This window comes from Phacochoerus africanus, chromosome 11 (genome assembly GCF_016906955.1).
Source record: "Phacochoerus africanus isolate WHEZ1 chromosome 11, ROS_Pafr_v1, whole genome shotgun sequence".
In the NCBI taxonomy this organism is placed as follows: domain Eukaryota; kingdom Metazoa; phylum Chordata; class Mammalia; order Artiodactyla; family Suidae; genus Phacochoerus; species Phacochoerus africanus.
Genome location: NC_062554.1, coordinates 2,398,998 through 2,523,985, shown reverse-complemented (window position 1 = coordinate 2,523,985; position 124,988 = coordinate 2,398,998). Strand labels below are relative to the sequence as shown.

Sequence of the window (124,988 nt, the reverse complement as noted above, 5' to 3'; positions counted from 1 at the left end):
AGCAACGCCAGATCTGAGCCACATCTGCTACCCACACCACAGCTCATGGCAATGCTGGATCCTTAACCCACTGAGGGAGTCCAGGGATCAAACCTGCATCCTCATGGACACTAGTCAGATTCGCTTCCAATCAGCCACGATGAGAACTCCTGATAGGGAATTTAAACCATAATTGCCTAACAACATTAATAATACTTAATATCATCTAACATTTCAAGTCTAATTTTTCTGATGTAAAAACATCTGTTACAATTGAATTGTCTCAATCAGAATCAAATATTTATTACAGTTGAATTATCTCAATCAGAATCCAAAAAAAAGTCCACAGCTTATATTTGGTTGTTGTATGTTTCTTAATTCTCTCTTGTTCTATAATAGTCTCCTGTCTTTTTTTCTTTTTTAAAATTTATGCCATTGATTTGCTAAAGAAACCTAGACATTTCTCCTGTAGAACACTGGGTCTCAAACTTCACAGAGCATCAGAACCATCTGGAGAACTTACTAAAACACAGCCTCCTGAGCACTGTCCCCAGAGATTCTGATTTATTAGGTCCTAGGTAGGACTCAAGATTCATTTATAATAAGCTCCCGTGTGATGCTAATGCTGCTGGATCAGGGGCCACCCTTTTACAGGGACCCCCCCCCCATCAGTGATTTGGCTGTTGCCTTGGGGTGTTTTAACTTGTTCTTTATTCCATTCCTATTACTTGGTCCTTTTGTTCCAGAAACCTGTGAAGACTAAAATCCATTTTTTTTTCCAACCAGAGCACCTGCTGTACTTGCTATTACAGTTCTTTAGGGTTGCTAATTACTACGCAGTGGGTTCAGGCCTTCCATTCTAATGTTTCCCATGAATATTTCAGAGTTTTAGCTGTAAAGGATGATCATTTCTTGGATCTGTTACTTCATCAAGGTTCACAAACTAGTTTTCTAATTCTGCAATTCTTTGTGCTTGTATAAACTCTAATTCTATAATGGGAAGAATGTCCCATCACTCATTTTCTGGTTACCCTGAAATATAGTTTCATCAAAAAGGTCAGGATAAGTGCTTCATTATCTCCCAAACTACCCCGTTTAACAAATTTGCAGAGTAATGACCTGGGCAAAGTAAACACCAGCTGTGACCAGCAGGAATTTGGATTGGTTTGCTCTTCAGCATTTTGATTTTTACATATATGGTGTGTCTCGATCAAACTGCAGTCGTTTTTCTTTTGCATGTTCAGCCCCCTTATCTTAGACCAGTGAGTTCTTTAAGGTTGGATCAAGTGTCTTATGACATGACCCTTGTAAGTGTTTGAGAAGATCATTACTTTCTAGGTTTAAAAATTCTAGGTTCAGTTTTGCTGCATTTCCTGTACCAGCCAAAGTTCACTGTTTCTCCAAAGAATCTGATAATTTCTGTGTTCTTGCCCATAAAATGAACCTCCCCAACAATACTATGTAAACTTGATATCTCTCTTGTCTTTCTATCCATAAAAGTAGTTGTCTCTCCCAACAATTAAATTTTTCATTGAGGTCTTTTTCAAGAAAGATGTTAAGATCATTCTCTATGTATTTGAAATTTTGATTCCTTCTTATAATGTTGTCAGGTTTGGATACAGACAATTTGAAACATATTCTTAGCTGCATATCAGTTCACGATTTAACACATTTCACCTTTTCTGTGGCATTACTTTGGGTAAGTCTCTTGTAAAGAGCACTGAGCAAGACCGTATTTTTCCTTCAATCTGAAGGACTCAAGTATTTTTATGGGTGTTATCTATGCTCGTTTATTGTGATTACTGATAAATTGGACTTGCTAAAATCTTACTGTTTTTAAAAATTCTTCCTCCATCTCTTCCTGCCTTTGATTTTTACTTTTTCACTCCCTCCTATTTTGTCTTCTATGATTTTGACATTATACGTATAATTTATATTCTCGAAGAGTTAACCTAAACATGCTTTAAACATGTACACTTACCTGTTTTTCTAACAAATCATTTAAGGAGAGAGACAAACCCAGGAAAAGCTAACATGAGATATAACAAGGAAAGGTGGGAAGGGTTTGCCTTGGGAAAGTCTGTTGTTAGCATAAAACAAACAAACAAACAAGTAAACAAAACCTAGGAACAAAAAAGGAAGGAAAAAGAGAGTATCTACACCTGCCCTCAACTACAATTCTTGACAATACAAACATTGGTGAAGGGGAGAGAGAGAAACGGGGCATGAAGTGTGCTAAGGTGCTTGTCTTTTTTGAAAAATGACTTAAACAAGAATACGTTTAAGAAAACTATGTTCAATATCCTGTGATAAACGATAATGGAAGAGAAGATTAAAAATAATGTGTGTGTATATTTAAAACTGAGTCACTTTGATGAACAGCAGAAATTCCCACGACATTGTAAATACTTCAACTTAAAAAAAAGTTTAGTAGGAGTTCCCACTGTGGCACAGCAGGTGAGGGATCCAGCTTTGTCACTGCAGTGTCTTGGGTTGCTCTGCTGTGGGTTTAGTCCTTGGCCCAAGAACTTCCACATGCCACAGGCACCCCCCCCCCAAAAAAAAAGTTGAAGACGTTAATAAGAGTAAGAAAAAGTCAACATGGGTTTTAAGGTAAAGAAACCATCATAAGAACCAAAGTAGAAATAATAATAATTGTAAAAAGCCAGAAGACAACTTGTTCCGAACAAAAACAGAAAGGGGAAGGAGAGGAGGAAGCCATATGACAGCAAAAGTAATGGTAATTATAATAAACTGTAAACGGCTTGGCCTACAGACTGAGAGATACAGAGTTATAGGTTGAAAAATAGATTCACATGGTTTAGAAGAAATACACTAAAACATGTGGGGGAGTTCCTGTTGCGGGGCAGCAGAAACAAATCCGACCAGTATCCACGAGGATGCGGGTTCGACCCCTGGCCTCACTCACGGGGTTGGGGATCCGGCGTTGCTGCGGCTGTGGTGTAGCTCCAATTTGACCCCTAGCCTGGGAACCTCCATGTGCTGTGGTGCCACCCTAAAAAGCAAAAAATAAAAAACAGTGAAAGAAAAAAGCGGGAATAAAAGGATGGAAAAACAAATTTCTCACAAATAGAAATCAAAAGAAAGCTGTAATAGAAAACCTGAGATAAATTTACATCAAAAAATGTTAACTATGGGTAGTGATAGATGTTAACCAGACTTACTGTGATGGTCATTTTACAACATACACAAATACAGAATCATGTGGTATACGAAAACCAATATAATGCTGTATGGCAATCACACCCCAATTAAAAGTGTATCATTAGGGACAAAACAGTATTTTTAATATACTAGTAAATAAGTAGTAAGACAAAATTATCCCAAATAATTGCACCCACAAATAAAATTTCACAATGTATCAAGTAATAACTATCATAATTTCAAGGCGAGGAGATATAATATATATGCCATTGATTATAATTATAGCTATTAATACACTCCTCTCAGAAAATGATCCAGCAAAAGCCAAAAGAACTCAACAGTATAAAGGCTAAGCAGTGCAATTAATAAATGAGGTCTTACATGTAATAAAATTCATTGAGTAATTAAAAAAAATTTTTTTAAATACATGAGGTCTTTTTTTTTTTTTTTTTGGCTGTGTTCATGGCATGTGGAAGTTCCTGGGCTAGGGATCATCCTGTGCCACAGCAGCAACCCAAGCTGCTGCAGTGACAACACTGTATCCTTTACCCCACCAGACCCCAAGGGAGCTCCCGCTACACCAGCTGTCTCACCTGTGTTGAACTCTATACTCCCAAAAGACAAAATACACATTATTTTCATGAACCCACAATACTTCATAAGATTGATGGTGTACTGGCCCATAGAAGAAATCTCAATGACTTCCAAAGGATCAACATAAAGCAGAATACTAGCTACAGTGTAAAATTAGGAACTATTAGTTAAAACACCCATAGTACAAGTAACATTAAATAGCCCTTGAATTTAAAAAGAAAATCAATATTAAATTAATACTATAAGTAACATAATAATTAAGAAAAAGTTGAACTGAATAATAGCTACACATCAAAATGTTCAAGACCCAAGTAAATAAGTCATTAAAGGAAATAAGAATGGTTAGATAATAACGACCTAAGCATTCAACTCAGAAAACAAACCCTTCCCCTCTAAAAAAAGGAGAAAACTTTAAAAAAGGACAAAACTGAAAGTAAAGATATAATAAATAGATGATGAAAAAATGCATATAGCCAAAAAGTGCTCTTAAAATTGCAATAAGTCAGATATGTGCAAGTCTGGTTTTTTTAGAAAAGATGATTATAAACAAAATACAGGGCAAAATGATGAAATAACTGCAAACATAAGATTTTAAAATAATACAAGGGTATTATGAACTATATGCAAATACATGTGAACATCTACATAAAAGGACAAATTCCTAGTGAAGTACAAATGCCAATATAAAAAATGCCAACACAGATCTTAAAAGTCACATAAAATTGGAGACCAGTAAGTATTCAGGAAAGCGAGACGGTGGCCAAGGTTCTTGCTCCTGTGATGATAACAATCGCAGCCAATGGTTAGGCCTGTTTGTCCAGCTCTGTGATGAGTTTTTCAAATGAATGAACTTCGCGAATCTTCTTAACAACCCGACATGGTAGGTTCTATTTCTCCTCTGGATCTGGTTACCTCGGGCTGCCTCACATAAGTAAAAAGTGGGAGAGACCGAAACAAGCGTAGGTAGTGGGTCCAGAGCTTGTGTTTTGAAATGCTGTACTAACAAAAGGGACGAAAATAATACATCCAACTTCTCACGGTTACTGTATGTAACTGTTACTCTTTTTGTCCAAAATAGAAATCACCACAGTGTTCATCTCTGGAATACTCCCAACATTTGAGCTCTCTTCCTTCCTTTTCCTTATCCTCGGTGAGTGAAAAAGAAAGCGTGAATTCCGCTTCCCTGCTAAGTAAATGCACTACATGTAGAAAAAGGCTCAAAAGGAAATACACTCTGATACGAAGCTGAGAATTGAGAAGCAGATCCGTGAAACAGGACAGCCCCCAAGTAACCTTTGTGTACGTGTGTGTGTGTGTGAAGAACTTAGTAATTTGGTATATGAAGTCAGCGGAGAAGGCAAATGCTACTAGAAAAATAAAATAACTAAGCAGGAAGCAGAGAGAGTAAGTTCTCCCATCATTTCTCACACTAAAATAAACAGCTGATGGATTGAAGAGTTAAACTTTTAAAACATTTGCAACTATAAAAAATTGAGGAGAATAAAAGTAATTATGTATTTGATTTGGGGATGTGGACGTGCTTTAAAAGTATAAAATTATACATATAAATAAAAAAATAAGATTTCACTTTATGCAAGTTTAAAAGTTCTATAAACAAAAGAGGTCCTTAAAAGGCAAGGCAGATAATAACCTAGAGAAATAATTACAGCATATAATTTTACATACAAAGAGCACCTTTTATCAAATGGGAACAAAAATTCAGCAGGAAAAAAGGTAGTGTAATGTTGAGTCAGCTTATCAAAGAAGGGATGCAAATAACCAATAACCATATGTTTAAAATGATCAATCCTAGTAAAGACTTAAAGGATGCAATTCAAGGCTAAATTTAAAAAATAATATTCGGAGTGCCACTGTGGTGCAGAGGAAATGAATCCAACTAGGAACCATGAGGTTGAGGGTTCGATCCCTGGCCTTGCTCAGTGGGTTAAGGTGTTGCTGTGAGCTGTGGTGTAGGTCGCAGATGTGGCTCGGATTCTGCATGGCTGTGGTGTAGGCCAGTGGCTACAGCTTCAATTAGACCCTTAGCCTGGGAACCTCCATATGCCACTGGTGCGGCCCTAAAGAGCAAAATAATCAAATAAATATAAAATCAAAGATCGTTGTAATTCTCACTTAAAATTAGAAAAAAATTAAAAATAATATTCAATGCTAGTAAAGGTTCAGCAACAGAGGGTCACTCATCAAGTGGTTGTAGTAATTAGTTCACGCAGTAGTTTTGAAAAAGTTTTTCAAAAGCCTAAAACACCTTTATATTCTGTCACTCTGGTATCCTATTTCCCAGAGCACATCTTGAGGAAATTGAGACACAATTACTAAATTATCTATAAAAATAGTTATTAGAAGCTGTTTACAATAGCAAAATATTGATAAATACTTAACTTTTTCCCAATAAAAGAATTTAAAGCATGGAGTGGAAGACTATATAGTCACTTAAAACTCATGCCACCAAAACATACTTGGAAAAATGTCCATTTTATGTGTTAAGTGCAAAATACACATATACGAGCCATTCATACATTCAGCAAATATTCACAAATGCTCACCATATGGCAGGCATAGTTCTACACACCAGGAACGTTGCTGCTCTCTGGAGCCTATTTGTCTGATTCAAAACGTGTTATATATACTAATCTTCTTCTATATATATACATATGTATATCTTAAGTAAATGTGCATATTTGTACATATGTGTACTGGTATGCATACATGGTAGTATTTGTATGGATTAGTGAGTACGTATGTACATTATTAGATAAAAGACGAAGTAAATCCATCCGGATGTCAGCAACGGCTGCCTCTGGTTGGTGTGAGTGGTACACAGAGTAAGAAACCAGAGCCTCCGCAACGCGGCCTTTCCTCACCCACTCACACTTAGTCTCTCCTGCAACTGGCCTAGTTTCCTCGTTTGTCCCTCAGGTTCTGCCTGAGAAAAAATAATGGGCTTCCTGTCGGGAATGACATCTGCCAGTTCGCAATGATTTTACTCAAATCTGAATGCCTGTTCCTGTCTTTTGCTTAAAAGTGACACTTAATTTTGGAACTGTTTAATGTGTGATAATTTTAGAAATTCTTATTAACCTCATGTGGTTGATTTCCCCGAGGCGAAGGAAAGGCATTCTTTCCTTTGGCCACGTCCATAGCATGTGGACGTTCCTGGGCCAAGGATGGAACTGGAGCTGCAGGTGCCACACCTGTGGCGATGTCAGATCTTTCACCTGCTGTGTCACACAGCAGCTCCCAGGAAAGACATTCTCATGCTTATTTATCTCTGGTCACCAAGAGCAGTATGGATTATATAGCAGACCTAAGTGGCTGAATAAGTGGGAAAAATGTTAGGAAAGGGCCCTGGGCAGGAGGCAGGGCCTGCTGAAGAGGAGGCTCGAAAGCTTCTCAGGCGCATGAGGAACAGTTTCTATTCAGTCTGCTCCCTCCGTCCCCAAAGCCACTTCAGCTACTCCCACAGTCCATGGAGAAGTCGGGAGGGAAATGAGACAAGACGTCTACTCACCCGAGTCAGACTGTGAGGAAAGGCGTGACCCCTGCTTGCTCCTTTTTTGGGGAAGGGTGGAGGGTCGAGAAGGCTGAGCTGAGGGGGAAGAATAGAAGACCGGGCAAGACGTGAAATTTCCAAACTCACTACAATCCTCACGTACTAACTGGGTGTGAACTGCAAATGCCCTAGAAGGAGGTAAGAAAGAGCCCAAGAATATTTCTGTTCCCTTTTGAGGACCAGAAAGGAGCTGTAAGAATTGGCACTCAGGGAGCTCCCGCTGTGGCACAACGGGATAGGACTTTGCGTCTTGGGAGGCCTGGGACAGTTTCCATCCCCGGCCTGGCACAGTGGTTTGAGAATCTAGCATTCCTCAGGTGGCACCTGTGGCTCGGATCTGATCCCTGGCCCGGGAACTCCATGTACCACAGGACAGTTAAAAAAAAAAAAAAAATGAATTGGCCCTCAGGGCCTTATTTCTGATCATCTAGAAAAGTGAAATTTTAGTCTGGGCATACAAACACAGAATTTGATCTCACAGTCCCGCCCCTTCAGGGTTACAGATGCTTTCTATGTAATTTAGCTTCTCCGAGCCTCAAAAATCCCCTAGTTCATTATTAACAAGACCAATAAAAAAAATTACCAGAATAATAGCACACTTAAAATAGCTTCTTTCTAAAACTTTTTTTTTTTTTTGTATTTTGTCTTTTTAGGGCCTCACTTGAGGCATATAGAGGTTCCCAGGCTTGGGGTCTAATCGAAGCTATAGCTGCCAGCCTACACCACAGCCGCAGCAACACCAGATCGGGAGCCGCATACCTACACTACAGCTCACTGCAAGCTGGATCCTTAACCCACTGAGCAAGGCCAGGGATCGAACCCACAACCTCTTGGTTCCTGGTCGGATTCATTTCTGCTGCTCCACGGGGGGAACGCCTAAAATTATTTTTATTTCGTTCAATCAGTTAAGTAGAAAGTCAATGCTATCACCCTCCTCTCCTTAAAGCAGAAATGTTGGATTTACTATTAGATCAGAGCACAGAGCTTTAGCCAAAATTTCAGATCCAGGGCTCCCAGGACTTGGTCGTATTCTCAGCCCTGTCACCAACCGCTTGTAGACCTTTGAAAAAGACCAAACTTCTAGACCTCCCTGGGCCTCACTATCCTCACCTGTAAAACGGAGGCATGAGCCTCTCTGGTCCTCCCTTGCTGATCGCGGACCCTGGGGGAAGAGGATAAACAGTTAAGGGCCCTCTTTCTCTAGAAAGAAAAATGATTCCTAGGGTCCCAGGAGCAGGACAGGTTTGGGCTCCCCCTGCGAACCAAGGGGCCGCCAGAGTTTGTACGTCTGAAGCCCCAGATTCACACGTACAAACAGTTCTCCGGGAGCAGGATCCGCACGGCCTCTGCTCCAGCAGCGAAGACGCGAAGACTCGCGCGGCCTCTGTTGCGCATCCAGACCTCCGGCCCCAAGCACCCGGGGCCCGGGGCCCAAGCTGCTTCCGCCTCCTTGCTCCTCTTCTTCAGTTTTAACGTGGGGCGGGCGGCTGTGAAGGACCCACTTACAAAAGTGTCCGAAATTTCGTAGCCAGAGCGGCTTCTCGGCCCCTGGTCCTCCTTTTCTGCCCCGGTTCCTGGCACAGCTGTCCGCGCCCTGCTCGGTGCTCCCGAGTCCGCCTCACGTACGGAGCCTCTGGACAGGGACGGAGACCGGCCCAAGGACTGTCCCAGCAAACAACGGGCTGGACCGAAACCGACGCCCCAGGACGCGGAGTAGACACTCAGATCGTTCCCATGGAGACGGGAGGCGGGGCGGGAAAGGAGCGCGCCGGAGGACGTGGCTCCTGATTGGCCGGAGCGGTGGGGGGCGGAGTTTAGCCAGGCCTTAAACCTCAGCGGCGGGAGGACAGTGCTACCGCGCTCTGAGCTGAGGATGGGCCTGAGTCGAGCGTGGTACTAAAGGTAATGGAACGGTTCTAGGTGTTTTTAGGAAGCACATGGGGTTCGAGGGGGCCAAGGGGTTGGGGCGTCCGCTGTCCCGAACGCTCGGCGCAATGGGCATGCCACTAGCTCTGGCCTTGTCGTCGTCCTTAAATTCGAGGTTGGAGTTACACGGCCCCAAAGGGCTTTTCAAATTTCATTTTATGGTTGCCTGGGAACCACTTGTCTCCCGCTCAAGCACTGGTCGAGTGGGGCTTTCCTCCCTCCTCTCTTCCTGCCAAGCCCCAGGCATCCGTGCTACCATCTTTTTCTCTCGCCTGGATTATTGTAATAGCCTCTTAACTGGTCCCCTTTTGCCATTGCTGCTCCAATCCCCTTCATGAGGATCCTGAACGGTTCTCTCAAAATCTAATTGTGATTATTTGCTTTGCTTAAAAATCTCCATTGGCTCTGTCACTCATTCAGAGTAAAAAGCAAAGTTGGTGCATCGCCTTACGTGATCTCTCTCTCCTTGCCTTTCTCATCTAATTCCCTACCTCTCTGACCCCATATTTCATTATTCTGCCCCCTCTCCCCGCAGTAGCCATTCTGGCCTAACTGTTGTTCTTTAACTTGTCCTGTTTGTTTCCACCTCATTCCTTTCTTGCCTTCATGAGGTGTAGATTGATTGACCCATTCACTGTAGTAGGTGCTGGGACTACAACAGTGGACTAAATGGATAAAAATCTTTATCCATCATAGAGCCATTCTACTTGGTGGTGTGGGGTGGGGTGAGGAGAGAGTATCAGTAGTCAATGAACAAAATTATTTGTTGGGTGAGAGAGTCAAGATGCAAAAAAAAAAAAACAAAAACCAGAAAAACACAATTCAAATTGTGTAACTCAGTGTGTGTGTGTGATTGTGATTTTAATTATACAAGCATGGAGAGAAAAAATGCAAAAGGACACGTTCCAAACAGGGGATGTACTTAATATGGCTCATTTATTAGAGCTGAGATCAATGTGAGTAAAGAGAAGAAATTTGAGGGCCTATAGGTCTCTCAGACTCTTAGTACAAAAGGAGTTTCACGACTTTTATTTTCCCTCTGGGTTTGTGGGCGATCAGGGAAATGACAAGTTTTCTTATTTGACAAATATCCAAGCATTTTACCTTTTAGTAACACAGAGAAGTCATTTATAATATTATTTTCAGATGAACAGGACTATAATCACTCCTCATTTATGTTGGATGTGAAAGGTTACTTTGCAATGCTTTCAAAGGTCCAGGTGTCTTATGAGAGTATTCTCTACAAATAACACTTTCACATGTAAATGCGGATATAAATGGAATACCGTGGTAGCATCGTGAATATTTATGCAAGTCTCCTTACTGGACAGCAAAAAAAATCAATATTTTATTACTGTTTTCCACTTTGCACCTTATTAGATTAGTTTTATGAAGAAGAAGTGTGCCACTCGTTCCAGCTGCAAGTGTTTGTGGAGACACCTATGAAATTTTTCAGAGATCCCTTTTCCCTAGTAGAAGACTTGTATGTCAATTTTATTATTTAGCCTTTTAAGGAAAAAAGGCACGGAAAATTAAATTTTACTACAAGTATTAGAGGAACAATAGAATTTTAAAAATAATAATGCAATACAGGGCAAACATATTCTTCATAGGGGTTCCTTTTGGGGGAGAGCTAAATCAAAAAGAAACAAGAAAGACGGCACTAAAACACATGCTGTTATAAAACAAGCATTTACATAAAACTACATATGGTCAGATATACGCAAATTAAATAAAAATGAAAATGTCTAATTCATTTTTACTAAGGTACAGTTCTGGGAGCTTCAGTTTCTAAAACTGCTTCTTGAACCATCTCCTCAGTTTCTTTTTTTATGAAATGAATTCTCTTTCATGGTTTTATGAATGTATTAGGAATGGTTTCAGAACCAAAACCTTAACATTCATTGCTTCTCTTAAGATGTATGGACCTGCAAATATAATATTTAGCATGTCACATGAACAGCCATTAGACAGCCAATCCATAGAGTGGGCAGGAGTCAAACCAAGAAAATTGACCTTGTTTTTCTACCCCTCACAGTGTTGCTTATCCTTTTGAGTTAGCTTCTATATGAATCTTTATAAGCTAGGGCTCTTCAGTTCCCGTTGTGGCTCAGCAGAAGGGAATCTGACTAGTATGCATGAGGATGCAGGTTCGATCCCTGGCCTCAGTGGGTTAAGGATGTGGCGTTGCTGTGAGCTGTCGCGTAGGTCAAGGATTCGGCTGGGATCTGGTGTTGCTAAGGCGTAGGGCAGTGGCTACAGCTCCTATTCAACCCCTAGCCTGGGAATCTCCATATGCTTCAGGTGCAGCCCTAAAAAGACCAAATATATATATTGGGCTCTGGTTTCTAAGTGTGATTAGATTGTTGCATTCATTTTGCCAAGTAGATACCTGAGCCCTTAGAATCAGTTGCCTAAAGCATTACATTTGCTTAATGACAATGAATGCTGGCTCCTAATTTACCAACAAGGTTTAAAGCTCTCCATGAAGATTCCAGCTGGAGAAATGGTACCTTCAATGAGGTTATGGACAGCTCTAGAATCGCCCAAATCTTGCTGCTATGTCAGTAGGAAAAGATCTTTAGAATAGGTAACCCTGGGAAAAAGGAAGCCACCCTAATGGGACGCACTTTGCCCATGTGATGTGAGGTCTCTCATCCCAGAGTTAGATGATTCTAATTCCTGAAGCTGCTGGATTTATTTGGGGTCTAAGCCAACTCTGAGATCCCTGTCTTCAGGGGCCAAGGCCATAAATTCACACAGGGCAGTTCCAATCGGGTGGGACTGGGATGAAATGGCACTACCCATATGTCTACACAGAGTCCTGCTGACCCCGATGCTCAATTTGACTCAGATGTTCCTCAAATCTATCAGGTAGGCTGGAGCCCGAGAGCCTCTGCGCTGGCTATTTCCTGCCCCTGAAAGGCTCCCTCTCCAAGATACCTGCATGGCTCCTGCCCCGACCTCCTGCAAAGGTCACCTTGGCCGATTGCCTTCCTTTTCCACCAAAGAGAAACAGGTCTGACCCGCTAGCTCCCACCTGCCAGCCATAGGTCCCTTACCCCACTGTTTTCCTCCTGGCAGTGGTCACATCTGCTAACGCTGCAGTGGGTTACCTGTGCTCCTCCAACAGATTGTAAGGTCCAAGGTGGGGCGGGGCGGGAGGCGCGGGCAAAACTGCGGGTGATTCTTTCCCTGCCAGAAAAGGCCCAGGAAACCGCCAGGCACTAAGGAGGTGCTCAGCAATCATAGGGATTGTCGGCAGGATGAAGGAAGTGACGCTGCTCATCAGGAGTCCGCCGGCCTGGGACAGGTCTTCCGAAGTTGGGGTCCAACTCCCAGACGCCCTCTGCCCCAGCGGTTCCTGGTTGTCAGGAGGGAAGGAGGCAGCGGCCCCAGGCGTGTTGCACACCGAGGCTCCCACATTGAACATTGTATCTTCTCCCAGGAGCGATGCGCGCGAGAGCGCGGGCGCGGCCCGCGGGGGCGTGGGAGCGGCCCCTTGCCCGCGAGCCAATGGGGAGGGAGGTTCTGCGAGGTGGGCGGGGCGTGGCCGCCGCCCACGCGCCCCCCGCACTCGTTTGCCGCTCTCGCGGCGCTGGAGGCAGCGCCGGCAGAAAGGGTCAGAGGGAGGGTGCCCCGCTCTCCTCCAGCGGTAGGTGCGCTGGAGCCCTTGCTGTGTTCCTTTCCCTCTTTGGGTCTCGGCTTTCAGCGCTGGATTTGAACCTTCGCCCCCGGGGCTCACCGTGTGACCCAAGGTATGGACGGACCCTGTTCGCCTCTGCGTGTTTTGCCCGCTCGACACACAAAGTTAGATCCCATGAGAGCCTTTCCAGCGCCCGCACTCGGTGTGGACGACAAGGAAGGGCTGGGCGGGGAACTCGGGCAGGACCCCGGGGGGTGGGGAACGCGGGCGGGAGAGGCCACTTCCCCAGGTTCGAGTCCGCGGTCCCCTGGGGAGGCCGGGCGTCCAGGACTGGGGTGCACACGTGGGGAAGGGGTCTAGTTTGGGTAAAGACCTAATGTGGCCCCTAGTTGGCTTCGCGTGCGATGTTTCCTCGCGCTCCGGATGTCAGGTGGATGATGAGCCCCGCACTAGGAATCCTGAGGAATTCAGGCCCCAGCAGGTGTTTGTCCTTCGATGCAGGACGCCTCCCTCCACCTGTGCCCCGCAGTTTTTTCTGCACCCTGTGTCGCCTCCGAGCCTCTCTCTCTCCCAAAAACAAAGCGGCCAGCCTACAGCCTTGCAGTCTCTGAGCTTCTCGCTGGGAATTTCTCTCCTCCTCTAACTAGCAAAGTTCTGAGAAGGTAGCGCATGGATCACCCTCCTGGCGAGACTTCATCGCGCCCGCTCCTCCCCCAGCAGAGGCTTAAAACTGCTCCCTTCACAGAGTTTACACGGAGCTCACACCCGCCAAAGTCCAGTACAGTTCTCAGGGATTGGTTTCTTTTTCAGATTTGACGCGTTGATACTGCCTCTCTCACCTGTTCACAGTTCCAGTTATTTAAGGAATGCATTCTGATTAAAGAAAATTTGCCTGAATTGTCTTAAACCCCAACCCCAACCGTGGTTAACATTTTGGTATATTTTGTTTTCTATGCAGAGGTTTTCATTCCTTAGTGTAATCCTTGTATTCCTACCTACCATGTGCTCTTAACCGCGCACGTGTTGCCTATCGCTGTATGAGGAGATTGTTTTAATGGCCGAAAAATCAAATCAAGTGTGCGCCTCTTCTTATGCATTGATTTCATTAATCATAACCGAAATGTAATTTCTGGACAGTTATTTACTCTTCTTTTATGCACAAGACTTTCTGTATTTGGAATTCTTTCTATTGTGCAATTTCCTTGAGAGAGGTTACTGATTGAAAAGTCAGGCATGATTTTTTTTTTTCTTTTTGCTTTTTAGGAGCATACCCAGGGCATATGGAGGTTCCCAGGCTAGGGGTCAAATCGGAGCTACACCTGCTGGCCTACACCACAGCCACAGTAAGGCCAGATCTGAGCTGCATCTGCGACCTACACCACAGCTTAAGGCAACGCCAGATCCTTAACCCACTTGAGCAAGGCCAGGGATCACACCCACAAACTCACGGTTCCTAATCAGATTCGTTTCTGCTGCGCCATGACAGGAACTCCGAGGCATGATTTTTAAGTCCTCCATCGTTGTGGAATTGCAGGCTTTCCAAAAGTATAGCATTTACCATTCAGCCTAATGATATCTACTCCATTCCATTCTCATCATCCTATGGTAGTTTTTTTAAAGCTTGTTTTTGCAATCTTAATAAGTGTGGAGTGATATCACCTGGGTTGTATTAGTTTTGTTTGGTATCTGCTTAAGTTTGACCGCTTTCTAAAATATCAATTAGCCATCTCCTTCTCTATGAAGAGGTTGTTTGCAGTCATTTGCATTTAGCGCTTTGCTCATATATTTGTATTATGTTTTTCCGGTGAGATGAGCCTCTTTGAAAACAGGCTTTAGGGTGGCCTCTAACTCATAGAAGAGGGCGTTAAACATAAATGTGGGTCTTAGTAAGTGATCACCCAGTGATAAACCATATAAACCCATCGCCAGGTCCAGAAGTGGAATATTACCATTACTATAGGATGCTATATGATACTATACCTTACCGTACCATACCGTACTGTACTATATGATACAATTCTTTACTATATGATACCATACCATACCATACCACGCCATACTGTACTGTATGATACTATACTCTAGGATACTAGTTACTATTATGCTAACTACAGAATGCCCAAAACCCCAGGGGAAACTTCCCGATTACAAATTCTTCCCTCCTCCCCCCGACAGAGGTGACCCCAAGCCAGCCTTTGTGGTAGTCGCTGCCTTACCCCGGCCCATTTTAAAAATACGACTTTGCCATTTACACAGTGCCCATGGGCAGCATACTAGTTTGGTTTTCAATTTTTTAGTTTCGGTCTTCTTATAAGTGGAATCACACGGCGAATGCAACGGTTTGGGCCTCGACCGCTTTCACCAATGATGTTTGCGGGACTCACCCCGGCGGCGAGTCGCTGCAGACCAGGTATCGTCACGGCCGTGGGAGTTCGCTCTCTGGATTGGTCACTGTGTTTTGGTTCTACTGAAGGTTGACTCGGGTATTTTCCAGTGTCTAGGAGTCACCAGCAATGCTGCTGTGGCTGTTTTTGTTTGTCTCTTGGTATATACCTGCACACACACTTCTCTGAAGTATATTCTCAAGACTGCAACTGCCAGGCCATAGGGTATGGCCATATCCAATTAAAAATGAGCCTTTTATTTTAGATCTACAGGAAAAGAGTTCTCATCCAGGTCTCTTTATTGGATGGCAAAACAAGATGGGTAGTTTATTAGTGTTTTCTAATTTGCACCTTATGAGATTCGTTTAATGAAGAATTGTGCCTCTCCTTCCAGCAGCAAGGGTTTGTGGAGTCATCTATTTTCAGAGATACCTTTTCCCTAGTAGTTGTTACTTAAGGAGACTTGCATTTCAACTTTATCATTTGGCCTTTTAGGGAAAGAAGGCATGGAAAATTAAATTTTCCCAAAAGTAATAGGGAAAAGAGAAAGCAATTTTTTAATATTGCAATAAGGTGGAAGCATGTTCTTCACAGGGGTTCCTTTTAGTGGGAGAGCTAAGTCAAATTAAAAACAAAAAGATTGCTTATTATAAAACAAGCATTTATGTAAAATTAAATATGGTCCAGTATATGTAAATTAAATAAACATGAAAATGTCGAATTCATTTTTACTGAGCTATGGTCCTCAGAGCTTCAGCTTCTAAAACCCATTACCCAATTTTCCCTGTTTTTACCACCTTGTCTTCCTGTAGTTTATTTGCAACAACTGCGGTAGTTAATTAAGCCTCTTAATTCACACGTGGTTCCGCTTTCACCCTGGTTTTCCTAGTATTCTTTCTACTCCAGATCCTCTCCAGGACACTATGTGTGTTCAGCTGTTTTGTGTCCCTGGTCCCCTCTGGCTGGGGACAGTTTCTCAGTCATCCCTTGTTTTGATGACCTCGACCGCTTTGAGGGGTGCGGGTCAGGTATTTCGTCACGTTTCACTTTGGGTTTGGCCCGTGCTGGGACTGTGGCTTTGGGGGACGACTATCACAGGGGTGGCATGCCAGTCTCATCAGTGGTGCCCTACTGTCAGCCACGCCTTTTGACTGATGCTCTTAGCCTTGCTGGCCGGGCTCAGGCAGTGTTGGTCAGGTTTCTCCACGTGGTGAACCAGGAAGCGCGGCTCCCGCTGCTGGAGAAGGGAACAGCTGCGTAAAGCATCTGGAATTCTCCGGCAGATGCCGCTTCTCCCCATGTGTTTATTCATTCCGTCCTTCGTCTGTATCAGTATGTGGACTTCGGGATGTTTGCTTTACCCTGGAGGTTATAATCCGGTTGGCTTCTGTGTCTCTTGACATACCTCATTCTTTGCCTTTCTGGTGCAAAAAGAAGCTCTGGGCTTGGCTTGTAGTCCAGCCCCAGCCCCCGAATGGGTCGTTTCTCCAAGGGGCCCCTTGGAGAACGGTGCTAGAAATCAAGGTCCAGGTCGGAGTACCCCCCAACTTCAGGGTTAATGCCAGGGGTTCCAAAGTGGTTTCACTAATGGACACTTGAGCCCTATTTCTTTCTCTTTTTTTTTTTTTGGTTCTTTGTTGTTTGTTTTGTTTTGTTTTGTTGGCCCACCCTCAGTGTGCGGAAGTTCCTGAGCCAGAGATGGAACCTGAGCCACAGCAGCGACCCAAGCCGCTGCATTGACGGCGCCAGGTCCTTAACCCACTGCGCCACAAGAGAACTCCTACACGTCAAGGCTTCGTTTGTCAAGTTCCCTAGAAACATCGGCTGTTTGGGTTTCTCTTTTGTGTTTGAATTCCTAAGGCAAAGAGGTTTTAATGTCCACATAGTTAACAGTATAATTCCTAACTCCATCCTGACTCTCCACCGTGTCCCTCACTGGGCCCAGGCTGCTAAGTTCCTCCTCTCCCGAGGCGTCACGAATACGCTCTGCTCTCCCCTCTCTGGTTTGAAGTAGTAACAACTTACTGATTTAGGAGTTCCCGTCATGGCTCAGCAGCATGAATCTGACTAGTATCCATGAGGACGCAGGTTCTACCCTGGCCTTGCTTAGTGGGTTAAGGCTCGGGCATTGCTGTGAGCTGTGGCGTAGGTCGCAGAAGTAGCCTGGATCCCAAGTTGCTCTGGCTGTGGTGTAGGCAAGCGGCTACAGCTCCAATTCGACCCCTTGCCTGGGAACCTCCATATGCTGCGGGTGTAGCCCTAAAAGACAAAAAAAAAAGAAAAAAGAAAAAAAGAAAGAAAGAAAATTACTGATTTATTGTATCTGAGATTTATTCTGTGAGGTGCTAATTTTTGTCTAAATGGCTTATAAGTTGTCCTCATAACCTACACTGAATGTTTGCCTCCCAATTATGATATTTTTTGCTTCCATACATTAAAAGCTCACGGGAATGCTTTTTTCTTAGATTTGTTTTGGTAATATCATGGAGACAGACAGCTGATGAGTTGTGTCAGCAGCGGTGGAGGATAAGGCTTTGGACTTGGGGTCACCCTTTGGGGACACTTGGCCACGTCTGAAGACCTTTGGTTTGTCACCCATGTGGGGATGGGGGTTCTAGTTGCATATGTGGCGGGCAGAGGCTAGGGATGCCCTCAACATCCGTCAGTCCACTTAACCCCAAATGGGGAAGCGTCTGGCAAGAGATGCTCGTAGGTGAGGTCGAGAAGCTGCTGTGGGAGATTCTAAGGGGCAGGAATGGGGGGGGTTGTCCCTTTTGCGAGATGAGATGTAATCCCTTCTCCACGACCTTTGCACCGCCACCTCCTGTGGACATGCAGCCCCCTTGCTTTGTGTTCTGGAACCGCTGGAGCTCGGAGGAGTGTCGTCCTGTCCTCAGAGGGCTGCCTCTAGCCCGGTGTTGAGCACGGGGCCAGCTCTCAGAGGGTGGCCACACGGGTGTCATTTACTCTGAATTCCCGGAGGCTGGGACAATAAAGGGACGTTGAAAGGCGGGTCATGCCTGTGGAAAGAGAAGGAGCTTCGTAGTCCGAGAAGCTGCTTGCCAATGCTGCATCCTGGGCAGGCTTCTTACTTCCTGAGCCCCTCTATCTATAAAACGTGGAGAAAAACCAAGCTGTTGGGACTGGACGCACGTTTCATAAAGAGCCCGTCACAGCAGATCCTCAGCAAAAATGCTACGTATTAACATGTACTGAAGGAATGATTTATTTTGAACAAATATCCTCTCGCTACTGTAGGTGGTGAAATTTTACACCCATAAATTTGCAAATGAAAATAAATCCTGGACTTCCATTTGCGTTCAGAACATTCTGGAATTTACGAATGCCCTCCTATACGAGGAGCACCACCAGACGTATCTTCCTCTTCCCAAAAATATAAACAAAAGACCACAAGTGAAAAAACCACGTTCCTTCAAGAACAACACAGAACCTCTGGGAAGGGGACCGAAGCAGATTGTACTGTCTGTGAGAATTGCAGGTCTCACGGAATAGAAGCCCCGTAGGATGCTGACCTTGGAGATCTGGGCACAAAGGGGCCCCTCGAAAGGCAGGAAGAAAATGAAGGCCACGTAGGCTATTACGGGAGCCCAGGGGAGGCGGAAATCAAGAATTGAGGCCTTGTGGAAACAGCAGGCGCCTGGGCAGCGCAGCCTGTCAGCAGGGTGCAGGCGTTGTCTTCTAGTCCTTGCACAGGTGGGTGCTGCTGTTTCTTCCTACCTGCGGATGTGCACGGCGAATCCCCCCAAATGCCTGCCTGTTGGGTTTTGTGACAGGGTGACCCGTGGCAGGCGTTATCCCCGTGGACGTGCGGGAGCCCGCGTTGGACGGCACCTGGGAAACGTGTGGCGGAGTGAGGACATTGGACTCCGAAGACGATGCGGGGGCTGCGAAGAAAAGGGACGTTCGCAAAAGGCAGACGTGGACGCGGGCGTGTTTCAGTGCTGCTGAGACCACCTAGAGGACAGGGAGACGTTGAGGCTGGAGAAGGGGCCGTGTGGGGTGGGGGGGGTTAGGGCCCCAGCAGTTCCTGATGCTGCTGAGATCCGGGTCACAGGGGAAGGAGGGGGCTGAGCGGAAGAGACGGGGCTAGAGCCCCCTTCCCTTGTTCCAGGGAAGGAGCGGGAAAGGAGGGCCTCCGCGCGGCGCGGACTGTGCGCTTCTGGGCGGGAGGCGGCGGGCTGCTCTTGCGCAGCACATTCGCCTCTCCTGCCGAGTTTTGGACGCTCTGGAGAGATGTCCGCGTTCCTTTGAAGTCTCCTCACGTCGCCTCCTTTTTGCTTCTTTTTTCCTTTACTCTTAGTTCTTTATTCTTTTTTTTTTTTTTTGTCTTTTTGTCTGTTGTTGTTGTTGTTGTTGCTATTTCTTGGGCCGCTCCCGCGGCATCTGGAGGTTCCCAGGCTAGGGGTCGAATCGGAGCTGTAGCCACCGGCCTACGCCTGAGCCACAGCAACGCGGGATCTGAGCCGCATCTGCAACCTACACCACAGCTCACGGCAACGCCGGATCCCCAACCCACTGAGCAAGGGCAGGGACCGAACCCGCAACCTCATGGTTCCTAGTCGGATTCGTTAACCACTGCGCCACGACGGGAACTCCTCTTTATTCTTTTAATGAATACATTTTTGCTGAAGTATAGTTGATTTACAATTTCGTGTTATTTCGGCCTGCAGCACAGCAACTCAGTTTTTTATATATAGTTGCATATACTTATGCATATATAAATATGCACACATATAGCTGAATACATAGATATTCTTTTCCAGAATCTTTATGGGCGGTTACAAAATAGAGTGTGTATCCCTGCGCTGCGCAGCAGGTGCCTGTTGGTCATCCTTCTTCTACGTGTTAAATTCAACCTCCTAATCCGTTCATTCCTCCCTTCGCCTGCCTTCTGCTGCTTTTTAAAACCGGCCGTGGCTTCTGTTTGGGTCAGAGCCTCATCTGTGGTGGAGACTATTTCTGCAGCGCAGTTAAAACAAACTGAGGACCCTAAACCAGCTGCTGGCTCACCAGTTCCCAGGAGAGGAGAACGAGTGGGGGAAAGTCCTGCGTTACTGTGCGCCTTGGAGATAGTTCACCTTCTGTTTAAGAAGTAAAACCGCCCTCGGCACACGTCCGCTTCTGCCGCCCACCTTCCCAGCCCCGCTGGCAAGAGCGGGGCGGCATGGCAAAGGCCGGAAGGGAGAGAGGCTTGGGGAAGGGTCCAGGCTGCGTTGCAGCTGTGCCACGCACTGGTTCCGTCTCTCGGGCCGAGCCCTCAAAGAGGAGATGAGGGACCTGAGGGTGCAGCTTGAATGAGGAGCCCGAGGGCCCGCGCGCGCGCGCGAGAGGACAGTGACGAAGGCCTTTAATGTGGCCGATAAGTAGGATGAAAACGTGGGGCTCCAAAGACGCGGATTTGCTGGTGTCTGCAGCACGGCCACCATGGGAGTGAGGGCATGAAAGCGCTCCGGTCACTGGAAGGTTTCAGTTTAAGGGTTTTGTTCATTTAAAGGACTCTGCCGTTTTAAGAGTCTGGGCAGTTGCCCGTCCAGGCTGAGTGAGAACATCCGCGTGAGATGCTGAGGCGGGATAAGGTCACGGGGTTGAGGTCAGGGGTCAGGGGTGGGAGCGGCTGCTCCGGGTCGGGTTTTAACGCTGACCTCACCCAGAATAACTGTGGTGTTGGGGAGTGAACTGAACGGGGCTTGGGAGCTAGGGGCGCAGCCCTTCAGGGACTGGTGTGAGCCTGTGACCAGAGAGGACAGGAGGACGTGGATGTGACACATGCCAGTAGCGTGACGGTGGGGGTGGAGTGAGGTGTCAGAGGCCACGATGTGGGGTGGGGGTGTGGGTGGGGGAGAGAGGGATGAAGCCGTACCTGGTGGGAGCCACTTCTGAGCCAGGTGACACGTGAGCTCCACCTCATGTCTTTTTTTCTTTCTTTGTGTGTATTTATCAGAGTGTGGTTGATTTACAGTGTTGGGTCAGTTTCTGCTCTTCAGCGCAGTGCCCCAGTCCTACGTGTACATAGCTCCTTTTTCTCACACCGTCGTCTGTCATGGTCTGTTCCAGGAGACTGGATCGAGTTCCCTGTGCTGTACAGCAGGGCCTCATTGCTTATCCACGGGAAATGGGGTAGTTTGCATCTGCCAACCCCAAATGCCCCGTCCAGCCCGCTCCCTCCCGCTCCCGCTCCCCCTCGGCAACCCCAGGCCTTGAACTCGTCCCCGTGAGGTCCACGCCGCAGCCCTCTGCGGTCACTTCTCCCGTCCTCATGTGGCTGAGGCGTGAGGACGGGTAGCTGCGTTGCTTCGTTTCCTACAGCTCCTAAGTGTCAGCGGAACGTTTGTGATGACAGAAAGCACAGTTCAGGGAACACGAGTCCCTACTGAGCCCACGGAGTGGGTTTGTGCAAGCGCGTCGAGTGACTCTGCGCTTTGATAGGGTCCCCTTTCCGACCTTTTCCGTGGGTCCCCTTCATCGCGTGTGCGTTTGATTATTTTTCCCGACTGAAGCTTGAATATTGATCCACAGACAAGATGACGGATTCGCAGTCTTCCTCCTCCTCTTCTGCTTTCGGGCTGCTGCTGCATTGGGAGGAGCTAAACAAAGAGTCACTCTCACAGAGTGAGATCCTGGCACCTGCGCCGTGCAGGATGCCGTGGTCGGAAGTGAAGAAGGCCAGGCGGGAGGATTTGTGATGAACAAGTACTACCCCGGAGAGCAGGCCTGGGCGGTGGCTCTCAAAGTCTCTGACAAGATGGCCCTGAAGGGTCTGTGCAGGAGAGCAAAAGCAGAGGCCAACTGTGAGTGATGCTGGACACACAGCTGGGGCGGGAAGCAGGGGCTTCCCGAAGCCCGTCGGGTCTGTGAAAGGGACTTGGGCATGCAGCCCTGGTTGGGACACAAGCCCCATGGGGGTCCAGTATAGTGACACAGTGGGCACTCGCTGGGTCATTTGAGGAACACTGAGCAGGCCAGAAGGTTTTGAGCTCTCTTGTCCAGCCTTGATTCTTTTTTTTTTTTTTTTTGTCTTTTTGCCATTTCTTGAGCCACTCCCATGGCATATGGAGGTTCCCAGGCTAGGGGTCGAATTGGAGCTGCAGCCGCCAGCCTACGCCAGAGCCACAGCCACGTGGGATCCGAGCCGTGTCTGCGACCTACACCACAGCTCACGGCAACGCCGGATCCCCAACCCACTGAGCAAGGCTGGGGATCGAACCCGCAACCTCATCGTTCCTAGTTGGATTTGTTAACCACTGCGCCACGACGGGAGCTCCGAGCCTCCATTCTTAATGGGGGGTAATTTGTCCATCTTGTACCGATGAGAATGATTCAAGGGATCGAGTTATAAGAATTGTCCCGTCTAGTGTTCCTTTGCCTAAACTACAAATAAAGTCATGGGTTAAGCTAAATTTTAAGGACTCTTGAATATAATTTTAAATCTTTGCTGAAATATGAGGAATGGGCAAAAAGTTATTAAAGGGCTCAAACCCGAATAGTATCTTTAGTCATTGCCAGGTGTGAAATCTATAGACATCTGAAAACCCTTACTCATACCCAAGGCTTTACAGCACTGAAGTTTAAATCCATTATTTCCTTTGAGCCTCGCCGCATTCCTGTGAGGTCAGTGTAGACAAGGAAACTGAGGCTTGGACCAGCCCACTTGTCTTAGAGTTATAGGGTGGGAGGCGTGGCCAGAGTGCCCTGCTTCAGTGCCCTGCACACCGCATCACGTCCCCCCCAGCTAAGCTGGCGGTGTCTGAGCCTCTGTTGGCCCTGGTTTTCTTAAACCCAGGTGATCCCAGAACTGGACCACTGAGGACAGTTCTGGCTCCTGATCTGGCCATCCCCAAACTCTCCTTGTTGGGGGTCAAATCTCATGATCTTGTTGGAACCTGTTGCAGGGACAGCCCAGACCACAAGACCAGAGGACACCGGGGCCAGAGAGGTACCAGGTGATCAGAAAGCAGTGCAAGGTAAGCAGATGGGCTTTTCTCCAGATTTGGGGGGTTGGAGCTTTTGAAGCATCTTGGGGGAGGGTCGTCTCCCAAGGGACCCTAGTTCCACCCTTGTGAACTTGTAATAGCCTCTTGCCTGTTCAGTGATGGTCATTCAAAAAGAGTCCACAGAGCTGGCTCTCTGGACAGAATCAGAAACAGGACCAAGTTAATTCAGAGCCTCCAAAGAGCAGCATTAAAAAATTCCCAGTCAGAAGCTGAGAGTCTGGCGAACAAAGGTATCTTGATACCTTATTTTATGGACAGCAAGCTCCCTGAGTAGGCAGTGAATATTTGGCTTATTGCACCTCTTCCCTCCTGTTAGAATGATGCTGGAATTGGGTTCTGGGCTGGTGGCCAACTAGTTAGTCTTCATAAAATGTAATTTCTGGGACCAGGTTTTCTCAGCTGTATTGAACTATTTCAACCCCCCCCTACCTTGTTCTGAGTTCTGTATAATAGAATCCAGTTTATATCAATGGAATTATAATACAAAGAAAACTGGACCAGGAGAGAAACCTTTATTCTTAGCTCTGCTGCTTTCTGATGGGCCAGTGTTTCCTTCAAGAAATAATTGAGAACCCACTTCATTCCAAGCACTGATAAATAAAAGTTTCTTATTCAGTGTTTTCGAAGATAACTTCGTACTTGGACCTTAATTTCTGATACAGTGTAAGGAAGTTTATTTGGATGGTGTAACTGGCAATAAATTTAGGAAACCAAGGTTCTCCTTCCATAGAAATGTACTTTGGGAAATTTGGAAGATAAATAGAAGTGTTATGAAGGAAGTAAAAATCAAACTTACAATCCAAGTTTTTTAAGTAGAACACCGTACTTACTAGGTCTTATACCATAACAAGAAGGAGCATCTTACTTCTTCTAACACCATGCTTTTCCCTGGGGGAGAACTAAGATGATTTAGTGGTTTATGAACAATTCTAGGTGTTTGTACTGAATACCTTAGTAGGACAAAGAAAAGAATTGTTTACTTTAAAAATTAAGTTCCAGCTTGTGAGTTGTGCTGTGAATAAAAAATATGCTGTATTCTGAGAATGTCCAGAAAAGGGAGCTGTTTAGCTTTGGGCTTCAGAGAAGGCCACCCTTGAGAGGGACATAACAAAGGAAATCTTGAGAAGGAATTAGACTTAACCAGGCAAAGGAGAAACTATATTTTCACTCTGCTTGGACACTTGGGAAATTTTCAGGCTTCTTTAAAATATGCTTCTGAAGCTCTCCCTGTGGCACAGTGGGTGAAAGGACTTGGCATTGCCCCCGCGGCTCGGATTCAGTCCCTGGCCCAGGAACTTCCATATGCTAAGGGTGTGGCCTTAAAAAAAAAATCTTCAGGCTGTGCTTTGATGTTCATTTCTTTCTTTTTTGTTTTCCTCTTACTCTCTTTTCCTCCCACCTGCCTCCCCTTTGACAGCCACCTGTTGGTTCTCTGCATCTGACTCTATTCCTGTTTGTTATGCTTATTCATTATTCTGGTTTTGTTTTTTCAGTTCCATGTATAAAAGAACTCGTACAATATTTCTCTTTCTCTGGCTTGTAAGATTTGTGGCAAAGTAAGATTTCATTCCTTTTTATGTCTGAGTAATATTCCAGAACCTACATATACTATAGTTTCTTTATCTACTGTTGATGGACACCTAGTTTGGTTCCGTATCTTGGCTATTGTAAATAATGCTGCAGTAAACATAAACACGTATATGTCTTTTTGAATGAGTATGTTTTCATTTTCTTTAGTGAAATACCCAAGACTGATCATTCTTTCATTCTTGAGCACCCTCCATATTTTTTCCATACCTGCGGTACCAGCTTCCATTCCCACCAGCAGTGCCCAAGGGCTCTGTTTTCTTCACATTCTCACCAACACCTGTTATTTGTTGTCTTTTTGATAATAGCCATTGTGACAGATGTGAGGCGATAATCTTATTGTTGTTTTACTTTGTATTTCCCTGACGATTAGTGATTTTGAGCTTCTTTTCATGTGCCTGTTGGCCATCTGTATGTCACTCTTGGAAAATACCTATTCAGGTCTTCTGCCCATTTTTCAGTTGGGTTTTTTTTTTTATGTTGAGTTGTACACATTCTTTGTACAATTTGGATATTAACCCATTAATGGATATATCATTTGCAAATATCTTCTACCATTTGGTAGGTGCCCTTTTTGTTTGGCTGAGCATTTCTTTCCCTGTGCAGAAGCTTTTATTTATTTATTTACTTTATCCTAGTTGATGTACAATATTACGTAAGTTACAGATGGGTCATACAGCAATTCTCAATTTTAAAAACTTATGCTCCATTTATGGTTATTGTAAAATGTTGGCTCTATTCCTTGTCTTGTACAATGTATCCTCGTAGATTATTTTATACATGATAGCTTGTATCTCTTAATCGTACCCCCATTTTGCCCCTCCCCCCCATCCTTCTCCCCACTGGTAACCACTAGTTTGTTCTCTGTATCTGTGAGTCTGCTTTTTTTCAATTAGATTCGTTAGTTGTATTTTGTTAGATTCCACATATAAGTGATATCATATCTTTCTCTGACTTCTTTCACTTAGCATAATACTCTCCAGGGCAAAAGCTTTCTAGTTTGCCGTAGTCCCGCTTGTTCATTTTTGCTTTTGTTTCCCTTGCTTGAGGAGACATATCCCAAATCATATTGCTAAAACTGATGTCAGAGACCATCCTTCCTGTGTTTTCCTCTAGAAGTTTCATGGCGTTAGGTCTCACGCTTGTCTGTTTTGAGTTCATTTTTGTATATGCTTTGAGAAAGTGGTCTTCTGCATGCTGCTGTCCAGTTTTCCCAACACCATTATTAAGTAGGCCGTCTTTTCCCAATTGTATGTCCATACCTCCTTTGTCATAGATCGACCATACAAGGATGGGTTCATTTCTGGTCTCTCTGTTCAGTTCCATTGTCCTATGTGTCTGTGTTTGTGCTAATACCATACCGTTTTGATTACTATAGCTTTGTAGTATAGTCTGGAGTCAGGGAATGTGATACCACTGACTTTGTTCTTCTTTCTCAAGATACTTTTGGCTATTTGGGGTCTTTTGTGTTTGCAGACAAATTTTATTTATTTATTTATCTATCTACTTATCTGACTATTTGTTTATTTTATTTTGGCTGCAACCTGCAGCATATGGAAGTTCCTGGGCCAGGGCTTGAATCTGAGCCACAGCTGCAGCAATGCCAGATCCTTAACCTCCTATGCCTGGCTGGGGATCAAACCTGTGCCTCAGTAGCAACCTGTGCTGCTGCAGAGACAATGCCGATCCTTAAGCCAGTGTGCTACAGCAGGAACTCCTTCAGATAAATGTTAAATTATTCTAATTTGCTGAAAAATGCCATTGATATTTTGATTGGGATTTCATTAAATCTGTGGGTTGCCTTTGGTGGTGTGATCATTTTAACAATGTAATTCTTCCATTCAGTGAACACGGTGTATCTTTCCATTTGTTTGTGTCATCTTCTAGAAGTGCTCAGGCTCCGGGGATGGGGGTGTGTGTGTGGCTTCTCTCGGGTTGCTTGTGGGTATAGCTGTGTCCCCATATGATTAGCTGCTTGGCCTGAGGGAGTCCAGGACTGGTGCCATTTGGCCTGTGGGCAGCGCCGGGTCCTGGTGCTGATGGGCTGGAGGAAAGAATCCAGAATGATGCTCGCCAGCACCAGTATCCTCATGGTAGGAGGAGGACCCCCAGAATGGCTGCCGTGTGTGTCCCTCGTGGGAGACTCTCCAAGATCAAAAACTATGTCTAACCAAGCTCCTTTCAAATTGCTGCTTCTACCCGGGGTCTTGGAGGGGTGAGAGTTTGTGTGCGCCCGTTGAGAGCAGGGTCTGTGGTCCCTGCAGCCCTCTGGCTCTCTGGAAGGCAAGCCCTGCTGGCGTCCTGGGGTCTCATCTTCCCAGTGCAGGACCCCCGGGCTGGGAAGCTCCGTGTGGGGCTCAGCCCTCTCACTCCTTGGGGAGAAGCTCTGCAGCTGTTCATTTCTTTGAACTCTGTATCTGCGCAGAGTGGTCAGTTTTGACGTGTGGGTTCAGATGTGCCTGCAGGTCCTCTTGGCCGTTCCTGATCGTCGTTGCCTGTGTTCTCTTTTTACCGGATGATGACTCTGTTTTCTACTCACAGCATCTTTTTTCTGCTAGAGTAGAAGTCCAAGAGAAAAAAAATCCAGGAAGAATCTAATTTTTTCTGCCATCATACATTTTTGCTGAAAGGATAACTTGATCCCCTTCCTGTACAGTGAGAACAAAATACATAAAAAATAAAATAAATTTCTGCATTATCATTTCTGTTTATTCACGGTTCCCAATGTAGGCTTTAAACCTACAGGCATATTTTTGTTTTATGTGCATTCTTTTCACATCTAGACCATTGCACTTTGATTTTAGCCTGCATTGCTTCTGGGTCCTACTCTACGTCCTTTCCTTCCTTCCTTCCTTCCTTTCTTTCTTTCTTTCTTTATTTTTTTGTCTTTTTGCCATTTCTTTGGGCCGCTCCCGCGGCATATGGAGGTTCCCAGGCTAGGGGTCGAATTGGAGCTGTAGCCGCCGGCCTACACCACAGCCACAGCAACACAGGATCCGAGCCGCGTCTGCGACCTACACCACAGCTCACGGCAGCGCCGGATCCTTAACCCGCTGAGCAGGGGCAGGGATCGAACCCGCAACCTCATGGTTCCTAGTCGGATTCGTTAACCACTGCGCCACGACGGGAACTGCACTATGTCCTGTTCTTTACATTACATATCATAGAGTTTATTTTGATCATGTGTTTTTTGGTTTTTGTTTTTTCCCCTGGCTGCCTTCTGACTAAGGTGGTAGAACAGAATACAGAAATCGGATAAAGGATAAATTTTGCGTCCTATTGGAGAAGAGCCATTGGCTTGGAGCCTCTGAAAATGTCTGTCATGAGATTGCCCGGGAAGGCCGGGAACTGTTGGAACACTTGTTCGATGAGGGTGTCAGGACTGGCGAGCAGCCGCAGGCGGTGGTCCTTCAGGGAGCTGCTGGGGTCGGGAAGACGACATTGGCGCGAATGCTGATGTTGGACTGGGCCCGGGGCCGTCTCTACCAGCAGAAATTCACCTGCGCCTTTTATCTCGATGCAAAAGAAGTCAACCAGCTGAGAGAGAGAAGCTTCACGCAGATGATCTCCAAGGCCTGGCCCAGCTCAGAAGGCCCCATTGAAAGGGTTTTGTCCCAGCCGAGTGGTCTCCTGTTTGTCATTGATGGTTTCGGCGAACTGAAATTTGCCTTTGAGGAGCCCGAGTGTGTGCTGTGCAAAGACTGGGCCCAGGTGCACCCCGTGTCCTTCCTCATGAGTAGTTTGCTGAGAAAAGTGATGCTCCCCCAGTCGTCCCTGTTGGTGACGACGAAACTCGCAGCTTGTGACAAACTAAAGCTTGTGTTGAAGCGTCAGCGTTCTGTCCGGCTACCGGTGTGTCCGAGGATGCAAGAGAGAGGCATATCCGTCGGTGTTTTGAAGACGAGCGGTGGGCCTTGCAGGCGTGCCGCTGCCTCCGAAACAACGAGACGCTTTTCCGCATGTGCAGAGCCCCCCTCGTGTGCCGGCTCCTCTGTGAGTGTCTGGAGCAGCAGGTGGAGAGGGCAGTGACGTCACTGTGCTCCGCGGGACGACCCCAGCTCCCTTTGCCTGCTGCGTCTCCAGCCTGTTGACAGGGGCAGGCGGAGGCTCGCCTGCTCTCCCCAGCGAAACCCAGCTGATGAGCCTGTGCCACCTGGCTGCCAGAGGAGTATGGACCATGACGTATGTGTTTTACAAGGAGCATCTCAGACAGCATGGCTTAGCGAGATCGGATGTCTCAATCCTCGTGGACAGGCAAGTTCTTCGAAAGGACACAGGGTATCAGAACTGCTACGTGTTTCTCCACCTGCACATCCAGGAGTTTTTCGCAGCCATGGTTTTTATGTTGCAAGACAGCTGGGGCGCCAGGGACAGCTGCCTTCAGTCTTTGGAAGACTTGGAGCTGCTCCGGGAAAGCAGCAGTTCTGAGGACCCCCACTTGCTGCAGACGAAATGCTTTCTGTTTGGCCTCTTGAATGAAGAGCGCGTGAGACAGCTAGAGGCAGCTTTTCGCTGTAAAATGTCCCTGGAGATGCAATGGAAGACGCTGCAGTGGCTGGAGAGACTGGCAAACAGCGAACCTTTGCCCTCGCATCTGGTGCTTCCGGAGTTATTTTACCACCTGCACGAGACGCAAGATGAAGCATTTGTAAGCCAGGCAATGGGGTGTTTCCAAAAGGTCGTCATTAATATTCGGAAGGAACTCGATCTGCTTGTGTCTTCATTCTGCCTCGAGCATTGCCGCCGTTTGCGGGCCTTTGAACTGTCCGTAGCTGTGGTCCTTGGGAAGAAGTTACCCTGGAGCTCCCGAGCTGAGACTGGGTGAGGATGTTAGTCGGTCCCCTGGAGGCCCTGCGACGGAGGGAAGGGGGTCGATTTTGTCAGAGGGAGGAGAGGGCTTGTTCACTGAAGTCCCAGAGCCAGGGGGGCCTTTCAGGGTCGTCCTGCCTTGAGGCAGGGAGCCCAGGCCCTGAAACCCCCTTGTGGACCAGTCCTGGCTCCTGGTGAGGAACACGCAGAAACTTGCCTGGAGTGGCTCTAAACTTGCCCGGAGTGGCTCTCTCGGCCTGAGGGCAGACCCAAGACAGGGACTTGGCGGAGAGCTGTCAGCACTCACAGCAGCGAGGCCCCCACCCGCTACAGTCTAAGATTTAACTCTTTAAAATAATGCCCTCCGGAGGAATAGGGACCAGGAGTTTCCTGCTCGACCTGGGGGGATCCAGGTTGTCTGTCTGGGCCCCTTTCTCTGTGTCCTACTGACCTGCTCACCTTCTGCGTCGCCTGGACGCAGGTGGGCCTCTGGGTGAAAGGTCTCAGCCCTTCTACACCTAAACGGAGAGGGTCTGAAGTGGGTGAGAAAGGGTAGGAGCTGAGTGGATGTTTTGAGAGAACAAGTGAACCTTCAGCATTTTATGCCTGTGATTTTCTTATTTATGCTTATTTTTAATTGCGCATATTTCTTCTCCTTCCTTGAGTGGCCTTTTCTGACTCCACCCATCGAAGTCTGGGGGGAGAATTGAACGGGGGTATTAGCTGAAGATTTCATCCCTTGAGGGCTAATGACATAGAGGCTTATTACAGTAATATAATCCATGGGATATTTAACATGTTATCCAATTGAATGCTGCTCAAAACTGTATCTTGATTTATCATCTTAAAAAAGAAAGACCGTAAGACTGAGATGCTGAAAAGTTTGCCTAGAAAGTAAGTGTACAATGATTGATTCAAACACACATCAAATAACGGCTCACATTTGCTTCACACATACCCAGCAGTCTTAAGTCCCAGCCCATTTAGGCTCTCGATAGTCCATTTTGTTTATTAGAAAAAGCTGTGATACCCAGACGGTGTGGAGCTTGACTGAGGTCACACATCTTATTACACGTCCTTGGTTTCCCAGCTTTACCTGGGCTGTCCCTTGGCCGCTACATACGATCCTGTTCCCCTTAGAAGAACATTTGTCTCATGTGTCTCTGGACCGTGGGTGCAGGGAGTGTAGGTGGGGATGCTCTGACCTTTGCTGTCCTTGAGGAGTTGTGAGTAATCACCTCCGTCAGTTTTCTTCATTCTGACCTCAGGGTTTTATTGATGGGCCAGAGGACATTATAATGTATTTTATGCCGTGATGTGTTAGGACAGCATCCTGGCCGCTGCATTGCCAGTCTTCGTGCCACCTTCCCCTGCCCTCTGTTGTAAGGGCATCTCATCCCTGTGAAGATAGGAGAGGCGAGAACCCAGGGTTTTCGAAGGGACGTTAAGGTGATGTCTTTTCTACAACGTAACTACTCGGTAAACTCCGCAAGAGCAGGACTCTGTCTCGCTCCTCATTTTACCCGTGGTATCGGGGTGTAGTAAGCCCTTGCGTGTTTGAACGGATGATGTATTGCCTAGTTTTCTCCAGGTTAAGCCCCGGTGATGTAGAGACCACCTCTCTGCAATGTCATGCCTTCCAGTTTAAGGGAGGCACGGGAAGCCGTATGTATTGAGTACGAAAGGCGTCAGTATCTGCCACCTCGAACTATGCAGCCTCTCCAGAAGAAGGCGTTTGAGTTCCTCAACTCGCTTATGTGTCTAAAAGCAGAGCCTCTCCCAAGAGCTCGGCTGGCCCAGTCCCATCCGCGGAGCAACTCTCGTCTGGTCTTGGAGATGGAAGTTGGCACCACACTCAGACGTTACCAGCATCGCACCTCACGTCTATTCTCCTAGGGGCCCGTCTGCCTTTCCAGAAAGTCACTTGTTTGGCTGTAAGTGCCCTTTCTCCCCTGCCTTTCCCTCAGGATTGGGTTTGTAGACCCCACCCCTTTGAGTTCTTCGAGACGGAGTTTCTCCCCTGTGTACCTGCAGTGCACATGCTGATAAAATGTGTGTGCTTTTCTCCGACGGGGTCTTTCGTCGGTTTGATTCACAGGCCTGTTCACAGAACCAGGAGGGAAAAGTCTCCTGCCCTGCGGTAGCTCGTCTGTGTAAGGCGGCGGCACATGCTAGGCGTGTTCATGTTGTAGCAGAAGGAATAGTAGCTCCCGGGTGTTGGCACTGACAAAGTGAAACATTTGCTGAGCGTTTTCTGTAGGCACGAACTGAATCTTCCAGTCATCCTAAGAAACAGGCCGTTATCTTCATTTTTTAAGATGAAGAAGCTGAGGCTCATGCAGGCTAGTCATGTGGCTAGAACCGCCCAGTTTAGTGAGGGGTGGAGTTGGGATTCAGGAATGTTCCATTCTAGAGCGTCTGCTTAGCTAGACTGCCTTCTGTTTTATTCCTCATGACCCTTTATCTGGTGGAGGGAGTCTCTTGCGACGTGCCTGATCACCCCATTATCTGGCGTTGTAGAATATGCACACGGTGCTTTTGTGCGCCCGCTGGAACTGACGGTCAGACCCTCACGACCCTGTGAAGGGAGATGCCGTTTGCATCTTGTAGACGAAGGGAACCCGGGGCTCGGAGGACGGAGGAGACTTGAAGCAGCACAGCGAGTCCGTGATGGAGCGCAAAGCCTGCGGTTCTCAGTCTACACCGCCGCCTGCTAGTGTCCACACCGCGCCCGGTCTTACTCGTTGTGGTCATGTATTGCTTTTCTTCCTGACGTCGTCTCTTGAGGTCCTCCAGGTCTTCGCTCTGGTCCTTCCCGCGTCTCTTCCTTTCAAGGGAGGTCTCGCTGGCTGTTGCCCCCTGTGTGTTGAGGGGACATTCAGATAACACCCTGGGGGTGCTGACCCGGGGACGAGGTCCCAGGCTCGGGCCTCGGGCGAGCGCCGTCTTCTGAGAGTCGCCTCGGCTCAAACACATTTGTTGGTCTTGTCCTTTTCCAAACATTTAGGCGAAGGGCTGGTGGCCGCAGTCCTCGTGGGTGGCAAGACCTCTGGTCTGTGCTTCGTACCCCTGAGCACCTGAGAGAGCTGGACCTGAGTCGCAGCAACCTGGACGAGCTGGCCGTGCAGGTTGTCAGTCAAGAGCTAAGGCGCCCAAGCTCTCACCTGCAAAAGCGGCTGTAAGTGTGGCGGGAGAAGCTGCAGTGGTGGCACCCGCTTCCTCTGTCCCACCTGCCACCCTCCCTTCCTACCACTAGACGGAACCCACAGCAAACAGTTCAAATCCGCTGTGTGGATCCGCTGCAGAACACCAGCTGCGGAAGCCTCTGGGGACAAGGAGCGTAACTAACGTGTCCTGTGAGGGCTGCGCAGAGCAGAGCAGTGGCTGACCTGGGTTTCGAGGCTCGCTTAGGAATTTTCTAGACAAAGGGACACAGAGCCAAGGCATTCTGGGCAGGTCCACAAAGCATTTTTATTTATCTATTTATATTTTTTTTTGTCTTTTTGTTTTTTGAGGGCCGCACCCATGGCATGTGGAGGTTCCCAGGTGAGGGGGCAAATCGGAGCTACAGCTGCGGGCCTACACCACAGCCACAGCAACATGAGATCCAAGCCACATCTGCGACCTACAGCACAGCTCACGGCAATGCCGGATCCTTAACCGAGCGAGGCCAGGGATCGAACGCGCAACCTCATGGTTCCTAGTCAATTTCGTTAACCGCTGAGCCACGAAGGGAACTCCCAACAAAGCATTTTTAAAGACAGGTTCTGGGACATGCTATTTTTTTTTTTTTCCCCATTCGATATGGTGCACAGAAATCAAGTGTTTAGTTCATTGAGTTTGGAGAGTCGCACACACCTAGGTAACCAATACCCAGCACCCGAGAGAAAAGAACTCCATCAGCTTGTGGAGCTCGCTTGTGCTGCTTTCGTATCCACTCCCTCACTCTGTTCAGTTCCAAAGACACCCGCTTTCTAATCTCTGTCACTGTAGAGTAGCTTTGTCTGTCCTTGAAAAACATTTAGATTGACTCATACGGTTTATATGTTTTGTGCCTATTTTCTTTGGCTCAAAATATTTTTAAAATGTATTCATTGTATTGCATGTTTCAATAGTTTTTTTTTTTTTTAATTTTTCTTCTCTGTAGGGCCCCACCTGCAGCATATGGAAGTTCCCAGGTTAGGGGTCCAGTCGGAGCTGCAGCTGCCAGTCTACACCACAGCCACAGCACCACCAGTCTGAGCCTCCATTGTGCCCTGCTCCACAGCTCATGGCAACGCCAGAAGCTTAACCCACTGAACGAGGCCAGGGATCGAATCTGAGGACCCACTGAGTCATGAGGGGACTCCTGCAGTAGTTTGTTTCTCCTAAGAGGCTGACTGCATTCCGTGGCCTGACCCACTGCAGCTTGCTCCCTCCTCCTCTGGCTAATCGACCCCTGGACCGTTTCCAGTTTTGGGCTCTTACGAATTAGGTTTCTCTGCATATTCTTAAACAAATCCTCTTTTGTGGGATGTATGTTTTCATCTCTTGGGCTCATACCTAGGAACGGTCTGCTCATAGATGAATGTTGGCCTTTGTGAGAAGCTGCCGACCGGTTCATCAAGTGCTTTTACCCTCTTCTAGTCCCACCTGCAGGATGTGACAGTTCCAGCGGCTCTTCATCCTCGCCCGCACATGTCGTTTCCTTTTGAAATTATTGAGTCTCAATCTGATTCCAGATGCCACCCCCGTTTGACACGCGTTTGATCACAGGTCTCTTTCTCGCGTCCAGTGGCTCTGCTCACGGCCGACACCCTCCTGTTTCCTCTCGCCTCTGTGCCCGCCCGTGTGGCCAAGGCCTGACGGTGCCCAGGAACACGGACGGAGTGCTGAGCAGCAACGAGATGCGGTTGCGTTAGCGCTGGAGACTCGTGTTCTTCTGGGGGGAACAGGCTTCCCCCGCAATATTTCCCTTCGAATCTCAGGGTTCTTAGTGAGGTCTGACCTGAGAGCTCAAGGAATGAGACTGGGTCTGGTCTTGGGTGTCAGCGTGGCAGGCGGCTGCCCATCTGCGATGGCGAGGGAGCTCAGAAGGCTTTCGTCCCCCCCATTCGTCTCCCCCATGGGCCCCCTTCACCGAAGGCCACCGACCCCAATCCTGACAATAGCCAGGGCCTTCCTTGGGGTTAAACGTCTTCCCGTTTTAGAATCAAGGGTCTCTTGGGGGAGTCACTCCGTGAAGGCAGCTCTCGGCCTTTCTCCGAGTGCGGCCTGACGTGCTCAAGCGCCTCCTTAGCAGGGACACTGTACTTTTAGCTTCGATGCAGTGAGTGCATTAGGCACTTTGACTGAGGTGATGGCTGGTGCCCCCAAACGGGCAAGGGCTTTGCTCTCTTGATCTGGCTTGGCTGGAATGGGAGGGGGGTGAGGGTGAAGGGCGAGTGATGGACTGACCTGAGGGAGGTGACATCACCCAGGGAGGCTTCCGAACAGTGAGTGAGCAGTGCGAGCATCTGGGCCCAGCAGAGGCACTAGGGGAGAATCAGGTGTGACTGACAGTGACTGAGTTTAGAGGTGGAAAATAGAAAAATTGGCATATTGAACTTCACATTTTGCTTTGGGCTGTCTGTATACCCAACAAAGTCCACGCGACGACAGGGCGTGCTTTTGCAATGACGTCTTCTGCTCATGATGCACACAATAGTTGATATTAACATGAATGCACATTGACTTATTCAAGGGTTAATATCGCGAATTTTTTGGAATTGCAGGATTTGGAATCGCCCCGATAATTTTTGGTCCTCGTTCCTGGGGCTAAGAGTTCAAAACCTCCTCTTCTGCTTTTCCCTGATGTTACAGCTTCTTTTCCTTCAGATGAAAAACAGTTGAGAATATCAGTTGTCAGAACATATGGACATCTAAGTTGTAATCCTTTTTTTCCCCTAAGCCACATCCTCACGGCCGACACCCTCCTGTTTCCTCTCGCCTCTGTGCCCGCCCTGTGGCCAAGGCGACGGTGCCCAGGAACACGGACGGAGTGCTGAGCAGCAACGAGATGCGGTTGCGTTAGCGCTGGAGACTCGTGTTCTTCTGGGGGGAACAGGCTTCCCCCGCAATATTTCCCTTCGAATCTCAGGGTTCTTAGTGAGGTCTGACCTGAGAGCTCAAGGAATGAGACTGGGTCTGGTCTTGGGTGTCAGCGTGGCAGGCGGCTGCCCATCTGCGATGGCGAGGGAGCTCAGAAGGCTTTCGTCCCCCCCATTCGTCTCCCCCATGGGCCCCCTTCACCGAAGGCCACCGACCCCAATCCTGACAATAGCCAGGGCCTTCCTTGGGGTTAAACGTCTTCCCTTTTAGAATCAAGGGTCTCTTGGGGGAGTCACTCCGTGAAGGCAGCTCTCGGCCTTTCTCCGAGTGCGGCCTGACGTGCTCAAGCGCCTCCTTAGCAGGGACACTGTACTTTTAGCTTCGATGCAGTGAGTGCATTAGGCACTTTGACTGAGGTGATGGCTGGTGCCCCAAACGGGCAAGGGCTTTGCTCTCTTGATCTGGCTTGGCTGGATGGGAGGGGGGTGAGGGTGAAGGGCGAGTGATGGACTGACCTGAGGGAGGTGACATCACCCAGGGAGGCTTCCGAACAGTGAGTGAGCAGTGCGAGCATCTGGGCCCAGCAGAGGCACTAGGGGAGAATCAGGTGTGACTGACAGTGACTGAGTTTAGAGGTGGAAAATAGAAAAATTGGCATATTGAACTTCACATTTTGCTTTGGGCTGTCTGTATACCCAACAAAGTCCACGCGACGACAGGGCGTGCTTTTGCAATGACGTCTTCTGCTCATGATGCACACAAATAGTTGATATTAACATGAATGCACATTGACTTATTTCAAGGGTTAATATCGCGAATTTATTTTGGAATTGCAGGATTTGGAATCGCCCCGATAATTTTTGGTCCTCGTTCCTGGGGCTAAGAGTTCAAAACCTCCTCTTCTGCTTTTCCCTGATGTTACAGCTTCTTTTCCTTCAGATGAAAAACAGTTGAGAATATCAGTTGTCAGAACATAATGGACATCTAAGTTGTAATCCTTTTTTTCCCCTAAGCCACATCCTGAGCTTGAATTTATGACCTTGACCTGGAATATGCAAAACCCAGTGTAAGATAAGAGCAACAGGACTATTTATTTACTTATTTATGTATTTATTTTTTGTCTTTTTGCCTTTTCTAGGGGCGCTTCTGCGGCATATGGAGGTTCCCAGGCTACGGGGCCTAATCGGAGCTGTAGCCACCGGCCTATGCCAGAGCCACAGCAGTGTGGGATCCGAGCCGCATCTGCGACCTACACCACAGCTCACGGCAACGCCGGATCCTTAACCCACTGAGCAAGGCCAGGGGTTGAACCCGCAACCTCATGGTTCCTAGTCGGATTCGTTAACCACTGAGCCATGATGGAAACTCCCGGCAGGGCTATTTAGATGGTGTCTAAGAGTTGGGAAAGGGAGGTTGTAACCAGGGACAGAAATGATTTGTAATCCCTCCTGTGTGTTTTTCTTCTGAAGGTTGAGATTTATCAGTTTCCCTGAGGCTTGTCGGGCCATCTCTCGTTCTCTGGCTCACAGTCAGAATCCGACCCATCTCGACCTGAAAGGGAGTGAAATAGGGGATAATGGAGTCAAGTCATTATGTGAAGCCTTGAGACACCCAGACTGTAAACTGCAGAACCTGAGGTGGGTCATGCATTTCTGTGTGTGTGTGTGTGTGTTTATAACTGAACCTTTTGTCTGTCCAAATAGACTCAGAGCCTGGGCTTGAGGGGCCGGCTTAAATCTGCTTTCCCGACGTGGGCGAGCAGGCATGAGAAGGTTCAGATGCATTTGCTCGTGATAGGATTCCAAGCCCCCGCCCCCCGCCACTGAAGACACCCCCGCCCCGTTGTCTAGTTCTCTGTGTCTCCATCTTCCGAATCTGGGGGAAAAATGGGGGCAGACCCAGAATTTATAGATGTTTAATATTTTTTCATATTTCAATGCAGGAATAGGTGTATTCGTTGTATCTCTGGATTCTGACAGAAAAGAATACACTAACGGCAGCTGGGGGCAGTGCTAAGGCAGGCTCGGTTTTACTTACTTTTTGTTAATGAATCCCCTCACCTTGTAATTGCAGCTCGGTGACCAGTGCACAGAGCTGAGGAAGGACCGTGTAGTAGCTGCCAAAGGGCTTGCTCGCCGTTACCCGCTCTCGAAGGGCCTGGTTCTCCTTCTCTGTGGAAGAGAGGAGATGAGCAGTCATGCTTGGGCTCCACGTTGCGTGACAGGTTTCAGGAAATATCTTATTTTCCAATGAAAGACATTTAAATCAGTTCCTCACAGAATAAACACAACCCCAAAAAGCAAAGCAAAGTTGTTGCATTGAGTTTTACCTTAGAAGTTCGGGGGTGGGGAGACTGCCCCCTGACACATGACGGGCCAAGGCGGGCCTGTATTTGTGGGACGTGTATTATATGTAGAAAACATCAAGAAAAATCTGAAACAAGATCTTTCTGACAGTAGGCATGTGCATTCTATTACTACTGGGAATTTTTTTCCCTTTTTTGTTGGTTAAAGTATAATTGATTTACAGTGTTGTGCCAATTTCTGCTGTGCAGCAAAGTGACTCAGTGATACATACATATATATATATATATATATATATATATATTCACTTTATCTTCCATCGTATTCTATCCCAAGAGAGTGGGCGTATCATTTAGATTCCACATATAGCTGATATCATGTAGTATTTGTCTTTCTCCTTCTGACTCACTTCACTTGAGTCAGAAAGAGACAGAGTATGAGAATCTCTAGTTACTTCCATGTTGCTGCAAATAGCATTATTTTGTTCTTTTTTATGGCTGAGTAGTATTCCACTGTGTATATATACCACATCTTCTTAACCCATTCATCTGTCCATGGACATTTAGGTGGTTTCCATTTCTTGGCTATTGTGAATAGTGCTGCAGTGAACATGCAGGTGCATGTGTCTTTTTGAATTATACTTTTGTCCAGATGTTTGCCCAGGAGTGGGATTGCTAGATCATATGGCAGTTCTATATTTAGTTTTCTGAGGAAGCTCCACACTGTTTTCCACAGTGATTGTCCCAATTTACGTTGCCACCCACAGTGTAGGAGGGTTCCCTCTTCTCCACACCCTCTTCAGCGTTTGTTATTTATAGACTTACTAATTAATGATGGCCATTCTGACCAGTGTGAGGTGGGGCCTCATTGTAGTTTTAATTTGTATTTATCTAGTAATTAGTGATGTGCCTGTTGGCCATCCATCTGTCTTCTCTGGAGAAAGGTCTGTTTAGATCTTCTGCCCATTTTTCGATTGTTTGTTGTTGTTGTTGAGTTGTTCGTATATTTTGGAGATTAAGTCCTTGTCAGTTGCATCACTGGCAACTATTTTCTCTCCTTCCGTAGGTTGTCTGCTTACTTTGTGGTTTCCTTTGCTGTGCCAAAGCTCGTAGATTTGATCAGGTCCCATTTATTTATTTTTGTTTTTATTTCTATTGCCTTGGGAAATGGACCTAAGAAAACATTTGTAAGGTTGATGTCAGAGAATGTTTTGCCTGTGTTCTCTTCTGGGAGTTTGATGGTGTCTTGTCTTAGGTTTAAGTCTTTAAGCCATTTTGAGGTTATTTTTGTGCGTGGTGTGAGGGCATGTCCTAGTTCCATTGATTTGTAGGCCTCCTTCCAGCTTTCCCAGAAACTCTTGCCTCCTTTGCTGCAGATTGATTGACCATAGGTGTGTGGGTGTATTTCTGGGCTCCCTATTCTGTTGCATTGACCCATATGCCTGTTTTGGTACCACGACTGGGAATTCTTAGTCTCATCAGTTTTTACAGGATGGAGCTCACAGCATGTCTGGAAAGCTGTTGGGTAATTCTTGACCATGTGTTGCGTTCCGTTGTCAGCAGGCCAGCTTGGGGTATTGGTTCTCCCAGCTATGAATTAGTTTTGGGATATTTTCAGGGATTTTTTTGGTAACCTGAAGCCTTGAAGCCACGTGAGAAGGAGGTCATTGGTTCCTCTGTCTAATCATAAACGTATTGTAGCAAAGAGCTGCTAAATGGAGGGAAAAGTGATTTCTGACAGCGGGAGCCAGTGGGCAGGACTCTTACACCAGTGGATAGAGTATTTTGGTGGCAGAGTCATCAGAGCTCTATAATAATCTAATGCTTTGTTAGGTAGAACTGGGGCTTCTCCCGGTGTCGGGGGCCGCTGGGGAGGAATCAGTCGTCTCATAAGCATAGTAACCTTTCACGTGGGAAAAGCTCCAGTTTTATGTTCCTTGAGACCACCTGTTAGGAGAGCAGCGGACGGCTCCCATGGCCACGTCCGTCTGGCTTGGGCGTGGGTCCTGGCGAGTGTCGCGTGCAGCCTGGCGTTTTGATGCTCTCTCCCTCCGGATAGACAGTGAGGATGGGTTAGTGGGTCTTTGCCAGTCTGCTCCACAAAAGAGAGTCCCCAGTTTCTGTAGGGACTTAGCAAATTTAGAAATAAAGTGTTTTTAGAAGTTTTAAATTGCTGAGTGACTCCTCTCAATCCTTGTACACAAGCCTATTGGAAAGGTACATGCAATCGCCGACTTTCCCTGAGATATTTCCTAAAGGTTTCCCTCAAAAAGAGAAGGAGGATCTAGGCTCCTTGTCTTGATAATGTTTTCCACACTGTGGGCCTGATAATAAGGGGGCTTTAAAATATGCTGAGCAAATAGCATGGGAAAAAAAAACAAAAAACAAACCTCGGGCATATGCTGTCAGTGTCTCATTGTGCCTGGAGCCCTTGCTCAGTTGGCCTGTGCTCTGCCACTGTGGGCTCCTGAGCAAGGTGGGGGGGCGGTCTTTGGCGCCACCAAACAGCCACCTGAAGGATACTGAAATGGTGTCCTTAGATCTTCAAAGGTCGTGAGTCAGAAGACTAACCTTCCAGAAAGGGAGCATCTAGAACAGCTGCCAGAAGAAACAGAGCCGTTGCTGAAGGTAAGAGGGAGGTGCTTGAAAATGGCAAAGGTCCCCAGCCGTGGCTCTTGTATCGACCAGAAGAAAATGCCTTCTAACAGGCAGAGAGCCTGTGGTTTAGCAGAAAGGTGTGCTCTTCCAGGAGTGAGGCGCTCTTGGGGTTTATTAGAATCGTTTGCAGTCATTACGTGTGCAAAGGCACAGTGGCCATGGTAAAGATGCCCAAACCTTGGAAAGGAAGAGGAGAGGCTTTGAAACCAGATGTTCTGCCACCTGTACAGGTGATCCATCAAGCGGAGGCTTGACTTGAAAACTGAACTACTAGGTCTGTCTGCTTTCTTACAAAAATCCCCCTGCACCAACTTTAATAAACCTTGATAGGTGTATATCACAGCTTCATAATTGTACCAGATAAGGTTTAAATGAAGTATCATTTAAAGGTTTAAGCCCTAACTTTTTAAACATAAATAATATGGAATATAAAATAATGCATTGATTTTGCTGTCTTAACTTGAATAATATGAGGAGGAAGTGGTAACATTATCCTAAGGATGTAACTCACTTCCTCTCTCTTTGCAGTTCCATTTCTTTAGATAAACACAAATTACGAATTTTTTAACTATGACATTACTCGAAGGCTTCCAAAATCAATGAATAGGTTTAAGAAATGTTATCCTTAAGTTAACATTAAGGATAGGATAATTGCCGTTGGTATCTAAGAACATAGCGAAACAGCATATACTCAAAACGTGACCCAGACAGCATCGTGTTTGCAGTGTTAGGTGAGTCCAAGATCTAAAGGTGTTGATCCTTTATTTTACTTGGTTAAATTATATACCCAGGTTTATACTTATATCCTTTAAAATGCTGATATAGGAAAGAATTGCTGGACCTGTAAAGGAACTGTAAGAGATGTAGGAAATTCTTTCATTTAGACTCATTGTTAAAGAAATGCAAAGCTTTCTGTGGTCCAAAAAAAAGTGCATCTCTTTTCTCACGATAGTAAAATCAGGAAGAAGTTCCGCAGCCATTTTAAGTCTCAACTAATAGACCACGTTGACTTCTCCAGTGATTTCCCTTGCTTTGGAGCAGGCCTGTGCAGGCACGTGTTCTCTCTCTTGCGACCACCGTTCTTCTGTCACTTGGAGTGCCTGTGACCCATTCATGGGAAGCAGACAACAACTGCAACCACACTGCTTTATGGGTTTAGTTTGTTTGTTTGTTTTAGGGAAACACCTGCGGCATTTGGAAGTCTCCCAGACTAGGGGTCAGTTTGGAGCTGCAGGTGCTGGCCTGCAGCACGGCCACAGCCGTGTGGGATCAGAGCTGCATCTGCAACCTACACCGCAGCTCATGGCCCTGCCGGATCCTTAACCCACTGAGCGAGGCCAGGGATCAAATCCGCGTCCGCATGGACACCAGTGGGATTCGTGACCCCTGAGCCACAACAAGAGCTCCCAACTACACTGCTTTAGCCACAGCTCCATTCTGCCAAACCTCAATTTCTAGTCCATATCAGAAAAATAATCTCACGTTCAAAAAAAAAAAAAAAAAATTTTTGGGCAACCTGAAAATTGAACAGTAGGCCTTTTTAGAAAAGAAAATATGTTCAGACAGCTGTTCTCAGCTCCCAGAGAGCTCATCCTCCGGGCAGCCCTTCATTCCTGAGGGACGGCAGCTTTCTTGGGTCATACCTGCTGGCGTGGCAGTTTTCTGATTCTAGCCGCAGAGAGCTTACTCCGCTGGGCCTCATCTCGTGAAGAAGGCCACGGCACCGTGAATCAGACAGAATTCACCCAGACACCTCTGGAGCCGAGATACTCGTTGGGGGAACGTGGATTCCTTCCTCTGAGTCAGCCGCACTGAGGACCACTTTCTGGACCAATGGAAAAGCAGTCGGTAAGTACAGCAGGGGGTTCCACGGGGGCTCAGTGGAAACGAACCCAACTAGGATCCGTGAGGATGAGGGTTCCATCCCTGGCCTCACTCCATGGGTTAAGGATCCAGCATTGCCGTGACCTGTGGTGTAGTTTGCAGATGCGGCTCAGATCTGGCATTGCTGCGGCTGTGGTGTAGGCCTGAGGCTATAGCTCCTAGTCCACTGTAGGCTGGGCATCTCCATTTGCTGCAGGTGTGCCCCTGCCCCCCCAAAAAAATAAGAACAGCAAAAAAGTAAAAATTATAATGTACCTTTTTTGAACAGGCTTTGGAAATTTTTCTTTCTTTAATCTTTTTTATTGTTAGTTCCCCAATATAATTTTTTTCTACTGTACAGCGTGGTGACCCAGTTACACATTCATGTATAGATTCTTTTTTTCTCACATTGACAGGCTCCATTGTACGTGACTAGACAGAGTTCCCAGTGCTACACAGCAGGATCTCACTGCTAATCCATTCCAAAAGCAGTAGTTTGCATCTATTAACCCTGAGCTCCCCATCCATCCCACTCCCTTCCCCTCCCCTTTGGCAACCACACGTCTATTCTCCAAGTCCAAAATTTTCTTTTCTGTGGAAAGGTTCATTTGTGCCATATATTAGATTCCAGATATACATAATATCATTGGTATTTGTCTCTTTCTGACTTACTTCACTCAGCATGAGAGTCTCTAGTTCCATCCATGTTGCTGCAAATGGCATCATTTTGTTCTTTTTTAGGGCTGAGCAATATTCCATTGTGTGTATACACCACATCTTCCTAATCCAGTCATCCTTCAGTGGACATTTGGGTAGATTCTATGTCTTGGCTATTGTGAATAGTGCTGCAATGAACATGTGGGTGCATGTGTCTTTTTCAAGGAGAGTTTTGTCCGGATAGATGCCCAAGAGTGGCATGGCAGGGTCATATGGTAGTTCTATGTATAGATTTATAAGGTACCTCCATACTGTTCTCCATAGTGGTTGTACCAGCTTACATTCCCACTAACAGTGTGGGAGGGTTCCCTTTTCTCCACACCCCCTCCAGCATTCGTTATTTGTGGACTTATTAATGATGGCCATTCTGACAAGTGTGAGGTGGTATCTCATGGTAGTTTTGATTTGCATTTCTCTAATAATCAGGGATGTTGAGCATTTTTTTCATGTGCTTGTTGGCCATCTGTATATCTTCCTTGGAGATATGTCTATTCAGGTCTTTTGCCCATTTTTGAATTGGGTTGTTGGCTTTTTTGCTGTTGAGTTGTATAAGCTGTTTCTATATTCTAGAGCTTAAGCCCTTGTCAGTTGCATTGTTTGAAATGATTTTCTCCCCTTCTGTAAGTTGTCTTTCTGTTTTCTTTTTGGTTTCCTTTCCTGTGCAAAAGCCTGTCAGTTTGATGAGGTCCCATTAGTTTATTTTTGCTCTTATTTCTGTTCCTTTGGGAGACTGACCCGAGAAAACATTTGAAGGTTGATGTCAGAGAATGTTTTGCCTATGTTCTCTTCCACGAGTTTGTTGGTGTCTTGTCTTCTATTTAAGTCTTTCAGCCATTTGGAGTTTATTTTGGTGCATGGTGTGAGGGTGTGTTCTGGTTTCATTGCTTTGCATGCAGCTGTCCAGGTTTCCCAGCAATCCTTGCTGAAAAGACTGTCCTTTTCCCATTTTCCGTTCTTGCCTCCCTTGTCAAAGATTAATTGACCATAGGTGTCAGGGTTTATTTCTGGGTTCTCTCTTCTGTTCCATAGGTCTATATGTCTGTTTTGGTACCAGTACCACACTCTCTTGATGACTGTGGCTTTGTACTATTGCCTGACGTCTGGGAGAGTTATGCCTCCTGCTTGGTTTTTGTCCCTCAGAATTGCTTTGGCAATTCTGGGTCTTTTGTGGTTCCATATAAATTTTTGGATTGTTCGTTGTAGTTCTGTGAAAAATGTCATGGGTAATTTGATAGGGATTGCATTGAATCTGTAGATTGCTTTGGATAATATGACCATTTTTACAATATTAATTTTTCCAACCCAGGAGGGTGGAATATCTTTCCATTTTTTTTACATCTTCTTTCATTTCCTCGATGAATGTTTTATAGTTCTCAGCATATAAGTCCTTAACCTCCTTGCCAGGTGTATTCCCAGGTATTTGATTTTTGGGGTGGCAATTTTAAAAGGTATTGTATTTTTGTATTCCTTTTCTGATATTTCATTGTTTTATACAGCAATGTGACTGATTTCTGAATGGCTTTGGAAATTTTCAGCCAAGGTCCTCATTTTAGCAGCACTTTTAAGAGATACAGTAGGGCTGGTTCCCCAGCAGGACCCAAAAGTGAGTTAATGCACCCGCTCTGTTTTGCTGGTTCATATTTAGGGGTCAGTTTGGAGCCACAGACCTTGGCTCTCAGCTTTCCTTTTGGTTGAATCACTGGCGATTGATATTACATATTAATATAAATGAGACAAGACCTGCAAACTCTAGAAAAGAGTTACACTTTTTATCACCTTGATGCATGTGAGAGGAGAGTGTTGGTATTTTTTCTGATTTAACAAAATTCTTTCAATATTTGTATCATTTGGGAACTCCAAAATAGCTATTAGAATATTACAAGAGTGACATATTATTAAAGAAGACAATCAAAATTATACACTTAACAGTATTAATTATAGGTCGTTTTCCTAAGATGCAGCCACAGTTGCTAAAGTTCCGGTCTCTTATAAGATTCCCTGTTATGATAAAACAATAAAGCACAGCAAAGATGTTCTTACAAAATACTTCTGGCTTATAGTGCCATCTGCCTTTCTTTGCAGCTGCGAGGGAAGGAGGGGATACTTGCTTTTTGTGGTGCCTGGATTTCATTCTCTGAGCATTAGGAGGTCCATTGGTGAAATTCTACTAATTGGCACTAAGAAAAGAAGAGAGTTTGAGAAACTCAGACATATAATAGGGAAGAGGTAAGGGCAAACCAGATTATGAACTAAGGGACTATGGGGCATGTACTATTTATACCTCCCGTTAGAGATATTTCTAATTTTTGTTGGTGCCATTTCTATTTCATGCTTCACAGATGAGCTGCATTTTGTTTATTTGTGTGAGTGTGTCCATCCAGGTATGTCCAGAAATTTGCAAGTTATACTGTCTGTTTTTAATTGATGATTACTAGTTATTACCCTTCAGGGTTTTATCCCCAGAAATATATACTTGATCAAACTCAAAAGGATTATGGTACCTAAACTACCCTTATTAAAAATAGGCAACACATTGGGTATACTTCCGTCATACAATTTCCAGAAAATTCATTCGATCTAGGATTGCAGGGGCTGGATATTTTACCCTTTGAACTCTTCCAGAACTTTTCCGACTTTTTGTCATGGCAGCGTACGTGAATACAGCAATTATTTAGACTTCATTCTACACACTTAATTTTGATTCAGAGTACTCCGCTCATTTTTTTTTTTTTTTCTCAAATTTACCTTTTCCACTTTCGAAAGTCTTAATTGGGATTCATTGCGTCATTGGCTAGTACAGCTTAACGTTTCCACGCAGTGTGTGTGAATGATACATTTTACAGCTTCCGACTTCCCTTCTGTGCGTGGACTGCCTTCTCAGAGGGCTGATGACCTCTCTGGGTCTTAAGCCTCCACTTCGTTATCACTTGGACCCTGTCAGGTTACCTTCCAGCATCCAGGTCCTCAAGGCACGTCCGAGAGTAACACCTGACACCTCAGCCCCTTCCTTCTGCAACCTTCCCAGTTTGTCGTGGTCATTTTCTCACTAGTGGTCTCAGGATTTTTTTTATTATTACTTTTACATTTTATTGCTTTTGATAGGCTGGTAACCTTTTTTTTTTTTTTTTTTTCCTTTGCTTGTTAGGGCTGCATCTGCCACATATGGAAGTTCTCAGGCTAGGGGTCAAATCAGAGCTGCAGCTACCAGCCTACACCACAGCCACAGCAATGTGGGATCCGAGCCACATCTGTGACCTCTGTTGCAGCACAGGGCAACACGGGATCCTTAACCCACCGATCGGGGTCGGGGATGGAACCTGCATCCTCTTGGATACTAGTCAGGTTCATTACCACAGAGCCACAAGGGGAACTGCAGAAATGATTTCTTTAAATTGGAGGGTTTTTTTTTTAATTAAGATTTTGATTTTTTCTATTAGAGTTGATTTACAGTGTTCTTTTTCTCACATCACCCTCTGTCGTGTTCCATCGCAGATGACTGGATAGAGTTCCCTGTGCTCTACAGCAGGACCTCATTGCTCGTCCACTCCAAGCTGGAGGTTTTTAAATTGCGTTAGGGCTCCATCTCTTGCAGGTCCTTTTGCTGCCTGCATTTTTCAAGAGGCTCTAATAGTCACTGATGGTAGCTCTTTTCCTTTGCAACTTTTTTTTTTCCTTTTACTCCCCCCCCCCCCCCCCGCTTTCTTCTTGGGGTGTTTCTCAGATTTGTTTCTATTGATTTTGCTCTTTATTGCTTCAAATGCAGGTTGCACTGTTCTATTGTTTTTAATTTTCTCACACTCTTTTACCTTAAACCTCGTCTCAATCTCCTCTGCACCCTGCTGTGCCCGTCTTGTTTCAGAGTCTGCGTGTTCCGACACATTTAAAACATAAAGAAGTCTAACTACGCTCTCCTGTTTCTGAGTTTTCATATGTGTGTTTATTTTCTGTCCCTTAGTATAATGCCTTCTCTCTGTTAAACTTTAATATTTTACCCCCGGGTCACATAATATTGGACTCTCTTTTCTGTCTAGAGGCGTTCCATCCAAGCATAATATATGAGATTTTCCTTGTTTCCCTAACTGCCTGCCTGGCTGCTACTATTTCGTATTAGTCTGCTCAGGCTGCCGTAACAAAACACCCCAGACTGGGTGCCTTAAACCACAGACGTTATTTCTCACGGTTCAGGAAGCGGGAGGGTCAAGGTCGGGTCACTGGCAGCGCTGGTTTCTGGCGGGGCCTCTCTCCTCGGCCTGGACACGGCCCCCTCCTCACTGTGTCTTCACGTGGCCTCTCTGCCTGTGCCCACTCCTGGTGTCTCTCCCTCTTTTGAGGACACCAGGCCTCCTGGGTTAGGGGTCCCCTCCTGGGACCTCGTTAACCTCGATTTCCTCCTGAGAAGCACTGTCTCCAAGTGCTGTCATGTTGGGTGGGGGTGGGGCTGCGACACAGAGATTGGTGGGACACGATTCAGTCCGAAACGGCTTTTTAGAGTGAGCTGAGGGACCCGCCTCAGGCCAGGTTCTGGGTCATCCTCTGAGGTCTACCTCTGCCTCAAGCGGCGAGCTGCTTCTGTCCCCACCTTTCGGCGCCCTGATTTTGAGGTAGACAACCGGGTCCCACGCACTCCGGTTGCTGAGTGAGTGGAACAAGCCCAAGTTCAGGGTGACCTTCTTACAAGCAGCTGCTGTCACCCTCAGCCACATCCAAAGCCTCTCCATGCACTTCTCCTTCTAAATTCTGCTTCGCTTTCTCTCTTACTTTATTTTTAGAAACCATTTTATTTCGGATTCACTTCCTGTTTTCACCGTTCCGGATGGGCTTGCACAAACACATGAGCTCTTGGCAGGCAGTGCTGTGCTTGTCACGGCTTTTGCCCCGCTTTCCTGCCCATCTCTGCTCTGTTTCGGAAGTCAGAGAGGGCAGGGATTAGAGCCACATTCTTCCATGTTGTAGTTAAAGGAAATTCCTCCCAGATTAAAAAAAAAAAGAAGATTCTCATTGAAAACTATGTTTTGAATGCTTTCTTACGTATCCTGTAGGGAATTGGGGCGGTGGGGATGGAAGAGACAGGCTCCCCCCACCAAGGCTCTATCAGAGCCCTGTGCTTTCGTGAAGTCGCTCTTACTCTACCTACGCGGGGAAGCTGGGTTTTCAGACCTGACCCCAAAGACTGGGAGCCACCCCCTCTGGCTGGGCGAGCAGGGGTCTCATTCTCCTCCAGGGGGCGGTCACTTGTATGTTTCTGTTGTTTTCCCAGCTTGGAATCCTGCGACCTCACCGCAGTTTGCTGTCTACATATCTCCAGGGCTCTCATCAGAAGCCGCAGCCTGGTCTCTCTCAGTCTGTCCCCCAACAACCTGTCGGATGACGGCGTGACGCTGTTGTGCGAGGCGTTAACACACCCGCTGTGTCGCCTGGAGAGGCTGCCGTGAGTCTCGCCGTGGGGGTCGCATCGTTTTGTTCAGGCCGGTGTCACGGACTCGTGATCCGAATGGGGTGCCCGCGTGGGTCTGGCCCTCTTGGCTCCCTCGTCCGTCCTGAGGGACTTCGCCCTCTGCCTCCGCTCCTCTTCTGCCTGACTTTTTGACGCTTCTTTTCGGTGGGATCGGCTTTTTATCTTCAGGCTCTTCCAGGCCTCTCTGCTCTCCTGCCACGTTTTCTTTGCTCGCGCCGCGTGCGTAGCTGCAGGGGCCTCCGTGCCACGCGGGTTGGAGGGGACGCTCCTGCGGAGGGATGCGGGGCTGCGAGTGCCGCTGACCTGCCCGCAGAGGCCGAGAGACGCACGCACCGTGGGCATCGACGGACCCCCGCCCCTGCGTTTCTCCTTCAGCCTGGAAAGCTGTGGGCCCAGCGCCGCCGGCTGTGAGGATCTGTCTCTGTCCTCGGCTCTCAGCAGCAATGACAGGCCGACCCGCCTCTGCCTGGCGGACGACGTCTTGGGAGACGGTGGAGTGAGTCTTCCGAGCGATGCCTTGAAACAGCCGCAGTGCACCTTACAGAGCCTTGTGTAAGTGCCGACTGCTTTTCCCCTCTCAGGGTGGTAGGTGTTTTGAGCTGTATTTAGACTGGGACGACACCAACGGGGTCTGCCCCCTGCTTTCTCCCTCTTAACCTCAGTGACGAGGAAGACCCCTTGCTCCGCGCCCGGCTCTGTGTAAAACTTGTTGAGCCTGCTCAGGACTCATCTGCGCTGTCAGGTGGGCCGCCTGAGTCCTAAGCACCTCACTGAACAGGTGAGGGGTGTGAGGCTTAGAAAGATGGTGCAGTTGCATAACGCTTCCAGGAAAACGAAGGATTTAGGATTAAAATCCCCCCCCCCCAACTCCACATTTTGGGCTCTGAACGGGTAAGTACACAGGAATACCGCCCAACAGAAACAGCTCCCTGCGGTGGCCGAGTCACCGTGTGACTCTACCGTCGATAGCTGTTAGATGATCCCTAGACGTGGAATTGATGAGCCAAAATTTGTATTTTGTCTGACATGGTTAAACTGCCTCCAGGTAGGTTGTGGACATGCCCTTGGCAGTTTAGGGGCCTGTGTTTTTAATATTTCCACTTTGTAGCTACAGTCTTTTTTATTAATATTAATTAGAAAGTTGAAAATGACTTTACAAGTGATTCGATGTGGAGCATCTTTTTGACGGCTTTGGGCCTCTAATAGTCCAGGAATTGCCTCTTTATAGACTCCGTTTTCTCCTGGATGTTTTTTGTGACATATTATATGGTTGTTAATATCACAGACACATTATTACTGCTTTTTTACAGATTGTAAATAACTTGCCTAGCATGTCACTTGTATTTCTAACCTTGATGGTCATTTCTTAGAATGCAGATGTTTCAAACTTATGTTAGGTCAAATTAGTTTCCCTCTCGTGACTTCTTTTTATAATTGGAAATACCTTAAAAAAAAAAACCGCTTGTCATCTTTTTTATACTCTTAGTGGCTTAAATTTTAACATATGAGTGTTAAATTATCCCAAATTTTGTTATAAGGCATAAACTTACTTTCCCCCACATATCAGGCCAGTTGTCCCCAAACCGTTTATGGCAGAGTATTATCATTTTCCCTATGATAGGAACTGGCACTTTTTTATGCACAGAAAGTCCTTATTTTATTATGATCACTCCCATCCTATCCCACTTGCCTGCTCCTCTGCTCCATGCAGCTACCTCTACAATAAGATACCGCGTTTTTGTGTACAGAAGTTAACGTGGTCGTTACAGTAAGAAAATTCCTGGCGTTCCTGCTGTGGCTCAGTGGAAACAGACCTGACTAGTATCCATGAAGACACAGGGTCAATCCCTGGCCTGGCTCAGTGGGTTAAGTAGCCAGCATTGCCGTGAGCTGTGATGTAGGCCACAGATGTGGCTCGGATCTGACATTGCTATGACCGTGGCCGGCAGCTGCAGCTCCAATTCGACCCCTAGCCTGGGAACTTCCATAGGCTGCAGGTGCAGCCCTAAAAAGCACGTGCGCTCACACATGTGCACACACACACAAAGAAAAAAAAAAGAAAAAGGAAATTTCTGAAGAACAAGAATCCAGCTTGTGGCCAAGTTAGGTGCAAACCTAAATACCCCAAGTGAGCCAGCCGAAGAGGTGATGCAGGAAGAGGCCTTTGATCTGAGATGGAATGTTGGCAAGTAGATAAGGGTCGTAACATGAAACTTTTTTTTTTCTTTTTTTTAGGGTCGCCCTTTTGGCATGTGGAAGTTCCTAGGCTCGGGGTCAAATCGGAACTGTAGCCGCTGGCCTACACCACAACCAGAGCAACGCCAGATCTGAGCCTCGTCTGTGACCTAGACTGCAGCTCACAGCAGTGCCGGATCCTTAACCCACTGAGCAAGGCCAGGGATTGAACCCGCAACCTCATGGTTCCCAGTCGGGTTCGTTAACCACTGCGCCACGAAGGGAACTTCCTGAAACTTTTCTAAAGACACAGATCTCCGGCCGTGCAGCTGCGACTCCACCATGCTTTGTCCCGTCCCTCCACAGGCTGCGGCACTGCCACTTCACCTCCCTTGGCAGCGAGTGTCTCTCGGCCTCTCTCCTCTGCAGCCAGAGCCTGACGCATCTGGATCTGGGGACAAACCGCCTGCAAGACGCCGGCGCGAAGCTGCTGTGCAATGTCCTGCGGCATCCCCGCTGCGAGCTTCGGGACCTGGAGTAGGTTTTCCGCGAGCTTGTCTCTGGGGATGCGGCCTCTGTGACGGGCGATCGGGAAGGGGGGTGGACGCCGAGTGTCTGTCCAAGGACGCACGGCCTGGCTTCCCCTGGCTTGTTCTGCCCAGACCTGCTGGGGAGGTGGGTTCCGTGGATTTGTCGCACCCCGTGATGCAGTCCCGGCGGTCCTCCTCCCTCGGGGAAGGAGGCCCCGACACAGGAGGCTGACCGACCGGGCACCGTTTCGCTTGCCCTGGCCTGTGCCTCAGGGAGGCGGCCGCGTCTCCCGCCACATCCATGAGCCAGAAACGAGGCTCCAACAGGGGTTGTCCCCGAACCCCAGCTTCTCACATTGGTCGACGTTTAAAAAGACTGGGAAGGGGATTTTGCAAACAGCATCCAACAAGCCAGTCATTCTGACACAGCAACTATTCGTATTCTGTTCTCTTTTACGGGGGCCGGGGGGGGGGGGGGCACGTATCTACACAGGCTGGGAGTATATGCACTTGTCGTGACTGTGTAGACAAGGCTCTGAGGTTTCCTTTTCACCTGACAGGATTCCAGAAACACATGGAAATGCTTGCATGCAGTCCTCTGGTTACATGGCATCCGTTATTTCAAAAGGCAAAGACTGTCTGGAGCGGAGCAGGATGGACGTGTTGCTTAGAAGTGTTCGTTCACCCTCCGCTAGGGCCTCCTGGGGGACAAGGAGCCTGGGTGAGTCACTCACCGTCAAACCACACCATTGTTTTTCTGGAACTGTAAACTGGAGCTTGTTGGTGTTTCCAGAGGTGTTGGGTCTGACGGGACTGACTCATGAAAACCAAGTTTCCCAAGGAGTTTACTAGTTGACTGTCACAGCTCTAAGCATGGAAGGGATTGAGCCCTTGGGTCCAATAAGCACCCATACTTCCTTCAGGAGAGTGTGTAGGACGCGGGCTACGACACGCTTCTCTGGTTTCCTTGAGTCAGCTGGAAGATGGAATTTTACTGAGTGGAGTTTATCATGAAATCCAGTGCCTTCGTTTCAGCTTCAGGGATAGAATTCTGAGTGAACTCTGCACACAAGGTGTTGGCTTGGTCTGCTGCCTCTCCTTGGCGTTGCGTGAACACGCAGACACGTGTGAGCCTTCTTAGCTACCCCGCAGGCCCTGCAGACAGGCTGCTCCTCTCAGCCAGCATCTACGACCGACGTGACCGAGATGCCGCGGGGTTTAAGGTTATGCCTGAGCCAGTGCTCCTGCCCTGAGACAGTTCACAGGGGCTGCTGTCAGGGAGGCAGGTGGAATGCCCGCTGGTGCATCCAGATGTTGTCATGAGGAAGGGCAGAACAGGAGCAAGCAAAGGACAGGAAACGGAGTTACGTCAGGTTCGAAAAATAAAGAGGATTTTGTTATGTGCAGATACCCTAGGCAAGAGGAAAGAAGAGAGAAAAGGAGGCGAATGCAGGGAGACATGGTATATTTGGGGGGGAAAATGGGTGTGTATGGTTGGAAAACAGGGTGGGCACAACGTTTGGAAAGACACCACTCAAGGCCCGATGCTGAATGCTCGGGAACGCCCTGCAAAGGACCGGAAAGAAAGGCCTTGTTGTGTGTCGCTTGCTGCTTTCTTCTCTGGAGGGGACACTTCGAGATTGATTCCTGGACAGCATTTGTGTTTCAGAAATATACTGGGAACTGAAAGCGTGGAGGCCTGCGGGCTCCTCGGAAACGCCGAAAGCCATTGTTTTGGGCATTGGGAGAAGGAAATGTTTATACCCTTGATTGGGAAGCTTGCTAGGAAACCATCTGTTCGTGGGGGGAAAAAAATCAAAACAGTTTTACCTGTTTTCTTCCCTGCTCACTAAGAAATCTCATCCGTTTTGACCGGTGATGTTATGAGACCATCCTGGGCGCCTCCTCGATCGCGGACAGAAAAGGCCCGTACAAAGGCTCAGATACTTGGGCATCCCTCCTGGAAATTAGCTAACGAAGCCTCGCAGCCGAAGGTCTCACTTCTCCCTTTTATCTCCGACAGACTGATGGGCTGCGTTCTCACTGGCGCATGTTGTCCGGACCTGGCTTCTGCTCCCTGGAACAACCCGAACCTGCAGAGCCTGGACCTCGGGACCAATGACCTGCGGGGTGGAGGAGTGCGGATTCTCTTGGAGGCGTTGAGACACCCAAACGCGCCTCGGGTGAGTTCTCGTTTCCACCAGGAAAATGATACCTATTTTGGTGGCTCGTGTACTTAGAAGAAACTTAGTGTGTGGACGGAGGATGGGAAATAAACGTGGGGCAAGCCCTTCTCCGAAGTGAGAATCCGAATTCCAGAAGCCTGGACGGAGGCATCCGGGTATTAGTGGGGACGCCGCTGGTCACATTCCCCTGCGTCCGCTTCGTGCTCGGCGCAGGGTGTGTATTAAGTAAATGGGACGTAATTACGTCTTCTGTGCTGTCATCCTTCAGATGTTCCGTCTGTCCTGGAGTGAACTCCTCTTACCAAATTCAAGATTTCACTCCCCGCCTTGTATCTGGAAACGTGCTCTCTGTGCTTGCAAGGCGCTTGCACTCTGTCTGCTAAGATCTTACCCTCTGTTCTGAGTACTTTTTATGGTCAGGGTTGTTTAGATTTTTATTGTCTTTTGAAATCTTGAGCTGATATGGGCTAGTACGTTTTTACCTACAGAGCATAAATGATTGACCTCTGGGTGGAGAACTTGGCACTGCATGTGGGAGGTCCAGACACTCTATGCTTCCTGGCTCTTGTAAGAAAGTGTTGTTTTTTCTGTTCCATTGACAATGTATCTCTCTTTTTTCACAGCAATTACGATCTTATAAATTTTGGGTCCGAGTTTTCATCGTATCCTGCCAATAACCTAAAAGTTAGCCTACTGCTGTTTGGTGGGTGCTGGCAGGAGACACAGGACCTTATCAGAGACAGAGGCCTTATTAACTCCTGGCACAGTGCAGATACCCTGGGCACGTTGGTATCAGCTTCCCTTGTGGCCCAAGCCGCACAGGGTCGAAGTGGGGGATGCAGATGTGAGCCTGCACATGTACTGGGTTTGGGGGAACCCCCCACACACACACCTTTCACAGCAAGCAGTGAGCAAGCCTGCCCTCTGACCCGGAGCAGACACTGCCCCGCCCCTCCAAGTGCTCACTGCACGCACATGCTGGGAACTCAGGTGTTGTCAGGGCCTCGCACCTGTCTGTGAAACATGCGGAGAGTGAAACATGCAGGGAGGAAGGTCTCCCAAGAACATCCAGCTCTCCCCGCACAGCCCAGCCCTGGCTTCTGGGGAACGTTCGCAGGGTCACGGGGACGTGCCACGCCTCGGCCACTCTGATGAGTCTGATGAACAGAGGCTGGACCCCATTTTTCACTTTGTCTCGTGTGCTGTTTCATGACGGCCACCTCACCAGGACCCCAAGCACGGGGCGAGGCCACTTGCGGTACTGATTTGAACCAGCCCCCAGGGTCCTGGACGCGGCCAACTGAGTGACAAGAGGCGGGACAATGGGGCTGGTTTTCCAGCTCATGAAAGGGAGTTTACGAGGACGTGCTGCTCTTGGTGTCATTGGCAGTAAATGCAGGAGGAAAAGATGGGCCAAACGTCCCTTCCCCCTTCGGGGGACGTGGAGCCGTCGACACCTGCCCCCACGCAGGCGTGCGGCCTGAGGAGCACAGGTTCTGTGTTCCTGCACATTTGCTGTAATACTGGAGCTGCCTGTGCCAAGTGGACGGTGTCACTCCGTGGTTACACCTGCCGGGAATTTGTACCAGTCAGACTGAAACAAAGCCACACCGGCTGTCCCGTCTGTGCACACATGAGAGGGACCCATACTGGGGTCTGCCAGTGATGGCCTCGGGCTCAGCAGGATAGCCTGCCGTGTCCACACAAGGTTTTCTGTCCTCATAGCCTGGGGACCGCGTGACAGCTGAGCAGTGGGCCGACGCAGGCCGACCACGTCATGATTTTGCCAGGCGGTGGTCGTAGATCCAGGGTGAAGCGAGAGCCGTGGTTGTTCTCCCTGCTTCCAGACCCTCCCAGACTCCGAGGGGTTCCGTCCCCAGGTGAGAGTGTCGCTGGTCTTTCCCCGGCCGTGAGGTCAGTGCGTCCCTTCTGGGTCGAGACCCTCACGTCTTCTCTGAGCATCCCCAGGCCTTCGGTCCTCGGGAATCGGGTGGGAGAGGAGGAAAAGCGATTCTGCAGCGATTTCTGCAGAAATCCCTTAGATCCCGTGCCTTGGTCAGAAGAGCACGTGTCCAGCACTGTCCTCAGCCGCTGACCATTAGCCCCGTGACCTGGGGCCTTGTCAATGCAAAAGGGAATCCGGGTGTCCGGTCGGAATTAAGTAAGTTTGGATCCCAAAGGCCCTTTTTGGCTGGCCCGCCTCTGGGAGGATGTACCCGTCAGGCTGGCCTGGAGATGCTGGCAGGCAAGGAAGAGCATCATGGCCAGGAAGGGTCCGGATGCAGTCCTGAAACTGTGAACATTTCTGGGGGGCATATAACCGTCTATCCCTTTCATCCTCATCGTTAGCCAGGAGGTGGCCGTAAAGAAAGGAGCCGTTTCAGGGGGTAGCCGCGGTTCGTGAGCACAGTGGCCACTAACTAAACTCAGGTTCACCGAGCAGGAGTGGGTGAAGGAGGTAGCCAGTAATCTTTTTAATTTAATTATGAGGGGCTCTTCGGGGATTCTTTTGCTTATCTAAAACCTTCTTGGTTACATATGAACGGTAATGACAGTGTGGTTGTGTTCATACTATTTCAGTCATCCTCGGAGAGCTTTACAGAGTCCGCTGCCCGCTGGCACTGAATCTCGTTGTAGAAAAGTCTAAAACCAGCTGATCCTTAGAATGTCTCCCTTGGCCCAAGAATTTGTCTTGTGTTGAATTTTCTTTTTTTCTCTTTCTTTCTTTCTTTTCTTTTTTTTTTTTTTTTTAGGGCCACACCTACAGCATATGGAAGTTCCCAGGCTGGGGGTGGAATTGGAGCAACAGCTGTCGGCCTGCACCACAGCTCATGGCAACGCTGGATCCTTAACCCACTGAGCAAGGCTGGATACAGGTTGGGTTCGTTACTGCAGAGACACGGCGGGAACTCCTGAATTTTCTTTATTAATATTTTTCTGGGGAAAGAGTTTGCCATTTAAGTCTGTAGAGTGTGCTTTTTTTTTTTTTTTTTGACAGATTTTCCTATCTTTAATATCTGCTTACCTATATGTCTAATTTTTTTTCAGTCAGTAATTAGGCTTATGTCAAATCTCTTTTGTCTGTATTCCCCAGCTATAGTTTTCTTAAATCTTTTAAAACTCATTCCTGGAGTTCCCGTCGTGGCGCAGTGGTTAACGAATCCGACTAGGAACCATGAGGTTGCGGGTTCGGTCCCTGGCCTTGCTCAGTGGGTGAAGGATCCGGCGTTGCCGTGAGCTGTGGTGTAGGTTGCAGACGCGGCTCGGATCCCGCGTTGCTGTGGCTCTGGCGTAGGCCGGTGGCTACAGCTCCGATTCGACCCCTAGCCTGGGAACCTCCATATGCCGCAAAAGCGGCCCAAAGAAATAGCAAAAAGACAAAAAAACAAAACAAACAAAAAAACTCATTCCTCTTTCTGCTAGATTTTTCTAATTCACCCCACATATTCCTAAGTGTATTTTTAGCCATTGTGACTTCCTTTTGCTTCTTTTCATGTGACTCTTACTCCACAGTTTTTTTTCTTGTTATTTATAAACTTCACGTCGTATTTTAAACATTTTCTTTTTAAAATATGAAATACAGAAAAATAGATAAAACCAATATTATTTTTAAAAGTCAAACATGTATGTAGTGACACTCAGGTCAGGACATTGAATTTTTCCAGTAAACTAAATTCCCCTGAGTCATCCCTCCCAGATCACAGCTGCTTCTCTCCTCTTCAAGAAGTAAACATTTATAGCAGTCATTTATGTATTTTCCTGTATAGTGAACCGCGATATATATATAAACACTGTCTTTGAATTTTGCTGGATTTTTGAGCTTTAGATACAGGGCATCATATTTTATGTATTCTACTGTGTTATGATTTTCTTGCATAATATAATAGTCATCCAGGAGTTCCCACTGTGGCTCAGCAGTAAAGAACCCGACTAGTATCCATGAGGACGTGGGTTCAATCCCTGACCTCACTCGGGCTTAAAGATCTTGGTGTTGCCATCAGCTGTGGTGTAGGTCGTAGATGCAGCTGGGATCCCGTGTTGCTGTGGCTCCGATTGGACCCCAAGCTGGGAACTTCCATGTGCAGCCGTAAAGAAAGAGTCCTCCAGTTAGGTCACATAGTCGTTTTCATTTTATTGCTGTAAAAGTTTTCAGTGAATGACTATACCACAAACTGTTGCTGACCTGAAACAGACGGCCAGCTATTCCTCTGGCAAAAACGGGTTTGTTCAGGATGGGCAGAGAACTCTAATTCATTCGCAGCCGTGCGCGGGTGTCTGTGCGGCACTGGGAGGCGAATGCCTTTCTGGAGGGAGTAGGAAGAGCAGGGCTGCAATGCGGGTCCCTGGCTTTTCATCAGCCGAGTCCTTGGCGGGGAAGAAGTCCTTCTTGCTGGGCTCTGCCGGCTCTGAAGGGTGGGAGAGCGCCCCCTTCTGGTCCTCCAACTTTGAGGTTTCTGTTTATTAGTATTCTATGGTGTGTATAACCACCCTCTTGTTGGTAGACTTTGGGGTTGCTTTCATTTATTCTGTTTAATTATTAGTGCTGCTATGAGTATTTTAATGCAGGATTGTGAGCCCTCGTGTACACATTTATCAAGTGTAAATGATGAGTGGGATTGTTTTATCCTGGGGGACATCCCCGGGGAGTGTGTCAGAGTTTCCTCCGGCTGGCCGTGGGTGAGAGTTCCTGTTGCTCTCTATGCTTATCAGTTTCGTCAGACTTGATTTTTAAAATTTTAGCCAATCAGGTGTGGTTTTAGCACATGACTGTGCACGAGTGGAACTATTTCTTCCTTGAACTTTGTAGAAATTTGTGGTGAAGCTCTACGACCTGCATTTCCCTTTTTGTGGAGTTTTTTGACTTCGGACCCAATTTTTAAATAACTGTTATTTATATAGGTTTTCTCTTACTGAGTAATTTTGGTAAATTATACTATTTCTGTGATTTTTATCCATTTACTCTAAATTTTAAAACTTCTTAGTAGTGTCTAATAATGTTACGTTATCTGCTTAATTCTAAATCACCTGTAATGATTTAGATATCTAGTCATGTTTAATTATTGTTTTATCATGTTATTTCTTCTACTTTTAGTTTATTTTACCATTCTTTTTTGAGTTGGATGCTGAGCTCATAGACATTTCCTTCTTTTCCAACAGACTTCAGGTTGATGATTTTCCTTCAAATCACTGCCTTCACTTACAAATTTCGATATTATATGTAGTGTTTTGGTTATCTTCAAATATTTGAAGCTAAAATATTTAACTTCCCTTATAATTTTTTTCCTTCAACCCATGGATTACCCGAAAGTGTAATCCTTAATTTTCAAAGATAATATGAGAGGTTTCTGGTTATCGTTTTATATTTCATCTCGGTCTCTGTAATCTAAGACAATGTGGTGCATTGTTTCAGTTCTTTGAGTTTGTTGACATTGTTTCATGGCCCATATATAGCCAGTTGTCAGTTTTTTAATTATCAGAATATAGTTGATTTATAGTGTTGTATTAGTTTCAGGTGTACAGTACATGTATCCGCTGTGCATAAACATATATCCATGTTTTTCCCATTGAGGTTATTACAGAACATTGGGTAGACCCTCCTGTGCTGTATAGTCGGTCCTTGTTAGCTATCAATTTCATATGTAGTAGTCCATATGTGTTAATCCCATCTTCCCAATTTACTACCCCCCCCCCCGCCCGCTGCCATGGTTTCCCTTTGGTAACCATAAGCTTGATTTCAAAATCTGAGTTCGTTTGTGTTTTATAAATGAGTTCTTTATATAAGTGATATATTTGTCCTCTGTCTGACTTCACTTAGTATGATAATCTCTAGGTCCCTCCATGTTGCTGCAAATGGCATTATTTCCTTCTTTTGTGGCTAAGTAATATTCCATTGTATAATGTACCACATCTTTATCCATTCCTCTATCAGTGGATATTTTGGTTGCTTCCATATCTTGGCTATTGTAATTAGTGCTGCAGTGAACATTGGGGTATTTGTATCTTTTTGAATTATGGTTTTCTCTGGATATATGCTGGTTCATGTGGTAGTTCTATATTTATTTTAAGGAATCTCCATAATGTTCTCCATGGTGGTTGCACCAATTTACATTCCTGCCAACACTGTAGGAGGGTTCCCTTTTCTCTACACCCTCTGCAGCATTTATTGTTTGTAGACTTTATGATGATGGCCATTCTGACTGATGCAAGGTGATAACTCATTGTAGTTTTGATTTGTATTTCTCTAATAATTAGTGATGGTAAGCATCTTTTCATGTGCTTTTTGGCCATCTGTCTTCTTTGGAGAAATGTCTATTTAGATCTTCTGGCCATTTTTTTTTATTGGGTTGTTTGGGTTTTTTTTGATATAAATGTGTGTGAGCTGTTCTTATAATTTGGAGATTAAGCTCTTGTTGGTTGCTTCACTTGTAAAGATTTTCTCCCTTTTCTCCCATTCTGTGAGTTGTCTTTTTTTAATGGTTTTCTTTGCTGTGCAGAAGGTTTTAAGTTTAATCAGGTCCTGTATGTTTGTTTTTGGTTTTATTTTCATTGCTCTAAGAGGTGGATCTGAAAAGACATTGCTGCAGATTATGTTAGAGAGTGTTTTCCTATAGAGGTTTTATAGTATCCAACCTTACGTTTAGGTTTTTAATCCATTTTGAGTTTATTTCTGTGTATAGTGTTAGAAAATGTTCTAATTTCACTCTTTTACATGTAGCTGTCCAGTTTTCCCAGCACCACTTATTGACGAGACTATCTTTTCTCCATTGTATAGTCTTGCCTCCTTTGTCATGGATTAATTATGATCATAAGTGGGTGGGTTTATTTCTGAGCTTTCTATCCTGTTCCACTGATCTATAGTCCTGTATTTGTGCCAGTAACATACTGTTTTGATGACTGTAGCTTTGTAGTATAGTCTGAAGTCAGTATAGTCTGATTCCTCCAGTTCCATTTTGCTTTTTCAAGATTACTTTGCCTCAGGGGTCTTTGTGTTTCCATACAAATTTTAAAAATTTCCTTTTGTTCTAGTTCTGTGAAAAATGCCATTGGTAATTTGATAGGGATTGCAATGAATCTGTAGATGCCTTGGGTAGTAAAGTCATTTTGACAATATTGATTCTTCCAATCCAAGAGCCTGGTAAATCTTTTCAGCTGTTTGCATCATCTTTGATTTCATTCATCAGCATCTTGTGGTTCTCAGAGTACAGGTCTTTTGCTTCTTTAGGTAGGTTTATTCCTAGTTATTTTATTCTTTTTTGATGTGATGGTTTCCATTTCTCTTTCTGATCTTTCATTGTTAGTGTATAGGAGTGCAAGAGATTTCTCTGTATTAATTGTGTATCCTGCAACTTTGCCAAATTCATTGATGAGCTCTAAGAGTTTTCTGGTAGCATCTTTAAGATTTTCTATGTATAGTGTCATGTCATTTGCAAACAGTGACAGTTTTACTTCTTTTCCAATTTGGATTCCTTTTATTTCTTTCTCTTCTTTGATTGCCATGGCTAGGATTGCAAAACTACGTTGAATAAAAATGGTGAGAGTGAACATCCTTGTCTTGTTCCTGATCTCAGTGGGACTGCTTTCAGCTTTTCACCATTGAGAATGGGTTTGTCATATATGGCCTTTATTATGTTGAGGTAGGTTCCCTCTATGCCCACTTTCTGAGGGGTTTTAATCAGAAATGGGTGTTGGATTTTGCCAAAAGCTTTTTCTGAGAGTTCATGCCATGGTGCAGTGGGTTAAGAATCTGACTGCAGTGTCTGGGGTCACTGCAGAGGTACGAGTTTGATCCCTGGCCTGGTGCAATGAGTTAAAGGATCCAGCATTGCTGCAGCTACAGTATGGGTCACAGCTGGGGCCCAGATTTAGTCCCTGGCCTGGAAAATTCCATATGCCATGATTGCAGACATAAGATTAAAAAAAAGAAGAAAAAGAAGAAAAGCTTTTTCTGCATCTATTGAGATGATCATATGGTTTTTATTCTTTGGCTTGTTAATGTGGTGTAACACCCTGATTGATTTGCAGATATCAAAAAATCCTTGCATCACTAGGATAAATCCCACTTGATCATGGGGTATGATCCTTTTAATATATTGTTGGATTCAGTTTGCTAATATTTTGTTGAGAATTTTTGTGTCCATGTTCATCAGTGATATTGGCCTGGAATTTTCTTTTTCTGTGGTATCATTGTCTGGTTTTGGTATCAAGGTGATGGTGGCCTCATAGAATGATCCTGGGAGTCTGCAAATTCCTCTGCAAGTTTTTGGAAGAATTTCAGTAGAATAGATGTTACCTCTTCTCTAAATGTTTGATAGAATTTGCCTGTGAAGCCATCTGGTCTGGACTTTCGTTTTTTGGAAGATTGATTGATTGATTGTCTTTTTGCCTTTTCTTGGGCCGCTCCCGCGGCATATGGAGGTTCCCAGGCTAGGGGTCCAATTGGAGCTGTGGCCGCCGGCCTCCACCAGAGCCACAGCAATGCCGGATCTGAGCGTCTGTGACTTACACCACAGCTCATGGCAATGCCAGATCCTTAACCCACTGAGTGAGGCCAGAGATTGAACCCACAACCTCATGGTTCCCAGTCGGATTTGTTAACCACTGAGCCATGACGGGAACTCCTTTTTGGAAGTTTTTAAATCACAGTTCAATTTCAGTACTTGTGATTGGTCTGTTCTTACTTTTTTTATTTCTTCTTGGCTTGGTCTTGGAAGGTTGAGTTATTTTAGCATTTTTTTCTAAATTCTTGAGTTTGATGCTTAGCTTATAGATACTCCTTTCTTTTCCAACAGACTTTAGGTTATGATTTTCCTTCAAATTACTGAATTAACATCACCTTGCAAGTTTTGATATTATATGCAGTGTTTTCATTATTTTTGTGTCTAAAATACTTAACTTCCCTTAGGATTTTTTCTCTTCAACCCATGTATTATTCTTAAGTGTACGCCTTAATTTTCAAACACAAGAGAGGTTTCTTTTTCTTTTTTTCTGGCCACACCTATGGCATAAGGATGTTCCTGAATCTGAACTGCAGCTGTGACCTACACCACAGCTGCAGCAATGACAGATCCTTAACCCACTGTGACACAGCAGGAAATCCAAGAGAGGTTTCTTATCAGCTTTTTATATTGAATCTCTGGCTCTGTAGTCTGAGATCATATTGTGCATGACTTCAATTCTTTAAAATTTTTCATGGCCCATTGTTTCATGGCCCATATAGTCAGTTTTCATATGTGTTCCACATATTGAAAAGAATATGAACTGTGGATTGTAGTATTTTGTAGGGGTTAAGATGGTTAATTCTGTTGTCCAGATCAGCTGGTATATTTGTGATTCTTTTCCAGATAATTCAACTACTATGCAAAATATGCTAAAATATCTGTTATGATTGCAGATTTGTTTATTTCATTTTATAGTTGCTCGTTTTTTATTTTCTGTCTTTTGAGACTCTTACCAGTGACTGCAAATTTAGAATGATTGTTTCCTGATGAATTCATGACAACTTTTTATGTTCCATGTGGGCAGTAACTGAAAAATATTTTTATATACTCAGCGCCTTTAGTGGCACTTACATGTTGAATGGCAGATAAACAGAAGGTGACAGTTAACCTTGGTAAGGGTGAATCATCAGTTCCAGAAGGTTGAGTATTAACATACTTCATCAGTTCATGATTTTTATCATATCATCTTTGGTTTATGCCTGGGCCCTCTATTGGAGGTTGGTTGGTTGGTTGGTTGGTTAGTTGGTTAATTTATCTCGTTAATCATGTCCTTCTCATCTATACCTAATGTGTTTGAAATATACCATAGAACTGTATGTACCTTATAAAAGGTGTTACCTTGTTTTTAGGTATATGCATTTTTATTGGCATAGGTAGCATAGTGTTAGGGACCTCATTATGTGCCTTGCCTTTTTTTTCTTTCTTAATTTCTTTTACGTGACATTTATTTTTATGAAATATTTAAACATTGTTTTCCACATTCTTTTCCATTATGGTTTGTAACAGGATCTGGAATATAGTTCCCTGTGGTATACAGTAGGACCTTGGTGTTTGTGCATTCTGTGTATAACGGTTTGCATTTGCTCGTCCCGAGCTCCCCATCCAACCCTCCCCAGCGCTCCCTGGCCCTTGGCAACCACAAGTCTCTTCTCTGTGAGTCTGTTTCTAGTTTGTAGATAAGTTCATTTGTGTCATATTTTAGATTCCAGATGTAAGTGACATCATGTAGTATTTGTCTTTCTCTTTCTGAATTATTTTACTTAGCATGATAATCTTTAGATTGTAGCTGCAAAAGGCATTATTTTATTCTTTTTATGAATGAGTAATATTCTGATATATATATATATATATACACACCACATCTTCTTTATCCACTCATCTCTCGATTGACATTTGGCTTGTTTCCAAGGCTGCTTTATACCTTGCCTTTTAAGTCTCAGTACCATATTTCTAAAATCACCTACATTGCTGTATTTTTAATCCTGTCCAAGGAATCAGTTGCTTCAGTTTTCCTGAGTGTGCGTCCACATTTTATTTATTCCCTGGATCATAATTATGAACTTGTAATTCACGATACAGGATGGGGTATATTCAACCCATGAATATCTAGAAGTGACAGGATATTCCTTGACTTTACCCTAATTGGGCTCGTTTTTTAAGTGTCTGGCGTTACCCGTACTCCCAGGTCATAGGTCTCCCGTGTCCTGTGTCTGTGCTTTCTGACATGGGGTGAAGTTCATTTTACCTTCAGTCTTTCTTCCCCGCAGGTTGGAGCACTGTGGTCTGACCTCTCTCTGTTGTCAGGATCTCGCCTCTGCTCTTAGCAGCAACCAGAAACTGATCAAAATAAGCCTAACCCTGAACACCTTAGGGTGTGAAGGAATTATGAAGTTATGTGGCGTCCTGAGTGCAAACTGCAGGTTCTAGGGTAAGGCTTCATTCGCTTCTCAGGGGACAGTTCCCGGAACGAGGGATTTAGGGAGCAACTTGCTACTGGCAAGCCTCAGCATCTACCTGACTGTGGATCCGTGGGTGTTTTCCAGGTCCTTGTTTGTTTTTCTCCCGTAGGATGCTAAATTTCTGGAGATATGATGCAGCATAACAGCGGGGAGCCAGAGAACCTGACTCGGAATTCCAGCTCTTCCGCGTATCAGACCCTAGAACTTGCGCGAGTCCCCAGTCCCGTTGTTTCGGTTTCCTTATCTGTAAACGGATGAGATGACAGTAGCTACCCACTGGGCGCCTGTGAGGACGGATCACCTGAGTCAATACAGGCCGTATTGAAAGCAGTGCCTAGCGTGTGACCAGCAGTGTGGGTCGGCTGTTTGCACCGTCGTGATGAGTAGAACACTTGTGCTTGAGCAGGAAAGGGCTCTTGGCCGATCCTTTAAGGTCTCCGCCTGTTTCCTCTGCCTCTTTCACACTCCGGTTTCTGCCACTGCTGTGCTGCCCTCACCGCATCCCTCGCTTTGCTTTCCTGCTGCCCAGCCGTGGTCAGAGTCTCTCCACTGTAACATAAAACAGGCCTTTCCCTCCCGGAAAAAATTCTCTGGAGAAGGTCAAGGGCTCGGGGGAAATCGAGAGGTGTCTTGTGGCAAGAGGAGATGTTCCCTTGTCTTCTCAGGTTGTGCCAAGAGGCCTTTGATGAGGAAGCCCAGAAGCTCCTGGACGCCGTGTGCGGTTCCAGTCCGCGCCTAGTCGTTAAGCAGGACTGTACCCACCCCGAGGACGCTGGCTCCTGGTGGCGGTGTTTCTGACCCGAAGAGCCTGATGTTCTCCAGCAAAGTGAGATGAGGCCCTCAGAGCGACCAGGCCGGGGCTCCTCACTCATCTTCCCTAGTGACACGCGCTGCATGGGACGCCTGGCAGTTATAGGCTTGCCACGTCTCTGTAACGTGTCTGTTCCCCTTCACGTGGGAGTTAAGAGGCTAAAATCAAGTGGAAAACAGAAAGCTTTGTGAAAAGTGTAACATGTTTCTGATTGAATGCAGAGTTTAGGAGTTCAGATGGGAGGAGTTCCTGTTGTGGCGCAGTGGAAACGAATCTGACGAGTATCCGTGAGGATGCAGGTTCGATCCCTGGCCTCGCTCAGTGGGTTAAGGATCTGGCGTTGCCGTGAGCCGTGGCGTAGGCCCGTGGCTGTAGCTCTCATGCGACCCCTAGCCCGGGAACTTCCATATGCAGCAGGTGCAGCCCTAAAAAAACAAAAAAGAGTATCTGGATGAGGCCTGGAAACTGACATTTTCCGTAACTTCCCGGGCAAGTCTCTGATGCCGTAATTTTTAAGAGTCACCAGTCTCAGCAGAAATGGGGTCCACTTCTGCAGGGAACACTTTCTGTAGCCTTTTACTGTGAAGGGTGGAGCTGCCTCCACTTGGCAGAACACAACACAGTAAAACTTCCCGGGAAAGAACATTGTGGTTATTTGCTGCCAGCTGCAAACCATCCCCAAACACAGCAACTTAAAACAGTAACCCCTGTTACAGCTCATGACTTGATGAATTAGAATCCAGCAAGGGCTCAGCTAAGCCTTTCTCCTGCTCTGCGTGGCATCGCCCGGAGCCCCTCAGCGGTAATTAGCTGGCAGGATTGCCCCAGAAGCCTGAGGACGGCTCCAGTCACGTGCCTGGCACCTTGGAGAGGACGGCGGGCTGGCAGGCTGGGCTGTGCCAGGCCCCGCTTCCCTCTAGGCCCCTCCAGCAGGGAAGACGGAGCGCTCTGATGGCGGCTCAGGGCTTGAAAGGTCCAGTGCAAGTGGCCACATCTCTTGAAAGCTAAGCCTGGAATTAGTGTGAAGTTACGTCTCTCATAGTCCGTTGGTCAGGCCAGCCCAGATTCAAAGGCGGTCATCTCTTGATGGGAAGAGAGTCGAAGAATTGGTCTTTAGTCCACCACCCCTTCTTTAGTCCACCACCCCAAACTCTTATCCACGTTTTTCTGCCTGTCTGTAAGAGGTAAGCCTCTCAGCTGGTATAAGAGCTCCTGAGTCAGTGCAGCGGGGCTGGAGACAAGAGAGAAGCATGGCAGTTAGAAGGGGGCAGCTGGCAACCAGGTGCGGGCCCACAGGTGATGTTCCTGGAGCCGCTGTGCGCACAGAACTGTGGCACGGCTGCCATTTGGCAGAGATGGTACCTAGACAGGGGTCAGTACAGAGGCTGACTCCCAGTGGTGACCGCTGTGTCGGCTAGAGAAAGCCGGCCTCCGGCTGTTCCGACACACACAGCAGAGAAAGTGTGCCTCAGAGAAGTGGCAGTCCTTGCCAGGGCAGGGCCGGCTGCGTGACCATCCTATCTTCACAGGCAGCAGATTTTCCAAGCTGCTGGAGTCAGACTCCAACCAGGGAGCTGGTAAAGGTTCTTTTTTTTTTTTTTTTTGTCTTTTTGCCTTTTCTAGGGCTGCTTCCTGCGGCATATGGAGGTTCCCAGGCTAGGGGTTGAATCGGAGCTGTAGCCACCGGCCTACGCCAGAGCAACAGCAACGCGGGATCCGAGCCGCGTCTGCAACCTACACCACAGCTCACGGCAACGCCGGATCCTTCACCCACTGAGCAAGGCCAGGGACCGAACCCGCAACCTCATGGTTCCCGGTCGGATTCATTAACCACTGTGCCATGACGGGAACTCCTGATAAAGGTTCTTATCAAGATAATTTCTATCAAGTTTTCAGATAACAAAATGATTTTGTTTTTTCAACGAAATTTCAGAGCATTTCTGTCCAGTGGAAGATAACTTTCCTATTTTGTTTTATAAAGTGAGGAAAATTTCATTTACGGAGTTTCTGTTGTGGCTCAGCAGACTCAGGACCCGACATCGTCTCCGTGAGGATACAGGTTCGATCCCTGGCCTCACTCAGTGCGTTAAGGACCAGCATTGCTGCAAGCTGTGGTGTAGGCTGCAGACGTGGCTCGGATCTAGTTTGTTGTAACTGTGGTGTAGGCCGGCAGCTGCAGCTCTGATTCAACCCCTGGCCCAGGAACTTCCATGTGCCACAAACGCAGCCGTGAAAAGAAGAAATAAAAAAAGAAAAACTTTGACAATAGAACTTAAAAAGATAGTGCTTAAAGAGAAAGTCACAATTGAATGTCACTTATGAATACATTTGCAAAGACCAGGTATATTTGAAAGTTAATTCTGGCAATTAAAATATACCATGACTAGGAGTTCCTGTCGTGGCTCAGCGGTTAATGAACCCGACTAGCATCCATGAGGACATGTGTTCGACCTCTGGCTTTCCTCAGTGGGTTAAGGATCCGGCGTTGCCCTGAGCTGTGGTGTGGGTTGAGAGGAGGCTCAGATCTGGTGTTGCTGTGGCTGTGGTGTAGACTGGCAGCTGCAGCCCTGATTTGACTCCTAGCCTGGGAATCTCCATATGCAGCAGGTGCAGCCCTAAAAAGACAAAAAGATAAATAAATATATATAATATATATACCATGACTATTATGATGGATAACTGAAGTATAAGAGCGGGATTATTGGGAGGGATTTTATAATTTATGATATTAGTTGGCTGATGGAGAAAAACCAAATAATCACCTTTATATTGAAAAGGCCTTTAATAAAATTTAGTCTTTTTGGCCAGGTACTTATGTAACATGAGGCATGTGTACCTTGAACTAGTAATATACTAGAAGCAATGCCATTTACATTTTCAAACACACCTGGAATCACTGCTCTCAGAAGCCCATGGGCCGGGATTAGGGTGAGGCAAGTGAGGCATTTATTGTCAGGGTCATGTAAGTTCAGGGTCAGACACCGTCTTTATCTAAATTTTTAATATTTGCTTTTCATGGATATTTTTGCATTAATTTTGATTTTTAAAAATACTCAATTAGGAGTTCCTTGGTAGCTCAGTAGGTTAAGGGTCCGGCATTGTCCCTGCTGTGGCTCAGGTTCAATCCTTGACATGCTGTGAGCACAGTGAAAAAAACAAAAATTCTACTAAAATGTTACTTCTCTTGATTATTGACTTTTTTTTGGCATCTCACATTTTGGCATCAGGCAGACAAACCTCTCCCCTCATCCTTGTTTAAACACAGCCCTGTGTTAGGGACGGTTTGGAATTTTAAATAGTTGCTTTACGGGGTCAGGTAAGGTAGTCAAAGAATCAGGTAGGCGGGCACGGCAAACATTAGCCGTGTCCATTCTTTACATTTCATCTGTGTTAAATAAACTTATTTTGTAAATTTTGATTGGATCATTTCCATTATCTTTGAATTTATCGGTATGCTAACGTCTTAAGGTCTTAAGTCGGAGATTCGAGATGAGATTCGTACTGATTTCCAGCCTTCTCTTTTATTGTAAGTGTTAAGGCTGTGAAGTTCCCTCCGTTTACATTTTAGCTGAATTCCCGTGCTCGACCGTGGAGTCTTTTTTGTTGATTGAGGTGCAGTTCATTTTCAATATTGTATGTTTCAGACATACAACATGTTGACTCATTATTTTTAAGGGTTATCCTCCATTTGCAGTTACTATAAAATATTGGCTATATTCCTTGTATTGTGCAGTAATCCTTGTAGCGTCTTTATTTTAGGTGTAATAGTTCGTAACTCAGTCTCCCACCCGTGTACGGCCCCTCCCCCCTTCCCTCTCCTCACTGGTAAACACTGGTTTGTTCCCTATATGAGAGTCTCTTTCTTTTTTGTTATATCCACACATTTTATTTTTTAGACTCCGTATTTATAAGTGATATTATCCAGTATTTGTCTTTCTCTGACTTTTTTCACTCAGCGTAATACCCTCCAAGGCCATCCAGAATATGGAGTATTTTTATTAGCATTCATGTCCAAATGTTTTGATTTACATGAATTTTTTTTTTTCCTGTGGACCCGCATGTCGCATAGAAGTGTGCTTGTAAATTTCCAAACTTAGGCGTGTTTGTTTGTTTGTTTTGTTACACCCTCAGCATGTGGAAGTCCCCAGGCCAGAGACTGAGCTCAAGCCACAGCAGTGACCCAAGCTGCTGCGGTGACAATGCTGGGTTCTTGAACCCACTGTGCCCAGAAGAACTCACTGGACATTATTAAAGTTACTTTTTCGTTATTGATTTTTAACCTAATAGAGTTCAGACAATATGTTACATAAGAGAATATTTTTTTAAATTAGTTACAACATAATCTATGGCCCAGTATATAATCAATAATATGTGTGCTTGAAAAGAATATGCATTTTACGCATTTTCTCACGACTGAGTGTGACTGTGTGTCTCTATTAAATTAAGCTTTTTAATGGTGTAGTTCAGATCTTCTTGTACTCATTTTTGCTGCTCAGCCTATAAATTAATATTTTCTTTAAATATTTCAACAGGATGGAAACAGTTTCTATTTTCCTTACAGTTCTGTAGCTATGTCGAGGCCACGGGATGGGGTAAATGGGACAGAGACGTGTCACCAGCAGCTCTGACCTTGCCTGCTTTCAGTTTAGCAACAAGAGGAAAAGCTCTCTTTCATTCTCCTGCTTTCATTTACTAATGTCTTCCAGAAACTCTTAATTGGTCCATTGTGGATCCAGTGAGGCAGTAAGTTGAGGATTTGAAATCACGGATTCGGATTCGTATACAAATACAGAATGAACCCTTGTCAAAGAATATTATCAGTTCGTTAGTGAGGGAACCCATGAGATGCTGGTTTACAAAGCATCTGAGGAACAAGGGTTTATAGATCCACCATGAAAGGCATTTTTTAAGTTAGAATAACATTGTGAGGTAAATACAGAACTGACTGATGTCCTACAAGGCACTGAATGATAAGCTTTGGGATTATCTTTTCAAGCACAGCGAGAAAACATCCACTAATAGCGGACAGGAGTTATTTGCACCGCTGTCAGGCTTTGACAGGGTAGTATTTACCCTTGCAAGGCTGTGAATCTTCTGATCAATAGAACTGAGAGTCCAAGAACTGTTTGTTTTGTTTTCTGTCTTGTCTTTTTAGAGCCGCACCCGCGGCACATGGAGGTTCCCAGGCCAGGGGTTGAATGGGAGCTACAGCTGCCGGCCACGGCCACAGCCACGCCAGCTCTGAGTCGAGTCTGTGACCTACACCACAGCTCACAGCAATGCTGGATCCTTAACCCGCTGAGCGAGGCCTGGGATCGAACCTGCGTCCTCATGGATGCCCGTCAGATGGCCTTCCGCTGCGCCACGAAGGGAGCTCCCACATTATGTACATTCCGAGTAACACTTCTAACGATGGCACTGCTTCTGACGCTTCTGGTCACCGAATGTGTGTGTGGTTTCCACACCTCGGGCGATTCCGGTGCAGTAACTGGAGCTCCCACAACTCACTCAGTTCTGACTCGGGTTTCCTGGGGCTGCGTCAGATCCCGCAGGTTAAGAGCTCGGTCCCAGACGTTCCCCTCACTCCCCCGCCCCCCCCCAGACATAAGCCACATCTGGGTCACCACCTGTGCCTCTGACTGACCCATCAGCTATAAATCCAGCTTCCCGCGGCCCCCACGTCGGTTTGGTTAATTTGCTAGAACAAGTCACAGGACTAAGGAAAACATTTTGGTTCCTAGATCACCAGCTTCTTGTAAAGGAACATGACTCAGGGACAGCCAGATGGAAGACGAGCCTGGTGCCAGGTCTGGGGGAGGGCACAGAGCATCCTTGCTCCCGAGACGTGAACAGGCCACTCTCCCAGCACCTCTGCGTGTTCTCAGACCCGAAAGCTCTTAGAGGCCCGTCCTTTCGGGGTTTTATGGACGCTTCGTTACAGAAGCACGGTGGATGAAATCATTGGCCATTGGTGACTGAACTCAATATTCGGTCCCTTTCCCCATCCCAGCGGTCACTGGAACTATCTGATCTCATGGCTGGGTCCTCTGGGGACCAGCCCCCATCCTGAAGCTCTCTAGGGGCCCCACTAGGCGTCACTTCCTTAGCATAAGCTCAGGTATGGTGGAAATGGTCTCTTTATAGATAACAAAAGACAGCCCTACCACTCAGGACATTGCAAGGCTTTTAGACAAGGAGCAGATATATAGAGAGTGACACGGGCCACTCTATGGTCTTGACAGTGGATTCCTTAGAGCAAAAAGATCCCATCTGTCCAACCATAACAGATACAGCAACATCTGGAGGAGTCGGTGTGAAGTAGAAATAGGAGGCTTTTAACTCAATTTCCAAATACATTTGACTGGATATCAGAATTATAATCTTACTACCATGGAAGTCTGTATTGCATTCTGGTGGATGTAACTTGAAAAATGAAAGTCACAAGACACTGGCACCCTGCTAAAGCCCTATTCAGTCTGTCCATCTTTATCCTGGGTGAAAATCTCCCCCAGGATGCGACCACCCAGGTTGGAAGGCTCTATTTGATCTTGGCAGGTTCCGCACAGGACTGGCCTCTGTCTGCATCATGTAGCTCCACTCTTGCAGGGTTTGGGGGTAAACGAGCTAAGAGACCATAGCATCTCCTGCTTTGAGCCTCTTCAGGGTGGGGTGTCCCTCGTCATACAGCCCCTTTATTCATTCCTTTACCTGCCTTCTTTCCATTTATACCCAAACGTGTCCACTCCCGGAAGGGCGTGGCACCCACTGTGCCACTAGTCCAGCACGCAGCCCCCTCATTCCGCTCCGTTCATTTAGAGTAGGGTTCCCTAGGCAGAGCGAGTGGGCCATTTCTCCCATTGGGCAGTAGAGCTGCAATCACCCCACGTCCCCGTTCTGCCCAGTAGGGTCAAGGCACAACCCACTCCATCAGGTCCTTGGGAATTCTGATATAAAAGTTCCCAGGTCCTTGCTTGGTATCAACTCTGCCTCTGGGATGTGTAGGTGCGGCCCTGATCCTGTGATCATTACGTGAGGAAAAGGTGAGGTGATGCGGGGAAGAAAAAGGTACAACCAGCAGTCATCTTCCGGGTGGAAAGGACCGCGTGGTTATACTAGCATATCCTCCCCGACCCTACCTCCACCAGCCTCTACTTAGTGAAGACACTCCCCCAGCCCTCATGCTGGGCGTGAGCACACACTCATGACGGTGTGTAAGTCAGCCCTTCGGGCCTGTATCTACCGCATTTTAGACAGCCCATGTTTGAATCGCCCAATCCAGTTCTCCATCAAACTGTTACTCCGAGCAGCCCCTCTCTCTGTTCCCCTCTTTACATTACGGTCTGTGGAGTTTGTTCCTTGGTCTGAAGAAATGTCACCTGGAGATCCAAACTGGTGTCCTATTTTCTGTTACGGGTCTTTTACGGTACTCTGAGCATTTGCATCTATCCCTGAGTAAGCAAAGGCTATGCTAGAGTCAGGAGCTACTCTCGTCCAGACCCATGGCGGGGCAGCATCTGACTCACTTGCTGCTGTGTTCAGGGTCTTTCCCCATCCAAGGAATCGGAGACAGAGCCATCCACGGGCTCTGTCTCTTCTGTTGGCAAACACGACAGTTTTTAGTGGCATTTTATGCTTCCAGGTACAAGAGGAGTCTGTTTAGAGTCAGTCCGTCTCTGCATTGCTTTGGTCCCTCGATGTCCACTCGTTTCCTGCAGCTAGGTACCCAAGCAAACCCCCGGGGCATCCCCCAGCTGCTCCAGCCACCTGGTGAACCTGCTGCTTCGTGCTTCCTGCGGGCATGTCCTAGTGACGCACCCCTTCGGGACTTTCATGTGGCCGTGCCTCCCGCATAGATGTGTCCCTTTAACAGGCCGGCTTTCCGGGAGAAAGCTCCTTCCTCCCCGTCTGCAGGCAGCCATCAGGTGAGTGAGGATGGGCGCGAGCAGGTACATCCAGGAGCCATGGAGGAAGAAGCTTCCGACGCCACGCGCTTTCTCCTGCGGATGTGCTGCGGGCAGTACCGCCAGCTCTCCGCTCTCCACAAGGTGCCCCCCACCCCACCCGGCCGATAAGGCACCTAGGCTGGGATACAAGGCCAAGCAAGGTCACGTCACATATTGGATTCATGTGCGCCCCTGCGGCCGCAAACGCCCAGTTCCTAAGGGTGCCACCTACTGCGAGCCTGTCCACCAGCTAAAGTTTGCTCGAAGGCTTCAGTCTGCTGCCGAGGAGCGAGCTGGACGCCACTGTGGGGCTCCGAGGGTCCCGAGTTCTTACTGGGCTGGTGAAGATTCTACCTGTAAATGCTTTGAGGTTATCCTCATGGATCCGTAAAGCTATCAGAAGAAATCCTGACACCCAGTGGATCACCGAACCAGTCCACAAGCACAGGGAGGTGCCAGGGCTGACTTCTGCAGGCAGAAAGAGCCACGGCCTCGGGAAGGGCCACAAATTCCACGACCCTCTTGGTGGTTCTGGCCGTGCAGCTTGGAGACCGCGCAACACTCTCCAGCTCCACCGTTACCGCTAAGTCATGTTTGTAAAATTCGTATCTAATAAACAATTTAGGACATTCATGTCTGCTGAAAAGTGACCCAGTTACACATACATGTACACATTCTTTTTTCTCACATTGTCAGGCTCCATCGTAAGTGACTAGACAGTTCCCAGTGCTACACAGCAGGATCTCATTGCTCATCCATTCCAAAGGCAACAGCCTGCATCTCTGAACCCCGAGCTCCCCATCCATCCCACTCCCTTCCCCTCCCCCTTGGCAACCACACGTCTATTCTCCAAGTCCATGATTTTCTTTTCTGTGGAAAGGTTCATTTGTGCCATATATTAGATTCCAGATGTAAGTGGCAGCATACGGTATTTGTCTTTCTCTTTCTGACTTACTTCACTCAGGATGAGAGTCTCTAGTTCCATCCATGTTGCTGCAAATGGCATTATTTTGTTCTTTCTTATGGCTGAGTAGTATTCCATTGTGTATATGTACCACATCTTCTTAATCCAGTTGTCTGTCGATGGACATCTGGGTTGTTTCCATGTCTTGGCTATTGTGAATAGAGCTGCAGTGAACATGTGGGTGCACGTGTCTTTTTTAAGGAAGGTTTTGTCCGGATAGATGCCCAAGAGTGGGATTTCTGGGTCACATGGTAGTTCTGTGTATAGATTTCTAAGGCACCTCCATACTGTTCTCCACAGTGGCTGTACCAGCTTACATTCCCACCAACAGTGCACGAGGGTTCCCTTTTCTCCACAGCCCCTCCAGCACTTGCTATTTGTGGACTTATTAATGATGGCCATTCTGATGGGTGTGAGGTGGTAGCTCATAGTAGTTTTGATTTGCATTTCTCTAATAATCAGGGATGTTGAGCATTTTTTTCATGTGCTTGTTGACCATCTGTACATCTTCCTTGGAAAAATGTTTATTCAGGTCTTTTGCCCATTTTTCAATTGGGTTGTTGGCTTTTTTGCTGTTGAGTTGTATAAGTTGTTTCTATATTCTAGCGATCAAGCCCTTGTCAGTTGCATCATTTGAAACGATTTTCTCCCATTCTGCAAATTGTCTTTTTGTTTTCCTTTTGGTTTCCTTTGCTGCGCAAAAGCTTATCCGTTTGATGAGGTCCCATTAGTTTATTTTTGCTCTTATTTCTGTTCCTTTGGGAGACTGACCCGAGAAAACATTTGAAGGTTGATGTCAGAGAATGTTTGCCTGTGTTCTCTTCCAGGAGTTTGATGGTGTCTTGTCTTCTATTTAAGTCTTTCAGCCATTTAGAGTTTATTTTGGTGCATGGTGTGAGGGTGTGTTCTGGTTTCATTGCTTTGCATGCAGCTGTCCAGGTTTCCCAGCAATCCTTGCTGAAAAGACTGTCCTTTTCCCATTTTCCGTTCTTGTCTCCTTTGTCAAAGATTAATTGACCATATGTGTCAGGGTTTATTTCTGGGTTCTCTCTTCTGTTCCATTGGTCGGTCTGCCTGTTTTGGTACCAGTACCACACTGTCTTGATGACTGTGGCTTTGTACTATTGCCTGACGTCTGGGAGAGTTATGCCTCCTGCTTGGTTTTTGTCCCTCAGAATTGCTTTGGCAATTTTGGGAGACCCTGCTTTCAATTCTTTTTTATATATACCCATAAGCAGATTTCCAGATTGCGTGGTATTTCTATTTCTAATTTTTTTTGAAAAACCACCACACTGTTTCCCATTGTGGCTGCAACTTTCCCACCAAGGGTGCACAGGTGTCCTAATTCCTCTACACCCGGCCCAACATTTGTTATTTTCTGGTTTGTTTTTTGGTAGTAACCATACTAATAGGTACAAAATGATAAGATTATTTTATGTCCTTCAGTCATAGGGACGGTTTCAATTAATTGTGCAAATAGCAAGCTAGGAATTGCCCCTCCAGTGGAAATTCTCCAGTCCCTGTCCCAGACGTCACTGCTGTGGGGGTTCACAGGCTCTTTCTATGAGCCCCAGTTTACACGCCATGTGGGTCTGTGGAACAGAGCATTTGCTCATTACTAACACCCATGGTTTTGTTCTGTACTGTATTGGCTCAGGCAGTCTTGTTTGTTCCTACTTAGCACATCCAAACAGTGCTGCCTGAAGGGTGAATGTACAACATAGGAGAAATATTCCTCCGTCAGATACCACGTCCATGCACACGATGTATTCAGGGAGAAGAGATGGAGAGACTCAGTCACCTCATGTAAAGCCTGTTTGAACATTGCAAACCTCCACCTACCGCCTAACCACCCTTGTGTGTCCACTTTCTCGCTGTCTCGTTGCAGCCCCAGTCAGGGTTCACCAGTGGGTTTAATACCACAGTGCACGTGGCTCCCCTGCCAAGAGCCCAGGCCCTTGGGATCACTGACGGCTGCACCCACTCATAAGACTGTGTCCCCGACAGGTGTCCCGCAAGGGACTTCGGGAATCTGCATGAAGGGGACATCAGTGCAGAAGTAGTTAAGCGAGTGGATTCTGGAGGTTCGGTGGGACTGGGGACTGAATATATGGGGGGAGGTCACTGTGGGAAGTGGAGAAAACAAGCATCACTACCCAACAAGCCCCTAAGTCAGTCAGCAACCAAATGGAGAAAATAAATTGTGCATAGTTATGCAATGAGTACTAAAAAATTAAACAAAGTGCACACAATACATAGATGAATCTCAAAGATGTACTGACATAAGCCAGACACAGAAGAGTTCACTCAACATGATTCCATTTATACAATGTCCAGCACCAAGCGAACTAATTTCTGGTCGATATAAATGAGAGGAATAGCTCAGAGGACAGTCCTGTTTTGAAAGGGGCACCGGGGGGAACTCTTAGGAGTGATGGAGAGGTTATCTAGATCTTGAGGGCATCGTCTGCGTTTACACGGGGGTGTGCACGTATGTAAAAACTAAGCAGTAAATTTAAAACATATAAGTAAAGTTATAAATTTAGTGTTTAGAAGTTAGCCCTCAATAAAACCATTAAAGGCAATCGTTCAAAAAAGAGAAGACATAACTTCTTCTGTATTATTGGAGGAAAAATAAATGAATAAGGACATATCATGTGACACAGGGGAGGCCATAAAGATGGAAGAGACGAGGCCAGAGAGGCGTGCTTAAACAGAGAGCACACAAGAAGCTATCAGACAAAGTCTGAAAAATATGGAGCTACATAAGTATTAGACAAAACAAATTGAGGTAAAAAAAATTATGAATAATGAAGATCATTATGTAATAAAGGCATTCACCAGAAATACACAGCAATCCTCCATCTTTATATATTTAATGCTACAATCTTATATGAAGCAAAAGTGGACATTAAAGAGAAATGGACAAATCCACAATTACGAGATGTTAAAAGAGTTCTCACTGATGGACAACTCTCACCAAATAAAAGTCAGGATGAGGAAAACGTGAAGATCACTGTGTAAGGAAAGAAATCTATCCCAATGTTTCGAGAATAGACCTTCTCCGCAGCATACAGGGAACATTAGACACACACCATTTAGGTCATAAAGCAAGTCTCTGCAAAACACCAATGTATGGATATCATATAGAACATGTTAAAAAACCACCAAAAATAATCCCTATGTTGAAAACTTAAAACCACACTTTATACTTCATGAGTCAGGAAACAGTAAAAATGAGAAAATGTTAGGAACTGAACATGCTGTGAACTAGCACATAGAGAGTAAAATTGAAACAGACACAAGTAGAAGAAACTTTTGTTGTTTAAACAAGTGGCCGCACCTGCGGCAAGAAACATTTTTTAGGAGTTCCCGTCGTGGCGCAGTGGTTAACGAATCCGACTAGGAACCATGAGGTTGCGGGTTCAATCCCTGCCCTTGCTCAGTGGGTTAACGATCCGGTGTTGCCGTGAGCTGTGGTGTAGGTTGCAGACGCGGCTCGGATCCCATGTTGCTGTGGCTCTGGTGTAGGCCGGTGGCTACAGCTCCGATTGGACCCCTAGCCTGGGAATCTCCACATGCCACGGGAGCAGCCCAAGAAATAGCAAAAAAAGACCAAAAAAAGAAAAAGAAAAAAGAAACATTTTTTAAAACTCTTAATGCACTCACTGTCTTACCTAAAGATCTAGAATGAAAATAATAAGTTGTAAACTCAAAGAATATGAAAAGAAGGGGAAAAAATAGCAGCAAATTAAAACACAGGATCAGCAAAGAAAAAGGCTTGTTCTTTGAAAAGACAAAACACTTCTGGCAAGACTGGCCACCAAAAAAGGGACAGAGCAAAACAGGACATGGCTACTGACAAAACAAAAAGGGTAACTCTTAGAAAAAAAGTGTAGCTTAGAACAACCATGCCAAGAAGAAATTTTAAAAAATCTGAACAGACTGAAAACTAAAAGAAATTTAAGGCAAAAATCTTCCCAGCTTGGTATGGGAAAGAAAATTATTGGCTGATACCCTTTATGCTCAAAAACGTAAAATTTCTAAGCCAACAACATTTGTTACTATATTGAAAAATGAATACATCCCAAACTGGGACATTTACCTTAGAAGTATAATAATGATTTCATAATAAAAATTTGTTACTACAGTTCATCGTATGAACTGTTGTAAGGCATTTAAACTTTAACTTCGGTTCATGTATGCTAAAAACATCTCAAAATCTGAAAAGTGTCCCCTTAAAATCAGAAACATAAAAATGCCTGCTTTCACCACCATTATATGGCTATTGCAGTAAGCCGGTGTAACACACAGGCGTGTGTATATATGTGTGTATACACGCACAAATACTAAGTGAATGATATTAAGTGGCTTTAGCCATTATAATCTCAGTCTCAGGTAAAGCCAGTTCATCCGTTTACGTATTTCTATTCAGAGAATATGGTAAGGACACATTCGAATTGTGTAATTTATTTGAGTGAACCCCAAATGTTTTCTGTTCCTGAGGTGTACCTCTTTTTCGTTCGACAGGAAGAGGTGAAGCTTCTGTATTTCATGCTTAGGTGCTAGTCTGGTGAGTGGTCCAAGTGCTTTTAAAGTTTCCCTTTATGTTGTTCCTCGGGTGGCTTCTGGGCAGTATTTACTCTAAAGGGCAGGGTCACTGCCACGTAAAGCTGAGTCCTCTGAAGGTTGAAAAATTGAAGAAAACGGTGCAGAACGGAAAGTGGTGCATCCGAAGGACCACCCCTCCCCTTGCCAAGTTCTCCTCCCCTCTGCTGATGCAGAAAAGCCTATTCGGCATATATTTTACGTACCACCTGCGTCTGGAAGCTTTAACAACGGTCCCACTTCGTTTTTCAGTTAATTTTTCTGTTTCAACGTGGCTTGGGTCACTCGACTTGGGATGCATGAAAATCCCTCTCATTACCAGCAGTGGGATTAAAAATCTTTTTTTTCTTTAAACCTAATGTCGTCTTCTGCAGTTGAGCTTTGGGAGTGATTTAAAGAACTGAAGCCCAGCACAGGTGCATGAGTAGAGGTTTAACGACTGGAAAGCGAGGGGCAAAACCGCCGCCCTCCCTCGACGGCGGCGGGCGGTCCTCGACCAATCACGACGTGCAGGTGCCCGGCGGGCTGCAGGGACAACGCGGGGCGCCCGGCAGAGCGTTCCGCCTGCGCAGCGGGGGCTCCGCGGCGACGCGCCGCCCGACCGGTAGGGGCCGCCCTCGCCGCGGTCTCGGCGCCCAGACGGAGCGCGCCCTCGCCCCGCCGCCCGCCCCCCGAGCGGCAGACATGGTGGAGGCCGACCGCCCGGGGAAGCTCTTCGTCGGCGGGCTCAGCCCCGAAACCGACGAGCCGGCCCTCGAGGCCGCGTTCGGCCCGTACGGCCGCATCGCCGAGCTGCTCCTGATGAAGGACCGGGACACCGGCAAGTCCAGGGGCTTCGCCTTCGTCTCCTTCGAGAGCCCGGCAGACGCCAAGGCGGCCGCCAGAGACCTGAACGGCAAGTCCCTGGGTGGGAAGGCCATCAAGGTGGCCCAGGCCACCAAGCCGGCGTTCGAGGGCGCCCGGCGGGGCCCGCCGCCCGCCCGCAGCCGCGGCCGCCCCGGCGGCCTGCGCGGAGCCCGCGGCGGCCCGCGGCGCCCTCCTGCCCGGGCCGGGCCGGGCGCCGACGGCGGCTACGCGGGCGACCTCGACCCGCGGCCCAGGGCGCCGCTGGCCCCGAAGCGCGGGCCGCCCCCGCCGCGCCGCGCAGGCCCGCCCCCCAAGCGGCCCGCGCCGTCGGGCCCGGCGCGCAGCAGCGGCGGCGGCGGGGTGCGCGGGCGGGGCCGAGACGGCTACGCGGGCCCCCCGCGCCGCAGCCCGGGCCCCCGCGAGGAGGGCTACTCGCCCCGGGGCGGCCCCTGGAGCCGCGTCCCCCGGGGGCCCGGCCCCTCGCCCCGAGCCTACGCCTACCGCGACGACGGCGCCCGCGACGACGGGCCTTGGAGAGGCTACGGCGACCGGGACGGCTACGCGGGCCGCGACGGCGCCTACGCGGACCACGCGGGCGGAGGCCCCTTCCGAGAGCCGGCGGAGAGCTACGGAGACCCGCGCAGCGCCGGGCGGGCGCCCGCCTACGGCGGCGGCCGCTACGGCGAGTCCCGCTGCTGCTCGCCCGACGCCTACGCGGGCGGCCGGGCCGAGCGCTCCTCCGGGGGCCGCGACCGCCTGGGCCGAGCGGACCGCGGGCCGCCGCCCGCCCTGGAGAGGGGATGGTCGCCGCCGCCGCCGCCGCGCGATTCCTACCGCCGGTCGGGCCGCAGGGCCCCTCGGGGAGGAGGCCGCCCGGAGAGAGGGGGGCTCCGCAGCAGATACTGAGCGCCGCCGACCTGCGAGCCACGTCGTCTCGGTAGACGCTGCGGAAGAGAAGCACCTGTCGTGTCGTAACCGCCCGAGGACTCGAGCAAGGAAGAGCTCGTCTTACCCGTTAGGAATTTCCTGTTAACCACCTCTCCGCAGTTTTTTTTTTTTCCTCCTTCTGTGCTTTGGAGAGAAAAAAAGTTAAAACTCGTTTGATTTCGTGTTGCAGTTGTTAACCGTTTCTTTCAACAAGCTCGTTTTAAAAGTATACGACTTGAACCTGCGTGCTAGTCTTCTTCTATTTCCAAGTAGAAATTCTCCTAAAGGCCTGATAAATGAGGCCAAAAGTTGTACGCTCTTTCACAAACATCTGCCCACCTAAAATGGAAAACTGGATTGTTCTGTCCATTCAGACCAACTAGACCTTGGGGGATGAGAGGGAGGGATTGGCGTGGGCTCCTCCTAAGATTTCAAGGTGTCTTTCAAACTGAATCTCAACAGCAACAAAAAACCGCTTAGACCAGATGCATATATAAAGAAAGTTCTCTTCTCTCAGTAAAACTTAAAAAAAAAAAAAAAAAAAGCAAATGGAGAATGCCGGCCATATTTTGCCTTTTTCCATGGAAATCTGCCGAATCTCCCATTCCCTTGTTCCCCAAAAAACCGTTCTTGTGTTGCTAAGATGGAAAACTAAAGATTTGACCAACCAGCCACAAGGCTGCAACCCCCACAATATCAATTTTAATACCATTCATGTTCACCACCACCAAATTGTTAAGAAACAGGTAGAAAATATGCTATTGGTAAATGGTGGATCTGGGGACAGAATGGCTTCCATCCATAACTCCCACTTAACTTGTCCTCGGCTCCAGAGCCCGTTACTGGCTCCTGTGGAGAATTGGGTTCTTTCCCCAGAGGTGAGAAATCGGAAGAGTATCTGCGCTCGAACGATTCTTGAGCTTGCCAATCCTTGGCATTTCAGCATCCGAGGATTTCAGCCTGGTGTGAGGACCTGGTTCTTCCTGTCCACACAAGGCAAGGGCCTGGGCTGAGTGGCCCACATTCTTAAGGTGGGGAACGGGCCTAAGCAGAGCCTGTAGAGGCTTCCTCCAAAGTGCCTCGAGCAGGAGATGAATCTCATTATTTTTCACCCCAAGCTCAGGGTTAGAAACACCTTTTCCATTCCGCACCTATGGGATTCCCCCGTTTATCTGAAAGAAAGGTAACTGTACAGTCAAAGGTCTCTACCAACCAGAGAAAGAAGGATCAGGGTGAAATATTAGGGCCTGTGCTCAGTGTAATAATTTGCCAGAGGAGACAGACGAGCACCTGAACAACCAAAGAAAGTACCTAAAGAGATCTGAATATAGCACACTCACATACACGACTCTAAAAATACGATTTTTTTGGACAAAATAATAAAATAGGTGAATTCCAAGAGAAGGTGCAATAGTGGCCCGGAAGAGCAAATGCAAGAAATAGCTCAAAAAAAAAAAAATCCAGAAATTAATCTAGCAAAAACATGTTAAGACCTTTTTATGGAAAAATTGTTTATTAAAGGACATAAGCCTAAGTAAATGGACGTTCATGTCACGTCCCGCTTGGGAAGACTTTGTCACGACTGTTCTCAACCTTGCCAAATTAATTTGGAAAATCAATACAACTTCAAACGAATTTAATACATGATTTTTTTCCCACACAGCTCCTCTCCCCTCTTTCTCAATAGCACCATATATTTGTATTGATCAGCGATGGAACACTAAATAAAAGATTTGTCCCGTCAACCACAACTGAAAAAAGATCAATAGCTCCCATTAGCTAGCAACAAATTATTAAGAAGCAGATTTTTTAAAAAGACACTAATGGGAGATTTAGCTAATCCTAAAATATATTTGGTGGAGTACAGAGCAAGAAGAGCCAAAGCAATTCTGAAAGAGTTAGAAAGGACTTACCAGATGTCAAGTCTTGGTGGAAAATTCTAGTAATTTAAGCTGTGTGACATTAACAGACAAGGTTGGGTCAATAGACCAAAACTGCCAAGAAACAGGCCGCCTCCTACCTGAAAACACAGTGTATAACAGATAGCTTTAAAAGTCATTGGTAAATGATGGACTTTTAAAATGGCTTTCTCTTTGCAAAAAAATAAAAATGAGATTCCCCTAACTCAAAGCATACACAAAAATACATTCTAGATGATTTGAAGAATAAATGTGAAGAGGAAAAAATTTAAGCAATTTGAAGAAAATGAAGAAATGTGTCATACTGAGGTAGGGAGTTTCTTTTTTAAGATTAAAAAGTACAAACATGAAATCAATGTGATTTTCCACATTAAGACTTTTTTGTGGTAAAAGACACTGGTAAAGTGAAATATCTAACCGTAGATTGCAAGAATTTATTTGTACTGAAATAATTTCCAAAAGAATTATTAGAAATCAATACAAAAGAAAAAAAAACACCAAGGTAAAAGTGGACAAGAGAACTCACACTTTCTGATAGATGTGTAAATTGACAATCTTTGGAAATAATTTTGGCAAAGCTTAGTAAAGTTGGAGGGTGCAACCCAGAAAATCTGCTTCGAGGAGAGGACCTAGAAAAATTTGCACGTGTACACACAGCTGGTCCACGCAGGTGGTCCTTTCAGCACGCTGAATGTTAAAGTGGAAACAGCTTATTGCGGGGGATCGACTCACTGACGTTCAATATAGAAGCTAATGTGACTCAACCAGACCCACTGTATCAACATAGGTAAATACCAAAAAGTCGGTCGGGTGAAAAAGGCAAATTGCATAAACATAAAACCAAAAATGTGGTTGGAGTGACACACGAAAAAGGGTATTTAGTGTGAGGAGGAAAGGCTGGGATGAGGGGTGGGCTTTAGCTGACTTTGTAATGTTTTCTCTCTTTAAAAGACGTCAAGCAGAAAGGACGATGGCGTCTTAAACGTCTGCGGTGTATACACTGGCATTTCTTGTAATTTCAAAATATTTCACAACACAAATTTTCATATGAAAAATAGACCCCAGTACAGCCCTAGCATGTAATGGCTACTCAAAAAAAAAAAAAAAAATTAGTTATTACTCTGAAACTGCCCTATCTCGACAGTGATCCTCCCTCCCTGCTTTGTTCTGTGTGGGGGATGGATGCCTTACCCTGTCTGACTCAGCTGGTAGAACCTTCCTCTTCTAGTCTGGGCTCGTAGCCAGCTCGTGATAACCCACAGGGTAGAACTTTGAGATCTGAGAACCAAATCTTGGATAAAAGCACCGTTTTCCCTTTGATGCTCCTTTTCAAGTATAATAGCGATGAAAACCTTTTGCCAGTTGGTAGAATAGTTATTTCTGAAGAGTCATCTCACGATTATTGAAACGATAACTTAAAAAAAAATGAAATGTGAACATTTGGAAATAAGGACTTACAGGGCTAAATGAGCTCAAGAGGTCGTAGCTTACAAAGGCTGTGGATTTCTCATGTACCTCTAAGTAACAGACCCAGTATTTCCGTCATGGAAGTTAATGTGTTAAACCCATCTTTGCAGGGAAAATGCGGGAGAGCTAGTCAGTTGAGAACTCACATGTCAAGGGGTCCACAAGACCAACCCACTGGGTGTAATTTGGGGATGTGCGTCTCATCCCCGCATCCTTCATGTTTTCCGTCTGGAGCTTGTCTCGTCCTATTCCTGAGACCCCCTTCTCCACATCAGGGTCCCAGGAGCATCCTCGCCGTGCACGTGGCACCTGACAGCGTTGCTGAGCCTTTCCCACCAGGTGAGGCCTGAACATCTTGCATTTCTGATAGCAGCCTGAATCCTGGGGTTCCCTTAGAGTGCCGGGGGGACTCGTTCCCTGGGGTCAGTAGCTCCTCCTTCCCCCTTTGCCTCGGAACTGGTGAGATGGAGACTTCTCTGCCCGAATTTCTCCTCTTCCTTCTCTGACATTTCTCTGCCTTGAGGTGATGTGGGGTCCACGCTGCCTCCCTTGGGACCTTCACCTTAAAGGTGATGGGATTCTCCTCTCTTCCTCCATGGAATTTCCTCTTGGGGACAGTGACTGTGCTCGCGCTTTGGGGCATCTTCACACACTCACCAAGCAGAGTCCGACGGTGTCTCCTGGCTGCGCACGCGTGAAATCAGCGGTCACGGGAATTCCTCTCAGCATCTCTGTTCTCCTTGCAGCGATGTTTCTGAAGCTGATTTCTCTCGCGGTGTTGCAGTCTAGGAGCTCCTTAAAGATGATTCTGCGCCAAAAGTGTTTGCAGGTGACATTGAACATGGGTGTGAAGTACAGGAGATAAACGAACCCTGGAGGAACTACAGACAAGGATGACCCTATGGGATGTGTTCCACCGTCATATTTACTAAATACTCGAGGAAAGAGACAAACCCGAGGATATGTGAAGAAATTTTTAGAGAAGAAATTAGGGAAAAGTTCTAGTTCCCCATGATGTATGGAGGCGCTTTGCTGCAGTAGAAATGTCCTCTTCTGGTCATATGTATGAGTTTTCATTCCATTATATTATGTGGCTTGGGAAGTTTTTTTTCCCCTTTTTTTCTTTTTAGGGCTGCACCTGCGGCATATGGAAGTTCCCAGGCTAGGGGTCTCATCTGAGCTACAGCTGCCGGCCTCCACCCCAGCCACAGCAACACCAGGTCCGAGCCACGTCACTGACCTCCACCACAGCTCAGGGCAACGCCGGATCCCCAACCCACCGAGGGAGGCCGGGGATCGAACCCGCCACCTCATGGTTCCTAGTCGGATTCGTTTCTGCTGCGCACACAACTGGAACTCCAGGGAAATTTCTTTAAAAAATTTTTGACCTTCAGGTTTTTCACGTGCAAGCAGGAATAATCATCTCATAAACTTTCTGAAAGTTTGAAATGAGGCGTCTAAAGCACACAGCCCAGTGGCTGAGGTGATTGGGGTTCAGTGGGAGGAGGTGCTTCAGGAAAGTGCCACCTGAGCATTTCATTGGATGTGTTCAGACTTTATTCAGCAGACCTGAACTCTGGGCGATGCACTGGACTCTGCAGCCCCAGTTTGTGTTCTGCTCCTCTTCCTTCACTTCTCGACAGCGAAGGTGACAAGAACCTCCCTGGGCGGGCTCAGGGTCCCCGTCCTACCCCCTGTGAGGCGAGGCAGCGAGACGGTATCATCAAGGCCTTGATTCCTTTAGGGAGGGGAGTCGGGGCGGGGCGTGAAATAGGCGAAGAGGGTTAGGAGATACAGACTTGCAGTCCTGTAAAGTACATGGCCTGCTGGGACGTCATATTCATCGGGCAGAGCGTGGTCAGGAATGCTGCGCTGATGCCCTCGGGAGGGTGGTTACGAGGCTGCATCACGGTGACTGCCCCATGGTCTGTGCAATGTCAGAGCAGCACCTGAACCTTAGCGCACCTGAAACTAACATGATGTGCATCAAATGTTTCAACTTTTAAAAAGTGAGAGTTTTTTTTTTTTTTAAAGACCTTAGCTCCTTCAAATCTAGTAGGGTTTAGGATTATTACCGTCTGGCATAGTTGGCTTAGACTTCAGCTCATAAATAAAATAGCACCTGGATTTTGAAAAGCGGTCATTATTGCTGTTGTTGCTGTTACAGTCGACACAGAGCCTGGTGTGCGGAGGGAAGTCCCTGCGTCGCAGTGGAGGGAGTGGTTCAGGACCAGTGGTATGGGATCTGGTAGCCCCGAATTCAGTCCTCCACCCACCATCCACTAAGTGTGTGATGCTGGTCAGGTTACCTAATCCCCCCCTGCTCTGTCTCCCTTACCTGTAGGAAGAGGTGAGAGTGCTCACCTGGCGAGGGTGTTTGTACACCTCTCTGTTGATGTCTTGGATCCAGTGTTGAGAAAGTATTTATGTGGTTGGAACCCACTGTCTGTCCGTCACCACTTCTTTTGTGTGAACAAGGCAGACAGCACGGCGGCAGATGTGTGCATGGCTGCTGAATTGAGGACGAGTCACAGAAGCAGCGGCAGCAGTTGGTTGCCCAGCTGCGTTCTGGGGGAGACGCAGAGATCCAGCAGGATTAGACATCAGCTTTGGGAGAGGCGCCCGCATCTGGGCTCTGGGGCTTGTGAGTTGCACAGTGCAGGAAGCGCCAGGAATCCTTAGAGGTTGGGACACGGTAGCCGTGTGTCAGGACAGAACCTTAGCTCTAACTGCATCGCACATGGTTAGAATTTGAAGGAGCTGAGCCTTTGATAATAAACTCTATCCGTCTTACTTCAGACCGAGAGGACACTGAGAGCCTTGGTGGAGGTTTTTGGCCAGCCCTGCTGTCAGAGACTGGAGAAGGCAAAGGCCATAGAATATAAATAGGGCTGCAGAGGTGTTACTAAGACTAACTGCTCTTTGAGGTATCAGGGGCTGCGGGGAAAGCTTGCAATTGAAGCTGAAGACAGCAGACAGGTGGCAGGATATGCTCCATCAGCATCCACGATGGGGAAGTGTTAGCCCTTCTCTACATCGTAGCTATAGAGGTCATTGTGCAGCTGGCCATTGACTGATTGCCTTGAAAACCGAACCTTAACCAGGTTCCACAACTTTGCATAAGGCCAGTCTTTCCTGGGAGGCCACTCTGCTGGGGATTCGCTTTGGACAGGTTAATCCTTATAGCTTAGCTAAGCAGTGGAGACACGAAGTTATTAATCCTTAAAGGGATTAATGTTCGAAGGGGAAGATAGACTCTGGTTAAAAAATGTGCAATTTTAACTACGGTACGAGTTACGGAAGAGATGCACGGAGCTACGAGATGCTGTGCTTAGTAAAAGACATCAGAGGTTGTATCCTTAAGAATGTGATGACTGAACTGAGATGGATGAGGACAGATTGCTGTGAAGATTCAATGAGACGTGCTTTGCAAGGAAAGCACCTAACAGCTCTCAGGACATACAGACTGGTCTTCTTTCTGCTCTTCTTTTTTAAATCGTGGCATAGTTGATTTACAGTGTTGTGTGATTCTGCTGTATAGCAAACTGAGTTATTTGTATACATGCATTTGTTTTTCCTTTCTTTTCCGTTGTGTCTTGTCACAGAATGTTGACCGTGTCTCTGCTATGCGGTAGGACCTCGTTGTTTATCCGTTCTCTGTACTTCTGTATAAAGTGCTTTGCATTTGTATGTATAATTGTTTGCGTCCCCCACCAGCAACCACAAGTCTGTTCTTTATGTCTGAGTCTGTTTTGTAGATGAGTTCATTTGTGTCATTATTTTAGATTCCACATGTAAGTGATATCAGATGGTATTTATCTTTCTCTTTCTGGCTTACTTCACTTGACAGAATCTCTAGGTCTATCCATGTTGCTTCAAAGGGCATTTTATTTTATTTTATTTTTGTCTTTTGTCTTTTTAGGGCTGTACCCACAGCATATGGAGGTTCCCAGGCTAGGGGTCCAGCAGGAGCTGTAGCCACCGGCCTACGCCAGAGCCACAGCAACACGGGATCTGAGCCCGCGTCTGCAACCTACACCACCGCTCACGGCAACACCGGATCCTTAGCCCACTGAGCAAGGCCAGGGATCGAACCGCAACCTCATGGTTCCTAGTCGGATTCGTTAACCACCGAGCCATGACAAGAACTCCTCATTTTTTTATGGCTGAGTAACATTCCTCTGTGTGTGTGTGTGTGTGTGTGTTACGTCTTTATTCATTCATCTAATATTGGGAATAGTGCTGCTATGAACATTGGGGCGCATGTATCTTTTTGATTATGCTTTTGTCTGGATAGATGCCCAGGAGTGGGACTGCTGGATCATATGGTTGTTCTGTTTTTAGTTTTCTGAGGAACCTCCACACTGTTTTCCACAGTGGTTGTGCCAATTTTACATTCCCACCAACGGTATGTGAGGGTTCCCTTTTCTGCACACGCTCTCCAGCATTCGTTACATGTATACTTTTTAATGATGGCTCTTTAATGAGCGGTGTGAGGCGGTACTCATTGTGGTTTCAATTCGCACTTCTCTAATAAGTGTATTTCCGTTCTTTTTGACGTCAAGATAGTTTACTGGAGGTTTAAGCTGTGCAGATGAGTGAAGGCACACAGATGAATCCTGACATGAACTTAAGAAGGCATATGTTAAGGCTGATTAACAGGAGAGCAGAAATGGGGAGTACCAAAATGTGAATCCACAAGTAAGAAAGGCAGGGAATCGAGAGCACTTTGGGGTCAGACTGAAAAGAAAAGGTAGAAACCTGGAAACAGGCGGGGGTTGTGTGGATTAATAGCCCCCTGTGGACTGCAGGGGCGTCGACCCCCCCTTTAAAGTCGCAGGATCATCTTCCACCAGGAAGCCCCTCTGCTCGGAGGTGTCAGGGCTGTTTGAATCTGGGCTGAACCAGGTGCCGTCTTTATCCTTCAGGAAGTCACAGTCTGAGGTGGGCGACAGATTGTTCTGCATCACTCTGCCTAGAATGCGAGGAGAGGGAGATGCGATGCGTGCTGTGAGGTAGAGGCCTGGGCAGCAGGCCAGGGACGCACCTGGAGTCTGGTTAGAGGAAGGGTTTCTGGAGGAGGTGAGTTTCAAGCCCTTGAAACAAAGAAGGCCCTCTGAGTGTGTGTGTGTCGCCTGCTATAAACACAGCGAGGTGCGTTGTGTTTTTATTTTAGTGATTTTTAAGCTTTTCCTCATCTTTGTTGATTTTATTTCTCTCTCTGCTGCTCTGCATGTCCTCTGTTCCATTGGCAGTTGGGAGCCATCGAAACTTCTGCAGATCGGCGTGGTGGTCGGGTCTGCACCTGGCTGTTATGTACCTGGTGCTAAAGCCGGACTGCAGGGAAAGGTCGAAGGCAGAGGGTCCTCCCACGCAGTAACGCGTAGTTGTTTTTAAACTTAAAACTGCCCCCGTAGTTTAGGAAGCTGGCTGGGAGAAAGTGTTTCCTGACTCTGGACAGAGGGTAACCTGTGAAAACAGTCCACTAGATGGCACCAAAAGCCAAGGATTGTGGCTTCATGGTTCTTGCCTCTTACCTGCCTTAAGCTCCAGGGCCAGTGACTTTATGGCTGGGTGGTGCCGTTCTTCTGGATAAAATGAAAATGAAATAAAGGCAACGGGAAATCTTCATCTATTCAGATAATGAATACTATATCCAGTTGGAAAGACCGGAAGTGTATTCAAGTGCATACAAATACGCAGATTGGTAGGAAAAAATGAATAATTCAATAAGTAGTGCTGGTTCAATTGGCTAAGTACATCGGGAGACAAAATTATATATCGCATTATTCTCCAAAATAAATTCCAGACGAATTAACTTTTTTTCTTTAGGTAAGTTTTTTTCTTAAAATTTCATAAATTGTGGTAAAATACACATAACATTTGCAGTCTTTTTTTCTCTGCCACTTCTTTTTTTTCATTTAAGTACAATTGATTTACAGCGTTGTGCCAGTTTCTTCTGTGCAGCACAGTGACCCAGTCATACACGTGAATACATCCTTTTCTTTGTACTCTCTTCCATCACGCGCTATCCCAAGGGACGGGTGGAGGTCCCTGTGCTGTACAGCAGGACCTCATTGCTTATCCATTGGAAATGTCATAGTTCGCATCTACCAGCCCCAAACTGCTCCTCCCTCCCACTCCCTCCCCAGTCCCCGTTGGCAACCGCAAGTCTGTTCTCTGTGTCCCTGAGTCTGTTTTTGCTTTGTAGACAGGTTCGTTTGTGCCATATTTTAGACTCTACAAACAAGTGATGCCATGTGGTATTTATCTTTCTCGTTCTGACTTACTTCACTCAGTATGAGTCTCTAGTTGCATCTATGTTGCTGACAATGGCATTCTTTCATTCTTTTTAATGACTGTGTAGTATTCCATTGTGTGTATGTACCACATCTTCTGAATCCATTCATCTGTCGTTGGACATTTAGGTTGTTTCCATGTCTTGGCTGTTGTGAATAGTGCTGCCAGGAACATAGGGGTGCATGTATCTTTTTGAGTGAAAGTTTTGTTTAGATATATGCCCAGGAGAGGGATTGCTGGATCATATGGTAGTTCTATTTTTAGTTTTCTGAATACCTCCATACTGTTTTCCATAGTAGTTGTGCCAGTTTACATTCCCACCAACAGTGAAGGAGGGTTCCCTTTTCTCCACAACCTCTCCAGTATTTGTTATTTGTAGACTAATTAATGATGGCCATTCTGAGGTGTGAGGTGGTACCTCATTATAATTTTGATTTGCATTTCTCTTATAACTAGTGATGTTTAGCATTTTTTCATGTGCCTCTTAGCCATCCATATGTCTTCTTTGGAGAAATGTTTATTTAGGTCTTTTGCCAATTTTTCTATTAGGTTGCTTTTCTGTTGTTGAGTTGTAGGAGTTGTTAATATATTTTGGAGGTTAAATCCTTGTCAGTTGCATTGTTTGCAAAGATTTTCTCCCATTTTGTGAGTTGTCTTTTTTTTTTTCCGTTTCCTTCGCTGTGCAAAAGCTTTTGAGTTTAATTAGGCCCCACTGGTTTATTTTTGTTTTTATCGTCATTCTAGGAGGGGGATCTGACAAGACGTCGGAGAGCGTTCTGCCTGTGCTTTCCTCTAGGAGTTGGATAGGATCTGGCCTCACGTTTAGGTCTTTAGTCTGCTGTGAGTGTGAGAGTGTGTGTGTGTGTGTGTGTGTGTGCACGCGCGCACGCGCGGCGTTAGAGGCACATTTACCGTCTCTGTCTCGTTAAAGTGTAGGATTCGGTGGCATTAAGTTCATTCACGTGGCTGTGTTACATCCTTATCATCCATCCAGAGTTTTTTTCCTCTGGTTAAATGGTGGATTGACTTTTTAAATGTAAAAAAATAGAACCTGCAGAAAGCTTAGAAGAAGGTGTAGGTGTGTTTTTGTATAATCATGAGTTGGGGAAGATTTTTTAAGCCCCAAAGCAGAGGTATCAAAAGTTATATATTTATTCATTTGACTGCACAAAGATTAAAGCTTTGTTTCCATTTCCTTAAGTGAATATTTTTTTAGTTTATCTCATACATTCACACATATGCACCTGCCTTCTGTAGACAGACTCCATCTTCAGATGGTTAGAGGACTGTAAAGCTGAGGTCCCTGCTCCCTCGCTGGCTGTTGGCCCAAGACTGCTCTCCACTCCTCGGGGCCACCTGCAGTTCCTTCCTGCATGATCTTTTCACAGAGCCTTTCAGGACACGGCAGCTTATTTCTTCAAAGCCTGAGAGAGGGTCTCTAGGTCTGCTCGCGCAGATGCGTCTGTGACAGCAGGACAGGCGTTCGTCTTCAGTGACATCTACGTAGCATCTCCCTCGTCACGGAGGCCCCGCATCGCAGGACCCATCAGCACGGCCCTCCCGCCACCTTTGCCGTATGATGTAACCTAACACAGGGGATCCCCCTCCATGTGCATTTATCGGGTGGAGGAGAGACGAAGTGCGAATTTTAAGACACTTAAAATCTTGAATGAGAATACAAATTTTGCAGGGATTTATTATGTAAGTATATAGTATATTTGTATTTTATTTTTGGAAATAAAAGTCTAAATTCATATGGGAACTTCTTGCTATAGGAAAAAATACGCAGTTTTTTGAAAAGAGGTCTTTCTGCTTAGGATAGTATCAGAATATTGGTTGAGATTATATAATCATTTCGTTGGTTAAGACTAATATTCTTCAAATTCACAAATAAAAGATTGAGGGAGGAAAAGATAATTTTGATCTATACAATTTCTAAGTCTCCTTTCTGGCACTAATGATAGTAACAGAAATACTTACATTTCTGAATGATTCCTCTGAGAGGCATTGAGATAATTTGCCTCACTTAGGCTTCACAATGATCCCATGACTTAGATGCCTTTTTCATACCCATATTGCAGATGGGGAAACGGAGGCCTAAGGAGGCCAGAAGTTTGCCTGAGGTTACAGAAACTTGGTAGAGTGATACTTTTCATCCCGTTAAGTGACCTCTAGAACCCAAGGTTATACTGCCTGAAAAAAGGCCACCTGTGCCAGGCAGGCCGGAGCGCGAGAGCCCAGGTCTCCACGACGACTCGGTTCTAGGAAGAGATGCTCACGCGGAGGGCTTCCCTAGCTCGTAAGCACTCCCTTTTCGGAGTTGGAAAATGCCTATGGAGAGGAGGAGATACACTGCAACTAACTCGTGGATTAGCTAACGAAGATGGGGCTCCACGCAATGCCTAGTTTCACCCAGAATGTCTGTATATATAACGCGCTCCGCCCTAACTCTGTGGAAAGGGGAGAAGGACGAGGACATCTCGGGGCCCTGTGGCCCTCTGCTGCCACTGCCTGTTCTGAGTTACTCTTGTCATTTACTGCTTTACCGTTAGTGTTTTGTCCCTCAATCCTATTTAGTCTTGGTTTTGAACTAAGAAATCTCACAATGACTCTTCTTTTTTTTTTTTTTTTTTTTTTTTGTCTTTGCCTTTTCTAGGGCTGCACCCTCGGCATCTGGAGCTTCCCAGGTTAGGGGTCTAATCGGAGCTGTGGCCACCAGTCTACACCACAGCCACAGCATCGTGGGATCCAGGCCACATCTGCCACCTCCACCACAGCTCACGGCAACGCCAGATCCTTAACCCACTGAGCGAGGCCAGGGATCGAACCTGCAACCTCATCGTTCCTAGTCAGACTCGTTAACCACCGAGCCACGGCGGGAACTCCTCACAGTGACTCTTAATTGGAATTCATTATGTATGTTTTTAAAAATCCTATAGTGACTTTCGGTATCAAGTGCAGAGTGGAGCTCAACTTCCTGGGAAGCTTGGGGACCATGCTCTTCCGTGGTGACGCCTTTCTGATGGCGATGGTCTGGCTGTAACTTGAGGTAAACCCTCAGCTCCATCCTTCCCTCACCAGAGCCCTCGAGCTGCCTCACAGGCCGCCGCTCCCGACTCTAGCCTGGCCTAAGGTTGAAAACTCATAAATGCCCGACTTTTTCCATGACCCTGCGGTGCCATCTCTTTTTCTTTTTCTAATAACGTCAAGATGCATAGCAGGATTCTGCTGCCAGTCATGCATTTGTGCCGGAGAACGCCGTCGTTGTAACAGTCTTGGGCTCGCTGGTGTTGTATTTTGCTATGGAGGCCTCAGGCAGCAGCGTCTGGCTTTCGCCTTCCTTTTAGTCTGGAACTTTGCGGTAAGCCTTTTGTCCTGGACGCTCTTATGCGTTTGGGTGAGATTCTGAACCTCCTGCAGTTGATATGACGATGGGCGTTTCCACCAAAATTAGAGACCCGGGAAAGCGAACCATTTGTGAAACCGCCAGGGGGACGCGTTCTTGGGACGATGAGCAGCCTGGGCATTTAGACAGGCTGGAGAGGCAGCTCCACTTTTCAGAGGCTCGGAGGTTTCCGAGCAAACATCCAGCCCCCCGGAGGGGAGAGGAAGGGCCCCGCTTGTGAAAGGCACCGCTTGGCGCTGGCGGGTGTCCTCAGCCTTCCTCCGCGCATGCGTGAAGGTAAATTTAACAGCACTGCCGGCCAAGCTGGTTCCGAAAGGGGGAAATGCAGACGCGTGACACCAATTATAGCCTCTAACTTTGAATACTTACCTCTCCGTCCAGTGGGGAAGAAAAACACAAACTAGAAATTGTCATTCCGCTCACACATAAGAGTGCAAATAAAAACACTTCACATGAGCAGCAGAAAACAAGCTTTGGCTTTGGAGTAGGACAGTTGAAGACCAGAAATGAACCGAAATAAAAGGCTGAAGTAGGGTTGGATAAAGCCGCTGTGTGTTTCTTCTTTTATGTCCAGCAAAATATTTCTGACAGCACAACTGCAGAAGTACTCACAGCAGTGGATTGAAAAGCTGCTTTCTAGAAGCTTTGAAGGAACATGGTATCTCTGATGCAACAAAGTCACAAATACTAGGAATGTTTTGATACACTAAAATAACAAACTAAGAAGACTAGTTTTCACCAAATGGATTTCATGGCCTCCATAATAACACTGCTTATTTTTTTCTCTTGTTTCCAGTGGAGTAAACACTCCATATATAACCAATATATTTGGATTAATTCCTCTGTGCTTCATTTGTTCTGAGAAAGATTAGCAACAAAACAAGATTTATGGACCTTGGGGGAGGGATGTGCTTTGTGAAAACACTCTTCTGATTGTAAACATGTTTCTAAACAACTGTTTTTATGGGCGCAGAAAGATACCTGATACCAGGAGAGTTGAAATTCACCAGGCCTCTGCTCCTTACAAGTATACCTGCTGGCTAAGCAGCACAAGAGCTATAAATTCAGAAACGGGGTGCAGTAGTGCTCTTTTGAGGGCAGATCCACTGTGTGGCAACCAGCACTGTTCCTGACCCTCTGTGAGGACCCGCTGCTGTCCCTCCCAAGCCCGCTGGCTGGCGCCTCCCCAGCCTCAGACAGTGTCCTTGCTGGGACACTCGCTCCGGTGCTTGCTGGGTGCCGTGGGTGGGCTTTCTGCAGGTGGGCGGGCGTTTCTCTCTGTGCTGCACTTTGCTCTCTGATGCTCTGGTCTCCATCCTCTCCTGAAGTTTTCTTGGTGAAGACCGGGCTTGGCCTGGCTTCCTCCCCCCTGCTGTCAGTAAAATGACATTTTAGCAGAAAAATAGAAATTACAGAATAGGTTGAAGAATACATAAAATATATAAGTAGGTGATAACTGCGGAAGCAATCTTAATCTGAAAAAAACTCAGAAACACGCTTGTTGTGTTCAATTTTAAAGAAGTAATTCCCATGCTATGTAAATCATTGAAGAATATTTTAAAAGATAGAGAGTGTCTGGGTTGATTTTGTGAACGAGTGTAAACTTGCCACGAGACCACGACAAAGACTCAAAAATATGAATATTATAAGCACTTTTCTTCTATAAATAGAGATAAAATAAATTCTCAATAATGGAAGAGTTACTTTAAAAAAAATGTAAGAGAAAGTTGAACCATTCAGCACTTGAGGAATAATGCACCATGAACAAGAAGAATGTAGTTTTGTCAGTCTAGCGATATCTTTCATGTGAGTAAAAGCCCAAAGAGAAAAAGTGCTGATTTTCCCTTTAGATTCCAGTGAAGCTTTAATAAAAATTCAACATCCTTTTTTTTTTTTTTTGGTCTTTTTGTCTTTTCTAGGGCTGCTCCCATGGCATATGGAGGTTCCCAGGCTAGGAGTCTAATCGGAGCTGTAGCTGCCAGCCTACACCACAGCTCACGGCAACGCCAGATCCTTAACCCACTGAGCAAGGCCAGGGATCGAACCCGCAACCTCATGGTTCCTAGTTGAATTCCTTAACCGCTGAGCCATGTTGGGAACTCCTCAACATCCTTTTTTGATACAAACTCTTAGTAAACCAAAAATAAAACATTATAAAATATATCTATTTCAAAGTATCAGCTGACAGCATTTTAATAGTAAAGCAAAAGGAATCTGATTAAAATTAAAAAATTAGGGATATTGGTTCATAATTATTGGATATTTGCATATGAAAAAAACAAAAGGAATTGAAGATGAAATATGTCAATAACATGATTGTTTACATTTAACCGTTTATAAATGAGAAAGGGGGAGTTCCCGTCGTGGTGTAGTGGTTAACGAATCCGACTGGGAACCATGAGGTTGCAGGTTCAATCCCTGCCCTTGCTCATTGGGTTAAGGACCCGGCATTGCCGTGAGCTGCAGTGTAGGTCGCAGACGCGGCTCGGATCCCGAGTTGCTGTGGCTCTGGCGTAGGCTGGTGGCTACAGCTCCGATTCAACCTCTGGCCTGGGAACCTCCATATGCTGCAGAAGCGGCCCTAGAAATGGCAAAAAGGAGAAAAAATAAATAAATAAATAAATAAATAAAAATAAATATAAATGAGAAAGGAACTCTACTTTCAATGTCAAGGATGAAATGAAACAATATTTTTGATTCCCCCTCATTTTTTATTTTTTGTCTTTTTAGGGCTGCACCCATAGCACATGGAGGTTCCCAGGCCAAGGGTCCAAGAGGAGCTCCAGCTGCTGGCCTACGGCACAGCCATAGCAACGTGGGATCTGAGCCGCATCTGCCACCTACACCACCTGCTCGTGGCAGGCAACACTGGATCCTTAACCCACTGAGCAAGGCCAGGAATCAAACCCACGTCCTCATGGATACTAGTCAGGTTCGTTAACCACTGAGCCATGATGGGAACTCCTCTCCTCATCTTTCAAAAAGAGAAAATTAGAGTGTTTCTACTCCCCAGTTGCCTCCTATCTTCCTATACAGCTTTGAAAACCTCATGAGGATTTTAGATTTTAATGGTTTTTGTTTAATGTAATTGCTCTGTCAGAAATAGGACAAGGTGTATTGGGGAAATTGGACAAAAATAGTGACCATTACATTTGATCCCTTTAGGATACTTACAAGCTATGTAGTCTTAAGTTTTGTTTGTTTTCAGTACTTCCTGCCAGTTTTTATACTCTCTTTCCTTTCACGACATTAACAGTTTTTTAAAAAATTCATTTTGTTGCCAGCTAAAGTAGAACTTGGAATAGCTTTTAAGGATAGAAATGTGGTTGATGGAATTTCGAAGTCTTTTGTTTTTGTTTTTCTAGGGCCGCACTCACGGCATATGGAGGTTCCCAGGCGAGGGGTCAGAGTGGAGCTGTAGCCACTGGCCTACACCACAGCCACAGCAACGCCAGCTCCTTAACCCGCTGAGCACGGCCAGGGACCGAACCTGCAACCTCGTGGTTCCTAGTCGGGTTCGTTCACCACTGCGCCGCGGCGGGAGCTCCTGGACTTCTGCGTTCGTATGTGGTTGGGAATGTCCTCCGGGGGGTTCTCAAGGGGGTGCTCGCAAAACCAGACGGAAAGGGTCGGCATGTCTGTCGTTGCCCAGATTCTGTAGACGATGCTAATACATTATTCTGGCCCTTGCTGTGCGGAGCAGAGGTCCGGGGCTCGCAGAACTTTATTTTCCTTTGTGATTCATCTTCTCTTTTTACTTGATGCTGGTTTCATTTTATTTAATCCTTAGAATTCGTAAGTTTTATGATCGATGTACCTTTAATTTTCATTTAATTTACTTGTTCTTAAAGTAGCATTTCCACTTGAAAATTCAAGCACTTCTTCTGTTCAGGCATGTTTTTCTTTTGAACCATACATAGCACGTATTTGAAGAATAACATAACCGTGAATAAATAGGAATGTGGCTTTATAACCTCTACGAATATCATCTTTTTATATCAATAGATCAAAAGAAAAAAGCCACATGATCCTATCCAGATTTCAAGGGAGCATTAATGAATATTCAGTATCCGTCTTTTATACAAATGATTGGGAAACCAAAACCGGAGCATGGGTTTCTTTTTCTCTTGAGAAGGCAGTTTATATGCATATTTCATGTGCTTGGTTTGTTCCCCACATCTCTAATTTTCTCTCATCAGTTCTGTTTATACTGGGCCATTTGTTTTGAGTTTTTCTTATAATCTTTTTTTTTTCTCATAGCAAATCTCATATGCGCTGATTCCATTAAAAAATTCAGCAGTCATGCTTTTCAGACCTCAGCAAATTCCTCTTACTGTCAGATTGTGCTTTTCCCATAATTTTTTTATTTGCATAAATCAAAATATACCCTCAAATCTTGCGAACTCTAGATTTTCTAATGGTTCTTCTTTTTGGGCGAGAAGTCCATTTACTTGAGGTGCTAGCGGGTGAGACATTGCCTGGACCTGTCGGTTCAGTCCCTCTTTTGCACTGCTGGGCATTTTCCTAGTTCAGTCATCGTTCTTTTTCATCATGTTTGCTGAGAGATGTCTCTGTTTTATCAGTAGGGAAGCGCCGATGTACGTGGCTTTTGTCAGAGGCCATGCGGGTTCCCTTCAAATACTTGAAACAGCAACAGAGAGAAGGAGACATTCTAGATTCCGTCACATTCTACTTTGCCGTTTTCGAGATCCAGAAGCCTTGAAGGGAAAATTAAAACGGCAGAGCTGGGAGCAGGCAAAGCCGGGGGCCTGTCTTGGTGCTCAGAAACTGGGTCTCCAGCTCATTGCGACAGTTCAAGTTGGCGAGCTGTGTGCCCTCCTCTGTCCTCTCTGCTGTCCTCCTCCTTCTGGTTTTACTTGTTTTTGTCTTGACTTCCTTTTTCATGTTTATTACATAAGGTATCATGCATGCAAAAGAGAGTATGCAATTATTTGTACAGTTTAGAAAAACATTGTACCGTGAACGTATGTATCATCTCTATAATGAGATCAAGCCGGCCCTCAAGGGGTCCCCATGGCCTCTCCCCAAATGCAGCTCAACGCCTCTCCCTCTCCTGGAGGTGAGCACTTTCCTAACTTTGGTATAATCATTTCTTGCTTTTCTTTATATTTTAATAACATAACTATAGTCTTACATAATATGAGGTCGTTTGGCTGGGTTTTATAATGCTATGTGAAATAAATCACATGTCTTTTGTGACTTTCTTCTTCCACTCAGTGTGGATTTGGGAGACCCGGTTCTTGGAGGAGGTTATGCGCTTTCTTAATTTTCATTGCTTTCCACCGGCAGCGCCCTTCTGCATCGTCCACCCGGTCGTGTTTGTGAACACCTGTTGCTTCACTTCCTTCCAGCTCTTGGTACCATCACACGTGTATTTCCCAGTCAGCTTGCTGGGTGCTGGTCTTGGTCCCAGGGCAGGCCCCCTGGGAATGCGGGGCGGGGAGGAAGCTTTATGTCTGTCTTACCTTCCGCTGAGGATAGAGCTGAATTTAGACAGGGAGACTCTCCTTCTAGAAGCCTCACCTAGATGTACCTTGGATTTGGCCTCTTGACTCTCAAGCAAAAACGAGCCTGCAGTTAAATTACAGTGCAAGTTCAGAGATTTGGCAGGTGTTCATCTACCAAAGTTGTTTCATGTATATTTTGGCCTGGTAATTTCATGCTATTTTGGCAGACCTTTGATGTATTTAAGGCTTATTTTTGGTATATGCATTTTGTAGAAAAGCTAGTGTGTTTGTTTTAATTTCTCTAGAGCAGATTTATTAGTTCGAATAGCCTTAAGCTAAAACTTTTTTCCTTCTGTAAAAAGGTGTGATTGCCTTTTAGCTATCACCACAGCAGGATCCTACCTTAATTAGCTAGTCATCTGTGCTATGGGCTGTATTCTTTCTCTGGACAATGTCATTGCCCAAGTTCAAGGAGGACTGAAATAGGCCTCTTTTCCTGCACATGCTCCAGCCCGCCCTCTTTCAGCCTGGCACCGTGAAGGTGACCAGGGAGCTAGCTTTGATTAATTAGAAATAATTAGAAATTACCTTGGCGTTCCTTTCCTCAAATGCACAGAGGAAGGGCTTTTCTCTGTCTTGCAGGAAACAACATACAGTTCAGTGTTCCCTTCTCCTGTGTCCGTTAGATCTTTCAGCATATTCTCGATGCAACTGCAGGGAAAACACAGCCTTCCAGAGTCCCGTCAGTGTTGGTGCTTCCCTTTCCTTGGGTCCTTTTGGTCCTTTGAGTGAGACCTTGGGAGGGATTGAAGATGAGAGCTAATGAATACATTCGCTGTGCCGCCTAAGGGAGGGTCTGTTTGGCCTATTCTGCAGCAGCGCGATTCAGGTGGTAACTGCTCCTTGTGCTGGCGCATCACTGGGAATGCACCGTGCCCTCGGCTGTTGAGCGAACTTGGGTGATTGGGTTCACTTTCAGCCTCTCCTCTTCGGCTAGCTTTCCCCCCATCAGCATCTGCACATGCTCAGGTCTCTCTGGAAACCTCTGCAGCATCAAACCTCTCCAGCTCTTGCCCCATGACTCTCCTTCCCTTCACCGTCAGATCTGTCTCCGCTTCCTCATGTCCTTACGTCCTGTGGTTTCCCCCAGTGGTAAAACTGGAAAGCAGCTTGTCAAGTAACGTGCAATATTATTTTATACTTTAATTGAGGAGTACCTCAAAATTATAGGTAACTTTGTGTGAACTGATATTTTTCAAATACCGAGTTTTCTCATCCAGTAGTACTGTTTGTTTTTCTGTTTAATAAAGTTTCTTTCATGTTTTTAGGTAAAATCGAGCCATCATCTTCAGATTTTATTAGGTCACCTCTAACTTATGTAACCGTTTTTCTTCCTGCAGTGAATGCTTTTCCTTCTGAGTCTTTTCTGATTATTGTGGCTGGTTGATGTAGGGACCACGGGTCCCTGCAGCCTTCGCGCGTGTGGAGTCAACCTACACAACACGCATTGCTTCTAATAGTCTTTCGGTTGATTGTATTGCATGTTCTAAGGAGACAGTCATGCAGTTTGCAAAATAGCACTTTTGCCTCTTTTTCCTAATGTGTGAATCTCTTTATGTTTTTCTTGTCTTACTGAAATGGGTAAAACTCTCAAAAAAATTTTCACTCGTAGCAACAGTAATGAGAATCCTCATTAACTTTGCTGTTGTGGTTTAGTGCGCTTGCTTCTCATATTCAATATAAGGCATGATATGCACTTGGGGGTATTTTAAAGGCGTTCTACTTTATTCCTAGTTTGCTAAAAGTATTGGGGTTTTTATTTGTTCATTTTAAGTGGGATTGGTTGTGGATATTAACAACCACTTGTGGAGTGTCTGTCAGTCAGGTCTGTTCTCCTTTATGTCATCAGATAAACCTCACACAGTCTTGGTGTATTGTTTTTTTTAAATGCCCTGCTGGATTTGCGTTTCCAATATCGATTTGTAATTGTTTCATCTATGTTCAAAAGGGAGTCTAGTCTGTGGTTTGTGTTTATGTTTGTTTTTCTTTTCTAGTTTAGGTGTCACGGTTAGGTTAGCCTGGTATACTGCTGCTGTTCTACTGTGGTAACTACTGTGTGTTAGTTGCAGATAATATGATGATTCCCATATAATACACTAAAGAATCAAGACACAAAGCATCAGAACTAGAAATCCCCTGGTTAAGGATTTGGCTTTGTCACTGCTGTGGCTCAGGTTGCAGCTGTGGTGCAGGTTCAATCTCTGACTTCCACATGCTGCAGGTGTGGCAAAAACAAACAAACAAAAAACCAAAAAAAAACCCCACTAATTTTGCAAGATTGTTGGATATTAACCTACAATATATATGTACCATCCTGCTAAGACCAGCTCAGCAGGATGGGGCTGAAGAATGGGTGCTGTGAAACTTAAGAAAGAGTTAACATAAAACAAGACACAGAGACCTTTATCTTAATTAAAGGTGGGAACCGGGGGCCTCAAGGTCTCAGGGACCAAGAGCGCCGCCTCAAGAAACCACACTGCCCTTATTGTGCTCTTTGGGATTATGTCAAGTGAGGAGGGGGTTGGAGGTGCAGGATATGGGTTTTTTTAAGTTATTTTAAAAGTTCTTTTATTATTTTAAAAGTCACATAGCTGGAGTTCCTGTCATGGCGCAGTGGTTAACGAATCCAACTAGGAACCATGAGGTTTCGGGTTCAATCCCTGGCCTTGCTCAGTGGATTAAGGATCCGGCCTTGCCGTGAGCTGTGGTGGAGGTGGCAGACACAGCTCGGATCCTGGGCTGCTGTGGCTGTGGTGTAGGCCGGCAGCTCCGGTAGACCCCTAGCCTGGGAACCTCCATATGCTGAGGGAGCGGCCCCAGAAAAGGCAAAAAGACCAAAAAAAAAAAAAGTCACATAGCTGGCAGCTGGTTAAGCTTTTACTCTGACCTTTAGGCATTTAACAGTCATTAGCATTGAGGAAGCTTGGTGTCAGCTGTCTCTGCAGAGCATCTAGAGAATTCCTCAGACCCGCAAGCCTTTCTGCAGCAACCCAGCAGGCCTAGGTTTGCACCTCGTTCTCCTTGCTGATGTATATCCCGCTATCGGCCGCTCATAAACCCCCTGGGGCCATGAGGCTTCTCTTTCTCTTATTTTAACAGGACCTATCATGCTGTGCAAACGGTGTTGCAATCTGCACAGGTCCAGCGTGCCGGGACCACCGCATAATGTCCTCACTCAGCTGACCCTATGAATAGCTTATGCCTTTAGGTCTTTGTTCTTAAGCTTAAGTCCTTCACCAGCACTGCGACTGCTTTTCACGCAGGAAGGTGGGGTCAAGTAAAGCAGGACAAGATGGAGTTTTCAGCAGAGAAAATAGAAGCAGAGAGGCTAAGAGAAGATGGTAGAAACATGTCACCCGACACCATCCCTTCTAATGGGCAATTACTATTTCTAGAAAACAAAATGAGATAACATTACAGTAATGGCAAATATATATGGAAAGTAGCCTAACAAAAAAAAAAGACCTTTAGGTCAAAAAACATTAAAAGCTATATGAGGACCTAATGACAACCTCATATGCCATGTTTAAAGACAGACTGACTTAATATTATGGAGGCTCAAATTCTTTATATGTTAGTGTATAATGAGAGTGTAAATGAGAGTTAAATAAAAAATTTTTCAGATTAAAAAAATGCATTTATTTATTTTTATTTTATGGCTGCACTTGTGGCATAGGGAAGTTCCCAGGCCTGGGACTGAATCTACGCTACAGCTGTAACCTGTGCCATAGCTGCAGCAACACTCCTGGATCCTTTAAGCCTTGGTGCCAAGGGAACTCCCTCTAACAGCTTTTGAGAAACTCAGCATATGTAGTTTGTGTATAATATATACATGTTAATCTCTTTTCAGTTGTAGATATTGCAGATACCTTCTTCCAGATGATAATTTATCTCTTACTTTTGTCTGTGGCAATCTTCACTAAAAAAGAATCCTTAATTTTGAGGCAGTCAGAGCCATCAGTACTTTTTTTTGGTCTGATTTAAGGTATCTTCCCCCTGAAAGTTACGAAGATGCTCTCCTGTGTCGTCTTATACAGTATACGTGAGATAATAAAATAAATGTGAAATAACGAAGATCCGCACTAGCTAAGACACTGTTGGAAAACCCGCGGAGAGGAGGGTCACTTGGCCCGAATGAGAGCTGTTAGATGCCCAGGTAGGGTGGGACTGGCCAAGGATCAGTGGAGCAGAGTAGAAAGCCCGGAAAAAATGGGAGGAGACACCACCTTATAAACCAAGATAAATTAAGACCAAATAAAGAGTAATAGGAAATAGTTACATTACGAAATGAATGGACGAAGGATTAATGCCTACAGTACATGTAGAATTCAGTATAAATCAGACTAAACGGAGAAGTGGGCAAAGGAGAGCAATTTTCCGAGGGGAACACGGAGTGAATAACATGTTTGTGATATGCTATTGATCAATAATATACTGTTAGTAATTAGAGATGTGAAAATTAAAACCACGAGATACCACTTCATACTCATCAGCCTGACAAAAATTCGTTAGGAGTCGAATGTGAGAGAAGGGGAACGTTTATGCCCTGCTGGTAGGAGAAAAAAATAGTACAAACATTCCGAAGAGAAAATACGGCAAAATTTGGGAAAATTAAAGAGGCTTATACCATGTGATTGAGCAGTTCTGATCCTGGAAATAAATTAAAGAAACCCTCCCATGGTTCTAATAAGGGGTATGTATAGGAATATACGTCACTGCATTTAGGGGAGAGGGGATGAAATTTGTAAGTACGTGTCATACCTTAAACCCAGTCATTGCTTTTATTTTTTTATTTAAAAGCATTTTTTACTGGAATATGTTGATTTGAAATGTGCTAGTTTCAGGTAGACAGCATAATGATTCAGTGTTTTTATAGATTATAGTCCTGTAAAAATTATTACAAAATAACAATTCCCTGTGCTATACATGCTCTCTGTTGCTTATCTGTTTTATCCATGGTAGTTTGCGTCTCTAAATCCTATACCTCTACCTTGCCCCTCCCCCCTCCTCCCCACTGGTAACCCCTAGTTTATTTTCTACATCTATGAGTCTGTTTCTGTTTTGCTATGTATATATTCATTTATTTTTTAGACTCCACACATAAGTAATATCATATTTGTCTGTCTGACTTATTTTACTAAGCATAATATTCTGTTTGTCCATCCATGTTGCTGCAGATGGTAGAATTGCATTCTTTTTTATGGCTGAGTAATGCTCCATTGTGTGTATGTGTGTGTGTGTCACATCTTCTTTATCCATTAGTCCACTGATGGGCCTTGGATTGCTTCCATACCTTGGCTCTTGTAAATACTGTTGCTGTGAACATTGGTGCATGTATCTCTAAGTAAATATTCCCTTCATAATCCCAGTTTTTACAAAACTCTTGCTCTCAGAAAACAATCCTGCCACCTTATATTTCATCCTTCTAGAATCCAGTGATCCTTCACCCTCACTACAGACAGAAGGACACTGTTTCATAAAACCTTATTTCCTTCATGTCATCTCCTTCCTTGCCCGGCTTAGCTTCCATGGTCCAACACAATCGCTCTTAATTCCCTTTGCTCCACGCTTGCTCCAGCATTTTCAAGTGGCAAAACTCCAGCCCGGTTAGATCTAACCCATGCTCCACAGCTGCACCACGGGCGCTGCGTATGGCTGGATACAGTCTCCAAACCGTGCTGGCTCGTATCACTGTCGGATTGTGATCCCACATCTCAAGCAGAGCCTGGGTGCTGCCGGCAAACGGGCCGTGTGTCACCATCTGTTCACCCTCTTGCTCTTCTCTTTCACCTTCTCTCTCCCACACACGTGCCACCCGCATACGTGCCACCCACACGCGTGCTTCCTCCTTGGTCCTGCGTGTTGCTCTTGCCTCCTCTTTCGCTGTTGCAGACTCCATGAGAGCAGGGACCTGACTTTGTTTTGTGTGTTGGTCCTGGAACAACCTCTGGAACGTAGCAGACACTTAGCCGAGAAGCACGCTGAATGCACGAGGGATGGCGTGTGCGGTGGACGACCGCGTCATAGTCGCAGCCAGTGAACGCGTTGGCCACGGCGCAGCCAGGGTAGGTAATGAAAACACTATTGACTGACACAACAAGGAAAAGAGCGACAGTTACGAAAAAGGGTCCTGTAAGTAAATGTGAGGCACAGATTGTAAAACAACACGTGTGCGTAAGAGACTCTGTTTTCATGAATACGTACACGCCAGGACTTTATGGAATGCATTTGACTGGGTTCCCATGCAGGAAAGTGGAATGGGCGGGTGGGTGAAAAATACGGTAGAATCAGCTCTCACGAGAGATGGGCCTTGTGGAGCACGATCAACTCAGTGCCCTGCCCCGAGGCCTAAAGCATAAACACTCTGCCCAGCAAAGACAAGGGCTAGTGTGGTCTGACGCGGCCGAGAACAGTCCTCTTCGTTCAGGGATTCTCCAGCAGCAGTCGCAGCCTCCTGCTTGCCTGCTCTCAGATGGGCGTCTAATGTTCCGAGGTCGCTATGAACCAGCTAGGTCAGCGTGAGCACGTTTGAAATGGACTGCAGGCAGAAGAGTCACCAGCTCTCAGCCAAATGGGGCTTGTGGAGGTCGGCCACGGATTCCTAGATAGTCTCTCTGCTTTCAAAAGAAGCCAGAACTATATGTTTATGTGGAATCCCCAATTTTTAATTATTTATAAGCTAATTTATGAAGTTCAGATCACTATGTGAGTCCTCATTAGGCTCATGGGCCAACTGTTTCATACATCTGAACAGATACAAAGCCTGCCAGCTGCTCAATTCCACCCACGTACAGAACTTGTAGTCAGTCTTATTCCCTTACTATGAAGTATAGACGGACAACTGCGAATCACCAGATATTAAAGGACTGCGTGCAGCGTGCAGCGTGACCAGAGCCGACAGACTGAAACCCAGTCTCTTGGAAAACAGAAGTAATTCTGGAAACAGAAGACAAGTTTAACTGTATCACACATCAGAATCTCCTTTTCAAGTCTAATGACTATTTTTGCACCCTGCTCTGTACGTTCTAGAAGAGCAGAATGCTTGTGGGCTTGCTGGGCTCATGGGAAATTAGATACCTACTCTCGAGGGTAATTTACATTGAGAAATCCTGCTGTGGTGATGGATCAGTTACCTCTGACCCTCCGCAGTGTCTGCAGAGTGAGAGAGGTGTCACCGCGCCACCCCAGAGTGCTCGGGTGAATTCCGTTGGATGTCAGACTGATTTCTTGTTGAGTCACGTTTTCTTTTTTTGTGAGACTAAAGTATGCTGAGCAAATACCAAAGCGTAAGGCTGGGGAGGAATACAAAATAAAACAGATAGCAGCTTCACACTCAGAACGCTCCTGCTTACCATACTGAAAATTGCCGCTTGTTTGGATTAGGTCCAGAAAGAATGCTGTGTTACAGATTGCCAGAAATAGAATAACAGAGAGGTTAAAACTTGCAGGCGCTGGAGTCAGACTTCTGGAATTCTGATTAGCTCCACAATCTAATAGCTATGTGACCTTGCGTCAGTTACTAAACCTTTCTGTCTGCTTCATCAACTGTAAAGTTGTAGAATGAGATAGTACCTATCACAAAGCTTGTGAAGACTTAATAGAATACTATTTGTAAAGCATTGGGAGCTGCTTCTGGATTTTCATATTAGATGGAGATTTGGGATTTAACTCTTGCAGTCACCCTTTGAAACAGATTTTTTTATGCCTTTTGGTGATTAAAAAAATAAAGTTGAAGAAGATCAAATAACTTTTTAATGAATCCACAGGTACTACCAGAGCTGGGTCTGAACCTCTATTTAATTTTCACATTGCAAACAAGGTTCTAGAATTTTCTAAAGGAGTCCCATTTCCAGGTGGTCGGAGTCCTTGTGACGCTGGGTTCCAGTTTGGGGTTTACCAGCTGTAACCTCAGTCATCATCCCTGCCTCTTTTTGAGTGACTGCGATTTTCCAGGCTCACGTCCCAGGAAATGATCAGAGAAGGGGAACTTTGAGAAAGTAATGCCTTCCTTTTCAAGGAAAGTGATTCCTTTTAGCCCACAGGACTGGCCTTGCACAGTGATGCCAGTTGGTGTGATTAAGGGAAACCTCTCTGCACCAAATTTCTTCCCTGAGCAATTGAATGAACACATGCCCCAAAGGGCGTGTTTGAACTAAGACCCTGGTGTGGCTTCATTCTATGGATTTGCTTTCCTCATGCAAGATTGAGCTGAACTGAAGGAGTGAGTAGGAATTTTGTTGGGATAAGATGAAACAAGGAGGGCAGTGAATGCCATATTGAAAGGAAGGAAGGAGAGGACACAGGGAGGCTGAGACGGGCCACAGTCGGGTGAGGACGTGGGCAGGGACTGGGGGAGAAGCTCTAGGGCACTGTGGTGTGTGCAGGTGAGGACGGGAGAGAAGGCCCTGAGAGCCAAACCCTTGCTCTTCTTGTGGTCCTTGGGTAAGCTGCAGCACGCCACCTGTCAGAAATGCAGCATCGCAGACTCCACCTACAGCTAGAATCTACATTTTAACAAAATCCCCCCGTGACTTGAATGCACATTAAATTTTGAGATGAGAGCATCAAAGGCGCGCGGGTTGAGTGAGGATAGGAACATGCAGATGGTGCAGCCTAATGGGTAAGACGAAGATGCACCTCACAGGACCCAGAGATGGTCCGGGAGAGGCGTGGTCATGGAGCAGGTTGTGAGCAGTCGAGCCAATGGTAAATTATAGATTAGTCTCCACTCAGGCTTTCAGAGCCTCAGCCGTGTCAGACAAAGCCTGGAAGTTTCCTAAGGAGTAAAGTTATCGGAGAGTCCCAAGAGATTCTGGTGCCGAATGTACATTTTTGTATTCCTTTTGTTTTAGTTCTTTTACTTGCGAAAGCTGTTATAGGGAGCTATCCACAAGTAATTTAAAGTGAGAGGTAACTCCCATTAGCTTAGCTCTGGACATGTTTGCTTCTCAGCCCCATTCTCAAACATTCCTTTAAAGGACCCCCCCCCTCCCCCGCTTATTTTTGTCTTTTGTCTTTTTAGAGCCGCACCCGCGGCATATGGAGGTTCCCAGGCTCAGGGTGGAATCGGAGCTACAGCTGCCGGCCTACACCACAGCCACAGCAAGGTGGGATCTGAGCCACGTCTGTGACCTACACCACAGATCACGGCAATGCCAGATCCTTAACCTGCTGAGCAAGGCCAGGGATCAAGCCCACGTCCTCATGGATGCTAGTTGTGTTCGTTAACCACTGAGCCATGACGGGAACTCCCTAAAAGCCCTTTTGCAGGCCCTTGAGCATCCCTTGGGTGTCTCTGTTTCCAGGCTCTGTCCCTGGCCATCTCTCTTCTCGTTTCGCAGACAGGCTTCTCTAGGTTGTGTCACCTACGGTCACGGATTCCGCTGCCACCGGGACACTAGTGACTCAGGGAACTGTCTTCAGTCTCGGTCGGTCTTCTGGGCCCCAGACCTGCTGCTCAGTTTCTTACTGGATGTGCGGCAGACCAGCCGGACGCAGCAGACTGCAGACTAACTCATCGTCTCCCTAAAGCACTCTCTCTGCTCTCTGAGCTCAGGGAACACCACGGGCTCCGTCTCCTGGTGAGGATCACAGTTGTCCCTCCACATTCTAAATCCCCCGCCTTCCCCGCCTCCAGTTGCCAGGGAAACATCCTGATTCTGTCTCCTTACCGTGTCTTGCATCCACCTTGATGGGTTCTTCACTGAGTACTTTGTTTTTTGGCCACAACCTCAGCATGTGGAGGTTCCCAGGCCAGAGATAGAACCTGCGCTACAGCAGTGGCACTCCTGGGTCCTTAACTCACTGAGCCACCAGGGAGCTCACCTCTGGAGTTTCGAAAGTCTCACATTCCTCACCTGGAATCTGGCCTCATTTGAATGATCATCTCAGGAGTTCCCGTCATGGCGCAGTGGTTAACGAATCCGACTGGGAAGCATGAGGTTGCGGGTTTGATCCCTGGCCTTGTTCAGTGGGTTAAGGATCTGGCGTTGCCGTGAGCTGTGGTGTAGGTCACAGATGTGGCTCAGATCCCATGTTGCTGTGGCTCTGGTGTAGACTGGGGGCTACAGCTCTGATTAGACCCCTAGCCTGGGAACCTCCATATGCCGTGGGAGCGGCCCAATAAATAGCAAAAAGCCAAAAAAAGAAAAAAAAATCACCTCAGTGCTGCCGATGGAGGGTCATTTCTGAAAATTAAGGACACCCTGGTTCTCCTGTGTTAAAACTGGATAACAGTGCCTTACTCCATCCTGAATAATTGTTAAGCTTCTTTATAGACCATGGGAAAAACCTGTGTGCTGCCTGCCTGTACAGCGTTGTAGCTCTCTAGAGCTCTCTCTGCAGACGTTGTCTTCTCACAGTCCCCTGGGCAGAAGGATCTGTCTTTGCCTTTGCCCATGCTGTGCGCACTACCTGAGCCTCCCCTTCTCTGCCAGAGACAGATTCCAGGGGCTCGTCAGTGGTCACCTTACACAGGAAATCCTCCTGACCGCCTCCTCCATCTCTTGTATGTGTGCTGAACCGTGGATGCTTTCGGAGCATGGCTCACGGATCCGCCGACCTGCAGTTCTAAGGTCCTGATCTGCTGATGGAACTACATGTGCTCTTTTAGTGCTTCATTGTAAAAACATACAATCCTGTGGCGAATGTATGGCCTTCAGGCCCAAGGAGGTAGCCAGGAGCTGATGAGTCCTGTGGGGCTGGAGTAGAAGAGGCATTGCTGGTAAATGGGAAATAACGAATAAAAACATATATATTAAGGGAAATGGGAGCTGGAATTCCCTGGTGGCACAATGGGTTAAAGATCTGGCGTTGTCATTGCTGTGGCTCAGGTCACTGCTGGGGTGTGGGTTCGGTCCTTGACCAGGAAATGTTGCATGCTGCAGATGTGGCCGGAAAACAGAGAGAGAGAAATGGGAGCTAGATTTCTCACCATCAGAGAAAGGATATTCAGACACTGAAAGCTCGAAAGAATGACTAGAGAGTTGTTGGAGCGAAATTGGGGTGTCGCATGGACTCTGTGTAGCTCGATTTAGAGAAACGTGGACGGTCGCAAAGGGAACATCCGGTACCCAGATTTGGGTTCTAAAGCTCTTTATCAAGTAAGAGAAATCTTCTTAGAGAAATTTTTAATTCCAGGCCTTCTTAGGGAAACATTTATTTCCAGAATCCAGACAGGGAAAATGCAAGATGAGCCCAGAATATCTTGATTTGTCATAAAGTAAGGAAGTGATAAAAAATTCTGAGAACTTGGCAAACTGACACAGCAGCCAGCTTGAAGGACAACTGGGACAGTTTGAGCATCAAAATAAATAATAACTGTAACATATTAAAACCTATTGATTAAAATAAGGACCCGTGAGTCTATGAATGAGTGAACATAGGGAAGGAAAGGCTCTTGCCTACGGTCTCATCGTGATGACTCTCTGTCAGGGAAACGGCAGTATTAGAAAGTCGCGGTAAGCAAACACCATGGTAATTGCTTGGGCAAGAATCGTCAATAGAGTATAAAGCTAGTGGATAAAGTTTGATGAGGGATCGTATAGTAAAGTGGTCTCAAAGGACCCCCAGCCGAATACTTTCCAGTAACCGAGGGTCAGTTGTAACTTTGGGGTTGATGCACGCTGCATGGACTCCCTTAAGGCAGGGGTGAAAGTTAACGTCCCTGGGAGTCGTACAAACCCACACTGTGCTCCTGATCAAATACCTGGAGAAGAACGTGGCATGACTGCTGTGGCATTCCTGCCAAAAGTGCATCATCTGACTTTAATGTTGAGGAAAGATGAATAAAGTAAAATTGAGAGAAATTCTAAAGAAATAAGTATCTTGTACTCCTCAAAAATATCAAGATCATGAACCAGGAAAGACTGAGGAAGTATTTCAGACTGAAAAAGAATGAAAAGAAATGACAGTGAAATGTAACCCTTGGTCCCCAGATGGATCTTGAACCAAAAATCCTGTACTTTTCTTTGCTATAAGATACATCATTATGGCAGTTTGTTGAATTTATTTTTGTCTTATTTTTTTGTCTTTCTGTCTTACTAGGGCTGCACCTGGGGCATGTGGAGGTTCCCAGGCTAGGGGTTCATTCGGAACTGTTGCCGCCGGCCTACACCACAGCTCACGGCACTGCCAGATCCTCAACCCACTGAGCGAGGCCAGGGATCGAACCTGCAGCCTCGTGGTTCCTAGTTGGATTTGTTTCCGCTGCGCCACTACGGGAACTCCCCAATTTGTTAAATTTAAGTGAGATGTTTGAAATCTTCGGTCTCAATATTAATCTTCTCAGTTTGGGGTTATGTAGGAGAGTGTCCTTTTCTTTAGGAAGTAGCAGTAATGGGTCATTGTGGTTACAACCTGCTCTCAACTAATTTGGAAAGAGAAAGTTGTGTATACACACACACACACACACACACACACACACACACGTAGACAGGAGGAGGTGTGGGGGAGGGAGAGAGAATGATGAAAATGTGTCGGAAAGAACCACGGCACACTTGGCTGAAGGCGTACCGGAGTTCTTACTCTTCTTGCAGCCTTTAAGTGATTTTGGAGTTATTTTAAAAATAAAGGTGGTGTTTTTTTTAATCACTATTTCTCTGATGCTTTCTTCCGTCCATTTTCTTTCCTAACTTCAGCTTCCTTCAAATGACCCCTTAAGGCACATGGAAGAACATTAATGGAATATAGAAGTACATTCATTGAACGAAGAAGTAGTAAAACATGGTGAAGCTTTTGAGCTGATGATCAGACGGAGTTTAAAATCCCATCCCTGGTGTAGATGGAGGCAAGCCATTACCTCTCCTTGTCGATTTTTTCATATGTAGAGTGAAGATGTAAGAACACCCACTTCATGAAGGTTTGGGGAGGATTAAATCATTTAACACACTTTAACCACTTAGCGCAGTGCCCAAGACAAGGTAAAAATTCAATGAATGGATATTCACTTTTTTCCAGAAGACTTCCCGAGAGAGATGACGTTTGTGTGGCCTTTTGTTTGCTGGAATATTTATAGAACCCTGTATGGCTGGCAGTTCTCAAAAACCTCCTGTATCCAAACAATATTGGATTAATTCATTATCTAAAGCTGTGAAAATACAGGCTGTTCTGTGTCACAGACCCAGGGATCACATCTAAGTGGGGGTTCTTCTTAACTGCGATAATGAATGGATTTTCCTGTTAACATAACATCGCCTCACTGCCTGGAATCATCAGGGAATGGGGAGGAGAGGGGAGGCTGAGGCAGCCCCTGTTACCCCTGGTTTAGAAGGACAGAACAGGTCCTGGGGGCTGCCGGCCGTGCCCGACAGTGATTCCGTGAGCTATTTAGAAGCTTATTTTAAGAAATATTGGATTTTATCAGGTCAGTCAGTGAAGCAGAAAAAGCTCAGCTTGCCTGTGATGCTTCTGGAATACAAGAAACATGTCTGCACTGGAGCATAGCAGGGTAGTGTACAGAGGGTGCTACAAGAGAAGCAGCCGGATGAGGGCGGGACAATTAAAATCTCATGTTCCTGGCTCTCGATCCAGAATAAAGTCCTGCCAGGTGATGCGCCGCATAGGTGGCCTCTGAAGGCGCTCATGGCATGAGGAGTACCAGCTGCAGAGGCAGGCAAGTCTGCAGGTGCATCTTGACTTCAGCACTGGATAAGCAGCTGTGTGACTGGGCTGAGTTATTGAAACTCTCTAAGCCTTTGGTACAGCAAATGCAAGATGGGGTCGTATGACTCGCCTGGCAGTGTTGTGTGAGCATCAAGTGAGGTAATATTAAATGACCTGTCCCGCAGTGTAGCCAATCAATAGTTATCATTCCTATTCTGAGAGGAAGCATAAAGCACTGACAAAATAAAGACAAAATTTGAAAGAAAAGTTTCTACTCAACGTTGAAGATTAAGCTGACTTTTTAAGGTAACCGTAGATTCCTATGCAATTGTAAGCAATGACCCCACTTTACTATACCTTTCTTTAGTCTGTTCAGTTCAGAATACTCTTCGCTTAAACCCTGGCAATCACTAATTGGTTCTCCAGTTCCATAATTTTGGGGTTTTTTTTTAAATGATTTTTATTTTTTCCATCATAGCTGGTTTACAGGGTTCTGTCAATTTTCTTCTGTACAGCAAGGTGACCCAGTCACACATACATGTATACATTCTTTTTCTCACATTGTCATGCTCCATCATAAGTGACTAGATGTAGTTCCCAGTGCTATACAGCGGGATCTCATTGCTAATCCATTCCAAAGGCAATACAGTTCCATAATTCTGTAATTGGAAGGATGTTGTGTAAATGGAATCATGCAGTAGGTAACCTTAGGGATTGGCTTTTTTTAAAAACTCAAAATAATTCTCCGGAGATTGATCCAGGTTTTGGGGTGTATCAATAGTTTGTTTCTTTTTATTGCTAAGTAGTATTCCCAAGTATGGCTGTCCCACAGTTTGTTTAATTTGTCACCCACTGAAGGACTTTGGGGTTGTTCGACTGCTGTGATGAAAGCGGCTGTCAACATTTGCTCACAGAGTCGGGTGTGAGCCTGAGTCTTCGTTTCTCTGGGATAAATGCCCAGGCGTGCAGATGCTGCGTCTCGAGGGAGCTGCATGTCGCATTTTGGAGCGCCACCCAGTTGTTCTCCATAGCGGCTGCACCGTTTCACACTCACACCGGCCACGTGTGCCTGTGATTCAGTCTGGGTGTCTGCTTTTCCCTTTAGCCATTCCGTTAGGTGTGTAACGACGTCTCAGGTGTCATTTTTTTTCCTTCTTTTTATTTATTTTTTTTTTATTTTTTGTCTTCTGTCTTTTTGTTGTTGTTGCTATTTCTTGGGCTGCTCCCGCGGCATATGGAGGTTCCCAGGCTAGGGGTTGAATCGGAGCTGTAGCCACCAGCCTACGCCAGAGACACAGCAATGTGGGATCCGAGCCGCGTCTGCAACCTACACCACAGCTCACGGCAACGCCGGATCCTTCACCCACTGAGCAAGGGCAGGGACCGAACCCGCCACCTCATGGTTCCCAGTCGGATTCGTTAACCACTGCGCCTCGCCAGGAACTCCTCAGGTGCCATTTTAATTTGCGTTTCCCAAGTGGTCAGTGATGCTGAACATCTTCTCACGGGCTCGTTTGCTCTCTGCTTTGTCCTCTTTAATGACGTCTCTTCATGCCCTTTTCCAATTTTCTAACCAGATTCTTGGTTTTATTACAGGTGAGTTTTGTGAATTCTTTTTTTTTTTATTTGATGGTTTTTATTTTTTTCCGTTATAGCTGGTGTACAGGGTTCTGTCAATTTTCTACTGTACAGCAAGGTGATCCAGTCACACATACATATATACATTTTTTTCTCACATATCATGCTCCAGCGTAAGTGACTAGATTTGGTCCCCAGCGCTACCCAGCAGGATCTCATTGCCGATCCCTTCCAAAGGCAGCAGTTTGCATCTGTTAACCCCAGATTCCCAGTCCATCCCACTCCCTCCCCCTTGAGACTTCTTTGTATATTCTAGATACTAATCCTGTCTCACATAGTTGGTTTGCAAACGTTTTCTTTCGCTCCGTAGCTTGCCTTTTCATCCTAACAGTTTTTCACAGAGAATAAGTTTTTGGTTTTGTTTTGTTTTTTGTCTTTTTGGGGCACACCAAGGCGTATGGAGGTTCCCTGTAGGGATCGAATTGGAGCTGTAGCCGCTGGCCTACACCAGGGCCACAGCAACGCCAGATCTGAGCCGCATCTGCGACCTGCACCACAGCTCACAGCAACGCCAGATCCTTAACCGACTGAGAGAGGCCAGGGATCAAATCCGCATCCTCATGGACACTAGTCAAATTTGTTTCTGCTGAGCCACAACGGGAACTCTGGAGAGAAAGTTTTAATTTTGGTGAAATGCAGCATATTCATTTTTCTTTTTACGGCTCATGGTGACAAGTCTAAGCAATCTTTGCCTAGCCAATGGTTCCTTAAGATTTTCTTATAAATATTAATTTTAAAATAAAATATAGTTTTATGCTTTAAGTCCATAGCCACCTTGAGTTAATTCTGCATAAGTTGTGGAAGTTAGGCCGAGGTTTTGCCTGTGGATGTCCGGCCGCTTCAGCATCATTTGTTGAAAAGGCTGTTTTTCCTCCACTGAATTACCTGTCTTACAACCTTCGAACTTTTGTCAACAATCTTGCAAGCATATCAATTTCTGGGTTCTTCACTGTTCTCCATTGTTCCGCTTCTCTGTCCATCTGCCGATACCACACATTCTTGTTCGGTTTTTCTTCCTTTTTGCTTTGGGTTAATTTTGCATTCCTTTCCCTAAATCCTGAAGGTGACAGCTTTAGCTTGTTGATTTGAGACGTTTTCTCTTTTCTAATATATAAATATGGTCAGGGCTGTGTTTATGAATATTGTATTTCTCCGTCTTTTCGCTTGCCGGCCTCCCTCGTCCTTCCTAATGCACCTCTGTTATTAGTTCTTCTGTATTTAGAGATTTCTTTTAGCTGTTGTTCTAAGGAGATTTACTGGCAACACAATTTTCATTTTCCTTCATTTGAGAATGTTTTGGTTTTTCCCTTTATTCCCAAAGGATATTTTCACTGGCCATAGGATTCTAGGTGGACAGTTTTTCTAGCCCTTGAAAAATATTGTGCTACTACTTTGTTTTGGCCTCAGTGGCTTCTGATGAGAAATCTACTGTTACCCAAATCGATTTTTCCCCTGTTGTAAGTAAGATGTCATTTACCTTTGGCTGTTTTCAAGACTTTGCTGTATTTTAAGTCTTCAGAGGTTTAATTCCATAAATGTGTGTGAATTTGGGGGTGGGGAGTTTCTTATTTGGGATTCACTCAGGACCACCCTGAGGGCCCACAGAGCAAGGGAGTCGGGCCTGGCTCGCAGCCACACCAGTGCGCCTGGAAGGGGTCCTCCCGGCTCCGTCGGGCCTTCAGATGGGCAGAGCCCCGCCAAGATCCGGACCCCTCACCAGAGCCCTGGGCCAGAACCGCCCCACGAAGCCGCTTCTGAGTTTCCGACCCTCAGGAACCCTGGGAGAGAATCAGTGTCTGTGAGTTTGGGAGAGATCTGCTACGCAGAAGTGGGGACCTGCCCCGAGTTAGGAGAGGAGGGGAGGCCTGACCCCGGGTTCCGTGTAGGCGAGTGAGCTCGTCCGCTGGAGGGGTCTCCTTAAAATGAGTTCTTAGGAAGGACGCAAGCTCTGTGGTAGAGAGTGCCTGACTTTTTTGACAGTAGAGTCTCCTTTGGCACCTACCCCCTAATATTTCTTGTAACTTCTTTAGAGATTTTTCCTGGCGATGAAGGCTGGGCCGCCTGCACTCTTCCGACAGCAGTGAGGGCCGGACGAGCCTGTTCTGTATCCAGATCTTCAGTTAATCTTTTTGTTTGCAACCTCACTTCTGACCCTCGCCTCCTGAGGAAAAGCTTTTTTCCTTCTCTGTGGTGCCTTGTAGCTCTGCTCAGGCTATGACTCCCTCCAGTGTATTTCTTGGCTTAGCACTTTTCCACGTGCTCTCAGAAGCAAGGTGAAGTCTTCCCTCTGTGCGATGATTGCATCCTCACCTTCCCCTCTGGTGTTCTCTTTGCTGGTGGTTGTTTATACCATTTTAAAAGTGTTATTTGACTGTGATTTTAGTGGGGTTTAGGGATTGCTCAGTTCGCCATCTGGAACCGGAAGTCTTCTGCGCCGCATCTTTCCCTCCCCGACTCACTCCGTGCACAATGTGTTTAAAGGTTTAAAGCAGTTACTGGCAATGTGGTCCTTTCCAAGAGATCTTCCGGGCCATTGCCTCCCCTCATTCAGCCTCGCCGGTGGGGTCACCGCCCTCGCCAGGCTCTCTCTGCATCCTCTCCCCCTCCCTCACCCCCCAGACACCTGCCGGTGTCCTATGAACCCGGGTCTCCTGGAGGGATGATCATTTCCTGTCTGGTGTCGTTAGACCTCGAGGGAAGTCTTGCTTAGGAATGATCGGGTGACACAGACCTCTTGTCACGTCCCGGCCTTCCCCGTCCCAGATGGGGCTGGAGGGGACAGTCCCTGCCAGGGCTGGCCAGGAAAGCCGGTATGATGAGGCGTTACCACGCCCCCACTGTTCCTCCTGCCAGAACTGTCCACGCCCCTCTGGGTCACAAGATCTTCCTTCCTGCACCGCCGCAAAGGAGAGCATGGTTCTAGAAGAAGGCGCCTTCCCCACCCCAAGACACTGGCCCCCCAAACCACAGAGAGAGGCAGGGCTGGAGAAGGAGCTTTGCTGGCCGTTCTAGCTCCTGAACCAGCTTCGTGTGTTTGTTCCGCGTCAAGGTTTATAAAATAACAACGTCCAGTTTGGTGTGTTAAGTTCCTGATAGTGGTGCTGTCCGTGTGTGGGCCGTGCGTTGTCTCCTCTTTACACGTCGAATATTGATAAACAACAGGGTTCCCATTTTAAAACTTGAGTATGTGCCCTTAATGGTCACAGTATTGACTCCCCAGAGGGGTTTCGTGTGACCATCCAGCGACAAAGGAATCGCATCTTAACGTGTAGACAAAGCATCATGTGAAGAACACAAAGCAAATGATATCTGGAGGCTTCTGGGCATGTTTTTGACATTTGGAAGGTCTGATCGTGGAGGTGGTTTCCCAGTGTGGGGACTCGTTTAGGGAATTCACTCCAAAAATGAGCTTCCCAGGCATGTGACGGAGCCTCAGTTCTGGAAGGGGATGGAGGAGGAGGCGGAGGCCGGTCACAGGTCAGGAGCTCAGGAACGCAGGGGCTTCGCTCGTACTAGTGGCCGTGGGGAAAGGCCAAGATCAGGCCATGTGAAAGATGTATGTTATGCTTTTCTTCCTGTTTGAACTAAGTTTTTAAAAAATGTGACCCCATTAAGTAAAGCAAAACCCATGCTTAGTGTGGTTGTATCTCTGGAGGAAAAGTCGCTAGGGTTGGAGGGGCTCCTTAAAACAGTGTTGACCCTGTCTCTTGAGTTTCATCCACTCTTCGGAGGACTCTCTCCATCCAGCTTCATCCCTCTGGGCCTGGGACGACCAGGCCGCTGTTCTCAGCAGATCCGAGGCAGACTGAGACTCCCAGAGACTTTGCTAGATGCGCAGGAGAAGCGTCGAGAGTAGTTAGTAAGTAGGCGAGATGGCGAAGCATTTCGTTTCACAAAGTCCGGGGAGAACCCTGTCCCGTCACATCCTGTCAGTTAAGATTTCTCTGTCCGCCCAATTCACCGAAACCTTAGCTGTGTTCCTTCCCTCCTCATTTCTCGCCAGGCTCCGTGCACCCGTTTTAATTGACTGCCTTGTTCTGTCCCTCAGCCCTGAACTCCGTAAAAACCTTGTCCCTTCTCAGTGTGAACTACGAGAGATTTTGTCTCTGCTGTGCCTGCATCTTTTGCATGTATATTGATTGTGTCCTTCTTTAATTCTGATTTTTAGTCTGTAAAGAAATGGGCTCATTCCTCATGGTACTGACACAAGGTATGACTTCCAGGTGAGGCTTGGCCTCAGCTCCCTCTCTAGAGACCCAAGTGCGGCGGGCCGAGTTTAGCCGCCTCGGCCGAATGGCAAACACCCTGCCTGATAACCGGGTTGCACACGTACGGTATCAGGTGAGTGGTTCCCATGTAGAGGCTGGTTCTCTGTGTATATTAAAAGCAGGGTGGTCATTCTGTTTTATGGGAAGTAAAGGGGTTTGAGAAAAATGCCTCTATTGTCTCTGCTCTTCCACTCACTGGGAGGAGGGAGAGTTCCCAGAGATACGGGGGAAATGCTACAGATGGTAAATAAAGTACAGGTCCTAATGACCTGAAGAATTCAGGTCTGGTCAAGAGTTCGGAGTGTGGAGAAAGGTGCCCAGAGAAGGCAGAGATGCAGAAGAAACTGCACAGCGCACGTTGCCCAATCGGGTCGATTCCCCTGCAAGCAAGGCAGCGTCTGAGGGAGAAATCTCAGAATAAGGAATGTGTCCTTGTCAGAAAAAAAGGATGGCCTTTGGTAAGCTGGAGGGTTACTGTTTTCAGGAGACCGAGGAATAACCGAATGGAACACCAGACGGTAGCTACACATCGTGAAAAATCTGCTTATGAGGAATAATGAAAAGTAAGGAGCAAAATATGACTTATTTCCTAGGCTTGGGCCCTGAGCCCCAGTGCTGAGGGTTCTTATAAGTTGTGCTGGAGGACACAGTTTCAGACGGAGCACTAGTTCATGCTCTTTTTTAGAAGCCCAAAGTCTCGACCTCAAAAGTGTCCATGTACCAGGATAGAGGGGCCCTTGGGCCCCTTGCTGTTTTGTTGAGGTGGAGAGTGAGGCGAGCAACCCGATAGACGGGCAGGCTTTGAATGTGCGGCCCTTTGTCACCGGTAACTGTGACCCAGTTAACGGTCTGGACGCAACTACTCCAGACAGTGTTTCTTTAGCAAGAAGAATGAAGAGGAGGCTTGGGAAGCAGCTTTGAAAGTTTCAGCTCTCCTTAAGGAGCTGTTCCTGGGTGGTGAGAGGCACGGAGAAGAGGGCCGTTCTGGTGATGCTTGCGTTTAATAACCTCACTCTAAAGCACGCACGTTCTCTCGACGCTGCTTCCCGTGACCGCTGTCCAGTTCGTCGATGCTTCCCATCCTTTGTCTGTTTCTGCCTCTTCTGTTATTGCTGACTTCTTTCCTCTGCTCGACCTTGGTCTTAATAGAGTTAGATTAAAATCTCCCCCTATGATAGTGGGGTCTCGTGGACTTTTCCCTTGTAGTTTCAATAAATTTTGTCGTATGTATTTTAAAGCTATGTCATTAAGTATCCACAGTTTCAAAACGTGTATGTTTTCCGAATGACTCTAAACTTTTATTAATTAATAACAACTAGTCAAAATGAAAATGAAAGGTCACAGGTACGTGCAGTAACAGGGGGCGGGGGGGGAATCTCAAAGACGGTGCCAAGAAGAACGTGCCCATTACAGGAGAGTCTGTGCACCTACGATTCAAAGACTGGGAAAATGGAATAGATGTGTTTAGGGGCGTGAGGTGCAGGTGGTAAAAATCTATGAGAAAGCCCAGATAGTGGTCACTTATGGGGAAGGGAAGGGGTTATGCGCGGAGAAGAGTACATGGGGGCTTCAAAGGTTCTGGACATGTTTTATGTTGGTTGGTCGATATGCAAGTATAGGTCTTATTATTAGTGTATACGTGTGTCATATGTGCTTTTGTATGGGATACGTTTCCAAATGAAAATGACTAATTGTAGGTAAAAAAAAAAGGTCAAACACCATTTCAAGCCTGTCCGGCATGAATCCCCAAAGCTGGGGCATTTCTGACTCCATCCGAGATTCGGCGAGAACGGCTTAAAAGGTCACGGGCATCCGTGAGGCCACCTGCCCGTCAAGGCCTTCTCGGCCTGGCCGGGTACCAGGGCGACTCCCGCGTCGCAGCCATTCCGCTCCTTTGCTGATGGAAACGTTGTCTCTCCAACTTTCAGACTTGAAAACCCGTAGCAGTTCTCACCCCCACTTACTTCCTATAGTCAGTCTCCTGCATTAGCTGCTGTTTAGACAACCTGCAAAGTAACGAGAACTAAACTGACGCGCTTACTCGGTGCTAGGCTTTACGTGTTCTCATTTACATGTATTCATTTATGTTCAGTTAAACTTCACAGCAGTCCTGTGGAGTGAGGACTGTTCGTTTTCCACTTCACAGATGAAAAAAGAAAAACAACAGGGTAAAGAACGATTAAATAATTTGCCAAGATTTTTCAGCTCTGACGTGATGTAAAACCGGGGGCTCTGTGCTCTGAGCCTCTGAGGTCAGGCCTTCTTCTTGCCCGTTCTTGTGAGATCCTGTCCTTGAACTTCAGGCCGGCAGGCTCCACGCAGACCTCCGGTGCCGGCACCCCTCTCCCGGGCCTTCAGAGTCCCGCCTCCTGTCGGTTCTCATACTCCACTCCATCTCCGTTGGCCCAGCAGCGCTTTCAGAGCTGTCCTTTTGCCAAGACCTCAGTGTTTCTGAGACACCGTGAATTGTGGCCCTTGCTTGACAACCACTGTCAGCCAAGAGCGTGTCATTCTGTCTCTCTGCCCTGCGAGGGAATCTGCTTCCAGATTGTGACTTCCTGTGCTACCTGCATTTACTTTGCTGTGAGTAAACTGCCAGCTTTGCCTGTGAATTATAAACTGAAACAATGTGCAAATAAATAATCAATCTGACGGGGAAGTGAGAAAAATACTGCTCATGTAGGAAGGTATGTACTTGCCAAAAACACAGGGACTGAGAGTGGATCTTCTCAGAGGCTGGCGGTGAAGCCTTCAGGAGAGCAGAGCTGAATCATCGTGGATGCCCACAGGCCACGGGGTGAGACGGAGGAGTAGATGATTCCCGGCACGATGCCTGCCGCAAAATAGGCCATCAATACAGCATCTGTGCTTGCGGAACTAGTGACCGAATGAGGCATTCTTCATGCAGAGCCTACCCCTGGCAGAGATAGGATGTCATCACGAAAGGGACTAAGAATTAACTAGATATCTGCGAAACCTCTGATTGAAAGCAGAGTCTAGAAGGACCTTGGTTCCGCTCCGAAATTTTATTTTACGACAGTAAAGAAAGAACTGAAGGACCTGGCAACTAAGGGCCTGTGATGGTTAATTGCATGTGTCAACTTGGCCAGGAGATGCCCAGATACTTGGTCAAACATTACTCTTGGTGTGTCTGTGAGGCTGCATTTCCATGAGATTAACATCCGAATCAGTAGACTGAGGAAAACAGATTGCTCCCCACGCCCCTGCTGATGTGGGTGGGCCTTATCCAATCAGTTGAAGGATCCAATAGGACAAAAAGACTGACCCTCCTGAGTAAGAGGGGACTCCTCCTGCCTAATGGTTTGAACCAGGACATTGGTCTTTTCCTAACTTCCAATTCAGACTGGAACATCAGCTCTTCTTGGGTCTCAGCCTACTGGCTTTTGGACTGGAACCACACCATCAGCCCTCCTGGATCTTCAGCTTGCTGCCTGCAGATTTTAGGGCCTCCTGGTCTCCAGAATCACTTGAGCCAGCTTCTCATAATCAATCTCTCTCTCTCTCTCTCCTGTTGCTTCTGTTTTCCTGGAGCACCTTGACAGAGGCCTAAGTCTAACCACTAAGAAGGAGTTTGTGGGTGATGTGAACACTGAGAAAGAAGGAAAGGAGAGCAGTAGATCTGGCGAATGCCAGATGCTGTAAAGATGAGAAGAAAAGACGGTCCTGGTTCCACAGTGCGAGGCTTAGATGGAAAGTTGGCTTTAAAAGAATTGGGACATTCTGATTTAAGAAGTACAAAACATACTAGCAGGGGAGAAAAGGAAGAGAGGCACATGAAGTCAAGGTCACTGCAGAGGGAGCTGTCTGATCAGCAGCCACTGAAGGATAATTCGAAGATGAAAGAAGAGCACGTGACCAAGGCTGGCACGCAGCATTGACTGAGAATCAACTTGATAAACAATTTATATGAAGACAATGGACATGAAGAACAATGATAAGACATGCAAGAACTGTGTCCAGAAAAATGACATTCCAGCATGCTAAATTGCAAAAAATGCCTTGGGGCAAAGAAGTGGAGGCTTTATTTTTAGCCACAGGCTATAGTAGAGCAAATCCTGTTCTAAGAAAGAACAGGTCCTGCCTGAAGACTGTACTGTCATACTTAAGGGGACAAGTAGAAAGTAGACGTCTCGGTCCTGACCTGATTCTGTCTTGTCTTTCAGGGTATACGGTTAGGCTGGGAAGGGGCACAGGGAGTCTAGGGCGAGGGAAGAGAGGCAGAGCGCAGGTGGAGCACCAGAGAGCCCCCAGCCTATCTCCAGACTCAGGCCTCAACATCCCTCCTTCCAGAAGTTCTCAGAGGGGATCTGGACATATGGTCCTTGGGGCCTCTGCCTGGCCCCAGGTCACACGCTGGAAACACAGAGTGAAGACTGCACAACCCAGTCTCCCTGGGAGCTCGAGGATTTCCAGAGAATGGAACAGCGGCCAGGGATCAGGAACTGTGGTGATTTCCCCAAGGGGAACGACTAGGTCCCCCAAACTGCCAGCTTCGTGCTCCTCCTACAGTCGGGCTTCAAATCAAGTTGATTTACTCCACATCAGACATCTGGTGGGAGATACAAGCGGGGTTCAGTCTCCGTGACCCACGCACCCCTCTTCTGGATTCGGTGCTAGCTTCTGGTCCTTATTCTGTCGCTGTGTTCACTTGGTTTTGGGTCCTTAGCTTTGTCTCTTGGTTATAATTGTGTCACGTCTCTCTGAATGAAATGCCAAATGTGTCTTTCATTCATTTGCCAAATGTGTGATTGAGTGTCTCTTATGTGCCGGACTCTGTCCTAGGTGCTGGAGATACACCAATGAGTACAACAAAGATCTCGTCCTAATGGAACTTAACTTCTGGGAGCGGTTGTAGTGTGGAGATGTAAACAAACCTGTATCTTTCTAGATACATAGCTGAGGTTTACAGTAGTGCTGTGGAGAGAAATAGAATACATCAGGCCCCAAGAGAGGAGGAGCACTCGGTTACGATGTCATGTGGTGGGACCAGGGCAGTCTTCGCTCTCTTTCTTTTTTACCACGTTAACAAGAACACTTTTTTTTTTTTTTGGTCTTTTTAGGGCCACACCTGAGGCATATGGAGGTTCCCAGGCTATGGGTCTAATTAGAGCTGTACCCGCCAGCCTACATCACAGACACAGCAATGCTAGATCCCAGCCGCATCTGTGACCTACACCACAGCTCGTGGCAGTGCCAGATCCTTGATCTACTGGGCGAGGCCAGGGATCGAACCTGCAACCTCAGTTTTTTTTTTTTCAGGGCAGTCTTCTCTAATAATGTGACACTTGGACAGAGATTGGAAAGGATGTAGGGTGAGAGCCTGCTGGTATGTGGTCTGAACACCTCCTTAGAGGGAAATGCCAGTAGAAAAGCTGGAACAGAGTGAGTGACGCAAGACTGCTAAGAGGTAAGGTCATAGTAGTTATGAGGCCAGAGGTGGACAGGACAGGGGCTCTTCGAAGCCATGGTCAAAACTTCGGCTTTAGTCTGAAAATACAACTCTTGACGGGTTTTGAGCAAGGAAGTGCCATCTCCTGGCATGTTTTAAAGGGTAATTTGCACTTTCATGTGGGGAATAGGCTTGGGTGGCGCAGGTAAAATTGTAAGAGAGAGCACTTAGGACTCTGTTAGAATTTTCTGGGCGAGAGATTAGAACCAGGCCGTAATGGCAAAGGTAGGAAGAAGCAATGCGATTCTGAATATATTTTAAAGGTATAGCCGAAAGGATTTGCTGTGGATTGGATGGTAGGGTATGTGGAATACTGCGACGAGATGTTCCTGATTTTGGCTATTAATCTCTCTAGGACGTGGCCTTTTCTCACTGTCTCATGTTGCCCACTTGTAGCCTTTTCGGCAGCTGACTGTTGCACCCCTGTGAAGAACCCAGCACTAGTTCTGGCGTTGACCTCCTCGCCAGTGTCAACGGGAACGAGACAGATATTTCCTTCCTTTCAGTGAAAATACAACACCAGGAAACTGATAGAATGGCTTCCTTTGTGACCTGAACATGTCTGTGTATCAGTGTGAGGAAAATGAGGTTAACTCCGTATGAGAATATAACATCTCATTGTTTTCTTCTTGACTAAGGATTCAATGTTTAGGGATTTAGGTGATCATAAAATGAAAAAGGGCATATAAATCCTAACTCAGGAGGC

The 124,988-nt window shown here is 46.4% G+C and overlaps 3 protein-coding genes and 1 pseudogene across 3 annotated transcripts; 3 read left to right on the top strand and 1 right to left on the bottom strand.

Moving 5' to 3' along the window:
- Positions 1–4,264: 4,264 nt before the first annotated feature.
- LOC125111348 (uncharacterized) lies at positions 4,265–12,668 on the bottom strand. The gene is made up of 5 exons (XM_047753286.1): positions 12,352–12,668; positions 8,622–9,188; positions 8,420–8,471; positions 7,268–7,345; positions 4,265–4,656 (listed from the first exon to the last, which is right to left on the bottom strand). Exons 1-5 carry the CDS (start codon positions 12,666–12,668, stop codon positions 4,603–4,605), a joined length of 1,068 nt encoding a protein of 355 aa, XP_047609242.1. The 3' UTR covers positions 4,265–4,602.
- An 8,042-nt stretch (positions 12,669–20,710) lies between these two features.
- Positions 20,711–65,578, top strand: NLRP14 (NLR family pyrin domain containing 14). The gene is given in 20 exon segments (XM_047753285.1): positions 20,711–20,716; positions 21,924–22,074; positions 23,176–23,247; positions 26,886–26,957; positions 28,094–28,711; positions 28,714–28,881; positions 28,884–29,685; positions 31,317–31,515; positions 32,284–32,427; positions 32,577–32,851; positions 37,212–37,379; positions 48,540–48,710; positions 49,113–49,289; positions 51,279–51,449; positions 53,466–53,625; positions 55,028–55,210; positions 55,373–55,542; positions 64,394–64,521; positions 64,524–64,554; positions 65,251–65,578. Coding segments are annotated over 20 exon segments (3,999 nt in total). The 3' UTR covers positions 65,384–65,578.
- A 5,533-nt stretch (positions 65,579–71,111) lies between these two features.
- Positions 71,112–73,968, top strand: LOC125110989 (60S ribosomal protein L15-like; annotated as a pseudogene).
- A 5,610-nt stretch (positions 73,969–79,578) lies between these two features.
- Positions 79,579–80,798, top strand: RBMXL2 (RBMX like 2). The gene has a single exon (XM_047753275.1). The coding sequence runs from the start codon at positions 79,596–79,598 to the stop codon at positions 80,661–80,663; it is 1,068 nt and encodes a 355-aa protein (XP_047609231.1). The 5' UTR covers positions 79,579–79,595; the 3' UTR covers positions 80,664–80,798.
- Positions 80,799–124,988: the final 44,190 nt, after the last annotated feature.

What these genes read in the sequence shown, in the direction of transcription:
- LOC125111348 (XM_047753286.1), bottom strand. Translation starts at nt 12,668, where the DNA reads ATGTTCAATGTGGGAGCCTCGGTGTGCAACACGCCTGGGGCCGCTGCC. An exon ending in AATCTGTTGGAGGAGCACAG is followed by an intron (nt 9,189 to 12,351) that starts GTAACCCACTGC and finishes CGCTCGACTCAG; the next exon opens with GCCCATCCTCAGCTCAGAGC. An exon ending in CTCATGCCTCCGTTTTACAG is followed by an intron (nt 7,346 to 8,419) that starts GTGAGGATAGTG and finishes CTTCCCCCTCAG; the next exon opens with CTCAGCCTTCTCGACCCTCC.
- RBMXL2 (XM_047753275.1), top strand. Translation starts at nt 79,596, where the DNA reads ATGGTGGAGGCCGACCGCCCGGGGAAGCTCTTCGTCGGCGGGCTCAGC.